The 129,370-nt window shown below is 41.2% G+C and overlaps 1 protein-coding gene across 1 annotated transcript; it reads left to right on the top strand.

Moving 5' to 3' along the window:
• Positions 1–25,929: 25,929 nt before the first annotated feature.
• siah2l (seven in absentia homolog 2 (Drosophila)-like) lies at positions 25,930–89,445 on the top strand. The gene is made up of 2 exons (XM_080187632.1): positions 25,930–26,575; positions 84,250–89,445. The coding sequence occupies exons 1-2, from the start codon at positions 26,141–26,143 to the stop codon at positions 84,799–84,801; spliced, it is 987 nt and encodes a 328-aa protein (XP_080043758.1). The 5' UTR covers positions 25,930–26,140; the 3' UTR covers positions 84,802–89,445.
• The last annotated feature ends 39,925 nt before the right edge of the window (positions 89,446–129,370 follow it).

Raw genomic sequence — 129,370 nt, 5'->3', positions numbered from 1 at the left:
GGCCAAAGTGATCCTTTAAGATTTTTGATCAGAGCTCAGATCATTATATTGATATACTCTCATTTTCATATTATCTGCATTTGGAATCAGAAACATAGCCAAGGAGCAGAGAACTATAGAATGCATGTTAAGAAGTTAATGTTTTGAAGGCTTGGTCATTATGTGAGAGTTTCCTGACATGAGTTAGAATTATTGGGCCCTGCAGCCTTCAGTAGCTCGCTTGACATGGGTCTGTCTGTAAATGGACCTATTGTAATCTCTTTCACTCAAGGAGAGTAACAGTAGGAGAAAGTTTCTGCAGTATATGTCAATTAACACACCATTTTGCAAAGCTACTAAATCACTGACACCACTAACCTTTCTTTTCTTAAGTTAATGTGGGAGTGTTTCCACGTGTTTGTGCTTTTTTAACGTAATTTAGGTGAAATTGACCTTAACTGGTACTTACATTTGGATATTTTCAGTGCAAGTTATGTTGAATGCAAATTGAATTTCAACAATCTGTTGTACTGGTTTAAAGAATAAGTTGCTGGAAGCTGATATTGCCCATAAAACTGGCCAAGATTCCCAGGATAAATTAATTACTAGTGGAAATTTCTACAAATTAAGCTTGGTTGTAAACCTTCAATGTCTTTTCTTTTGGACGCAAGAGAACTCCTAGGCACATTTTAAAGTTACATCTGCTATCGATAGGAGCAGTTTATTTGGCTCATCGTCTTATCTATCTTATATATCCCTATTGAAATTATATTTAAAATACTGTTTGAGTTGCTTGGGCAACAATTGTTACGACTGTGCGAGAATAAGTGAACTGGGTCTCCTTTATTCAGCCTCCTCAGTTAGACACATCAAAGACTTTTCAAAAATTATTTTCCCATTAGCTGACTTTTCTGATCCAAATACATTTTTTTTAATAAGGAGCCAATAAAACCATATTTTTTGTGTCAAAGAACAAGAGATAGTGCCAAGAGATAGTGTCAGGAGAGGTTTTGCATGTGTAGGTATTCCATAGCAGCAGGAGGAGGTTCTTTTAAGTGAAGCCTCCATGAGGACATTCTATCTTTAATTTTTTGAGGGATTGCCTTTTGAAAATGGCACCCCAACCTTTTAAAAACTATGTGACCTTGTGGGACTTGCCCCTTTTTTTAGCGATATACTGAACAATATAGTGGGGAATGCCACCTTTGGGCTGGAGGCTTCCTTTTTCCCATCCCTGTTTTTAACAAAACAGGTTCTTTTCAAACAGTACTTGGTTAGCTGGTGACATGATAAGTAGAGTTCACTCATCACAATTTTCCATCATCATTGTTGCGGAGCTTCTTTGATGTTCCACCTGTTAGTGTATTTATTGCTTTGTTCCCTTCAAGTAGCCGGACAAAGTCACAGAGTGGTTCAAAATGCTATTTATTCTATAACTATCAGACTTGGAAGTTCATCAGGCCCAACCAGAGAACAGAATTCAAGAATATACTAGCCAATGTAGTTTCAGATTCAATTACAAGTAATTAACATAAATCAATCATGGTATGTGAGCTATCTCTTTCTATTCACAGCTATTGATTAAGGTTACATCATGCATAAGATACACCCACCCTTGCAATACTTCCCCAATCAGTACTATTGTGCATTTGCTTAATTATAATATCCAATCAGCTTGCAGACTTAATCATATTAGCTGATCTAATTCATCATTTTTATGAGTTATTATTGAAGTCCCAGCTTGTATCTGTCTTTGTGGCTATCACTCCTTCTCCCATGTCCAGATGTCTGATTTAATTAATTATTTTAGACTAAGGGCCTTAACACTTATCTACCTCCATTTTTATAAAGATCGCTGGTTTCTCTCATATCAGCTTATGTGATTTTTAAACTTGAATGATTATTAAACCTTTCAGTCATGACACAATTGCTTATCAAAGAAGTTTTAAAAAAGGTTTTTGCAGTTGAACGAGACAGTTTTCTGCTGATGCCATTATGTTGCTATTAGTAAATGGATTATTACCACGGGAACAGTTAGATTCTTTAGCTACCATAGAGTCATAGAGATTTACAGCATGGAAACAGGCCCTTCAGTCCCACTTGTCCATGCCGCCCTTTTGTTTAAAAGCCCCTAAGCTAATCCCAATTGCCCACATTTGGCCCATATCCCTCTATACCCATTATATCCATGTAACTATTTATAAGTGCTTTTTAAAAAATAAAATTGTACCTGCCTCTACTACTACCTCTGGCAGCTTGTTCCAGACACCCACCACCCTCTGTGTGAAAAAATTGCCCCTCTGGACACTTTTGTATCTCTCCCCTCTCATCTTAAACCTATGCCCTCTAATTTTAGACTCCTCTACCTTTGGGAAAAGATATTGACTACCTACCTTGCCTATGTCTTTCATTATTTTATAGACCTCTATAAGGTCATCCCTCAACCTCCTACGCTCCAGAGGAAAAAAGTCCTAGTCCATTCAGTCTCTCCTTACAACTCAATCCATCAAGCCATGGTAGCATGCTAGTAAATCTTTTCTGCACTCTTTCTAGTTTAATAATGTCCTTTCTACAATAGGGTAACCAAAATTTCACACAGTATTCCAAGTGTGGCCTTACCAATGTCTTGTACAACTCCAACAAGATGTCCCAACTCCTGTATTCAATGTTCTGACCAATGAAGCCAAGCATGCCGAATGCCTTCTTCACCCCTCTGACCACCTATGACTCCAATTTTAAGGAGCTATAAACATGTACCCCTAGATCTCTTTGTTCTGTAACTCTCCCCAGTGACGTACCATTAACTGAGTAAGTGCTGCCCTGGTTCAATCTGCCAAAATGCATCACCTCGCATTTGTCTAAATTAAACTCCATCAGCCCATTCGTCAGCCCATTGGCCCAATTGATCAAGATCCCATTGCCATTGGAGATAACTTTCTTCACTGTCCACTAAGCCACCAATCTTGATGTCATCTGCAAACTTACTCACCATGCCCCCCATTATTCTCATCCAAATCATTAATATAAATGACAAATAACAGTGGGCCCAGCTCTGATCCCTGAGGCATACTGCTGGTCACAGGCCTCCAGTTTGAAAAATAGTTCTCTACAACCACCCTCTGGCTTTTGTCAAAAAGCCAATTTTGTATCCATTTAGATACCTCACCTTGGATACCGTGAGATTTAACTTTATGCAACAACCTACCATGCAGTACCTTGTCAAAGGGCTTGTTAAAGTCTATGTAGACAACATCAACTGCTCTGCTCTCATCTATCTTCTTGGTTACCCCTTCAAAAAACTCAGTTAAATTTGTGAAACATGATTTTCTACTCACAAAGCCATGCTGACTGTCCCTGATCAGTCCTTGCATCTCTAAATACCAAAGAGCCTTCTGCAATGCTAGTCTTAAATGATGCTGCTGTCGCCATTGACTGTGTAGGACTCGTATTATCTGACTACCATATAGCCCTTGAAATACAACATTGAGGAAGCTGTTGTTTCATCTGAGTCGAACAATGACAATTTGTGTACATTTTTAACTTGCGTTTTATAAAACTAGTGATACAACATCAGCGTTAGAATTGGGTGACATGTTGAGCAACCCATCTCAGTATCTGAAAGTTCCCTGAGGAGCCCTTGCCTTTGAAAAGGGATTTTAAAAAAGCACAAGCTTTAAAGACAAAACTGGAAGTTGTTTTAAAATTTGTTTGGCTGATTGGATCATGAAATCTTCATCTAAAGACACTTATGCTGGCAATCAAGCACGCCTGAATATTGTGCATTGAATTACCAGGGACACTTAAACTTTATCAGAACTGTACCTACCGATGGAAATCAATGCATTGTGAAATTTCCATTTTAAATTATAATTAATCATTTCTGAATAGAATATTATTACAATGCACTGTAGCATAATCTCTTTTTCCAGATTACTACAATAAGGTAGCACAAAAAAGGATTTATTTCAAAATGCTCAGCACTTTGTTTTTATAAATAACTGTGCTGTGGGACTGGCCAAGAGCTTTCAACTGCAGTCGCAAATACTGTCCCCTTCACAAGATTTTGCCCTTTGTTCTGTCAACTCTGGGAAAGATCTCCACTTATTGACATCACCAGAGCTTTGCCAGTAAATACAAATTCAACGTATGTAGCTTGGGTCCTGTATTTGTAATTTTCAATGAAAAGAAATATAACTTTTGTAAATAATAAGGGAGCCACAAGTACAAATAGACATATCAGATATAATAAATAATTAGGAAGAATGTTACATGTATGCAATGATAAAGATATCCAGGTGTTTTGAGGATGTTAAATGACATTGTTTGACTCCAAACTTGACATAATTACATACCATGTGCTAGAGCTTACCCAAAATTGGGATTTTGAGTCAAGTACAAGTTCTAACCAGCACAACATGAATTTCTGTGCTCTTTTAATGTGCTTTAAAAAACATAATAGTGGAAACTGGCTTCATCCACAGAATTGACCACACCCTAGATTGAATTAATCAGCATGATGAGTTTCTGGCAAATGCTCCCATATGATCCTGCAAGGAGAATCTTCAAATGAGGTTTTTTTTTAGGTGCAAAGGCAATAAACATGGTTAGTTATCTTTTTGGCAGCACTCTTGACAGTTTAAATAATAAATGATATGGCAACTATTTTGAGTCTGTGCATAACCCAGGAGAACTCTTGAATCACCAATCATCCCCAGTGATACTATAGTTAGCAGATTTATAATTTTATTGTAATAAATGATTGCATATTATGCAAAAAATCTTTCAGCCCTTTTCTGTTCTGAATAAAAACTTTCACAAATGTTGCTACACAGCAAGAGGCCTTCATCTTGCTGATATAAATTAGGGTTAGAGTCACTCTCTTATTCTTTGAAAAGGAAGTCCAGTGCATGCCTTAGGCTGTTAATGTAATGCTATTATGGCACATGCACTGAATTAAAGCAGTCAGGAGGATAAGTTGCAAGTCATCACATTCAACTGACATCATTCTGGTTCATTTTCAGAAAGAAAATGATCTTCATGGAAAATGCAGCATTGACTAAAAAACCCGAACCCCAGAAATTAAGTACACACATAACTCACATTTCCACAAAAATAACTAGACACAATCGTGAAACTTAGCTAAGCTTTGCAATTGTTATCTTATAATTCCAACTCCTTGAAGAAGCTAATCAAAATTAGCAAAAACGTGATTTTTCTTCATTTTATGGTGCTTTAGCAAATTTATTCATAAAATGTTAATGAGTCTCAACAGCATCCATTGGTTTTTTTTCCAATTAATACCAAATTTATATGCAGAATTTCCACCCACTAACAAAGCAAATGTACTGACTGACTCTGAAATTGTTGGACGATGTTGAGCAGGAGATATCACATACTGTGATACATTTTGTGCCTTTGGCTATATAGTTCCTCATGCATTAGGTGGTTACTTTACTGCCAGAATGAGAAAAACAAACCTTTTTTCAATCACATTGTAAGTAATCATCCACTGTGCTTCGTGGCCATGCAAACCTTGATCCTTGTTAGATTAATTGAATTAAGCTCAAGTTATAGTAGTTCTAAGAAAGAAGAGAAAGAATAAGGCACAGTTGGTGGAATGGACAGATAAGTAGCAGATGAAGTTCAATGTCAAGAAATGTGACCTGGGTATATATGTGCTTAAATAATTAAAGGTAGCAGGACAGAATGAGAGAGGTGGTCAGCCAGACTCAAAACTGGCTCTATTCTCTCTCCACAGATGCTGCCAGACCTGCTGAGACTTTCCAGCATTTTCTGTTTTTGTTTCAGATTCCAACATCCGCAATATTTTGCTTTTATCTTTTCGCTAGCTACCATCCCCATCTTTTGTATTAATAAATCTGTTTGGCTCCAAATTGAGCTTCCACCCGCATATCCATGCTCTCACAAAGGTGACCTATTTCCACTTCCATAACTACCTATCCTCACCTCTGTCTTTGTTCACCTTCTGCTGAAATCATCATTCACGCCTCTGTTGCTTCTATTGACTATTCCAATGCACTTCTGACTGTCCTTCCACCTTATACCCTCTGTAACATTCACATCACCCAAAGTTCTACTGCCTATGTTTCAACATGCACTAAGACCTACTCACTAATCACCCCTGCTCACTGACACACTGTAGCATCTTGCAAGATTTGATCATATTATATTGTCATTATTGCTGCCCTTTCTATTGGGGAGGTTTGAAATAAAGTTGGTTCAACAATGGCTGCCTGCAATTACAGTAAAAAGTCTGACAACACCAGGTTTTAGTCCAACCGATTTATTTGATAGTAAACTATCAAACTATCAAACTATGAGTTTACTATCAAATAAATCGGTTGGACTAAAACCTGGTGTTGTCAGGCTTTTTACTGTGTTTACCCCAGTCCAATGCCGGCATATCCACATCATGCCTGCAATTAAGCATGTAAGCTCAGCAGAATTTATAATAAAAAGACTATTGGCTTCCAGTAAAGTGATACCTTGGTTTTAAAATTCTCATCTGTTTTGAACTTTCTGGAAGATCTGCTTGGTTTAAACGTGTATTTGCTGTGATTGTTCAGTGTTTCATCATTTTAAGTCTTCACTGAGCTCCATTCTGCAGCAGAGATTTACCTTTCTTCCTCTCAGAAACTGCAGGTGTGAGGAGACCTCTTTGAAGTGTTCTGACAGAGAGGAGATGGCAGTTTCATCTGGGTGGAGGATGATTCTATCTTTGACAGCTTCCAGTCCCACGCACATTCAATCCCCAGCTTCCAGCCCCACAGCACATTCACTCTCCAGGCTGCAGCCCTGTCACACATTCACTCGTCAGTCTATAGTCACGCCACATATTCAATCCCAAATTTCCAGCCCCGCTGCATATTCACTCCCCAATCTCCAGTCCTGCTATACATTCAATCCCTAGTCTCCAGCCCTGCTGCATATTCACTCCCCAGTCTCCAGTCCCACCACACATTCGTTCCCCAATCTCCAAACCTGCTGTACATTCACTTATCAGTCTCCAGCCCCGTCGCACATTTATTCCTCAGTCTCCAGTCCCGCCATTCATTCAATCCCCAGTCTCCGGTCCCACCGCCATACATTCAATCCCCAGTCTCCAACCTCACTGCACATTCACTCTCCAGTCTCCAGCCCCAACATATATTCAATCCCCAATATCCAGTCCCGCTGCACATTCACTCAAGTCTGCAGCCCTGCCACACACAGTCTCATATTCACTCCACATATTCACTCCCCAATCTCCAGCCCCACTGTACCTTCACTCCCAGTCTCCAGCCCCATCGCATATTTATTCCCCAGTCTCCAGCCCTGCCATATGATCACCCCCAGGTTTGGCAGCACTTGACACATTCACCACCAAAGGTCTTTGTAACTTCTCCAATCAGAAACTGCTTCTCTCCCGCTTTGATGCAGGTCAATCCCAGTGAATAGCCTGTGGTTGCAGGAGGAGCCAACCTGCAAAATCTTTACCTGACGAATTGGCATTTTGAACATTGACTCCAGTGAGTAGATAAAGGGGCTTCACAGGCCACAATACAGCCTATGGGCTGTCAGTTTGAACAAGCTTGAGCTAGATGATATAGGTTAATTAGGAATAGTTCAATCCATTCGCTAGTTGTTTAATTGTTCATCACCATTCATAGATCTGGCAGGACTGCAGAGCTTAGATTGTCAGATCACCTAGCTCTGTCTAATGACTGCTCCTTTTACTATTTGGCATTGCTTAACTCTGTCTATTACTTGCTGCTTATGCTGTTTGGTATGCAAGTGATCCAGTGTTATAGCTTTTCCAGGTTGATGCTTCATTTTTATGTATGCCTGGTGCTGCTTCTAACATGCCCTCTAGTGTTCTTCATTGATGGAGATGCCAGCTTTGGACTGGGGGAAACACAGTAAGAAGTCTCACATCAGGTTAAAGTCCAACAGGTTTATTTGGCAGCACAAGCTTTTGCAGCGCTGGTCCTTCATCAGGTGAGTGAGACTTGTGTTCACAAACAGGACGTATATAGACACAAACTCAATGTACAAGATAATGATTGGAATGCGAGTCTCCACTCACATTGTCTGTACCTTTAAGACTTGATTACCTGTAAAGACTCGCATTCCAACCATTATCTTGTAACTTGAGTTTATGTCTATATATGCCCTGTTTGTGAACACAAGTCCGCACTCACCTGTTGAAGGAGCAGTGCTCTGAAAGCTTGTGCTGTCAAATAACTTGGTGTTATGAGACTTCTTACTGTTTTTCATTGAACCAGGGTTGATCACCTCTGGCTTGATGGTAATGATAGACAGCTCTCTGAATTTTGATACAAGTCCCCATATATTAGTGAGGAAGACAGGGTTAACAGAGCTTGGTTTGCTGTTGTCGTTTGTGGTGCATAGATCAATGCCAGGTTGTTTGTCCAGTTTCAATCTTCTTGGACTTTGTAATAGCTGGATATAACTGAATGACATGACAGGCCCTTTCAGGTGGTATTTAAGAGTCAACCACCTTGCTGTGGATCTGGAGTCACATGTAGGCCAGACCAGGTAATGTCCTTCTCGAAAAGACATTAATGGAATCTGCATGGACAAGTTAGGCCTTCATCAGGTGAGTGCGGACTTGTGTTCACAAACAGGGCATATATAGACATAAACTCAATTTACAAGATAATGGTTGGAATGCAAGTTTTTACAGGTAATCAAGTCTTAAAGGTACAGACAATGTGAGTGGAGACTCGCATTCCAATCATTATCTTCCATTCTGTAAATCTCTAAGACTCTATCACCTCTATGACCAGAGCTTTTATGACAATCAACAATGGTTTCCTGGTCACCATTATTAATTTCAGATTTATTAATTGAATTCACATACCACTGGCTGACGTGTAAAGTAATGTAAAGTTTATTTACTTGTCACAAGTAGGCTTACATTAACACTTCAATGAAGTCACTTTGAAAATTCCCTAATCGCTACATTCCAGCGCCTGTTTGGGTACACAGAGGGAAAATTTAGCATGGCCATTGCACCTAATCAGCACGTCTTTTCAAACTGTGGGAAGAAACCAGAGCACCCGGAGGAAACCCACACAGACATGGGGAGAATATGCAGACTCCGCACAGACAGTGACGCAAGCTGGGAATCGAACCCGCGTACCTGGCATTGTGCAACAGCGGTGCTAATCACTGTGCCACCGTAGTGGTTACACTATTTCCAGAGATGCAGTGGCACATTTTCTTGCTCCTCATTGCAATCCTGGAAGCACTTTTGATGGGCTCTTGGCACTGTTGGGAGTGATGGAGCTGCTGTCCAATCTGGATAGCTCCAAAGGGAAGGACTTTCTCCCTTTAGACAGTCGTATAATGCCCACAGAAATTTAGGACTGTGGAATGATTTTATGTACCTATTATAGAATCTCTATCAAAATATAACTGACATATCGGAGAAATCATCGAACAAAAGATCATAACAGCTATCAGTTTATTGCATCCTTCATTTTTCAAATGAAATTATTTTGAATGAGATGATATGTATCAGAAGATAAGCCATTATGTAGGCAGTAGTAACTCATCTTTTTCGTTTTAAATCCATGAAATAGTCTCCATCAATCTGTGTTACAAACATCAACAATCTCACAGGATTCCCTCAAGCTTTATTAAAAGGCATTACTATTCAAATAACTCAATCAGTCTCTCGTGAAATATTCTAAAGGATCATTCCACAATTGATGGCACTGTCATTTGAGCTTGATTGTGGAATCACTGATGTGTGATGTTTGGACTAGTTCCCTCATCAATGGTTTGAATGGATACTTGATATTTCAAAACTAATCTGGTTAAGAAGTTACCCTCTGTAAACAATATTGACTGAAAAATATTTTGAGGATGAATGAACGCAGCAATGTTCTTTGATATTTTACTGTGATTTAATTGAAGTTGACAGATAATGTACTACAACATTGTATGCCTTAGGTACTCATTACCCCATGCTATCAGAATATAAAAGCAAAATACTGCTGATGCTGGAATCTGAAAAAAAATCAGAAAATGCGGGGTAATCTCAGCAGGTCTGACAGCATCTGTGGAGAGAGAATAGAGCTAATGTTTCGAGCCTGGATGACCCTTCGTCAGAGCTATCAGAACTCTGGCTGCCATCCAGGACATTTTCCTCCTGGAGAAACCTATCCTTTTTTTGTATTAATATGTGAGATGTTGGCATATGTAGCTGAGCCAGCATTTATTGCCCATCCCTAGTTTCCCTTGAGAAGGTGATGGTGAACTACCTCCTTGAACCTCTGCAGTCCCTGAGGCGTAGGTACACCCACAATGCTGGTATAAAATAATTCCAAGATTTGACCCAGTGACATTGAAGGAACGGTGACATATTTCCAAATCAGGATGTTGAGTGGCTTGGGAAGGAACCTCTAGTGGTGATATTTCCATGTATCCTATAACAATAATTTTAAGAAGGAGGTTGACACAAATTCTTTACAAAAAATTTGTAAATTTTTTGGGTTTTGAAAATTGAACCCTCAATTTTGAGGGTTCAGCCACTTCACTTCTCTGGATAGACTCCTGGTTGGAACGCAATTAGCTTCCTCTGGATGTTGGGAGAAATTTCCTGCCTGGTCTCTCCCACTTCATACCAGTGCCCTAGTTTACACTGGGACCTGGCATATCTGGGTCACACAATCTGTTTCTAATCTGACAGCATCCAGATCTACTTTCTCAATCGCACTACTATCCATGATTTATCAGGCTGTGGATCGGACATGCAATGCAGGATGAGAAAACATTTCCTCCAACTAAATATTAGGGAGACCAAAGACATTGCCTCAGCCCCTAAACTCAGTTCTCTAGCTGCTGATTCCCTGATTATTGTCTGAGACTGAATCAGAACCTTCACTACTTTGGCATCCTATCTGAATCTGAGGTGACTTTCCATCCACATCCCTGCTCCATCACCAAGAACACACAATTCCATATTTGATACACTGTCTGTCTCTGCCTTTGCCTTGACTCATCTGCTGCAAAAATCTTCATGCCTTTGTTCCTTCTAGGCTTGACTATTTCAATTTTCTCCTGGCTGTTCTCCCATTTCCCACTCTCTATCCACTTGAACTCACTCATGCTCAGTTTCTCAATCCCAGCTGCACCAAGTCCCATTCACTTATCACCAATGACCTCATGTTGGCTCCTGGAATGGCATGGCTTCAGTTTTCAATTGTTCCGTGGCCACACCCCTCCCTATTGCTGGGGTCCCTCAGGCACATCAACTCTCGTAAAACTATTGCAATAGAAACATGATTTGTTAGTAACATTAAGATTCCCTCAATATATAAAATCTCAAGATTTTTCAAAATGTGTCCATCACGGGTTAAGAGGCCTACAGATCATATCCTCTGCTGTTTGTTTTTATTTTTAAAATATGTTCATTTTAGGGTAAGGTTTCTTTCTGGTGGCAGGCAGACACAGTCAAAACCTAAGGCTGGAAGTACAGCTTTTCTTGCTGCAGAAAGAGGATTAACCTCCTGGCAATCCACACTGAAACATATCAGATTTTTAAACCTATTGAATGCTCAAGCCACCTTTTAACATACATGGATTTTAAAGCTGTAATTTAATGCTTTGCTTTAGATATTGTCTATGGTCAAAAGAGATAAAATTTGAATGATCTTTGTGGGATGATGGTTAGAAAGACCTTCTTGGGAATTGCCCTGTTTCTCTTGGTAGTCTCAAGCTGTTGAGTACTTTGCAACCCAAATAGTCTGCCTCACACGATCCTGCTGTGTAGAATAATGCCACCTTTAGAAAATCCATGTGACAGTTTCATAACCTGATTGTTGCCATGGTGCCACACTTGGCATAGGATGTACTAAAGTTTCACCATGCATCTATTTCTAAATTATGACAAAAAAAAAACAAGTCACGGCAAAATAAATCAAAATAGGTCGGCACAGAATTCACTGATCACAGGAATAAGGCTAAAACATTGCTATACTGGAGGAAAGAGCACAACATAATTACAGCATCCATCCAGTTGAATGTGGAAATTTAACCATAAATTACTCTTGTAATCTTTTGGATGTTATCCACATTTTTGGATATCATCAGTTTGACTTGGTAGAGCTGGATTTGACTTGGACCAGATTCTCCAACCTCAGATTGTCTGGGATTCTCCAGTCCTGCTGCTGTGAACAGAATTTTGGCTGAGCGTCAAATTCTCCATTCTCACTGGCAGCAGGGGTGGGCACACCAGACCAGAGAATTCTATCCCCAGTCTTACAGGAGGGCACTCTTTTCAAAATACCTCATAACATTTGAATATTCTATGAACATCAAATGTCCTGAGGTCATGAAATGTTCTATATGAATGAAAATTCTTTTTCTTAAAAGATGGCAATGCCCCTTTTTAAACCATCTCATAAAATTTGAATAATCTCTATGAACATCTGGAAGTCCTGAGGTCATGAAAGGTTCTATATGAGTGAAAGTTATTTTTCGATTTATCTTGTTGCGGCTGGCACAATTTTCGCAGAGAAATGTTTTTTAGTAAAATATTTTTAAGAGCTGAGATGCCCGACAACATATTGTTCATAGGTAGATTTCCAAAGAGTTTTTAATCAAGCATTTTCAGATGCTGTCATGTAGATTTTGTTAAAAAAAACTCTGATCTATTGTAAAATAAATAATGAGATTTAGGAACCAATTGTCAATCTATTTGTTTAAGTTTAAAAAAAACTCAAGATTTTAATACTAATTGTTTAAATTTTTAAGAATTTGTCTCCTGATTTATGAGACAGTGGGGTTGGCATGTTTGACTCTTGCAACTTTACAACACTCCATGATTTTTGGACCCCTCCAATTCTGGCCTCTTACACATCATGATGTGGAGATGCCGACGATGGACTGGGGTAAACACAGCAAGAAGTCTGACAACACCAGGTTTAAGTCCAACCGATTTATTTGATAGTAAACTCACAAGCTTTCAAGGTTTACCTGACGAAGAGGTAAACCTCGAAAGCTTGTGAGTTTACTATCAAATAAATCAGTTGGACTTAAACCTGGTGTTGTCAGACTTAAGAACATAAGAAATAGGAGCAGGAGTAGGCCATCCAGCCCCTCGAGCCTGCCCCGCCATTCAATAAGATCATGGCTGATCTGTCGTGGCTCAGTTCCACATTCCCGCCCTCTCCCCATAACCCTTAATCCCCTCGCTTATCAAAAGCCCATCAACCCGCGTCTTAAAAATATTTAGTGAGGCAGCCTCCACCACCTCAACAGGCAGAGAATTCCAGAGATTCACCACCCTTTGAGTGAAGAAGTTCCTCCTCAACTCCGTTCTAAACCGCCCCCCCTTTATCTTGAGGCTGTGCCCCCTAGTCCTACTGTCATTTCTGAGCGGGAAGAGCCTCTCCACCTCTATCCTATCCATCCCATTCATCATCTTATACATCTCAATGCGATCTCCCCTCATTCTCCTAAACTCTAACGAGTACAAGCCTAGTTTATTCAGCCTCTCCTCATAGCTCAACCCCCTCAACTCCGGTATCAGCCTAGTAAACCTCCTCTGCACTCCCTCCAAGGCCAAAATATCCTTGCGTCAGTGCAGCGACCAAAACTGCACACAATACTCCAGCTGCGGCCTCACCAATGCCCTTTACAGCTGCAGCAAGACCTCCCTACTTTTATATTCAATCCCCCTCGCTATGAAGGCCAGCATCCCATTAGCCTTCCTGACCACCTGCTGCACCTGCAGGCTGGGTTTTTGCGACTCATGCACAAGGACCCCGAGGTCCCTCTGCACCGTCGCCTGTTGCAGTTTTTCGCCACGTAAGTAATAGTTCTTCCGACCATTATTCCTACCAAAGTGGACCACCTCGCACTTGCCAACATTAAATTCCATTTGCCAGTTCCTGGCCCATTCGCCCAGCCTATCTAGATCCTTCTGCAGACTCTCCACACCCTCCGCGCAATTTGCCGTTCCACCAATCTTGGTGTCATCAGCAAATTTCGACACCATACACTCGGTTCCCTCCTCCAGATCATCTATATAAATGGTAAATAGCTGAGGCCCCAGCACCGACCCCTGGGGCACTCCACTAGTCACCAACCGCAAATCCGAATAGCACCCATTAACCCCCACTCTCTGCCTCCTATTTGACAACCAATCCTCTATCCACGCTAACACCCTACCCCCAACTCCATGCCCCCTTACCTTCTGCTATAACCTCTTGTGAGGTACCTTGTCAAACGCCTTCTGAAAATCAAGAAAGACCACATCCACCGGCTCTCCTCTATCCACCGCCCTAGACACATCCTCATAGAACTCCAATAAACTTGTCAGACATGACTTCCCCTTAACGAAACCATGCTGCGTCTGCTCTATCAAGCAATTCCCCTCAAGATGCCTCGCTATTTCCTCCTTGATGACGGATTCTACCATTTTACCTACAACAGACGTTAAACTAACCGGCCTATAATTCCCTGCCTTTTGCCTGCCACCCTTCTTAAACAACGGCATAACATTAGCCGTTTTCCAATCTTCCGGCACTTCCCCGGAATCCAGCAACGTTTGGAAAATAACCACCAAGGCATCCACTATCACCTCTGCCATTTCTTTCAGAACCCTTGAATGCATTCCATCCGGTCCTGGGGACTTGTCCACAATCAGTCCCTCCAGTCTGTCGAGCACCGCCTCTCTAGTAACAATAATGTCATTGAGACCCTCTGGTCCTACCACTTTTCCATCACTAACACCCGGCAAATTATTCACGTCCTCCTCCGTGAAGACCGAAACAAAAAAGTTATTCAAGACCTCAGCCATTTCCCCATCCCCTACCACTAAGTCCCCCTTCTCATCCTCTAAGGGTCCAACGTTCACCCTAGCCAGCCTCTTCCTTTTTATATATTTATAAAAACTCTTGCTATCCTTTTTTATATTAAGCGCTAGCCCAGCTTCATAGTTTCTCCTACCCTTCTTTATCAACTTCTTTGTCAATCTTTGTTGACATTTAAACCTCTCCCAATCCTCTTCTTGCCCACTACTCTTAGCTACTCTAAACGCCTCCGCTTTTAATTTAACACTTTCCTTCACCTCCTTCATTATCCACGGCTTATTACCTCTCCTCCTACGGTCCTTTTTAACCATCGGAATAAATTTCTGCTGAGCACCAAGAAAGATCTCCTTAAAGATCCTCCACTGCTCATCAGCAGACCTACCTTCCAACGCGCTCCCCCAGTCAACATTCGCCAATTCTTCTCTCATCCTACCGTACTCCCCTCTGTTCAAACAAAGGACGCGTGTCCGGGAACCCACTTTCTCCTCCTCCATCTGCACCAGAAACTCCACCATACAATGATCACTCTCCCCAGGAGGATCCTTCACCACAAGGTCCCTAATTCTACCCGCCTCATTACATAACACCAGACCCAAGATAGCTCACTCCCTCGTTGGCTCCAACACACACTGTTCAAGGAAACTATCCCGGCAGCATTCCAAGAACTCCTCCTCGAGCCCACCGCGTCCAACATGGGTCGACCAATCAATATGTAGATTGAAATCCCCCATAATTATCGCCGTTCCATTCCTGCACGCCGCACTTATTTGCGCGTTAACAGCCCGCCCCACCTCCAGATCGTTATTTGGGGGCCTATAGACGATGCCCACCAGCGTCTTCCTCCCTTTGCTGTTCCTAATCTCCACCCACAACGATTCCACTTTCTGCTCTTTGGTTCCTATATCATCCCTTGCTACCACCCTGATGCTATCCTTAATCAGCAGAGCTACGCGCCCCCCCCACTTTTTCCTCCCAACCTATCCTTCCTAAACACTTGATACCCCTGGACATTCAGCTCCCAGTCCCTGTCACCTTGCAGCCACGTCTCTGTAATGGCCACCAGATCATATCCATTTGTGCTGATCTGCGCCACCAGCTCATCCACTTTATTCCGAATGCTTTGTGCATTCAGATAAAGTGCCTTCATACTGCTCTTACACGTCCCCAATGTTAATGCTTCCATCAGTGAAAGGCATGTCTTCAACTAGCTTGAGTTTAGGCTCTGGTGTCTCTAAGCCTCTCTTCATCTCCCTCCTCCTTTGAAACTTAAAACCTACCTCTTTGGTCAAGCTTTTAATCATTTGCCCTGATATCTCCTGATATGGTTCAGTCTCAAATGTTGTTTGCCGAATGCTCCTGTGAAACCCCTTGGGATGGTTTACAATGTGAAAGATGCTACAGATAGTGTTGTGGTTCTGCCATCCCCCAACTGAAGTTACTGAGGGATTCAGCCGGAATAACCAAGGAAATTTGGCTTGTAATCTGATTGTCTTTTCATTTTTGAGACAAAACTGATTTCAATCCAAAATGCAATTATCTGTCTGATGGAAACACCTAAAACCTGCATGGCACTCCAGAATCTGTTATTCTGCACAGTTAATTCTGTATCTTTGCTCATATCCAGTGCCAAATGGAGTATTAGTGATAAATAATCATCATTAATCACACAACACTGGGCTTTATTTAAATGTAGACGGTAGCATACTTATTCACATAATTACTATATTTGTCATTATACTAAAAGTCTTGAGTATATCAAGCAGCACCCTTTAAATGTGCTCATAATACAACACATCTGTCACTTTCTTAGACCCTGGAAAATTGTAAACCGGTCAAAAGCATTCATTGTGTCATTGTTGGAATCATTCTCCTTCCACATACCTCTCTTGAATAAAATGTTACAAAAGTTTCCATGAGTAATTGCACAGGAAATGCACTCATATCATAAGGGAAATAAAAGGGTTACAGGTTACTTCACCTATTTTAATGTGATAGTGAATGAAGCAAGAGGTCTAATGCTGGTCCTTGGGGCATAACTGTACGAATGGATACCTGTGTTGCCCTCATGATTCTTTATGGAACTTTAACATTTGTTGGATTACTTTGTCAAGCATTAGAACATGATTAGGATGGACCAGATGTACATTTGACAACATTTCTCAGTTCATTTGTGATACTTTGAACAATTGGGGCCCATTTTCTGACACCACAGATAACGTTGGGGCCACCTGAGATCGGAGAATCAGGGAGAGGGGACTAGTCTGTTTAGCACCAGTGAGAACCTCCTTTGAGATTCCCTGAGCTTCTGCGCCCAGCGAGGGTGGTAACTAGGTAAATATTTTTCAACTGAAGTCATATTCTTCCTTCTCCCAGCATTCTCCAACCCTAGGGTGCAGCGAGAACCCGGCTTGAATCACTATTGGTCTCCACAAATGGAGGTCAGATATGATGGCCGCACAGGGGGCTTGAAGGCCATTGTAATCCTTGGGTGCTTGAGGACTGGCACACTGGCATTGCTAACCTGGCAGGGCTCTGAAACACTGACAGGTTGGGGCAGTGCGAAAGTGGACAGGACATGAGGTGGGCGGGGCACGAAGGAGTGGCATGTGAAGGTGGGACGTAAAGGTGGGACGTGAAGGGACAGGAGGCGCAGAGAATGAAAGAGGTGGGACATGAAAGTGGCCCATCAGAAGGGCCAACGATCTATTTTTGGGGTGGGGTGGGATGAGTTCAGGCCGGTGATCTATATTAGGGAGTGTGGTGGAAACATGCTTTAATGAGAATGGGGGATCTCAATATCCATGGGGGGAGGACGGGGCTCTTCAAATACATTTTGAGATTAGGGCACCTTTTAAAAATGATGCCTAGACTCTATGAAGCCAGGCTTGTTAGTGTGTTTAGCTTTCACCTCTCTAATCTGGTGCAAGACTTACCCCCCACCAAAAAATGAGTAAGTGCAGGAAGATTGCAATTTACTTCGCACTGGGCAGGCCAGCATGATTTGCACTGGGTTTTTTCGCCCGAAATGACACAGGTGCCCACTGCTTGTTTTCATTCATGACTGTTTAAAACTTATTTGTTTTAAAACCTTTATGTTAAATGGATGGCTGCTGCATGCAATCAATCAGAAAATTAGATTTACTTCTTCACTTACGAAGCTGAGGTGCATTGCTTTCATTTAATACTATTTTCGCTGTGCTGCCTTAAGCTTTAATGAAATACAGTTGCATAATTATCAGGTTATTTTGGTACAGGAGGTTACTGGGTTTGTTACTATATTTAACAATTATACTTTTATGCTATTTATAACTTTGCAACAAAGTTTACAATTTCTTCACGTCAGTCATGCTATGAAATACTTTGTAAACAGGGTATGATATAAAATGTAGAATTTCATTTGTTTACAAATAACTGCTGACCTAGAAAATTAGTAACAGTTGTCTAACAGCCTTGAGTAACTGAATCAGGCCAGAAAAGCCTGCAACTCAAAATTAACACTGAATATAAGCCTTATGATGTCTAAAGATGAAGATCTAAGAAGCATGTGGCAATTACAACTTCAGCTGTAGGTGTACCTTAGATTCCAGAGAATAAGCTAAAGTGCAGTTGACAATATTGCTGACTTGAACGTTACTGAGGTGGACTTGAGTGGTGGAGGTGTGCAATTTATTTCCGACCACTTCTGGAAATATGGCAGCCAGAAAATTTTTTTTAAACATTTTGGTTCATTTTCCTGAAGCATACTAATGCCACCTTTTAAAGGGTTACAGTTGCTTAAAATAAGTTGGTCACATTGCATTCTATAAGTTATCACAAGATATAATTTAAAATAAATTAACATCTCCAATTAAAATAGCAAATGGAAGAATATCTAGCATTGAACAGTCATCAACTATTGTTGCTAGCAGTCATGTTGATTTCTGTTGCTCTTTTGGAACTGTCAGAATTATTTGTTTCATTGCATGAGAACTAAACTTTGATGCACTTTGCATTTTTTTTTTAAATAAGTTTTTTATTTGTAAGGAGTCTATGAAAAGTACATGAAATTGTGATCTGCTCAAACAGGGATAGGCAGTTTAATATTGTGTGCCTTACTGCCTCAATCCTGAAGTCAGCAATCTACTGTACACTTTTTTGTTACAAATGTTGCATTTACATTTCTCAGTGCACATTGACTGCCCTGATAGGGATGTTACTGTCTGTCAGACAGTAACGGAAATTTTTTTATCATTTCAGCACATAATTGGGCAGTGTGACTCAACAACAACTTGTATTTATATAATGCATTAATGTAGCAAAACATTCCAAAGTGCTGAACAAGAATGATATCAATAACAAAGCTTTGGACATTTTTGACACTAAGCCATAAAAGTGATATCAGCGCAGATGACCAAAAACTTGATCAAAAAGGTTGGATATGATAAAGATTTTAAAAAAGAGAGAAAAGTAAAGAGGTGGAGAGGTTTAAGGAGGAGAGTCCAGTATTTAGAGCCTGGGCAACTGAAAGTATAATAGCTGCCAGCATGGACCAACTAAATTCTGGGATGTGCAAAAGGTCAGAATTGGAAGAGCTCAGAGATCATGAAGGTTTGTTGGGCTGGAGGAAACAATAAACAGAGAGAGAGAGAGCATAGAGGGATTTGAAAACAAGGATGAGAATTTTAAAATCAAGCTGCAATCACTTGGGAGGCAGGGAAGGTCAGCAAACACAGGGGGAATGATTTTCAGAGCTGGTTAAGATATGGGCAGCAGATTGCTGGATGTACAACTTTATATAGTGTAGGAGATAGGAGAACATGCATAAGAGCATTGGGAAGTCAAGTCTAGAGGGAACAATGGAATGTATGGGAGTTTCAAATCAACTGTGTTGAACCAAAGTTGAACAATGTTAAAAAGTGGGGGTAAGCAATCATGGTAATGATTGAAATGTGGTCAAAACCTTTTCAGGGAATCAAACACAACACTAAAGTTGTGAACAGTCTTATTTAGTTAAGACAGTTACTAGATTTGGTTACAAAGGACAGGGAAAAAAGTTTGTGGTGACAATAGCTTCAGTTTTCTCAAGATTTAGTTGAAGCAAATTCCTGCTTATCTAATATTGGGGGATGGACAAACAGTGTGACAAATCAGAGACAGCAGAGGGGTCTAAGGAGATGGTGGTGAGATGGAGCTGAGTGTTGTTAGCATATGTAGTTAACTGTTCTCTTTCTGGATAATGTTACCAAGGAGTAGCAGGTAAAGCAGAAATAGAGGAGAGCCAAGGATAGGATCTTGGAGAACTAAAGTTTAAAGTTTATTCATTATTGTCAAAGTAGGCTTACATTAAGACTGCAATGAAGTTACTGTGAAGATACCCTAGTCGCCACACTCTGGCTCCTATTCGGGTATACTGAGGGAGAATTTAGCATAGCCAATGCACCTAACCAGCACATCTCTCAGACGGTGGGAGGAAACTGGAGCAACCAGAGGAAACCCATGCAGACATGGGGAGAACATGCAGACTTTGCACAAAGACTGACCCAAATCAGGAATCGAACCCAGGCTCCTGATGCTGTGAGGCAGCAGCATTGTGCTACTGTGCCACCCCAGAGATATAAAAGAAAATTCCAAAGATAATAAAGCAAAAGTGAAAGCCACTGAGATGTTTTTTCATCTTGAGTTAGATGTATAAAGAAACAAGCCAGAACAATTCCATAGAGAAGTGTTGAATGTATTTAGTGTGGCCAGCCAGGTCGCAAGCTACAGATAGGTCAAGGAAGATAAAAAGGATAGTTTAACATGGCCTGGATCACAAAATTGCCATCTGTGAGTTACTGGAAATGTCACAGGAGGGATTAAAACTGAAACTAAGAATAAAATTGTGTGAAGGATGGACACAAATTTGGGAAGTAACAACCCCCTTTAAGGACTTTGAATCACAAAAGTTGATCAAGTTGTTTATATCAGCATCTTAAGGAAACAAAAATGAAGGAGATACCAGAAGAAATAATGAATGTGAAAGGGAGTAATAGTTCTAGTGGGTGCAAGGGCATTGGCACAGTGAAAAGGAGTGATTTAGTAAATAAGTAACTGACAGACTATCATGCTGAGTTGAACACCATAGGCTAAATAGTTGGGACTTTGGAAGTGTAGTGGTAAGTGGTTTGAGTGAGAGCTTTTACAGCATCAGACACAGGAGGAAATTGGTTTGGGGGAAAGGGTATTATAGGCAGTGAGTGAAACATGGAAATTATCTGAGCTTCCCCTGTTAGTGATTGTAACAATAAGGATAACAAGGCCATGAGAGTTGTCAAGATAAAAGGGGGTAGCTATGGATACGAGTTGGAGAGTTTATACAGAGGGAATGACTTAGGGAAGATAAGGAAGGCATTGAATTAAGAGGGGAGAGGAGAATAATAGTGGAGATGGAGGTTTAAATCACCAAGGATTAGAAGCCATTCATTGCAGAAGCTAATGGCACAAAACAGAGAAGATAACTCAGTGTGAAAGTTGACATGATATTTGGGTGGGTGGTATGGAACAAGGACTTTAAACAAGAGGTATGAAGAGGGAATCAGGGTGAGATGCAGAAATGACCAGAAGTTGCTGAATGCGTAGGGATTCAGGTTGATGTTTGAAGATGAGGATGACATTACCACCATGATGGTTCGATTGGTGGGAAGTTCCTCAGTTGGGGAAGTTTCATAAGAGGAAAGGTGTCACCACATTTCAGACATGTCTCTGTCAAGGCTATGGTGTCAATGCAATTGTGAATGGCTTTATTCATAATATGTGAACTTACATTCTGCAAGAAGTTATTGAGAGGAGCAATGAAAGCCAATCTACTGGCAGAGTTCATAGGGATAAACTCAGTTCACAGTTTACAGGAACAGAGCTTGGAAAATGAAAAGAATGGAACATAGTTGATAACATTAGCAGGCATACAGGATGGGCAGGCAAAGGAAAGAATAGGATGGAGAAATTGAGTTTGCTGCTCGTGGGGTGCCTTAGTCTTTGGAGAACTCAAGAAAGGCAAAGCGGGTAGCCATCAGATTATTTAGGAGGGAGTCAAACCTGTGACAGATGGAGAAAGATGTGTTGAAGAATTGGGATTTGTGAAGATAGGGTGTTCAAGACAGAGGGAAAAAGGGAGGCACAGTGTCGTGGGGTAAAGAGGAAAAGGGGAAATAGTTGTGTTAGACTTTGTTCTGGAGTGATAGCCAGAAGATACATTTGAATGCACACAAGGAAGGTGAGCTACATGGCCAGTATGGTTAAAAGCTAGGTTATGATGGTAATGCTTTGAAGTACCTTCAGAATAAAAGAATGACCTGGGAAAAACTGGATTTGAAGTCCAAGATTGATCAGGTGTTTTGATGAGGTGAAATCAGCTCTAACCCGACGACTAGTTGCTGAAACAGCTGAGTTAGATCAAAGGCTAATTGTAGGACATTGAAGGGTATATTCTGAAAAAGTCATAAATATTTTCTGTGGCTTTACTAAAACAATTGTTGATTTGATTTGATTTTATTATTGTCATATGTATTAGCATACAGTGAAAAGTATTGTTTCTTGCATGCTATATAGACAAAGCATATGTTCATAGAGAAGGAAATGAGACAGTGCAAACTGTAGTGTTACATTCACAGCTAGGGTATAGAGAAAGATCAATTTCATGCAAGGTGGGTCCATTCAAAAGTCCGACAGCAGCAGGGAAGAAGCTGTTCTTGAGTCAATTGGTATGTGACCTCAGACTTCTGTATCCTTTTCCTGACGGAAGAAGGTGGAAGAGAGAATGTCCAGGATAGGTGGGGTCCTGAGTTATGCTGGCTGCTTTGCCGAGGCAGCGGGAAGTATAGACAGAGTCAATGGATGGGAGATTGGTTTGTGTGATGGATTGGGCTACATTCACAACATTTTCTTGTTCCTCGCAGTCATGGGCAGAGCAGGAGTCATACCAAGTTGTGATACAACCAGGAAGAATGCTTTCTATGGTGCATCTATAAAAGTTGGTGAGAGTCGTAGCTAACATGCCAAATTTCCTTGGTCTTCTGAAAGAGTAGAGGTGTTGGTGGGCTTTCTTAACTATACTGTCAGCATGGGGGGACCAGGACAGATTGTTGTTGACCTGGACACCTAAAAACTTGAAGCTCTTGACCCTTTCCACTTCACCTCCATTGATATAGACAGGGGCGTGTTCTACTTTACACTTCCTGAAGACAATGACGATCTCTTTCGTTTTGTTGACATTGAGGGAGAGATTATTGTTAGCACACCACTTCACCAAATTCCCTAACTCATTCCTATACTCTGTCTCATTATTGTTTGAGATCTGAGCCACTATAGTGGTGTCATCAGCAATCCTGAAAATCAAACTGAAGCGGAATTTGGTTACACAGTCATAGGTGTACAAGGAATATAGTAGGGGGCTGAGAACACATCCTTGTGGGGCATCAGTATTGAGGATGATCGTGGAGGAGATGCTGTTGCCTAACCTTACTGATTGTGGTCTGTGAGTTAGGAAGTTTAAAATCCAGTCGTAGAGGAAGGAGCCGAGGCCCAGACCACGGAGTTTGGAGATGAGTTTCATGGGAAGAATGGTGTTGAAGGCTGAGCTATAGTCAATAAATAGGAGTCTGACATACATGTCTTTGATATCTAGGTGTTCCAGGGTTGAAGGCAAGTTCAGGGAGATGGTGTCTGCTGTGGACTTGTTGCAGTGGTAGGCAAACTGGATCCAGTCTTGCTGGAGCCAAGACTTTCACATGAAGTCGAGACAGGCACTAGTGGATCCCCTGGGATTCACCTTAATAAGCCCCTAATACATCAAACACTTGTAACAAATCAGGTGCACCACTTGGTCTGTCAGAATGCTAGACCGAAAGGCATTGTTCAAACCACCAGCTGTGTCTATCTTAACCATAGAACCCTACAGTGCAGAAAAAGGGCCTTTAGCCCATCAGGTCTGCACTGAACACAATCCCACCCAGGCCCTACCCCCATATCCCTACATTAATCCCGTACACTAATCCCTCTAACCTACACATCCCTGGACACTAAGGGGCAATTTCTTAGCATGGCCAATCAACCTAACCCGCACATCTTTGGACTGTGGGAGGAAACCGGAGCACCTGGAGGAAACCCACACAGACACGAGGAGAATGTACAAACTCCACACAGACAGTGACCCGAGCCGGGAATCGAACCCAGGACCCATGAAGCAGCTGTGCTAACCACTGTGCTACCATGCTGCTTCTCTTAATAGAGAAGCAAGTCTTTTATGCTGCTTAGTCTATATGACAATGACTGGGGCTGCAGGATAGATCAATGTCAATATCATTAGTGTTCATTTCACTGCGTCGGTTGAAGTGATTAATAAAAAGTAGTTTGACAGCCAGAAAACGCATCTGGTCCAATAAGTTCTTATTGGTGATGATACTCTTATTACATATTCCAGTCCCCAGTGATGTGAGGTCCCTGTTTAAACAAACCTCAGTTCAGTGGAAGAGATCCAGGACATAGACTCATGATGATAACCGAGGAGCAGATTGTGATCGGAGTTGCATTTATACTCCAATTTTAACATAATAAATACAATGAGCAGATTATCAAACAAAAGTTGATATTAAACCAGGTGAAGAGGCATTAGAACAGATAGTTTTGAGGAAAGAGAGGCAGAATCTCAAATAAATTTAGGGAGGGGACCCAGACCTTAGGGCATTGGTAACTGAAGGCATGATGGCCAGTGATCCCTGAGAATGGTAAAGCTGAAGAGGTTACAGAGGATATAAAAACATGATGACATTTAAAAATCAAAGCATAACATCCAAATAATTTGATGGTTCACATTAGTGTAACAGGAGTCCTGATCATCATTGTAAAGAAATCAGCCATTCTGCCCATCGAGCCAATGCCAGCAACTTCAATGTTAACAGGTAAGTAAAACTCATCACCGCCTATTTATTTCCAACTGTTGATATTTCCAGGAATGTTTCAATCTAGCCAGTTGATATACTGACAATGGGCAACATCCTTGGCATTGCAGAAAACTGTAACTAGTTTTAAAGAAAATTAATCTTAACATACAATTCCCACCAAACTTTTTTAAACTTCCATTTGCAGAAATGTGTATTGTAAAAGGGTGAGCAGTAACTCTAATCTCAGAAACCTTCAGCTCGTCTTCGAACATTCCTGACTCTCTTTCTCTGGCTATTAGATGGTGAACTGAAGGTGGTGCATGGATGTACCAAGTTGGAAGTGCTGGTTGTTCAAATGTATAAACTCCAACACCAGTTAAAACATCACTTGGAAAACGCTGTCAATTTATATAGGACTGAACTGTGACTTTGTTTCAAAAGCTAATGGCTGACTGACACGTATCCATTTTATTTGAGTGGGCCTATTAACCATAGTATTTCAAATAAGTATTTTAAACAACAATTGTTACAAATGAACCATTGTTTTTAAATGTAATCATTTTGTGCTTTTTTTTAGTTTAAAAATAATTCCCCTAAAAGACGAGCAGATTTGGTATCTGTAAATACAATAACCATGTGTGATTTCAATGAGAAAGGGGCTCAACTGACAGCACATGACAACAAAGTAGAAACGTGGGGTGGACACAAGCACTGGCCCTATGCACGCTGGAAGATTGAGTCCATCTACTTTCGCTCAGGGAGCCGACGGAAAGCTCGCTAGCAGCAGAGGAACTACAACACCCGTCAAGCACTGCGCGCCGAGCAGGCTGACCCTTCGATTCACGTGACGGAACCAATGACGGCGCGGTCCCGCCCCCCGCTCTCAGCGACTCAGCGGCGCTGCTGTTAAGGGAGGACAGCTATGATTGGCTGTAATGATGGTGGTTGTTCCTGATTGGTTGTAGTGATGATGGTTGGCTCTGATTGGCTGTAGTGATGGAGACGGGTTCGGACTGGCTGCGATGCTGGAGGCGGGCACTGAACGGAGACGAGTGCTGATGGGCTGTAGTGATGAAGGCGCGCTCTGATTGGCTGCAGCAATGGAGGTGGACTTTAATTGGCTGCGGTAATGGAGGCGGGCTCTGATTGGCTGCGATGACGACGGGCAGAGACACGCCCCCCCGGTTTCGGTTGCACGGCGAAGCGCTGCCGCCATGTTGACGCAGGGCCGTGCGACAGGACGCTGGCTTCAGGAATAATAATAATAATGATGGCGTTAATAACAAGGAAAGGACGAGGCTGAGCGATCGGCAGCGCAGTTTAACCGGGCGATTGTTTTTGTTGTGTTTATTTCAGAGAGTGGGATCGATTTCGTCCTTGTTTTTGAATGCGCTGTCGGCCGGAGCGCTGTTCGCCATGAGCCGACCGTCGTCAGCCGGCGGCGGGAAAACGGGCAAACACACGGCGGCAGCGGCGGCCGTGGCGGCGGCAGCGGGTGCGGGGGGAGGAGGAGGAGGAGGAGGAGGAGGTGGTGGAGGAGGAGGAGCGGGGAGCGGCAATCCAGCCATCGCGGCGGCCGCGGCGGCGGCTGCAGCAGCAGCAGCGGCCGCAGCCGCGGCAGCCGGAGGAGGATCCACCCCGCCTCAGCCCGAACTCACTTCTCTGTTCGAGTGCCCGGTCTGTTTTGATTATGTGCTGCCACCCATCCTGCAGTGCCAGGCCGGGCACCTGGTGTGTAACCAGTGCCGGCAGAAACTTTCCTGCTGTCCGACCTGTAGGGGCCCCCTCACCCCCAGCATCAGGAACTTGGCCATGGAGAAGGTAGCTTCCACCATCCCTTTCCCATGCAAGGTGAGTGTTGTTAAGCTGCGCCTGGTAACTTTCAGCGGCAGTTGTGTGAAACGTGGGCAGTTCAAGCTCCCCTGCATCAGGTGTTTTTTTCTGGGCTCCTAATGTTTGCAAACAGATAAAAGCTCTGGATGGTTGTAGTTCTCTTTCTGGCCAGCTGTGAAACTTACTGTAGGTTCTTATGAAGTACCACTGTTGTCGTTTCTTATATTAAGGTACGTTACTTATATTCCACGGTATAATCCTTTTAGTGAATTAAAAAAACCTTAGTTGTCAGTGAAGATCGGCTGAAGAGAGTAATAAGATTCAGACTTTCTCAAGTTGAAATGTCTCCTTTTCAGATTCTTTTGGAGATCTCTGGTCAGCTGTGAATACTTATTGTAGATTCATATATGGTAACAGTATTGTAGTTTCTTATATGAAGAGACTCTGGTTATTTATGTTCCATAGTATAAGCATTTTAGATATCTTAAAAAAGATCCATAGTTGTCAAAGAAGATCTGCTGAAGAGAGTAATAAGATTATCTCAAATTGTGCCTTGAGACGGTCAGAATCTTTCTACTTTTCAGATTATTTTGGAGATCTATGAAGCCTATTAAAGTGCATCCCTGGCATTGATGTGTCATTTAGTTATTATGACTGTGGATGGAGCTAATGGTTGCCTGTTCTGAAATTTTGAAGCTAGATTTCTAATTGTGATTACATATCTTGGGATTTTGATGCTGCAATATATTTATTATTGTCAATTAGTAAACCTTGTTATGTATTTGAATTCTTCCAACCTTTGTTTTTGTTGCATGCTTCTGCTGTTCCTTTCCTGATTTTTGCTGTGATTCACTGATTTGATCATTTCTTAACTGATCTAAGTTTCTACTATTGTTACTATCTCATTCTCCTGTGTCCTCTTGTTCAAAAAGTGTGGGAGACTAAAACAGAATCATGGACCAGTTAGCTTAACTTCTCAGTGGAAAAATGTCAGGATCAATTTTAAATGATATAATTACAAAGCATTTATAAATGCATAATATAATCAAGCAGAGTCAATAGGGTTTCATGAAGGGAAATCATGCCTGACAAATTTATTCAAATTCTTTGAGGCAATAACAAGCAGGATAGATAAAGGGAAATCGGTAGATATTATATACTTGGATTTCCAAAAGCATTCGATAAGGTATTCACAAAAGGCTACTTAATAAGAACCCATGGTATTGGGGGTAGTATAGCATGGATAAAGGATTGGCTAACTGATAGAAGACAGAGCTGGGAGAAGAGGGACAATTTCAGGATGGCAACTTGTAACTAATGGTGTGCCACATGGATCGATATTGTGGCCACAATTATTTACGATATATTAATGACTTGGATGAGGGAAGTGAATGTACCATTGCTAAGTTTGCAGATGACACAAAGATGGGTGGGAAGGCAATTGATGAGGATTTATACAGGTTAAATGAGTGGACAAAAACCTGGCAGATGGAATATAATGTTGGAAAATATGAAGTTGTGCCCTTTGGTAGGAAGAATAAAGGAGTTGAATATTATCTAAATGGAGAAACACTGCAGAAACTTGCAGCAAAGAGGAATTTGAGGGTCTTTGTGTATAAATTTCAAAAAGCTAGCATGCAAGTTCAGTAGGCAGAAGAAATATTGGCCTTTATTTCAAAGGGAATGGAGTATCAAAGTAGGGAAGACTTGCACAAGGCAGTAGATGGACTACACCTGGAGATACTGTAAATAGTTTTGATCCCCTTTATCTGAAGAAAAATATACTGGCATTGGCAGCATTCCAGAGAAGGTTCACCAGATCGATCCCTGGTGTGGAGGTATTTTCTTGGGAGAGGTTGAATGGGTTGGGCCGTGGAGAAGGTGGCTTCCGCCATCCCTTTCCCATGCAAGGCGAGTGTTGTACAGCTGTGTCAGGTAACTGTCAGCGGTAATTGTGTGAAAGGTGGGCAGTTTAAGCTCCCCTTGCATCAGGTTTAGAAGAAATTCTTCTTTACTTATATGTCTCAATAACTTCATTGAGACATATAGGTGTCTTGGGGGAACTTGACAGGGTAGATGTTGAGAGACTGTTCCTCTTTTGGGAGAGTTTAGGAGCAGAGCAGATGCATGAGTTGCAAAAACCCAGCTTGCAGGTGCACCAGGTGGTCAGGAAGGCAAATGGGATGCTGGCCTTCATAGCGAGGGGGATTGAATATAAAAGTAGGGAGGTCTTGCTGCAGCTGTATAGGGCATTGGTGAGGCCGCAGCTGGAGTAGTATGTGCAGTTTTGGGCGCCGTACTTACGCAAGGATATTTTGGCCTTGGAGGGAGTGCAGAGGAGGTTTACTAGGCTGATGCTGGAGTTGAGGGGGTTGAACTATGAGGAGAGGCTGAATAAACTAGGCTTGTACTCGTTAGAGTTTAGAAGAATGAGGGGAGATCTCATTTGAGACATATAAGTTGATGAGTGGGATGGATAGGATAGAGGTGGAGAGACTCTTCCCGCTCAGAAATGACAGTAGGACTAGGGGGCACAGCCTCAAGATAAAGGGGGGGTGGTTTAGAACAGAGTTGAGGAAGAATTTCTTCACTCAAAGGGTGGTGAATCTCTGGAATTCTCTGCCCATTGAAGTGGTGGAGGCTGCCTTGCTAAATATTTTTAAGACGTGGGTTGATGGGTTTTTGATAAGCGAGGGGATTAAGGGTTATGGGGAGAGGGTGGGAATGTGGAACTGAGCCACGACAGATCAGCCATGATCTTATTGAATGGCGGGGCAGGCTTGAAGGGCTAGATGGCCTACTCCTGCTCCTATTTCTTATGTTCTCAGAGCAAGCGGTCACCCATTTAAGTTGGCGATGCGGGTACTGAATCTTTGGAACTCATTACTGCAGAGAGTTGTAGAGGCTGGGTGTTCAAAGCTGAGATGGATAGATTTTTAATCAGTGAGGAAATCAAGAGTTATGGAGCATGGACATGAAAGTGGAGTTGAAGATTATACCAGATCAGTCATGTACCAGAATTTTACTGCTTTGCTCACCCCAGGCTCGTAAGATCTGGCCCGTGGCCAATGGAAAATGCCATTCTGTGAGCCTCGCCCACCCTGATTCTGGGCCAGGTGTGGTGGTAAAATTCTGGCCATGATCACGTTGAATGGTGGAGCAGATTCAGTGGGTCAAATGTCTTACGTCCATTGCATCTTATGGTCTCTGCATTCATTTGACCTCCCTATTAACATAATTGGTGTCTTTGTTGCTTCATTCTCTTCCTAATTTTCTGTTCTTCAGCTCACCCAACCCTTATCACAATGCAAAATATCTTGCAAGCATGCCACTCTCCACACACAATCTCATTGCCTGTGAGCTGAATATTGCTTGCTATTGCAATATTAGAGTTTTGGAGGTGGAAATAGAGGTTGGAGTTGCAATGTTATTAAATAATTCTTAATAGTGCTCAAACATAAGGAATGCACTGAAGATGAGGAAGGCCTGCAGACAGTTGTGGGAGATCTGAGAACAGCTGGACAATAAAAGGTGATTTTAAATATGATGTGGGTATGCCGGTGTTGGACTGGCGTAAACACAGTAAAAAGTCTGACAACACCAAGTTTTAGTCCAACCGATTTATTTGATAATAGACTCACAAGCTTTTGGGGCTAGAAGGGGCTAACCCCGAAAGCTTGTGAGTCTATTATCAAATAAATCGGTTGGACTAAAACCTGGTGTTGTCAGACTTTTTACTGATTTTAAATATGCCAGGAGAAACTGGAGTAGAGATTATACAATTGGTGGATGCGTTTCTGAATATCTTGTGGTTTCTGCTTAGCTCAGCAACTTTCAAATTCAAGTAGTGGTACCGATTTCTAGTAAAATAAAGAAAGGTAACATTGTAGGAGAACGATTTTTCAAATAAAAGAATTAAAGCTACTGGGTAAAAATTAAACACTGTGGACTGGAAAACAGCAACATTAAAGTATCTGACCCAAAGTAAGTGATAAAGTTGGAAACTAGATGGCAAATTAGCAGTGGAAAATAATGACAAATTTGCTTCTGTTGACAAATGGTGATCAAAAACAAAATTAGGGTTAATATGGAAAGAAAAAGAAAAATATGAACTGTAGTGTGGCTGAGAAAAGGAAGATTAAAAATGTAGTGAATATTAAAATCTTTCAGATAATGTGAAATCTAAAACAAGCATGTCCAAATAGAGGACAACAATGAAAAGTGGAAGAGGTGGTTTACTTGATATTGAAATTGTAGTAAAATATTGAATATGGGATGGCCATTATTTCCAACAACATGAAGTGCCTGAGAGAGAGAACAATTTATTGTTAGATATAACTGTTGGAAAAATGCTGAAGAAATCAGCAGAAATAGAGGTGGCCAAATCACAACCTCTGTAGGCATAAATCTTGTTGATAAAGGACTTGATGCGTATATATACTGCAATTATTTTACATATGTAAATTCTACTATGGGACTGGGAGTAGCTGATGCAACAGCTTTGTTAATTCCAAATCTGTTGGGTTGTCGGTTGTGAGCCAACTCTTTGAATCCATATTCAAGATAAAATTAGTGAGTATTCAGAAGTTTTGGTTTAATTAAACAACTAATGTGGACTTGCTATTGTCATGTTTGACTTTTCTGAATTGAGAATGTAGCTTGACGAAAAAGGAATTGTGTATATGAATTTTCAGAAGGCATTTGTTATAGTGTCTCAAGGTTTGTTGGAAAAAAACATGACTAATGTATCTGAGAAAATGTAGCACTATGGAAAGCAAGTAATTGTAATTGGATGTTGCTTGGATTTAAAAAGTGTTAGGAGTGGTATGCTCTGGGACTTTGCACTGGATCCACACTTATGCTTGGTCTATGTATGGGTAATTTGGGATTAGGGAGCACAATCCTAAAAGTTTGTCAATGTGTAAGTAAGGGATTTTGTTGAACAATAAGGAAAGCTTTAACTGACTTTAGGAGGACAGATGGGGTCAGCAGGATGACAGATGGTGCTTTAATTTAAATGAGTGTATGGTAATGCATCTTATGAGGAAGTACAACAAATGGGACTATGTACTAAACCGAGACTGATGTGTTTGATACAGAAATATGGGGCCGGGGAGGGGGGTAGAAATCCTTGGATGTCTAGGTACAAATAGATGAAATCATTAAAAGGCCCAACAGCAAACTGGGAACCTGAAGACGCAAATTTATAAAATTACATGTACATATCTGGACATTTGGTTATAGAAAGGACATTAAAGCCATGGAATGAGGAGGCAGTGATCAATTTAAAATCTTGACTGATTAGAAGAGAGATGCTCTTTTATGCAGAGGGCTATTGGAGCATAGATTGCTTTGTCATAGAAGGTGGTTAGGACAAAGAACATTACATAATTTAAGTAAAAGTGGATCCTGTTTTTGGAACTGTGACATACGCAGGGCCGTAGGGAGAGAGAAGAGCAGTGGGATTAGTTATCAGTTGTTACTGCCAGAAGCTGGAGCTTGCGTTATGGACTGAAATGGTCCTCTCCTGTCCTGTAAGCTTTATTGACTTCATTAAATCTGTTCCACTGATTTCGAAGTAGTCCACACATTGACTTTGCCTTGTCCACTTATATTCTAATGTCTGCTGTTCAGTATCCCTCCCACGTTTGATTTCTTCAATATTGTAGCAAACTGTGTTGCCCTACATCTGCTATTGAACTATGGCATCAGCTTCTTATAATTCCACACCTAGCTGCCTCAACCTAATTCTACATCTTCCTGAATACTTTTCCTATGACTGTTGTATGCAGTACTCCCTCTAGATTCCCCTCTCTGTTATATGCTTATCCAACTTTCCCTTAAATGCATCTATACTGTTTGTCACAACCTCTCCATGTGGTAATAAAGTTCTTACATTTCCATCACTCGCTGGGTGAAGAAATATTTTTAAATTCCATATTTGATTTATCAATGACTGAAAGAAAGCTGGTAAAGAGCGTGGCTTAACCACTTTGCAGCCCTGAGAAGAGTCTCAACCTTTGCAATGAAGAAAATGATGGAGCACAAGATAGGAAGATGTATGCTTTACCCTGAAACAAAACGTTGATGGTGGAATTGCATTGGCTGGTGCCTCTTATCTAACCTTAATTCAAACTTCCATTTTACCTTGCTCAATGGCCAACTTATTGCTACTCCCTTGCTAAACCCCATTCCTTCTGGGATTTCCCCTTTTTGATGAAAGCGAGACTGGAGCAGTGCCTACCAAGCTGTTGCCCCTTGTTGCAACATCTTCCTCACTTCTTTGGGGTCAACTCTTGAATTTCCTGTCAGTCCCTTGATTCAGTTAGTAGCAGACTGACCTCTTGAGACAAGATTGTTGGCTCCAGCTGACAACTCAGTTGAATGATGGGGAAGTTTCTATAGACACACTTTTAATGAAATACAGATCTATGTTGAAATCAACGCTGTGTTGCTAATTACCTAAAGTTGGCCATGGTCTTCCATTTCTAGTGATTGTCATGTTCAGTGTGTCCCATCGTACTTCAAAGTCAATGATTTCTATTTGTACAGACAAGCATGGAGGCCAGTTTTGTGCACAGTCCCACAATCTGCAGAGATGAATGATCAGCTAATCTGATTTTGGTATTGATGGGTAGATATTGTTTAGGATGTAGGGGAGAATTAACCTTGCTGTCTTCAAATAACGCCTTTGGATCCCAATGTTTACCTGATTAAGGCCATGGGCGTTTGTCTTTCAGATGAAATGTTAAACCAATGAAACATTCCCTCTTGTTGCATTAAAGTTTCAGCCTAGGTTATGCTCGCTACTATTTGAATGGGGCTTCAACTCAGCAATTGTCTCATAAGTGTAAGAATCAAGCTGAGATCCAGTCCGTAGAAACCATGTGTCTCATCAATCGCTCTACTGCTTATCAGGAATCATAGCATGGTTACAGCACAAAGGAAGGCCAGTCAGCCTGTCAGGAATATGCTGACTCTCTGTAAGAACAATTCAGTTACTCACAGTCCCCTGTCATTTCCCTGCAACTCTTGCTGAAAACTTTCTCTTCTGAGCTGCAAAACCAATTCCCTTTTGAATGTCACAATTGAAACACCCTCTTGGGCACTAAATTCAATGTTCTAACCTCTTGCTGTGTGAAAGAAGTTTTCTTGTATCACCTTCAGTCCTTTTAGCAATGACCTTAAATCTCCATGCTCTGATTCACGCCCCCTTCTGCCAATGGGAATAGTTTATTGCTCTTTTGTCTAGACTGTCATGATTTTGTGCACTTCAATTAAATTTCTTCTCGTCCTTCTCTGCTTACTGGATACTGTTAACACAATGCCTGTCTAATTACAGCTGTTTTTGGTCTCAAACTTATGCTGCCCTAAGCCAAATCCATGCCCGACCCCTTGCTCTCAGCCTAACCTCATCCTTTTGGGGAAGTGTCTAGCTTGACATAATTGTTCAGCCAATATGAGGGAGGGTAATGATTTATTGATATGTAATATACCCTTTTTGAGGTGTTCTGCAGCAGCAGTTTTTGAATAAAAGCTTATAGCCCGAATCAGAAAAGAACTTATCAAGATACAAATTCAGTCTTTTAGAGCTACAACTTGTGGAATGGAGACATTTTGAAGCAAACTTGAATTGAAGGAGTTTGGATAATACTTGGAATCTCATGAATTTGTATTAATAAAGCAGAAATTCTGTTTGTGGCACATGTGATGGCCATGAATTTTTCTTAAAAGAACCATTGGTGAATTATGTACTGGGACAGCACATCAAAATAAAATTCACAGTCCGGATAATGTGTAACATCTCTTAGTATGTGTGCTTAATTCTATTCATGCAGAGCATCATGCTGTGGTGGCTTTGCTGCTTTGACAACTTGCTGCCAAATTGCCCTGATGGTTCTGATTCCTGATATTGAAGAAGGGAGCATTTCAGTGCTGAAAAATCAGGATGCTTGTAACTTCAAAGCCATCTTGTATTCTCAAAAATCATTTAAAAGTTTTTCACTAGCTTGAAAACAAACCCATTAAAATTAATTTGATTATTTGTTATTTAAGGATCTGGGCATTACAGTGTCAGCAACAAAACACTATGAGCACAAACTGGAATGCATATTGTCCTCCCATGTACTGCTTGCACTCCATTTGCTGCATTGTTTCCAGTTTGTACTGGAACTTGAGTGCACTCCGGAAAGTTCAAGATTTCATTTCATTGCGCAAGGCATTTCAAAGTGAAATTCTTTCAAGCCCATTTAGAGCTGGTTAAGTTGTGTATGCTGAAACTACACTGGCTGAATTTGAGTTATTTTTGAAAAGAAGCTGATTCAAGACCATTTAAAATATAATTGAGGACAGTTTTTTAAAAGTGAAACAAATATGAATTTAATGGAGCCTGGTAACGTAGCTTGATCACATCTGGGTGGAACCGAGCTTAGAGACTTTTTGTTAGCTTCTAGGGGATTTTCACGGTAACTTCATGTATGTCTACTTGTGACTAATAAATAAATTTTTTTTCTTTTACTTTTCTGATATGCAGAAACTGTCACGATTCATTTGTCTCTAAGTGGTACTTTAATTCATTTGTTGTGGTTTACTTGTGAGCTCCCATGTGATTGACATACCCAAAGTCCAGAGTGCTGAGGCACAGGTTGACACAGTTAAATCTTTGGTCATAGTCTGGCTGAAATAAATGTAGAGATAGAAACCAGTCACAATTCTGCAGTAAGATGTTTGCCAGTAAACAAGCAGAGCAAAAATAAATTAATCTCAGTAGTTGGTGTGTGTTTGCAAAGGGAATTCTAGATTGAGTATGTTAATAGCAGAGTAATAAATTGTTACATGGCCTGATGCTCTTATCATTCCAACATGCTATAAGTAATGCCATGAGTGTGCCACAAGCAAATGGCAGTAATATTCTGCTTTTTCAGGAGTCGTTCATTATAATTGCTAAGCCAGTTTGGAAGCTACTATTGTGAAACTGAACCTTGCAAGCCAGGAAAATTTCAGATTTGATGCCCAGTTTTGAGTCAAGCTGGTTTCAGGAATGCTGTTGTAACTAATTTAAACATTCCTGAGCTTGAAAACAGAAACAGGCCAGATTCCTTTTCCTGATTGCTGCGCAGTGACTTCTGCTTGAATGTGCATGGGTGAGACAGGAATTGAATTTAATTATGATGTTTAATGGCTGAAAAGCAAGTTGGCATTGACTATTGAGGTTGATATGAAGGATATTTTCCTCCTTGTGGGACCAGAGGCTAGATTATACAGAAACTAGAACACTTAGAGGTAGACAGTCAGAAGTACAATTGTGAAACTGGAAGAGCTAATATGGACATTTCCAAACACTATTTTGAAGTCAAAATAGTTGAGTTTACGAGAGGTTTTTTACTTTGATTAGAATTTGCGCTGGCTTTGAATTTTTTAATGAAACAGTAGTTACATTTGCCTTATGAAAATTATTCTAATTATATTTGGTATGGCATGGTGGCACAGTGCTTAGCACTGCTGCCTCATCGCTTCAGGGACCTGGATTTGATTCCCAGCTTGGGTCAGTCTGTGTGGAGTTTGCACATTTTCCCGCATCTGTATAATTAATCTAAACACTCCTGAGCTTGAAAACAGCCCAGTGATGTGCAGGTTAGATTGATTGACCATGCTAAATTGCTCCTTAGTGTCCCAAAATGCGTAAATTAGCGGGATTAGTGGGGTTATGGGGATAGGACCTGGGTGGTAAATCCTGTTGGTGCAGACCCAGTGTGCCAAATGACCTCCTTCTGCATTGTAGGGATTCTATGATTCGGAATTGTTAATTTTGTTTTAAAAAATACTCTGGTGGAAGGAAGAAACAGGCAAGAAATGCTTGGAAGCAGCCATAGAATCATAAAATCCAACACTGCAGAAGGAGACCATTTGGCCCATCAAGTTTGTACTGAACACAATCCCACCCAGGCCCTATCTCCATAACCCCATGCATTTACCCTAGCTAGTTTCCCTGATACTAAGCATGGCCAATCAACCTAACCCACATATCTTTGGACTGTGGGAGGAAACCGGAGCACCCGAAGGAAATCCACACCGATATGGATAGAATGTCTGTGTGGAACTTGCACAATGACCCAAGCTAGGAATTGAACCTGGGTTCCTGGAAATGTGAGGCAACAGTGCTAACAACTGTGCCACCCACCCATCTAATAAAGAATGTTATTATGCCAATCTTTAGCTCGTTTTTTTTTCTCTCTCCTCACCAATAATTTATTTGCTTTTAACCCAAACCAGACAGTTTTTCCAGGATAGACCTGATCCCTTGATTTTGAATGGGAGTTGATGGTAACATTTTGAATGAAGTTGAGATGGGTAGTTTGTCTTTGAGAGCAGTTCAATGTGGAAGGTTTAATTTGTCTTAAAATAACCAGTGCTCTGTCTCCAGGTGTATGTTTTGTAGGATATTGTAGAAATTTGTATAATTTCATACAGTTATATTTGTGCCTTGATTCAGGTTGTCTTGTTTGGTGTGCTGCAGCAAATCTGCTTGTGCCTGTGGCATTTAGTACAAAAGAATGTGTGGGGTTTTTGGCAGTATAAAAGATGTATTACATAAGCTTGTTTGACACACTTACTGTGCTTATGTTTCAGTGAAATTCAGTCCTTTACAAAATCCACATTTCTGACATTACAATTTAGGGCTGTCATTTTCCTTGGACACAGGGGGATTGTATGGGTCGAGTGGTGTGTCAAGTAGGCTGAACAACAATGCATTTATGCAAAATAGTAAAACATAACCTTTGTACTGTTGATGCCAATTATTTGAGGTGTTTCAAATAGGTGGTTCATAATTCATGTGCCTTAAAATGTAAACATTAATTTTAAGATTTAAAGTTTTGAATGGAGACAGAATTGGGACATTTGGTTGTGAAATTGATGCGCAATCCTGAAGTAAATACATTCCAACAAGTTAAAAGCTAACCTATGTTTGTAAAATAATGGTGATTCATATCTGGATAGAGTTAGGGGTTTTCAACAAAATAACCTAAATGCTAGCAATTCTGGAAAAAACAGTCAAACTCCATTAAAGAGATAAATTATTAATGAGTTATGTAATTACAGAATTACATTGAAGGTAAAATAATTTGTTTGCATTTCTGATTGCATCATCCCAAGCATGCCACATGCCGTTGCCAAAGTGATAATGATTCAGGGTGAAGCATGAATAGGAAGATTTGTTTGCTTACTTTTGTGTGTCTGATGACAGAAGCAAACAGTTCTGTTGGGTTTCATGTGGGAAAGGCAGCAGGAAGATATGCTCAGTTTTCCAGCCAGTGGAACAAGTCGACTGTGGTCCAAAAGGAGTCGCTAGAGTAACTTTGACAAGCTGTGGGAGACACTTGTATATCTGCTGGCCACCTGAATAGAGTTGAGGAATCTCCCAGTCATGATTTTGGTGCCCCCCACCCCCCTGCCAGAATGCCAGTCATGAGGTTGGTGCTTCCCCCCCCTCCCCAAGCTTTTGGATTAAAGCTAGAATATTAAGGAGAATTAAAGTACATTTCAGAGGACGCTGGTATACCTTTTGGGTTGGCCCCAGGAAGTATGAATGAACATTCAAGATCTTGCAAAATAAGGGAACTCCTAGTTGGGATGGGAAAGTAAGAAGTATAACTGAGTTTATATCATAAGTCCTAATTAGTTTGGTGTCAAGTTAATGGTACTTGCCTTGTTTCATTATTTTTGATAAACAATAATATTTAAGTTTTTTATAACAAATAACTTGGTGTCATTCTCTAAATCAATTGCTGCCTGTTCAGATTTCATTAAATATTAATTTATATTCGGCTTGGGTCACTGTCTGTGGAGTTTGCACATTCTCCCTGTGGCTGCGTGGGTTTTCTCCCACGGTCTGAAAGACGTGCTGGTTAGGTGCATTGATTCGAACAGGCGCTGGAGTGAGGTGACAGGGGAATTTCACAATAACGTCATTGCAGTATTACAACCTTACTTGTGACTAATAAATAAAATATTTACGTGTATAGTGCCTAGCAGGACTATAACAAATTATTCAGACTATTTGTAATTGTGATTGGAAACACTGGTGCGAATTTCTTTTGTGATCACCCTTATGTTTTCACTGCAACGACATGCCTGGATTGCTGTTGATGGTAAAGAAGGACTGTAGGAGAAGGGATAACCAGCTGTGGTTATCGAAGGAAAAAAAGGAGAGTATTAAATTAAAAGCTGATGCGTTCAGAGTGGCTAAAAATAGTGGGCGATTAGAAGATTGGGAAAGATTTAAAAATCAACAAAGAGTGACTAAGAAGGTGATAAAGAAAGGAAAGATAGAGGTTGAAGCTAAACTAGCACTAAATATAAAAATTGACAGTAAAAGCTTTTACAAACATATAAAAAAGAATAGGCTGGCTAGAGTGAACGTTGGACCCTTGGACGATGAGAGGGAGGATTTAGTGGTGGGCGATGACAAAATGTCTGAGGCTTTAAGTAAGTTTTTTGCCTCAGTCGTCACGGAGGAGGAAACAAATAGTTTGCCGGATATTAAAGATAGAAGGAGGGTAGAAGATGAGGGCCTAAATGCAATTACTATCACTAGAGAGGTGGTGCTTGATAGACTAATGGGACTGAAAGTGGACAAGTCCCCAGGACCGGATGGAATGCATCCCAGAGTTCTGAAAGAAATGGCAGAGGTGATAGTGGATGCCTTAGTAATTATTTATCAAAATTCGCTGGACTCCGGGGAAGTGCCGGAAGATTGGAAAACGGCTAATGTTACGCCGCTGTTTAAAAAAGGTAGCAGACAAAAGGCAGGGAACTATAGGCCGGTTAGCTTAACATCCGTAGTTGGAAAAATGCTAGAAGCCGTCATCAAAAAAGAAATAGCGAGGCACCTAGAAAAGAATGGTTTGATCGAGCAGAAGCAGCACGGATTCGTTAAGGGGAAGTTGTGTTTGACAAATTTATTGGATTTCTATGAGGATGTGACTAGTGCGGTAGACAGAGGGGAACCGGTGGATGTGGTGTTTTTAGGTTTCCAAAAGGCATTTGATAAGGTGCCTCACAAAAGGTTGCTACAGAAGGTTAGGGTGCACGGAGTTGGGGGTAAGGTGTTAGCGTGGATAGAGGATTGGCTGTCTAATAGGAAGCAAAGAGTTGGTATCAATGGGTGCTGTTCTGGTTGGCAGTTGGTGACTAGTGGAGTGCCGCAGGATCGGTGCTGGGGCCTCAACTGTTTACCATTTATATAGATGACCTGGAGGAGGGGGCTGAGAGTAGGATGATGAAATTTGTTGATGGCACGAAGATGAGTGGAAAAGCAAATTGCATGGAGGGTGTGGAAAGTCTGCAGAGAGATCTGGATAGGCTGAGCAAGTGGGTGAGGACCTGGCAGATGGAGTATAATGTTAGCAAGTGTGAGGTTATCCACTTTGGCAGAAATAATAGTAGGAGGGATTATTATTTAAAAGGCAAAGCTGCAGCATGCTGCGGTGCAGAGGGACCTGGGGGTCCTTGTGCATGAGTCGCAAAAACCCAGTCTGCAGGTGCAGCAGGTGATCAAGAAGGCGAATGGAATGTTGGCCTTTATAGCGAGGAGGATAGCATATAAAAGTAGGGAGGTCTTGCTGCAACTGTACAGGGTACTGGTGAGGCCGCAGCTGGAGTACTGTGTGCAGTTTTGGTCACCGCACTTGCGGAAGGATATATTGGCCTTGGAGGGAGTGCAGAGGAGGTTCACTAGGCTGATACCGGAGATGAGGGGGTTGGACTATGAAGAAAGACTAAATAGACTGGGTCTGTACTCATTGGAGTTTAGAAGGATGAGGGGGGGATCGTATAGAGACGTATAAGATAATGAAGGGGCTGGATAGGGTAGAGGTAGAGAGATTCTTCCCGCTTAGAAAGGATAGCAGGACTAGAGGACACAGCCTCAAGATGATGGGGGGAGCAGTTTAGATCAGAGTTGAGGAGGAACTTCTTTACTCAAAGGGTGGTGAATCTCTAGAATTCTCTGCCCATTGAAGTGGTGGACGCTACCTCGCTAAATAAGAGGGGGCTGTTGAGCGGAGGAAGGGGGGTGGGGAGCGGATGAAGGGGAGTGGGGAGCGGATGCCTCAGCCTCTCAATCTGCATAACAGGTTTGAGGTTCTTGCTTCCAGTCTGGACGAGAACGAGGGAGGTGAGGTTGGTGAGCAAACTGCACGCGGTACAGTGATGCAGCAGGACATAGGCAAAGAGAAGGTGAAAAGGAACGTAGTAGTAATTGGGGATAGTGGGGTTAAGGGTATTGACACTGTCCTTTGTCACAATGACAAAGTGCACAGAAGGGTGTGTTGTCTGCCTGGTGCTCGGGTCCGGGATGTCGCATCTGGGCTGTAGAGGAACCTGGAATGGGAGGGTGAGAATCCAGTCGTTGTGGTACATGTGGGTGCCAACGACGTAGGCAAAATGCAAACTGAGGATCTGGGGAGGGAGTATGAAAAGCTGGGAATGGAATTAAAAAGTAGAACCGACAAGGTGGTTATCTCTGGACTACTGCCTGAACCGAGTGCAGACGGGCGTAAGGTTGATAAGATTAAGGAAGTGAATGGGTGGCTCAGGGATTGGTGTGGGAGGAATGGGTTTGAATTTATGGGGCATTGGCATCAGTATTGGGGTAGCTGGGACCTGTTTGGGCGGGATGGGGTTGGTCTGAACCGTGCTGGGACCAGAGTCCTGGCTAATCGTGTAAATAGGACTGTAGACAGGGCTTTAAACTAATTGGGGGGGGGGGAGGGTGCGAGGGTAGGTGACATTACGGGGGCTAAAGTTAAGGAGAGGGTACAGGTAAGGGAAGAGGCTGAGGATGTCCCAATAATAAAGGGAGTAGGGGGCGTGAGTATGGTTGGTGGCGTTCTGGCAAATAGAGTCCAGATGAAGGCACTTTATCTGAATGCACGAAGCATTCGGAATAAAGTGGATGAGCTGGTGGCGCAGATCAGCACAAATGGATGTGATCTGGTGGCCATTACAGAGACGTGGCTGCAAGGTGACAGGGATTGGGAGCTGAATGTCCAGGGGTATCAAGTGTTTAGGAAGGATAGGCGAGAGGAAAAAGGGGGGGGCGTTGCTCTGCTGATTAAGGATAGCATCAGGGTGGTAGCAAGGGATGATATAGAAACCAAAGAGCAGAATGTGGAATCGTTATGGGTGGAGATTAGGAACAGCAAAGGGAGGAAGACGCTGGTGGGTGTCGTCTATAGGCCCCCGAATAATGATCTGGAGGTGGGGCGGGCTGTTAACGCGCAAATAAGTGCGGCGTGCAGGAATGGAACGGCCGTAATTATGGGAGATTTCAATCTGCATATCGATTGGTCGACCCATGTTGGACGCGGTGGGCTCGAGGAGGAGTTCTTGGAATGCTGCCGGGATAATTTCCTTGAACAGTGTGTGTTGGAGCCGACGAGGGAGCGAGCTATCTTGAATCTGGTGTTATGTAATGAGGCGGGTAGAATTAGGGACCTTGCGGTGAAGGATCCTCTTGGGGAGAGTGATCATTGCATGGTGGAGTTTCTGGTGCAGATGGAGGAGGAGAAAGTGGGTTCCCGGACGTGCGTCCTTTGTTTGAACAGAGGGGAGTACGGTAGGATGAGAGAAGAATTGGCGAATGTTGACTGGGGGAGCGTGTTGGAAGGTAGGTCTGCTGATGAGCAGTGGAGGATCTTTAAGGAGATCTTTCTTGGTGCTCAGCAGAAATTTATTCTGATGGTTAAAAAGGACTGTAGGAGGAGAGGTAATAAGCCGTGGATAACGAAGGAGGTGAAGGAAAGTGTTAAATTAAAAGCGGAGGTGTTTAGAGTAGCTAAGAGTAGTGGGCGAGAAGAGGATTGGGAGAGGTTTAAATGTCAACAAAGATTGACAAAGAAGTTGATAAAGAAGGGTAGGAGAAACTATGAAGCTGGGCTAGCGCTTAATATAAAAAAGGATAGCAAGAGTTTTTATAAATATATAAAAAGGAAGAGGCTGGCTAGGGTGAACGTTGGACCCTTAGAGGATGAGAAGGGGGACTTAGTGGTAGGGGATGGAAAATGGCTGAGGTCTTGAATAACCTTTTTGTTTCGGTCTTCACGGAGGAAGATGTGAATAATTTGCCGGGTGTTAGCAATGGTAGGACAGGAGGGTCTCAATGACGTTATTGTTACTGGAGAGGCAGTGCTCAACAGACTGGAGGGACTGATTGTGGACAAGTCCCCAGGACCGAATGGAATGCATCCGAGGGTTCTGAAAGAAATGGCGGAGGTGATAGTGGATGCCTTGGTGGTTATTTTCCAAACGTCGCTGGATTCCGGGGAAGTGCCGGAAGATTGGAAAGCGGCTAATGTTATGCTGTTGTTTAAGAAGGGTGGCAGGCAAAAGGCAGGGAATTATAGGCCGGTTAGTTTAACGTCTGTTGTAGGTAAAATGGTAGAATCCGTCATCAAGGAGGAAATAGCGAGGCATCTTGAGGGGAATTGCTTGATAGAGCAGACGCAGCACGGTTTCGTTAAGGGGAAGTCGTGTCTGACAAATTTATTGGAGTTCTATGAGGATGTGTCTAGGGTGGTGGATAGAGGAGAGCCGGTGGATGTGGTCTTTCTTGATTTTCAGAAGGCGTTTGACAAGGTACCTCACAAGAGGTTATTGCAGAAGGTAAGGGGGCATGGAGTTGGGGGTAGGGTGTTAGCGTGGATAGAGGATTGGTTGTCAAATAGGAGGCAGAGAGTGGGGGTTAATGGGTGCTATTCGGATTGGCGGTTGGTGACTAGTGGAGTGCCCCAGGGGTTGGTGCTGGGGCCTCAGCTATTTACCATTTATGTAGATGATGTGGAGGAGGGAACCGAGTGTATGGTGTCGAAATTTGCTGATGACACCAAGATTGGGGGAACGGCAAATTGCGTGGAGGGTGTGGAGAGTCTGCAGAAGGATCTAGGTGGGCTGGGCGAATGGGCCAGGAACTGGCAAATGGAATTTAATGTTGGCAAGTGCGAGGTGGTCCACTTTGGTAGGAATAATGGTAGGAAGGACTATTACTTACGTGGCGAAAAACTGCAACAGGCGACGGTGCAGAGGGACCTCGGGGTCCTTGTGCATGAGTCGCAAAAACCCAGCCTGCAGGTGCAGCAGGTGGTCAGGAAGGCAAATGGGATGCTGGCCTTCATAGCGAGGGGGATTGAATATAAAAGTAGGGAGGTCTTGCTGCGGCTGTACAGGGCATTGGTGAGGCCGCAGCTGGAGCACTGTGTGCAGTTTTGGTCACCGTACTTACGCAAGGATATTTTGGCTTTGGATGGAGTGCAGAGGAGGTTTACTAGGCTGATGCCGGAGTTGAGGGGGTTGAGCTATGAGGAGAGGCTGAATAAACTAGGCTTGTACTCGTTAGAGTTTAGAAGAATGAGGGGAGATCTCATTGAGACGTATAAGATGATGAGTGGGATGGATAGGATAGAGGTGGAGAGGCTCTTACCGCTCAAAGTACAGTAGGACTAGGGGGCACAGCCTCAAGATAAAGGGGGGTGCGGTTTAGAACGGAGTTGAGGAGGAACTTCTTCACTCAAAGGGTGGTGAATCTCTGGAATTCTCTGCCCGTTGAGGTGGTGGAGGCTGCCTCGCTAAATATTTTTAAGACGTGGGTTGATGGGTTTTTGATAAGCGAGGGGATTAAGACGTTATGGGGAGAGGGCGGGAATGTGGAACTGAGCCACGACAGATCAGCCATGATCTTATTGAATAGCGGGGCAGGCTCGAAGGGCTGGATGGCCTACTCCTGCTCCTATCTCTTATGTTCTTATGTAAATATATTTAAGTTACGAGTAGATAGGTTTCTGATAGACAGGGGAATTAAGGGTTATGGGGAGAAAGCGGGAAAGTGGAACTGATCCACTTCAGATCAACCGTGATCTTACTGAATGGTGGGGCAGGCTCGAAGGGCTAGATGGCCTACTTCTGCTCCTATTTCTTATGTTCTTTAGCAGACTCTTGCCATCAGAAATAACTCCATCGTCTTTTGATATATGAAAGTACAGTTCAGATTTCATTGCTAACGTTATCTTAGATACCTCCATCTGAAAAGTATATACTCTCCCTTGTCTCCAAATGTATTTGCTCTGTTACTGCCCATGTCAATGTGTTTTTGTGCAGAAAGAGGTCCATCTTTTACTATTGAAGGTTGTATTTCATTTGCGTAATTCAACAGCAAGATTTTGAGAGTTTAAACGTGAAGATATTTATTCTCATACTTACGCTGAATTAATGCAACTTCACACATTCTCATGCACATGCATTTTTACACAAAGATTAGATATATAGAGAGAGTGCAGTTAATTCAGTCTGATTTACAATTTTCGGTCTCCCAGGTGGCAGGCCTGTGGTTTCTTGGAATGGTTTTGCTCATCTAAAGTTGAAGTGAAGAATCTCAGCAAGTTACAATTTTTTTGTAACCAAATATCTAGGCTGTTGGTTCTCAGGTCAACTTTGAAACTGGGGCAGATTAACTTCTTGGCTCCTTGATGGATTGTAGTTAGTTTCAGAATCTGGTTCTTAAACTGGCTGACAGCTGGTTTGAGTGGATCCACTGGGTTCTGGGTTAATAAGGGTGCAGACCTTGAAGCCAGCTTTGATTACGTGACTGCTGGGTTAACATTTCTTGGACTCACCCAGTCTAGTTTGAATGGGAGGAGAAGTTGAAAAAGGCCACTGAATTTTGATCTGCCCCTTTGTCCAGTGTGAAATGTGAGACTGGCAGTCTGGAAACTCCAGTCTTTTAGGTGTTGACCCACCCTTAAACAATAAGCTGTCTGAATTCCGCAAATTAAGTTGCACTCATCTATGTTCGTATTTAATTAAGAGAGTTGATATTGTCTATAGTTCCAATGCCAGAAGTCACATGAGTTGTGGCAGCGCAGCTCGTTTGTATCCAATTTTTGAAAACTATTGACTGAAAGTCCACATATCACTTGAATGTACAGGAAAACAGCTTAAACAGCAATATTGAGGGAAATGCCTTGAATTTACAGCAGAGAAATAGACTGTTTGATCCCATTTGTCCCTCTGCATGCTCCACTTGAGCCTGATGTATTAAACATGAGATCACAAAATATTCCACTGCCCCTCTCCCACCACGTTATCTTTATTTCAGTAACAGGGGAGGTGAAGCACTAGTCAGGAAAACTTAATGCTTGGCTCATGTGCTTTATGACCAGCCCCTAAATACACTTGTGATTCATCAGCTTACATGGGCAGTTACATGATCTGGCCACTGTGTGGCACTATCATCTGCATCACTTAAAATGCTTTCTGAAATGTTTCAGTTGAAAATATTTGTGATTTTCCAGAATTGTTCAACGTTCCATATTCTGCAACTGCAGTTCCATGTTCTGCCATCAACCACCTCGTACCCAATGAGGGGCATCCGTTAACTTTTCAAGATCACCTTTTGAATGTTGTATGTAGTATTGGGCAAACACTGTCGGGAAATAGGCATCAGAGAGGGTATAATGCAAATTCACTATGATATACAGATAAATGGAAAAAGACTTGAACCCAAATTTTTTCATGATAATTCAGATTGACATTATATGGGGGGAGGGGGGGGTCAAAAATGAAAGACTTTGAATATAAGATAAAGAGTAAACAATCCTCTCAAAGGAAGTTGAGGATATGAATTGACTTCCGTAATTCATGTTGAGACAAAAGATTAAAGGAAAAAGTATAACTAGCATCCTAAGGCAGCTATGGATGAACAAAAAGTTGATATTGCTGGGAACTTTTTTTTATGCTTTCTTGTATTCTCTCTGATACCAGTTTGGGATATCAATATGATCCATATAGTTATGTTACCACTGACTGATCTTTTCTACATATCCTGGTTAATTTGATTTACTGAGATGTTACATTACTGTGCAGTGTTAAATTGTTTAATTTTATTGCAATATATATATTTTTATTTTAGACTGGTGTTTCCAATGGGACAAAAGCCAGTAATGAACCTTCTGGTCGTGGACAGGTTGCAAGTTCGTATTCGTGGGTAGATTGTTATCCAAAGCAGCTGATTACAAAATTGTATAACAAATGTATCATTGTGCAGGTAGTTTCATCTTTTGACTGTGTTAACTGGAAGATTGTAACTGATTATCAGTATTTCTTTGTTTATGATTGTGTAATGGTAACTAGAATTTTAAAATTGAGAAGGATTGTTATTCAGGAAAGATTTGGTTTTTCATTTGTTTGTAGTTTTATTGGCGCATTAATTTTCAAGTTCAGTTATTCCCTGAAATGCTTAACTGCATACTCTTACCTGGATAGTTTGCTTAACAGTAGTCAGCCTATGGATATAACTAGGTGTGTGCAAGCTAAACGTTTTTCCTGGATTTCTTGGTGTAAATACTTAGGGACATAGCTTAAAGGGGCAGCATGGTAGCACAGTGGTTAACACTGCTGCTTCACAGTCCCAGGGTCCTGGGTTTGATTCCCGGCTCGGGTCACTGTCTGTGTGGAGTTTGCACATTCTCCTCGTGTCTGCGTGGGTTTCCTCCAGGTACTCCGGTTTCCTCCCGCAGTCCAAAGATGTGCAGGTCAAGTTGATTGACCATACTAAGAAATTGTCCCTTAGTATCCAGGGATGTGTAGGTTAAAAGGATCAGTGGGAATAATGTGTAGGGATATAGGGATAGGGCCTGGGTGGGATGGTGTTTGGTGTAGACTTGATGGGCCGAAGGGCCTCTTTCTGCACTGTAGGGATTCTATGATAAAGTTTATTGTCCCCATCCTAAACCATGGTTTAGTTTTGCCTATTTTTAAATGTTTGTCCAATAATGCTCTAAAATGCTTTTATTTTGAGGTTTTGATGAAGATTCATGTTTCATTACCTAAGAGTGCACTTAGCCTGTATCAGAAGGCAAGGTAGTCAGACAAAAAAGCGTATAATCAAATTGTAAATTTGCTGTTGGGTTGTTCCTGAATTTGCATGATGTATAGAATGAATGTTGAACAGCTTTAGTTATATTAAAGTGTTGCGATTCACCAATCTGTATAATGCCTGTGAATGCAGGTTGAGATTATATTCTTTTACTAGGAACAATATTTTTGTCTTCCCCTCCTTTCAGATATTGCTGGGGTTACATAGCTGGAATTGTCCTGGAGCTAATTAACTGACTTTAGGAAATTAAAATGAATTGGCTTTCTACATTGCATCACTCAGACTTTTTAGTCTATTATTGCAGTGCAGGCCCTGATCAATGCTGCTAATAATGTTTTAATATAGATTTGTATTGATTTATAGCTGTAAAAATTCTAAATTCTCCTAGCCTAATTTTTTCAAATTTTTATCTACATGAAAGACTTTCATTTATGAAGCATGTGTGTTGTTGGCTAAGATCAAGTGTAGTATTGACATGCTGTGCTTGGTTGAAGTCATTAGATCACATTGTAGCTTTATTTGAAGCAACTTTTAGAAGTGGCATCTTGCCCTTTTGGCTAAGATGCAAATGAGATCAAGCCCTGGAGAAAGAGCAATGCCTACTCCAATCAGCTTGGATCATGCAAATCCATCCCAAGACAGGAGGTGAGATCCCTGATCTGTCACCTTGGTTCGGGAATGTCTCAACTTGTTGAGACTCTGAATTGGACTTGATTTGATTGAATTGGAATTAAAAAAAGCATTTTGAAACATTCCAGAATGTGCTGTGTAAATGCTTTTTATTTTTCTGCATTTTCTATCAGTCTGTGCCTCCACATCTGCTCACTGATACCAAATAGCAACATAATCCACATAATGGTGTTTGCATAATCTAGACAATTAGTTGCAATCCTCACAGCAGCTCATTTTTGCTGATTCTAGAATTGATTTTCCATGAATTGGCAATTGCTTGTGGCATTTAAGTATAAGTAAATATGCTGTAAGTATAATTTATTACTGAAACTGGTGCTTTAGCTATTGTTCTGAAATATGCTGGAGCAGTCCAGGAATGTGGAGGTTAGGTGAATTGGCCATGCTAAATTGCCCCTTAATGTTGAAAGGTGTGTAGGTTGGTTGAGTTAGCCAATGTAAATGTGTGGGGTTATAGGGATAGGGCTGGGGGAGAGGATAAGATGCTCTGCCAGAGTCAGTGCAGACACTTGGCACAGTGACATAGTGGTTAGCACTGCTGCCTCACAGCAACAGTGACCCAGGTTCGACTCCTGACTCGAGTCACTGTCTATGCACAGCCTGCACGGTCTCCCTGTGTCTATTTGGGTTTCCCCTGGTTCTCTGGTTTCCTCCCACAGTCTGAAAGACATGCTTGTTAGGTTCATTGGTCATATTAAATTCTCCTTCAGTGTACCCAAACAGGTGTTAGAGTGTCGTGACTGTGGGATTTTCATAGTACTTCATTGCAGTGTTACTGTAAACCTACTTGTAATTAATAAATAAACTTTACTTTTACAATGGCCTCTTCTGCACTGTATGGATTCTCTGATTTTATTTGTTCTTGCTGAGCTTGACAGTATGTGGTATTTCCAATATTAATGATGCAGCGATTTGATTCAAATTTAGTTTCTTAATCCTCACACTGATTGTGATATGAGCCAGGGATAGTATCTCTTAACAACTACTGATTTTTGAGCATTCTGTCACCGTGCAAACTTTACTGGTGATGGTAACATAAGAGTTGTTATGAAATGAGTAATCTGTGGTCTGGACGAATAATCCAGAGGTGAGTTCAAATTTTGTTGAGGTAACTGGGGAATTTGAAATTAAGCTAATTAAATAAAGCTGGAATTTTAAAAAACAGGTAATATCAGTAGTAGTGACCATGAAGCTATCAGATTTCAATGAAAGCGCATATGATTTATTAATGTCCTTTTGGGGAAGGAAATCTGGTATCCTTACCCAGTCTAGTGTATGTGTAATTCCAGACCCGCAATATGGGTTGACTCTTAACTGCTCTCTTAACATGGCCTAGCAAACCATTTGGTTGTCGAGGAGGCGTTTTGCTACCGCTTTCTTAAAAGGGCAGATAAGAATGGACAAAAGTAATGGTTTTATCGGTAATGCCGCTTTCTGTGAATGCACCATTTTAAACAATGCTTATGCAAAAAGGCAGGCCCATGAAGCGCAATTCTAAATGGGATGCAGAATGTTTTGCTTCTATAGCTCAGTTGTCCTTTGTAATAGGCAGGAAAACACTACATTAACAAACCACGTAACATGGTAAGATGGTATTGTATTTCACTATAAATCCTGCAAAGTGGAGTAGAGGTGGCCTCAGATATGCACATGCCAGTCTTCAAGGTTCAGGCTTTTAAAAAGTTTTTAAAAATGGAGTTTCAGCAGAGGGAAAATGCAGGTTTTTGTTAACATAAGAACATAAGAAATAGGAGCAGGAGTAGGCCATCTAGCCCTTCGAGCCTGCCCCGCCATTCAATAAGATCATGGCTGAGAAGTGCAAGGTGGTGTAAAATTTGATGGCAAATTTAATAAAATAATAAAAATTAGCAATGGGTTAAATTGGGTAAGGAAAAAATTGAATGCAACAGGATGGGTGGGAAGGAAGTAGAAGCTGATTTAAGTAATGCCGAATTAATTGAGCATGTGCATAACAGAAATTCTTTTAGTATTACCTATATTGGAGTTGATGTAACTTCTTTGTTTGTAGACCTCCAGATGGAACTATTTGAACCATAGGCTCATAGAATCATAGAGTCATAGAGGTTTACAACAATGAAACAGGCCCTTTGGCCCAACTTGTCCATGCTGCCCTTTTTTTAAACTCCTAAATTAATCCCAATTTCCTGCATTTGGCCTATATCCCTCTATACCCATCATAACCATGTAACTATCTACATGCTTTTTAAAAGACAACATTGTACCCACCTCTACTATGAGCTCTGGCAGCATGTTCCAGACACTCACCATCCTCTGTGTGAAAAAATTGCCCCTCTGGACACTTCTGTATCTCTCCCCTCTGACCTGAAATCTATGTCCTCTAGTTTTAGACTCCCCTACTTTTGGGAAAAGATATTGATTATCTAGCTGATCTGTGCCCCTCATTATTTTATAGACCTCTGTAAGGTCACCCCTCAGCCTCCTATGCTCCAGAGAAAAATGTCCTAATCTATCCAGTGTCTCCTTATTACCCAACCATCAAGGTTTGGTAGCATCCTAGTAAATCTTTTCTGCACTAGCTCCAATTTAATAATATCCTTTCTATAATAGGGTGATCAGAACTGCACACAGTATTCCAAGTGTGGCCTGACCAATGTCTTGTACAACTTCAACAAGATAACCCAATTCCTGAATTCAGTGTTCTGACCAGTGAAACCAACCATGCCGAAATGTCGTCTTCACCACTCTGTTTACCAAGGAGCAATGAACGTGTACCCCTAGATCGCTTTGTTCTGTAACTCTCCTCAACGCCCTACTTTAACTGAGTAAGCCGTACCCTGGTTCAGTCTACCAAAATGCATTACCTCGCATTTGTCTAAATTAAACTCCATCTGCCATTCATCAGCACACTGGCCCAATTGATCAAGATCCTATTGCAATTGAAGATAACTTTCTTCACTGTGTACGATGCCACCAATTGTGGTGTCATCTGCAAACTTACTAACCATGCCTCTTATATTCTCATCCAAGTCATTAATATAAAGGACAAATAACAGTGGACCCAGCACTGATTCCTGAGGCACATTGCTGCGCTGGTCACAGGCCTCCAGTTTGAAAAACAACCCTCTGGCTCATGCAAAGTTTAAATCAATTTTCCTTTAATTTGCATATATTTCAAATTTCTGATACTTCGAGTTGGTCATTTGATTAGATTTATCCACTAATGAAGCAACTGTACTTAAAAGCTACTTTTTCCAAACCTCCCAGACCACAATGGGGCAAAATTTAAGTATAGCCTTAAACTTTAGTTTTCATAAAAATAATGGTTTACCAGGTGAGTTTGTTTCTTTGTACAAATTAGAAAATTGAAAGGAACTTCACATGGTTCTATTAATTACAGAACAGTTGAGGATTTCAGAGCATTGATTTTGCCATGTCATTCATAGAAAATAGAAACTCCTCAACTACCAGCGTGGTACATGGTGTGCCAAAGTTTCAAGGGCAGCAGGCAACTTGGGACAGCAATTCATGATTGCCGTATTCGATCATGCATTTCCAGATTCAGAAAGTCATTATTCTATTTACTCTGATAACTTTGAGGTGATAGCCTCACCTTATTTTGACTGCAAAATCCAAGCCCATTGCTATTTATGCCATCTGCAATTAATTAAAAGGATAGTCAGAGGTCCACTGCGACTTACTAAACTCAATTCTGACCAAAGTTGTGGTAAGTTATATGAACTGCTTTTTGTATTAAATTTAATTACTTACCACTCCTTTTTGCGTGCAGAGCAAAGGTTCCATTTTCTGAATTCACTGCTTGATTGACAAGTGTAGGAAAGGTCATTTAATCATAATATCTTTCACAATTCTCCTGAGGCAGTATGATTGGTACAGTTCTTTGTGTGCATCAGTATTTCATCAAACTTACCTATCTGTTCCTGTATTTATCTTACAGATGCATTTGGAAAGAGGAAATTTTATTTAACAAACATGTTTACACATGAGATGTCAAAGTTTCTTAGTTTTAGTGATGTTTGTCAGATGCACATTGGGTGGAATGGTATTTGTGATCATTTAATTGAAGACTGGAGCCTGCTTTTCTTGTGGCAATGCTACTTGATTCTGTTTCATTGCTGCATTTGCTGGCAATTTCATTTCGATTACCTTGTAGCAGACAGATTGAATTTAGTTTTATGCACGGGGTTTTAAATTTGGTTCTTCTGGCAGACTTTCAATATGAAATGTAGTTAGTCAAAAAGTTTCTAAAAGGAAAATACAATTGAGCATCTTCAAAATGTCAACAGCAAAATGAGTATCAAAGTCTCTGACTTGCATTTTACTGTAAACCAAAAATATCTGATTTTTTAATCTTGTAGAGTTTGAAGAAAAATGGAATGATATAACACAACTATGTTCTAATAATCTAAACTGCAAAGTAAGTTGTGAAGTGGATCTGAGGAATCTGAAAAAGGATATGGATAGGTTGAGTGAGTGCACAAAAAAATTGGCTAATGGAGTCTTAAATATAAACTTGGCCACTCGGCAGGGGAAGAATAAAAATGCAGCATATTATTTAAATGAGAAGGGATTGAAGAGGTACAGGGGGATCTGGGTGTCCTGGTAGCTGAAGCACAAAGTATGCAGGTACAGCCTTTAATTAGGAAGAATGTTGTCATTTATTGCGAGGGGAATGAAATATAAAAGTAGAGAGGTTTTACTGCAGTTTTACAGGGCCTTTGTGAGGTCAGATCAAGAGAACTGTGTACAGTTTTGGCCTCATTTAAGGAAGGATATAAGTGCATTTGCAGCAGTTGAGAGAAGGTTTATGTGACAGATTCTTGGGATGAGAGTTGTCCTAAAGAGAAATATTGGGCCTGTCTCCATTGGCGTTTAGAAGAATGAGAAGTGATCTTGTTGAAATGTACAAGGTCCTGAGGAAACTTGACACTATGGATGCTGAGAGGATGCTTTTCCTTGCTGAAAAGACTCACGCTAGGGAACACAGTTTTAAAAAAAAAAGATCTCCCATTTAAGACAATGGCACTAATGCCTCACAGAGCCAGGGGCCTGGATTCAAATCCCAGTTTGGGAGTCTGCATGTTCTCCCTGAGTCTGCGTGCATTTCCTCTGGGTGCCCTGGTCTCCTCCCACAATCTGAAAGATGTGCTGCTTTCAGAGAATCTGAACAGGCACCAGAGCGTGGCAAGTAGGGGATTTTCACAGTGACTTCATTACAGTATTAATGTAAGCCTACTTGTGACAAATAAATACACTTTTTAAATGTTTTTCTCTCAGATGCGTGTGAATCTGTGGAACCCTTCCCTGGAGACTGGTGGAGGCAGAGTCATTGAATATTTTTGAGGCTTCGGTTATGGATCTTTGATTAAACAGGGGTTGAAAGAGCAGAGGAGTAGGAAAGAAAGTGAAGTTGTGGCATCATTCAGATCAGCCATGGTCTTATTAAATGTGTGAACAGGCTTGAGGGGTTGAATGGCTTACTCCTGCTCCTAATTTGTATGTTTGTATTTTGTAGCAGCTGCAGTCAATTTGCAAAAGTGAAGAAAGCAAAACACTTCTGTAACATTTTCTCTTTGTTTCCACCCCATTCCCAACCAGTTTGCTTTATTTATTTTGGCTGTGGAGAGAAAGAAAATTGAGTTTGCAATGTTTTCTTTCTTGTATTTAAAATGCGTTTCATTATATTATACTACAGTAGAAACTTTTAAAAATGATGGCTTGGCAAATTTCTCATTTCCTGTTCTAGCTACTAGGAGGACTTTGCTTGTACTGTATGATTGAGTGGCCTGAAGTTACAGCCTCAATGACAAATAGTTAATTTTGCTGTTGAGACCTAAGAAGGGCAGAATGAAACTTCTTGAAAAATCAGAAGCCTGACAAGTGCTCTAAGACCTTGACCAAGTTTAGGGAACAAGATGAGACCTTTTAATGCCTAAGCCTGTTTTGCCACTGTTTGATCAGATCATGGCAGATCAGTAATCAACAAAGTTGACAAATTTAGACTTATCCAATATATATTAGGTGGGATCATTGAGCGAGATAAAATTGTAAAGGTTGAATTTTGAGAGACTTGGAGTGGTAGTTGAATCCTAACCCAGCATATCGATCCAGTGTAATGTGACAATAAATAAAGGAAATAGAATTCTTCAACTAGATAGTAGCAAAGGAATGTATATTCAAGTTTTGAAAGGAAAATCTAGGGCACATGTCGGGATGTGTATATCAGCAAGAGTAGGTTGAGAAGGACATTGGACTTGCTTTAGAAGCCACTAGATTGCAGCCATAAATGTACTCAAACAGCAATAACATTTATACAGCATTGGAACATAATGAAATGTGATTCACGGGAACAATTCAAAACAAAGAATGACAACAAGCCACATAAAGTGGTGGATCAGTTGACTAAAAGCATGGTTAAAAGAGTAGTTTTTATGAAGTGCCTTAAAGGAGAGAAAACAGGTAAAGAGGTGTAAGGAGAGAATGCCAGAGCTTGCGGCTTAGGCAACTGAGAGCACAGCCGCCAGTGGTGGAATAGTTACAATTCGGAATGCACAGGAGTCCAGAGTTAGAATAATGCAGGTATCACATATGGATGTGGGGTTGGAGAAGGTCCAGAGAAAGGGAGTGGCAAGGCCGCGGTTGGATGTACGTCAGTGGACACAAGTAACTGGTACAGGAATTCCTGTGTGTTAAGACATGGGACAGCAGAGACTTGGTTGACCTCAAGTTTATGGAGGGTGAAGAATGAGAAACTAGCCAGGTATGTGTTGAAATAGTCAAATCTAGAGATGACAAAAGTATAAAAAAGGGTTCTAGCAGCAGATGAGCTGAGACAGATGAAATCTGTGTTGTTACAGAGCTGGTGATAGGCAGACTTAGAAATAGCATGAATGTGAGGTCAGATGCTCATCTCTGGATCAGCTGACACCAAGGTGGTGTTTGTTGTCAGGGAAAAGGGAGGAATCAGTTGTTGGGGATCAGAATTTGGAGCAGGGAGTGAAAACAATAGCTTCAGATTTCCCAGTGTTTAATTGAAAATTTCTGCTCAACCAGTAGATAAGTAATAAAATAGTGTAGTAATGGTTATAGAGCCACAAGGTGGAGCATGGTGTCATCAGTGTACAGGTGAAACCTAACGTCATGCTGTCGGATGATGTTCGCTGAGATGGTCATGTGAGGATACCTTTGTCTGATCCTACCTTGGATCTTTCATAATGGCATTGCCTCATACTGGGTTACATTGCCTTTCTGTACTTTCTTTTGCTCGGGCCATTCGCTAAATGGTGGTAAATTTTCAACAATGCTGCAGGAAGGGCAAAGCCTGACAATGCTGCGTTTTCCTTCTACCTCCCTGGTGCTTTCCGATATGTTTAAACAGGTATGGTTGTTGGTTTGTGGCCAGCTAGATGCAACCCAACCAACAAACTGGTAAAATTTAGGCCCATCTAGGTAAATGTGATGATGTGCATTCATTGAAATGCTGGCCCGTTGGCTGACCTGCTTTAAGGAATCAGTCATGTACCTGGTTTGAATTATGTATCATTAGATTTCATTGTATTGCAGAATATAAGCATTTTCTGAGGTGGGGCATATGTATTGAGCATTGCCTAAAATACATGCTGTGTGAAGACACTCGTTAATTGCAAAGGCCCGTTCCCTTTTATTACTAAAATGGACATTTGCTTTGAATAACGAAGAGCAGCTGCTTTAAATTGATATCTGTCATTCAAATGTCACTACTCATTTGAAAACTGTCAACCAAAACCTTGATAAGGGCTAAATATGTTCTGACATTAATGAAGTATCTTGTCTTTTGTCTGACTTTGCTGATGTCCCAGTGTACATACCTAGGACAATCTTTGCACTGCATCAATAACTTGGCCCTCAAATCAGGGTGCTTTTGTTTCTTGGCATAAAGACTGAAAACCTATTTGGAGCTTATGATGGAAAACCAATACCTCTGTCATTTGTTGTAGAATGGTCAGTAAATCCTGAGGCTTTATTATATGACATTCATCTTCAGCATCTTTCTGGGATATCACAATTTCCTCTTTAGATATTCACTAGCAAACCTTGGGGAAAGGGAATTGTGCTTTTACATAAGGTTGGGAGAGACCCAAAGCCAGTATTGCAATCATGAGTTGCTCTGTATTATGGACGTTTAAGCCCTGTACTATAAAGTGATGGAATCAAGCATTTTGGATTTTTTGGGGATTTTAGAATGACATTAAATGCTTTAACTACAAGTGTGTGAACAGGAAAACTCTGTGAATGTACTTATTAACTTGAAACACAAAACAGTGATAAAATTAAAATTGTTTTACTGATCCAAATACTGTTTCTTCCATGTCTCTTGTATGGAGCGAGAGACCAGCAGGCACATGGGTCAAATGGCATAGAGAGAAAAACCAGTTGATTTTGTACCCTGGTGCTGTGTTTTCCCATACTATAGAGCCACCACGTCCCTCTATTGCCTGCCATTTTATATCATTAGTCCGAAGATCGTATGAGTCCATGCCTTCTCAATTTATTGTGTGGCAAGTCTATGAATTGCTCAAGTCTGTTGAAAATATTTCCAGACTGACTTCGGATTTCTGAACTGGAGAGGTTACAGCGTGCTAAAAGGAAACAAACCGTTACGTGGATCATGCATCATGTCTGGTGCAGAACATGCAAGTAACTATTCTTGAATCATGAAGCTAGAAGCTATGAAAAATTTATTTTAAAGCTGTTGTAGTTTAGTTAATTTAGGCAAAATGAAGGCCTGACCTTCGAGAGAAACTTGTACTTAATAAGATTGTGGAGAAGAGGTTCTGATATAATTTTTGGAGGTCTACAACCTTGGTTGCTAGGAAGGGTGAGAGAAACTTGCTTTGACTACCTCTTGGCTTTTGAACCACTCCAGTTCATTGGTTTTGGTTGTATTTTGCTGGGAATATATGGATTAATATATTCAAATACTGAACTGATATGCCTTTCTTCAGTGTTTAGTAAAACACTATGTTTACTTAGTGTAACCCAATGTTGTAACAGCGATAACCCCTTTGTGATAAGGGTGATGTTTGTGTCTTTCGCGTGAATATTTCTTCAGTCTCAGGCTTGCACTTCTCCAACAGGTTTGAGATTCTTGCAGCCGGTGTGGACAAGAGTGGGAATTGCAGGGAGGATGAGCAGACTTAGAGCACCATAGTAGAAGAGGGGGACATTCAAGTGGGGCGAATATAAGGAATATAGTACAGTGAGACAGTGTTTGTCCTTTGTAGCTGAGAACATGACTCCTGAAGGCTGTGTTGCTTGTTTGCCAGTGCCAGGATTGAGGATATCTTTTTGAGACTGAGAGAATGTTGAGGGGGGAAAGGATCGAGTTGTCAGGGGTATGAGCTTCTAGGATTAAATTAGCGATCAGAATCATGGTGGTTCTCTGGATTACTACCTGTGCGATGAGCGAAGTGGCATTGGGTAAATATGATCAGGCAGTTGCAAGCATAGCTCAAAGATTGGAGTGGGATAAATAGGTTTCATTTTATGGGCATTGGCACTACTACAGGGGAAGGAGGGAGCTGTGTTGTTGGGGTGGCAGGCACAGTGGCATAGTAGTTAGCACTGCTGCCTCAGCGCCTGGGATTCGGGTTCAATTCCCGGCTTGGATCACTCTGCACGATCTCCCTATGTCCACACAAATTTCCTCCGGGTGCCCCGGTTTCCCCCCACAGTCCTAAAGACATGCATTGTCCATGCTAAGTTCTGCCTTGGTGTACCCAAACAGGCGCCAGAGTGTGGCGACTTGGGGATTCTCACAGTAACTTCATTGCAGTGTTAATGTACTACTTGTGACACTAATAAATAAACATTAAAGAAAACTTTAAACATGCTGGAACCAAAATCCTGATGTAACAGGGCTGCAGAAAGTTAGTGAGAGAAGATATGACAGGATAGCAAAACAAGTGTGACAGAAAGAAACAATGTACAAACGTAGATCAGAGGAGAGGAAAAATTGTAAAAACACAATTGAAGACTTTGCATGAATGCACATAGCAATTGGATGAATTAATAGTACAAAGAAAAATAAATGGATTTGATTTGTTAGCCCTTCCAGAGGCATGTTTGCAAAGTGACCAAGGCTGTGGCTAATCAAGCGTATGGGACATTTTGGAAGGATAGGAAGAAAAGGAGGTGGATCAGATCTGTTGATAAAGGGTGAGATCAGTACAATAATGAAAAAACTTGGACTCAGAAGACCAGGATGTAGAATAAGTGATGAGAAATAAAGGGAAAGAGCATAAATCTCAAAATACTGGGGACTTGTAAGGCAGGTGCTGCTATAATGTGTGCTTTTAATCTTCATACGGATTGGATGAATTAATTGGCAAAGTTAGGTTAGAAAGTGAGTTCGTAGAAATTACTCAGGATCATTTCTGAGAATACGTTCTGAAACCAGAGTTATTTAATGTCTCCTAGTAAAAGATTATTTAGATGAATGATGAAACATGATGGAATTTCACTTACAATTTGTTGAGAAATTTAAGTCAGAAACTAGTGTTTTAAACTTAAAGACAGTTATAGTGGTGTGAAGATGGTTAGCTAGAGTGAAAATAGGTTAAAAGATATGACAGTAGAGAGGACATTACGGATTATGTCACTTTGAAAGAAAGGGTTTATCATACCGTAAAGATTAAGGGAAGGTCAGAAGATTTGGAAAATTGGCAAAAACAGCAAAGTTATCTAAAAAGGAGAGAAATTACAATATAAGCAAGGAATATAAAAGCTAGACCCTAAGAGCTTCTACAACTATATGAAAAGGAAGAGATAGCCAAAGAAACATTGGTCCCTTTCTGGATAAGATGGGAAATAAAGAAATGGCACAAACTTTGAGCAAATATTTTGTACCTGTCTTCATTGTTGAAGGCATCAAATGCATCCCCAGAAAAGTAGAAAATTAAAGGGTAAGAAGGAGAAAATATATATCACTAGAGAAAAGTACCAAGAATGGCTGGTGTCCCCTGGGTATGATGGCTTGCATCCTCGGGTGTTCAAAGAAATGACTTCAGAGATGATGGATGTATTGATTGTAATGTTGCAAAATTCCCTGGATTCTGAAATGGTCCTAGTGGATCAGAAAAACTGCATGTGTAATACCTCTATTCAAGAAAGGAGGAAGTCAGAAAGGGGGAAGTGTTATGATCGTTGACTAGACCGCCATGTTTATGGCACAGTCTGGTTAGGGACAAATACAGGTTTATTTAAAGTTGGCAAAGTTTGAGATTCAAGACTTCAGGGCACTGGTGAGGCTGCAGCTGGAGTACTGTGTGCAGTTTTGGTCGCCACACTTGCGCAAGGATATTTTGGCCTTGGAGGGAGTGCAGAGGAGGTTCACTAGGCTGATACCGGAGATGAGGGGATTGGACAATGAAGACAGACTAAATAGACTGGATCTGTACTCATTGGAGTTTAGAAGGATGAGGGGGGATCTTATAGAGACATATAGGATAGGGTAGAGGTAGAGAGATTCTTCCCGCTTAGAAAGGATAGCAGGACTAGAGGGCACAGCCTCAAGATAAGGGGGGGGGAGGTGGGGGGCAGTTTAGATCGGAGTTGAGAAGGAACTTCTTTACTCAAAGGGTGGTGAATCTCTGGAATTCTCTGCCTGTTGAAGTGGTGGATGCTACCTCACTAAATATATTTAAGACACGGGTAGATATGTTTTTGACAGACAAGGGAAGTAAGGGTTATGGGGAGAAAGTGGAACTGATCCACTTCAGATCAGATCTTACTGAATGGCGGAGCAGGCTCAAAGGACTAGATGGCCTACTCCTGCTACTATTTCTCATGTTCTTAAGACACTTGCTAAGAGAATTAAGTCCAAGATTCTGTGGATTTTGAAAAAAAGAAATTCCGTATAAAGTCAGAAGTAAAGCAATTTACAAGATTAGTCCTATATTCTTAATATGAAAAAACAACAGGAGGTAAAAACGAATGAACGAGCAATCTGCGGTTGAACCCATCGCACTGTGCAATAAATAGCAAATACTATCAAAGTAGTTTCTGTAAATTTCTCACCAACTGATCCAGACATCAGTAAATACTGTTTCAAATTTTTGAAACTGTTTCCCTCCCGAGGGACTCCAAGCTTTTCCTTTTCGAGCATCAAGCATCTGACTTACTCCAAAGTCACTCCAACTCAGACTGCCTCAATGATTGCACATTCCTCCAAGGTTTCAATCTTATCTCCGGAGAGACCATTCCTCTGATTTAAGTCTACACTTCAGCCTCTACTTATTGGTACCATTCAGCTCCTTAATAGCTGACAAGCTTCGTAGGACTAGCCCTTGGATTTCACCAAACTCATCTCCCCAGCTACATCAAGCTATAAATTGCAACCAGGCTGCTTCTGAGCCCTGTCTCTTTCCAGCATGGAGTGACCTTCTCAGCCTGTCTCGAACCGACCTGCATGGAGTTGTCAATTGCTCCTGGAACTTTTCCTGATCCCTAATTGCACAGAGCCAGCTAAGAGCAACATTTGTGCTGCCTGAAGCTTTCTAACAGCAGCACCCGCTGTTGCAGAAAGTACACACACTTCCCAGTAAAGACGTAAATTGGAACTTAGAACCTTCTTAAGCTTCAGGCCTCTCATTGAGTACTTTTAGTTTAATTGTAGCTTTAACACTCAAAACAAGACCACGCTATGGCTGCATTTATTTGAAAGCAGTATTGATAACTCATCAATTCTGCAGCTATGCAGGCTGCTGTTTTATGAACTTGTCATTCCAGCTGTTCGTTTCTTAAGTCAACATGGCCCCAGACTTAAGCGTGATTGTCATCAAGCTGTTTTCATTGCATTTATGCCATTTTCTCCAGTTAAACCTTAATTTTTTTTTATTAATTTGTGGAACGTAGGCATCACTGCCGGGCCAGCATTTATTGCCCATCCATAAAGGAAGAAATAGCGTCTGGATATAAATTGTCCCATTGGTAAGCCGCAGCATAGTTTCATGAAGGGCAGGTTATGTTTGACTAATTTGGTGGAATTCCTTGAGAACGTTACATGCGCAGTGGACAGTGGGGAACCTGTGGATGAGGTGTATTTGGATTTTCAGAAGGCATTTGACAAGGTGTTGTACCTAAGACTGCTGCATAAGATAAAGGTGCACGGTGTTACAGATAATGTATTAGCATGGATAGAGGATTGGTTAACAAACGGAAAGCAAAAAGTGGGGTAAATGGGTTTTTTTTTTGTTGGCAATCAGTGACTAGTTACGTGCCTCAGGGATCAATGGTGGGACTGCAGTTGTTTACGACTTACATAGATGATTTGGAAACCAAGCGTAGTCTGTCAAAATTTGCAGATGACACTAAGATGAGTGGCAGAGCAAAGTGTGTAGAGGACACTGAAAGTTTGCGAAAGGACGTAGATAGTCTAAAATGTGTGGGCGAGGATCTGGCAAATGGAGTACAATGTTGGTAACTGTGAGGTTATCCATTTTAGTAGGAATAACAGAATGGACTATTATTTAAATGGTAAAAAATTGCAGCATGCTGCTGTGCAAAGGAACCTGGGTGTCCTTGTGCAAGATTCGCAAGAAGTTGGTTTGAGGGTGCAGCAGGTAATTAAGAAAGCACATGGAATTTTGTCCTTCATTGCTAGAGGGATGGAGTTTAAAAACAGCAAGGTTATGTTGCAGCTGTATAAAGTGCTGGTGAGGTCACACCTGGAGTATTGTGTACAGTTTTGGTCTCCTTACTTGAGAAAGGCATACTGACATTGGAGGAGGTGCAGAGGACATTCACTAGATTGATTTTGGAGTTGAGAGGGTTAGCTTATGAGGAATACTCATTGCAACTCAGAAGGATGAGAGGAGATCTTATAGAAACAAATAAGATTATGAAGTGAATAGATAAGATAGAAGCAGGGAACTTGTTTCCACCGGTGGGTTGAAGTAGAACTAGGGTGCATGGCCTCAAAATAAGGGGGAGCAGATTTAGGACTGAGTTGAGGGGGAACTTCATCACACACAAGGTTGTGATTCTACGGAATTCCCTGCACAGTGAAGCGGCTGAGACTACCTCATTGGACGATTTTAAGGCAAGGAAAGATAAGTTTTTGAACAGTAAAGCAATTAAGGGTTATGGTGAGTGGGCAGGTAAGTGGAGCTGGGTCCACAAAAAGACCAGCCATGATCTTATTGAATGGTGGAGCAGGCTCGAGGGGCCAGATGGCCTACTCCTGCTCCTAGTCCTTATGCTCTTTATAATTGCTCATGAGAAGGCGGTGGTGATCTGCCTTCTTGAATCGCTGCAGTCCACATGTTGTGGATTGGCCCACGATGTCATTAGGGAGGGAGTTCCGGGATTTTGACCCACAATTGTGAAGGCATGGTGATACATTTCCAAGTTAGAATGCTGAGTGGTTTGGAGGGAAAACTTGCAGGTAGCCGTGTTTCCATGTAGCTGCTGCCCTTGTCCTTCTAGGTAGAAATGATTAGTTTGGAAGGTGCTGTGTAAGGATCTTTGGTGAATTGCTGCAGTGCATCTTGTAGATAATATACACTGCTACTACTGAATGCTGATGGTGGAGGCAATGGATGTTTGTGGATATGGTGGCAATCAAGCAGGCTGTTTTGTCCTGGATGGTGTCAAGCTTCTTGAATATTGTTGGAGCTGCACCCACCCAGACAAGTGGGGAGTAGAGCTACATCTATCCAAACAAGTGGAGAGTATTTTAACACCTGACTTGTGCTCTGCAGATGGTGGACAAGCTTTGGGGAGTCAGGAGATGAGTTACTCATTGCAATATTCCTAGCCTCTGACCTGCTCTTGGAGCCATTGTGTTTATATGGCAAGTCTAGTTGAGTTTCTGGTCAATGGTAACCCCCAAGGATGTTGACAGTGGGGGATTCAGTTTTTGTAATTGTATTGAATGTCATGGGGCGGTAGTGTCTCTTGTTGTGATGGTCACTCTCTGGCATTTGTGTGGTGTGAATGTGACTTGCCAGAACTAAAAATTATCCCTAAAATATTACTGTGAACCATGAACTAGGTATTTATTGAAACTAAGCCCGTTAGCCTCACATTTATCATTGGGAAAATCGTGGTTCCATTATTAAGGAAATAATAGCTGAATATTTTGGCAGGAATATTAGAAAAAAACAGAATGTTACTTAGGTGGAGAGAGACTGCTGCTGCTGTGGTATTGCGGAATCTTCATATCCTAGTATATGAAGTCAGTTTACAGGTACAAGAAGTAATTAGGAAGGCAAAGGATCTTTTGGTCTTTGTACAGGGCATAGAAATAAAGAAGTCATGCTACAAGTTAATAAAATTACACTGGAAAACCATGCAAAGTTTTTCTCCATGCTTTAGGAGGCAGTACAGCAAAGGCTCACTAGATTGATATCTGTGGTGAGAGTCTGAGTAGATTGGATCTAAATTTTCTGGAGCTTAAAAGAACTGAGGTGATCTCAAAGAAACATAAGATTCTGAATGGGGCCAAGTAAGTTAGATGGAGAGATTTTTTTCTCAGGTTGGGCAATAATCAGTCATTTTGGGACAGATGGCTAATTATTTAGGATTGAGATGAGAAATTTCTTTGAGAGTTGTGAATCTTTGAAATGTCATTATTGAAAGTACTTTGTTGCAACAAATCCAGGCTATGGGGGGAGTGTGGGGAAGTGGAGTTGAAGCTGAGAGCCATAATTGTGGTGAATGTTGGAACGGCTTTCGGCCATATGGTCTGCTCTCGCTCCTACTTATATTCTTATGACTCTTTGGCAGACTAAACAAATACAGAAGGGATTTTGGAAAAAAAGTCTAAAAGACGTGTTGGTTAGGTACATTGAACCGAACAGGCGCTGGAGTGTGACAGCTAGGGGAATTTCACAGTAACTTCATTGCAGTGTTAATGTAAGCCTTACTTGTGACTAATAAATAAACTTAACTTGGCGCAAGGAGGTTTGATATTAATTGACACGCTGTTTTATTTTGCAGCGTAGTAAATTAATCATTGCCTAGTTCTGACAGTCAAAAACATGATGTGGAGATGCCGGTGTTGGACTGGGGTAAATGCAATAAGAAGTCTCACAACACCAGGTTAAACTCCAACAGATTTATTTGGTCACAAAAGCCACTGGCTTTCGGAGCACTGCTCCTTCGTCAGATAAGTGGGAATTTTGTTCAGAGAGTTGTGAGACTTCTTACAGTCAAAAACATATCAGCTATTGTATTGGCAAGTCTTTGATTCCTTTACATTTATGAACAGAGATAAAAGATCAAGGCTTGGATACAGGCTGCCAGGCTATCAAATAGGATTCTGCGTAGGTAGTCAGGTTTAATTTCCCGTAAAGAAAAGCTGTAAGGTCATCTTCTACCACGACTTGAGGTCAAAAATGCTGAGAGGCAGTTAGAGGTCAACCCACTAAAATCAGGATAAATGTAGAATAGTAGATATGATTGGATTCGTTTAATTCAACAGTACAACAAAACTGTGCATTATGATACAAAATTAAGATGACACATCTTTTTTCCACATTTTTATGAAGATGCATGCTGGGGGAAAATGCAGTAGTTATTCTGATTTTAGTGGATTGAACTCTAACTGTGCCTCTCACCATTTTTGATCAAGTCGTGGTAGAAGATGACCTTACAGCTTTTCGTTTTGGGGAATTAAACCTGACTACTTACACAGCATCCTATTTGATAAAAGCCCCTCTGCCAGTCTGTATCCAAACCTTGATCTTGTATTTCTGTTCATAAATGTAAAGAAATCAAAGACTTCCCAATACAAAAGCTGATATGTTTCTTAATGATCAGAACTGAGCAATGAATAGTTTATAGTTCATTGGAAGCTATATCAAAGCAATTTTATTGGTGTCTTAACTGTTGCCCTAGTCTTACCTTTCCAACAATAAAAGTATTTGTTTGAATGCGCTGTGCATTTAATAATGCAACACTAATAGTAACATTTTTTCCCCAAATCCTTTCTAAAAAAAAATCCAAAAATTCCAAACTTGACAATGGGAAAATTAGACATTCCTGGTTGACAAATCCTCGAGCTGTCAGCTATCCATTGTGAAATCAACTGCTAGCTTGTAGGGAGCAAATGAGAGGAAGGTTTGTGCAATCTCCAGTGAATTCAATTCTGGGAGACTGTTCTAGCATTCAGTATAAGAATCTTGGAACGTAGCAACAGACAATTCAGCTCCTCAAGCTTATTTCAACATTTATTTGGATCATGACTGATACTCCAATTATCTGCTTGGAGGATTACACATGCAGTTTTTGAGGGATACACCTTGGCATTGCACTTTGTGTTCAGATAAATGAAGTAAAAACCATAACTAGAGAAGCAAAATTAGGTTCACTTGAAATTTCCAAATATGTTAATTGAATGTTGCTGGCCTCTGAGAAATAACAGCCCAATGTTTTTGTACAGCTTGCTGGGTTGAAATAAATATCTTGTAACCTTCTTATATTCTGATCAAAGATTCATGACCTAAAATATTAATATGCTGTCTGACCTGCTAAGTATTTCTAGCATTTTCTGTTTACACGGTGCTTGTCTGGTTTCTTCGGTCCCGCTGTGCTAGATTCTGCAAGTTCACAATGTTGCAAACATGGCAAGATCTTAGGAAAATCATTATGACAATTTAACTTGCAAGTTAAATTGTCATAATGATTTTCCCAATATTTTGCCATGTTTGTAACATTGTGAATTTACTTCTATAAGGAAAATCTGAATCAGTTTGATAGCCCCACTAATTGAATTATTGAGTTTGAGTCTCCTTTGTTTTAATATGTTCTCATCTGATTTGTTGTATCGTTGTTACATATGTTTTACTTGTTCATTAGTGTTGATTTATTTTGCGCGCTCAACATAAAAATTTGATATTGCTACTATGCTCAAGGGGAAGAGATCAGAAAACTCCCATTTAAAGGAATTATTTGATCCAGGCAGTCTGCTCTAATTTCCAATTTTTAAGAATTTCCTTTATTTCTAGTCTGACAATTCCACTCTACCCATTCAAGTACAGGAGGAAATTGAATGTTATGCCTTCTTTCATTCTGTAAATGTACCATTTACGTAGAAGCTGAAGTTTGGATTTTTCAAAGAGTATAATCCATTTTTTGGAATGGAGAATTACGCTAGACTTCTCAAAGCGATCACTTAATTTTCTGTCAGGTCTTGTGGATGCTTTAAGTGCTTGCCTAGATTTATAAGACAGTACTGACATCATGTCGTGGTCCCTGTTTTCCAAGGTTATCACCTCAGCAACCTAACTTTTTAAAAATTATTTGCGAAATCTGGTTTGGATTTTTTTCCCCACTAACTAAAATTTTGTTTTGTGACCTTCGGCTCCCCCCCATTATAGACACTAGTTTGGTTTTTTAACATTCTGTATAACTCAGATTTGTGTTACCTGCGGATGTTACATGAGCTTTGATCCTCACGCTAAGTATTGTTCTAGAGAAACCTAGTCCTAGGTTATACCTTTAGCAGTAACCAGATATAAATCCTTAAAACAATTCTCAAATTTCAGTCAGTTTTTAAATCATGGTATCCATTTTATTTGAGTGTCAAGCTTTAGCTAGGACTAACATTAAAAAATGTCTATTTTCAGTGTCAACTTGGAGGTGGTACTCTGAACGGAGTACAGTGTGGGAAAATACTCCCAATTCCCATAGTTGAATAAATTATGCAAGTGACAACACTGAGTAATAAATTTATTTAATAGCCTGTACTCTTATGAGTGGTATAAAAGCGTAGTGGTAAGATGTTCAGTAAAACATCTTAACAGCTACTCCTTTTTTCCACTCATCAGCAAGGGAGTAATGCATATGACCTGCTGTTGATAAATTAAAGCTAAAAGGCTTTTGGAGGATGGGCAATGCAAAATTCATAAGATGATGGAATTTATAATCTATCACACTTGCCATCGGGAAAGGTGATATTAAGGTTCAAAATCATTTCCTAGCAGTCTGTCTTCCTTACTACAGTTTATTGTAAAATTAACTGTAAAAATGCCTTTAGTACAGACAGCTGTGGAGGTTATTTCTGTGCAGTAGCTGTGCATTGCTCACTTGAGTGTTAAGCTACACCGAGAAGTCTACAACAAAATGTAGCTGGCAGCATTCACAATTCTACAAAGTAATCTGATCCATTTCTTAATTATTTAGTGGCAATACTGCAGTGTTTCTGTAATTTACGTAGTGGTTTGACCATTGTCACTGATGCATCAAAATGTCAAGAATGCCATGAAATAAAGTAGAGAAAAATCATCAGAGTGGCACTTTGAACAGTCTCTGGACTATATGTTACAGTTAATGATAATGTTTACTAAGCATACCTTAAAAGCTACTAGACAGTGCTGTTTTTTAAAAGTTTATTTATTAGTCACAAGTAGGCTTACATTAACACTGCAATGAAGTTACTGAGAAGAGCATTTTTGAAATAAGTTTTTATTCTAAAAGTGATCCACTGAGGATTGAAGTTTAGTCTGCAATAGATGAAAGATGTGATTACGATAAAGCACAATGAGCAGAAAGGCTGCTATTTTGATGCCGTTGCCTTTACAAACTTCATCTCTTCAATCTCCTTACTATTTCCTGAGACCCTTCCTTCTCCAGAAGTTGAACACCGGGCACTTTTTCCCAAGTAGAATTTTTTTTTTTCCTTTTTTCTTAATGTTTTTATTACGGGCTTTCCATTTGGCATTTCACCACAAGATGCAGTAAATCCTTAAAATCTAGTACAATTCTGTGGTCATTATTCCACATACGCATACGGAAAAGACCAGCAAATACTCATTAAAATTGGTTCATTGTAATCATTATAGTGGGTGTCTCCTGTAGAAAAAGTGGGGATCTCAGGATAACAGGATAAAGCCATAAGCATATCCTCCATAGGATAACAAAGACAGCTACAGAATGTACAGGATCCCTTTTGGGGTTAAACTATAACCAATTTGGACTGATCTCAGCATCCAAAATGTCCAAGCAATGAAAGGATATCCCAGAAAAAAGGAACATTAGGATACCGCCATTGATACAAGAGATGGCACGGCAGTGTACAGGACCCAGTAAGCCAAGGATTTTTACACTGCAACAAGACTCGCAACACAACAAATCTCGCTCCGCTCTAGCCATTTCAGAGACACCGTTCACGTTGCACTGTCACCAGAAAACTTAAATTTTTCCACCAAGTAAACCCTACTGAAAAGAAGTAAAATTATCAAAACGCCTATTAATGAGATATCTCTGAGAGAGATATAATTCTCCTCCTCCTAATAAGATGAACGAAACACTCTAGAATTAAATATAACAGAGCAGAGCCTGTATGAACACCCCACCAGCCCAGATAAAAAAAACCCAGTACAACCTCATATGAAATGGGATTCTACACAAAGAGACACAGACACACACACACAAACTTCAAGAAGATGGGACATTCTAAAAATCCCTGTACAAGATCCATCCTATATTCAGCCTAATCGGCAACTGAAGAAAGACTCTAACAAAGCTGAACCAAGGCACTTAGACTTGCACTTGGTCCCCACAGCCAAGAGAATACTACATCCCCAGCAGAACCAAGACTCAAAGACAAAATTCCCCAAAAGGGGACATGTCTGGGAAGGGTGACCTACCCCAGTACCCTCCACCAGACCTAGATGAACATAGTTACTTCTGCCCTAACCTACTCAGTCAAGCTAAACTAGGATCAGTGATGCGCTAGAATGTGGACTGACAGGCCAAGGATACTCGCATCATTCTTTTATACTTCGAACAAAGTAAACAACTACCCCTATTTTGAGGTTTCCCAGAGGTGCCATCATCAACAAGATTCCACTCATTTCCGCTCATCATAGAAACCCTAACAATAGAATGATATGCCATGAGCCAAGTAACCATTGTCACTAATCACGCAGCCAAGTAAATTTGGAAGATCAATCTAAGGCTAGATATCCAATGGTTAGCATTCCACACGTTGGTGTGCACAGTACATATTTCCCCTTGCTCCTCTGACTCTATGTCCCAAGTCATCCAGGATATTCAAAATACCATGCAGCAGGAATTATAAGGATGGAGGGTGAGCCCCTACTGAGAAAATTGCCCTCTCGACTGATTGGGTTCTCTTCTCCACACCAAAAATCTGTGCCGGGGTGCCGAGAGTATCTTCCAACTTCACTCAAGATGGTAACCATCTTCACAATGCCTATTGCACCACTGAAACATCTGTCCACTCCCCAAAAAACTGCCACTGTGAATTGGGCCCACTCCAACCATCCCTGACTGCCTCAATCAAATTAAGCTATTGTTGAGTTAACTCAGCCCTCCACCTTCAAAATTTAGTTAGGATCTTCCAGGATTATGCACATCAGGGCCAAATAATCATGGGTTGTGATCAGGATTAAAAGAAGGGTCTAAATGATAAGTAGTGCCAAAGCTTGTTAAAACACAGCTGCATCTGTGCTTGAATCAGGTGAATCCTTTTTTTTTAACGACTTAATATTTCTAAAATACTTTCCTTCCCAATCTTGACTTAAGTTTAAATTTTGTCTTTGTTATTTAAGCTCTTGCCAACAAGTTAATATATTTTGAAAAAAGCTTGCAGTTTATCTTGGAATCTCTTTTTTTGTTAATTAAACTAAATAAAATAAATGAATTAAATAACCTTGCCTAATAACTTGTGTTCTTGATGTCTAAGAGGAAGTCATGAAATCGTTCGAAGGTGATAATCCTTCTGTGATTTTAAATCAGACATCATTAATGCCTGATTCAGTCAAATACTGCCTTGATGTTAAGGATGATCATTCTGCCCTCACTTCTGGTGTTCAGCTCATTTGTCCATGTTTGAACTAAGGCTGTAATGAGGTCAGGATCTGAGTGACCTTGGTGGAACCCAAACTGAGCGTCGGTGAGAATGTGCTCCTTGATAGCGCTGCTGATGATCCATTTCATCATCTTACTGATGAAGGTGTAACTAGTAGAGTTGAACTGGAGAATGTAGTCTTTTTTAGACTTTTCAGATGGCTTTTGACAAAGTCTCACATAGCAGATTACTACGTAAAGTTAAAACGCTTGGGATTACAGGTATTGTCTTGAGATGGCTCAAGAGCTAGTTATCAGACAGGGAGCAGAGTTGGAATAAATGGCTGTTTTTCCAACTGATAGGCAGTGAGTATTGGGGTACTGCAGGGATCTGCATTAGGACCCCAACTGTTCACAACTAAATGTATTATCTCCAAATTTGCAGATGATACAAAGTTGGATGGGAGAGTGAACTGTAAGGACATTGTAAAGATGCTTCAGCGTGGTTTGGGCAGGTTGAGTCAGTGGGCATACACATGGCAAATGTAGTAAAATGTGGATAAATGTGAGGTTATCCATTTTGGTAAGAAAAAAAGGAAAGCTGATTATTCTTTGAATGGATGTAATTTGAGAGATGTTGATACTCAGTGTCCTTGTGCAGCAGTTGCTGAAAGTAAGCATGCAAGTACAGCAGGCAGTAAAGAAGGCAAATGGTATGTTGGCCTTCATAGCGAGAGGATTTGAATATAGAAATAGGGATGTTTTACTGCAATTGTATGGGGTGTTGGTGAGGCCACACCTGGGGTTTGTGGGCAGTTTTGGTGACCTTATCTGAGGAACGATGTTCTTGCTATAGGGGGACTGCAGCAAAGGTTTACCAGGCTGATTCCTGGTCTGTCATATGGGGAGAGACTAAATCGGTTAGGATTATGTTCATTGGAGCCCAAAAGAATGAGGGAATCTCATAGAAACTTTTAAAATTTTAACAGGATTAGACAGGGTAGATTCAGAAAGAATGTTCCCAATGGTGGAGAGGTTCAGGACCAGGGGTCATGGTTTGAAGATTAGGGGTAAACCATTTTGATTTGGTTTATTATTGCCACATATATTAGCATACAGTGAAAAGTATTGTTTCTTGCATGTTGTACAGACAAAGCATACCCTTTATAGCGAAGGAGAGGAGAGAGTGCAGAATGTAGTGTTAGTCATAGCTATGGTGTTGAGAAAGTTCTACTTAGTGTGAGGTAGGTCCATTCAAAAGTTTGATGGCAGCAGGGAAGAAGCTGCAATTGAATCAGTTGGTACATGACCTCAGACTTTTGTATCTTTTTCCTGACGGAAGAAGGTGGAAGAGAGAATGGGGTGTGTGGGGTCCTTAAGTATGCTGGCTGCTTTGCTGAGGCAGCGGGAAGTGTAGACAGAGTCAGTGGATGAAAGGCTGGTTTGCATGATGGATTGGGCTACATTCACGATCTTTGGGCAGAACAGGGGTCATACAAGCTGTGATAAAACCAGAAAGAACGCTTTCTATGGTGCATCTGTAAAAGTTAGTGAGAGTCATAGCTGATATGCCAAATTTCCTTAGTCTTCTGAGGACTGAGGTGAGAAATTTCTTCACCCAAAGAGTGATGAATCTATGGGATTTATTAGCACAGAAAGTAGTTGAGCCCAAAACGATGTGTGATTTCCAGAAGGAATTAAATATAGCTCTTGGGGCTAAAGGAATATGGGAGGGGAAGGTGGGATCAGTGTATTGAATTTGATGACCATAATGAATGGTGGAGCAGTCTTGAAGGGCAGAATCACTTACTTATGCTTCTATTTTCTATTTATGTTTCTGCATATGATCAAGAGTAGACTGACAGGAATGTAATTAGCTGGATTAGATTTGTCCTGCTTCTTGTTTATGGAACATATCTTTCCTCATGGCTTATTTTCCACATTGCCAGTGCTAAAACTGTACTAGAAAGGCTTGGCTAGGGGTGTCTAAAGATCTGGAGTCTTCAGTACTGTTAGTGGAATATTCTCGTGGCCCGTAGCCTTTGCAGTATCCAGTGACTACCGCTGTTTCTTGATATCACTTTGAATATGAATTGACTGAAGACTGATACTGGTGACACTGGAGACTGCAGGAGGAGGCCAGGATGGATCATCCACTCGGCACTTTTGGCTGAAGATTTTTGCCAATTCTTCAGCAGTCCTGTTTTTTGCACTGATGTGAGGGCATCTTCATATACCACTGAATAATAAATAGGGGATACCTGTAATTTTCCACCCATGGCCCCATCTGCCTTCTGCTTGCAGGAGTGGGTTCACGAGATAAACAGTGCAGATAAACAACTACACTTCTCGCATTGAAGGTCAGGTGCAATTAGCAAGATTTGTGTTGGTTTGGGTCATAGATCTCCAACACTTAGAGTCGATGAGATTTTTAAAAATGTGCAGGTTTGGATGTGTTGATTTTCAGATTTATGATTAAAGAATACTCGACCGATATATAAACTGAAACCGTAACCATCTTTCTGTGACTTCAGTAATCGACCTTTATGCTGAGGAACAAGTCCTTCGTATGATTTGAATTCCTGATGGCACACAGCTTAATAGTGAATTGCTATCTTGCTTCTGTCTCATGATTTACCAATTCCCTTGAGTAGTGACAAAGGGAACACTGATGATGCAAAAATTGAATGTTGGGCCACATAACTTAGAGCAAACAAGGTTATCGTTCTTGCAGTGTACGATTTTCATGCATTCTGTCTCTGCTTTGATAAAAGGTGTAATAGCCATGTTCTAATGGATACAAATAACTCTGGAGAGTGGAAACATTGTTTTAAACTTTGGGAGCTCGGTCATTTTGCTTCATGCTTTGGATGTGGCAACATAGCCATTACTTTCAGGTAAAGGAAGTCTTAAGGTAAGGCTGTGCTGAGCAGTAATGTTGTGCTGGTTTGAATTTGATCCATTTGTGTGTACCTGGACGGTGTTAATTTTTGTCAGTTGTTGGAGCAAAACTAATAGTGTTTTGTGGTTTTCTTATTGTCCTCTCCAGCAATGTGTACATGCTAGAGAAGTGTAAAATCATGTGCTCCCACACAAACATTTTGAAATGACTGAAGATAGTTGTGCGATATCATGCTAACTTGTTGATCAAGTTGTAAGTGATAATTTTTATTTAATTTTGGTATGCTACACAATGTATTGAATGCGCTTTCATTGAAACACATTTTCGAATAAAATCAAAGGAGCATTACTCATTTGGACGTTGTATGTAGTTGAAATGCTTGTTAAAATGCAGCGTGCGTTGTGGTGAAAATGTTCACTGGCACACATCTGTACTGCTAAGCTGTTTTTTAAAAAAACCCTCAAGGAGTTTAGATTCAATAGATTCTTTAATTGTCTTTATTATAAATAGTAAATACATTTTGCCTTCAGGTTAACTCTAGTCATCAAAAACACAGTGCTTTAAACCAAGGTAATATATCTCTGTTATCCTTTTTTCCCTTCCACATGCATCACACTATGTTAGAGCATCTTAACACTTTCACAGATAGAAGGTAATTCAGTATGTGCCCCTATTGAAAGTTATCTTTCGTATCAATTCTTTTATATCAGTAGAAATCCATCTGAATTGGAACCAATTCACTGGTGTGCTTAGTCCCAGAAGTAAGGATTCAACAGCGAATTCTCCAGAGTACTCTGAACATCTCAGTTAAGATGCGAGGTCTAATTAGATGGTTTTTTTTCTCTTGAAGGAGTGATCACATGACTGCATCATATTGTACTCCCGATTGATTGCCTTGCTGCTGCAGATATATTCCTACCTCCACTTTGGAGAGAAAGCAAAAGTATGAGAATGCTGTCAGAAAAGAAATTGTGAATGTTTTATTTAAGAAGTGGTGTTGAAGTAGTCACTTTCTGTTGAGCATTAATATTTAGATGGTTGTAATGTTTTGCTTTACTCAGTGTTTCAATCTTGTGCTGGATCTTATGCATTTGCAATGTCAGTTCAACAAAACAAGGCGATCACTATTGTCCTCGGCACGACATGTATGTCGAGTGCACCCAGAGCACAGGCATATGGTAAGTCCTTGGGCAAACCAGCAATTGAATCTTTGTTTTAAATTGTTGAGCTCTTCAGTATTAAATCGGTGCCAGTAATTCAGTCAGTGAAATGCATTTCTGTTTTTGGTTCTGTCGTATGCTGACATTACTGATGAAGTGGCATTAATTGAAGAATCCTAACTAATACGTATTGCCAAGCTAACCTTTTGTGCACATCTGAGCTGATTTGAGGGAGGCACCTGGTTAACTGATCATATATTGGCATTTTTTTTTTAAAAAAGCAAGTTAATCACCAAGCTTTGTTTTTATTATTGCAAACAAGTAATGTTGAAAGTTAGAGTCCAGTTGAAGCAGTAGCTGAATAGAAGTAATATAGTCAGCTCATTGAAAAGAGCTGTCAGGTAACCTGGGAGTAAACATAATTTTTAAGAGCTTGCTTTTCCTCTGAGACCTGTTCATCTTGCAGAATTGTTTGAGTATGTTTCTAGGGAATTTTTATGTAATCCAGTACGTCAGATAGTAAGCAAACAAGAAAAATAGGCAGTGTCTCCCTTACAGAAATGTCTTACTATTATACTATAGACATAATTCAGTTTTATTAAAACGTGAAAAATTCCAGGCAACGGATGTGTTCTATTTACAAATGCTGGGTGTATTTTTGTAAAATTTTAGTAATGCCAATTTTTGAAACATGAATGAAACCCTAGAAATAACTTGTTAATATTTTTCCTTCTAAGCTTGTTTTTTATAGTCTGCAGGCAAGGCAGCTTTGGAGGAAATAATCTTTTTTCAGTTGTTTTGAACACGATATTGCATGTGGAGCATACGTTGCATCAGCTCTCTTGCCAGTACCACGAACAGTAGAGTTGGTTTTACAAACAAATAAAAATATGAAATCTTAATACGTTGGTAGGTGCAATTCTGCACCTCCAAGGGGCTTCGTAGATGCCTTGTTTGAAAGATATGTGGTATTTAACATTTCTTGTATGCATTATCATCTGTTAAAGCACTTCCTTAGTAGCACAATAATTAATAAAAATAATTTGTCCTTGTCTGGGAAGTTTTCCTGTATTTAATTTAGAAAGTTATTGAAGGACAGCCTTCATTTTGACACTCCTACAATATGTATTTAAAAATCAACAAGATCTGTAACAGTGCCCCAGCTAATTTCAGTAAAAATTTCTTGTGCCTCGCTTTGAACTCCTTTGTATACTGCCAAACATTTGTGACAAAATTTCCAATCTCTACAGGGATAGGATTAGATTACTCTAATCCACTTTGTCAGGACTTTTGCATTTTCTCCGTTCCCAGGAGTCTTAAAATGGTGGAACCAGCCAATGATCCTCGTATAGATATAATAGATTGTATTTGAAAGAGTAGCATATACAAAATTAGTAAATTGACTGGAAGTTGTGTTTATGGGTAGTTCAGCCCTTTTTAATTCCATTTGGCTCCTTAATTTAATTAATGTAAGCAATATATCTATCTATTGAATCTTGTCAGGCATGCGACGGAATTTCTTATGTGAAACATTACACTGTGAATGTCCAAATGGATTGCATAAAATGGCACATTAACATGTAGGACTGAATTAGTAGGCTGTTATTGCATTCATAGTATATTCCTGAAGGATGGCCTTAAACTAGGTTTTAACTTAGTTGCCCAATTCAATTGGATCAAGAAATTATTGCCCATAATTTTAATTTTAATTCTGTCCACATATATCAGAATAAATATTTCTACTGTGATTCATGTAAAAACTTGGCTTATTTTGACTTCTATTTAGGGCAACTTTGAATTCAGCTTACAGTCTTTCTGTGATTTAAAGATCCATGGTGGGATTGTTATTAAACAGTGAGTTGCCAAATAACTGGTTGAGTGCAGTGAATATACCACCTTGCCGGACTGGAGGTCTGGTGCCACCTTACTGAGCTGGAGGTGTCATTGCCACTACCTTACGGGGCTGGAGATGTTTAAGGTGGTGGGTGTGGTGTCAGTCAATCTGGCTGCTTTATCTGAAATGTTATTATTGAAGTTGTGCTTATTGATCCACAAGTTGTTGAGGTTTGGGGCAAATGTTTGGAAGTTTCTGATGAATCCTTGCTTGTAAATTGGTTTTGGCTTTTCCATTATTAGGAGCAACCATCTTTTTATTGCTTAATTTCTTTTAATTTTCTTAAGTTAATTTACATTTTTTACATTATCATTTAAGTAAATTAAAACAGTGCAGCAATTCTTTGCCTTTGATGCATAATGTTGTCTTTCCCTTGTGCATGAATATTTTCAGTTGTCCAAAATCACTTTTTGAAGTATGTCTTGAATTTTTTTTTAAAATCAACTATCGCTTCTCATACAAACTGCCAAAACTAAAATGGAAATAAAGGATCACATCACTGTATTTGTCTCTTGGCTACCTTTTTCCTCACGTTCTTAGAGAATGTGTGTTGCATTTTTAAGATTTTTGGATTTGGGATCACAGATATCTAAGGCAGTCAAACGTTTGGAAATAATTTTAAGACCCACACACACACCCACACAATGACCTTGCTGTTTCCAGGGACTCTATGGAAGTCAAAGTGTTTAGAAATTGCTTTTCCAGAAAGGGAATCATTGCTCTTTAGCTAATTTCATAAAAGTTCTGTACTATTCAGAAAATACCAGTTTATTAAAGATCCCAATTTCTTAACACACATTGATTGATTGAACCTGAAATAATTTTTCTCTTTGCATTTGTCTTCAAAGCAGAAAAGTTCATTTACATACATCCTGTGAAGAATTTTCTTTTGCTTAATAAGAATGACTTAGAAATAAGTCCAGCTGTCCCTTGCAGGAATTCAGTAAATCAGCGTTAACCATAGAAAATGGTAGCCAGTTCCAGAGGTCCACTATTCCCTTTGGGAAACAACCTTCTGACATTGAACCTAGATCAGGCCTTGCACAACTTAAATTGTGACAGGTGCTCGCTAACCTATTTAATTGGGACAAATATGCCAACTGGCACAGAATTTATTCCTTCACCACCTGAGAAATTCATTTGGATGGCTCCTAATTTGTTGTTCCTCAATGTAGATATAAAGCTTTTTTAACCTATTCTGATGATAAAGATACGGAAATTAGATGAGTGGCTCTGCTTTGAATCCTTTAAAGCTGCTGTATCATCCACCTTGTGAGGAGACCAAAACCGCATACGATATCACAAGCGAGACTTGACCACAGTCTTGTACAAGGACAAAATTGTATGCCTTGTCATAGACTCAGTTAACTTAACCGCACTTATATAAAGAGAGATCCACTAGAATATCCAGATTTAGGTTTCTCCAAATTCTTTAAAGCTTTGGTGACAGGTATGTGAATTTTGAGACTTCACCTTGCTGACCACATAATACCCACAGTTGAACATCATTTGTCATTCCAAATCTTCCATCATGATCTACCTGAAGCATACAAGCAGATGTATTTTAAAAACCCATCAATGTAATTGAAAGTCTTGTACTAAATCTGTAACAAATCACGCCTCAACTCTCTGACTCAACAACTTAACCATATTGAACTGATGCCTTACCAGAATTTCATGGTAAACCAGTCACTTTCTTATATTGTCCCAATTGTGCTATTTATTTTTGGTGCACCTAAATATGCAGAAGTTTAACTTAACAGTGAGGGGAAAATTATTTCTCCATTAATTTTTTTGACAGTGATTCATAATGTAAACCTTATTTTAAAAATTCTAATTGCAGTGAACTATTTAAGATTAGTATCCAGGCTAATATACACATGTCATACATAGAGGGAGTGGTATCTTTGCGAAATTGGCATTTCGAATGACGGGTTGAACTGTGTTCGATGTTTACCTTCGTAGATGAATGTAAAAGATTCTGTGACATTATTTCAAAGTAGTATGTGAAAAGCTCCTCCTACACCACTCTGGCCATTATTTATTATTTATCTCCCTCTGAACCAACATCATAAAATAGATTTTCTGTCCATTATCCTGTTACTGTTTGTGGGACCTTTGCGTACAAAAACTGTCTTTGTTTCCTAGATTGCAACAGTGAAGACATTGCAACTATGTCATTGACTGTTATGAACTTTGAGATGTAGTGAATTTTTGAAAGGTGCTGCATGAATGCAAGCTCTTCCTTTAGGAAAGACTTGTGTTAGATCCCTGATCTGTACTGATTAATGTTGGAAAAAAGGGACAATATCTGTCACTGTTCCTGCTCCTGGTCAATATTATTGACTTATATTGCAAATGCATATTTATAAGAGTTAGATTGTGTTTGGTACAAAAGAGCTGCTGTATTTGCTGTGTTACAAATTGACCATATTTCAAAGGTACTTTGTTTTATTTGTTCTTTGGATTGGAGAGTGACTGACAAGGCCAGTAATTTTGCACATCTGTAATGGTCCTTGGAGGTAGTGATGAAATGAGCTTCTTGAACTGCTGCAATCTCTATCTATATTGTTACTGCTGCTGTTAGAACTAGACAACTCAGATCTCAGAGTGAAACCTGGTTTGATAGGTCCTTAAGTTTTTTTTAAGTCGTGGAAGAAAGTTACTGAAAAAAATCACAGGAGTCTACTGATGAACTTTTGATGTAGAAAATAAAATATTTATTAAAACAAGAAAAGTGAACCACATCTCACAAGTCAAAAATGTTGGAAAGATCTCAATACAAACATGAGAAGATAATTCAAATTCCCAAAATTCCTCTACCCCAGCAAATATCTTTACAGGCACACAAACCAGTGAAGAGTTACCACTTGCTTAACAAAGACTTCTTGTTTAGGACTAGCACAATTACAGATGGTTTTCTTCCAGTGACTTCCTGAGCCTTCACTTGATGCTTTTTGCCAACTCGTATCTCCTCCCGAAGTACCGAAAATAGTACTTTAAACTGTGTTTCTTAAACTGCAGAGCAAAAAAAATGAGTTAGTCTTCCAGTAGCATCACTGCTAAACAGATCACTTTACTGAATCCTTTAACTGATGATTCAGTTAATTACAATCCCACTAGCTGAAAATTCTTGTTTTTTGTCTTCTTATCCACACCAAATGAGACTTCTTTCAACTCCTGTCTTTTCTATGTCTGTGTCACTGAATCACTGCTGCAAGTAACAATAAAGCCTTTCTACTTTTTTTTTTCAGAATCATTGAATTTCAACCCCTTTAAAACTTCAGGGTTTGTACGATCTCATTAAAAATATACAAATAAACCCAAAAGACCAGGAATCTTTGACTGCAAGTTTATCCAGACTCTTGTGCACCAAGGTTCATGAAATCAAAATTAGTGATGCAGTTCCAAGTCAGGATGGTACATGGTTTAGAGGGAGCTTATAGGTGGTGATGTTCCCGTGCATCGGCTCCCTTGTCTTCTAGATGATAACAGTCATAGGTTTGGAAGGTACTGTTGTTGAAGCCTTGATAAATTGCTGCAGTGCACATTGTGCGGACTGCTGCTATTGGGAAACCATGGTGGAGGGAGTGAATGTTTAAGATGGTGGACGGGACCAAACTGAGCTTGTGTTGATGGAACTGCGCTCATACAGGCAATTGGAGGGTATTTCATCACATTCCTAACTTACCCCTTGTCATTGGTAGACAGGTTTTGTGGAATGGGAAGGTGAGTTATTCTGGTCTCTAACTTGCTTTGTGGTCACAGTATTTATATGTTTATATAGTCCAGTTCAGCTTCTGACTTAACACTGTGTTAAGACCCCACAATGTTGATGGTGGGGAGATTCAACAATAGTGTCATGGGGAAATGGTTGGATTCTCTCTTTTTGGAGATGGTCATTACTTGTCACTGTTTGGCTAGAATGTTTCTTGCCAGTCCTTTAGAGTGGCAAGAAACATTCTCTAAATTTAGAGAAGTTTAGTATGATCAAAAGTAGTCAGCATGGATTTGTCAAGGGCAGGTTGTGCCTTACGAGCCTGGTTCTTTGAAAATGTCACTAAACACATTGACGAAGGAAGAGTGGTGGATGTGGTTCATATGGACTTCAGCAAGGCGTCTGATAAGGTCCCCCATTGCAAGACTTCTTGAGAAAGTGAGAGGGCATGGGTTCCAAGGGCCTGTTGCGTTGTGGATCCAGAACTGGCTTGCCTGCAGAAGGCAGAGAGTGGTTGTGGATGGGTCTTTTTTTGCACGGAGGTCGGTCACCAGTCGAGTGCCCCAGGGATCTGTTCTGGGACCCTTGCTGATTGTAATTTTCATAAATGACCTGGATGAGGAAGTGGAGGGATGGGTTGTTAAGTTTGCCGATGACACGAAGGTTGGTGGTGTTGTGGATAGTCTGGAGAGATGTCAGAAGTTGCAGCGTGACATAGATAGGATGCAAGACTGGGCAGAGAAGTGGCAGATGGACTTCAACCCGGATATATGTGTAGTGGTCCATTTTGGCAGGGCCAATGGGATGAAGGACTAGAGGGCACAGCCTCAAGATAAGGAGGGGGGGGGGCAGTTTAGATCAGAGTTGAGGAGGAACTTCTTCACTCAAAGGGGGGTGAATCTCTGGAATTCTCTGCCCATTGAAGTGGTGGAGGCTACCTTGCTAAATATATTTAAGTCACGGGTAGATAGGTTTCTGATAGACAAGGGAATTAAGGGTTATGGGGAGAAAGCGGGAAAGTGGAACTGATACACTTCAGATCAGCCATTATCTTATTGAATGGCAGGGCAGGCTTGAAGGGCTAGATGGCCTACTCTTGCTCCTGTTTCTTATGTTCTTATGTTCTTTAAGAGTATAATATCAAGGGTAAGTCTCTTAGCAGTGTAGAGGATCAGAAGGGGTCTGAGTCCATAGGACTCTTAAATCGGCCTCGCAGGTGGAGGATGTGGTCAAGGCATAACTAGCCTTCATTAATCATTGAGTTTAGGAGTTGGGAAATAATGCTGCAGCTTTATAAGACCTTTGTCAGACCCCATTTGGAGTACTGTGCGCAGTTCTGATCGCCTCATTACAAGAAAGATGTGGAAGCTATTAAAAGGGTGCAGAGGAGATTTACAAGGATGTTGCCTGGATTGGGTGGCATGCCTTATGAGGAGACGGTGAAGGAGCTCAATCTTTTCTCCCTGGAGAGACGAAGGATGAGAGGCAACCTCTTAGAGGTTTATAAGATGTTGAGAGGTTTCGATCGGGTGGATTCTTAGAGGCTATTTCCCAGAGCTGAAAAGGTCACTACGAGAGGACACAGGTCTAAGGTGCTGGGGAGTATGTACAGAGGAGATGTCGGGGTAAGTTTTTCACTGAGGGTGGTGGATGAGTGGAATCGGCTGCCATCAGTGGTGGTGGAAGTGAACTCGTTGGGGTCTTTTAAAAGTCTTCTGGATGAGTACATGGGATTTAATGGGATTGAGGGTTATGGATAGGCCTAGCCGGTAGGGATATGATCAGCACAATTTGTGAGCTGAAGGGCCTGTTTGTGCTGTAGTGTTCTAGTGTTCTATGTTCCTCACCCCAAGCCTGAAAGTTGTCTAGGTCTTGCCGCATACAGGCATAGACTGCTTCACTATCCACGACCTTGGGAGTGGTACTAAACATTGTGCAATCACAGTGAACGTCTCCACTTCTGACATTATGTTGGAAGGAGGGTCATTGTTGAAAGTGGTTAAGCCAATGCTACCCTGAGGAACTCTAGCAACATCCTGCGCTTGAGATGATTGGCCTCCAATAACCACAGTCATTTTCCTTTTGCAGCCAAAAGTAAGATTTCCCCGATTCCCATTGACTTCAATTTTGCTAGGACTCCTTGATTTCACCCTTGGTCAAACTGCTACCTTGCTGTTAAATGTAGTCCCTCTCACATCATCTCTGGAATTTGGCTCTTTGTACATGCTTGGAATATTGCTGTGATAAAGTCTGGAGCTCAATAGCCTTGGCAGAACCTAAACTGAGTCTCAGTTAATAGCTTATTGCTGAGTAAATGCCTTTTTATGGCACTGCCAACAGCATCTTTCATTTTGTTAATGATTGAGATTTGCCCTGCATTTTTGTTGGATAGATGCAGTGTTGTAGCTGTACTGGAAAGCTGGTTCTGGAGCAGAGCTCTTCAGTCCACATCTGGGATGGTCTTGCTGTGTCTAGTGTCTTCAGTAGTTTCCTGATGTTACATGCAGTAAATTGAATTAACTGAAGAATTGTGAGTATGGTGGTGGGGATCTCTATAGAGGCTGAGGTTGATCACCCACTCTGCACTTCTGGTTAAAAATATTTCCCAATGCTTCTATTGTGTCTTGTGCACTGATGAATTTGGTTTCACTCCCATTGAGGATGGGAACATTTTTGGAGCTACTTACTCCTCCATCAGTTGTTTAATTGTCTACCAGCCTTCAGTGGAAGAACTTCAGAATTTTGATCTGGTCCATTGGTTGCGGGATTGCATAGCCCTGTCTTATCACATGGTGCATCTGTTGTTTAATTGTCATGTAATCTTTTGTTGTAGCTTCACCAGATTGGCACCTCATTTTTCAGTATTCTTGGTGCTGCTCTTGTTATGGTCTCCTAATCTCCTCATTGAGACATTAGCTGCAGAACACATTGGTGTATCAAGCAAGTCTTTCTCTTCTTGGCTCCCCATGGTTAAGAGGCTTCCCAATCCTTTCCAGGTTCACCTATTATGAATGGAAAGTATTAAAGACATTGTATTAGTATTTATGGAGCCATAAGTTGGCATGAGTCACTGTCTTCAATTTGAGGAACTTTTTCTTGTTTATCGGGCCTTAATTTCCCTTTAGGTGATATTCAGCCTTTACTCCCGTCATGGGTGGGGCATCGTTTCCATTACAGTTGAATCCCAATTTTCCTTAAACCATCAAAGTTGCTTCCACATGTCTGTCTAACTTGTGGCTTGATAATTCTAGTCAAATTGTCTCAATTTCATCTCTCATTACAAAGGATGGATGTGAAAAATAGCACAAACCAGTTGTTTTGTGAATATCGATCCTTCTAAAAATAAAAGCGAAGTCATGATTTTTCTATGCACAACATTCAGTAGAATATACTTCCAGAAGTTGTAAACTTTCTCGCTTTTAAATGTTTTAATTAGAAAACCAATTTACTCATGGACATGTGTAAAGGTGACCATTTGATTCTACATTCATTGAAAAAGGCTTACATTCCCACCCCCCCACCTCCCCGCTTCTATCTAGTTGTTTCTTTAATAATTTCTGGATTTCTCTTCCACTGCTTTATTTTGAACTTCATTTTATAAATTAATCAATTTGTGCGATTAACTTCCTGTTATCATTCCTAACTAAATTTATCTTGTACTGGTTTGAACGCCCACAATTTATGTTAAACTCTTATTCCTTATTTATTTTTTCAATTCCTTAATTTACTTGCGTACCTCCTAAGGCTGCTTCTCAAATGATCTCAACTCCGATTTCTTCAGTCTTTCCTTGAGCTTAAATCCTCAGTAGAATCAGCCTTGTGGTTTTCCTCTGCATTGCCTCCAATGCTTTTCTCTTGTTTTGTGTTGTCTTGAACTGAACACATTTTTGAATGGAGTTTTGGGTTGGTAGTTTGTGTATTATAACTTCAAATAGTAATTTCATTTTTAAGGCCCTACATTAGCCATGCTACTGTTATACTTTTCATTTATTTATGAACATTGAACAAATAAGCTTGAAGGTTTAGCAAATGGAAATATTAAGATTCCATCGACAATTTAGCTTTGTTCTTTGAATGTAGTAGCATCTCTGGTTAGAAGCTTCTCCTCCCTTCATGGCCTTTCTTGCCTGAATTTTAAAAAAGAATTGGGAGTTGCTTAAATTTCCCAGCTGCTACAGAGTCTCTTCTGTTGCCTAAACTAATTACATTTGAGGGATGACATAGAATGAAGTCCTTGTATACTTTGGGATTTGTGATTCCAAGATGTAGAAAGTGGCATGGGTGCCTTCTAACTCTTGTTGCCAAAGTATTCAAATTTGCATTGAGGCTGTACCAGTTGAGATGGTTTGCCTACATGGTAGTGTAACTTTTCCTTGGTATTTGTGAATTTATTTAATGGATCATGTAAAAGATATCATTCATTGAATATTGGACTCTACTCAAATGCTGGTCCTGTAACATCATTTTTATCTTACAAAACTTGAAAGCTTGAAATTTGTAGAAAGACTGTAGGTTTTATGGTTTTCTGCAGTGCATCATTTTAAATCTATTTGTTATACTAATTGGTGTATTTTTTTCTTTCCTTCTACCCCCAAATGTAGTACGCTTCAGCTGGCTGTATCTTGTCATTGCACCACACGGAAAAGCCAGAACATGAAGAGGTGTGTGAATTTCGCCCATACATGTGCCCTTGCCCAGGAGCATCCTGCAAGTGGCAAGGATCATTGGAGGCAGTTATGCCTCACCTCATGCATACGCACAAAAGCATTACAACTCTGCAAGGAGAGGACATAGTATTTCTGGCAACTGACATCAACCTACCTGGTGCCGTGGATTGGGTTATGATGCAGTCCTGCTTTGGTCACCACTTCATGCTGGTGCTTGAGAAACAAGAGAAGTACGAAGGCCACCAGCAATTCTTTGCTATTGTTCTTCTAATAGGCACACGTAAGCAAGCTGAAAACTTTGCCTACAGATTAGAACTGAATGGAAACCGCAGACGCCTCACATGGGAGGCCACCCCAAGGTCAATCCATGATGGGGTTGCAGCAGCGATCATGAATAGCGATTGTTTAGTCTTTGACACCTCCATAGCTCATCTTTTTGCAGATCATGGGAACCTGGGTATTAACGTTACAATCTCAATGTGCTGAATTGCGTTGTTATAATGCAGCAGTGTACATGTAACAAAGGAATGTTTTTCAATTCGGAAGATACAGTAAGCAGAAGAATGCAGTTCTATGTACTTTTCAGCACCTTGCCTGTGTAATTGGTGCTAGCCCATTTGACTGCTCCATGCGTGCATGTAATGGAATGTAATGAAGGCATGCTCAGCACGTGGTTCCAAGCCTGACTAAAAGATGGAAACAACACCAAAACAAACACAAGTTGTTGCAGCTGTTTTATAAATGAAAAGTGATTCAACCCTGTTTTTTTTAAAAGAGTTATCTTTTCCTGCTTTGTGAAATGTAAGTTCAAATTATTTGAGGCAAATTATTCGAGATGTATTTATATACGGGTCCAGTGTATAGAACTACATTATGCGCCACATCAGTACTTAAAAATGCAAATCTGGTAGATGCTTGTGCCTATTTTAAATATGCTTCAGGAGAACAGTATCTGACTATTATTTACAAAGATCAATAATGGTGAAAAGCCATGGCATGGGTTATTCTTTATTTGTTGCCATGACAGATGGGTTTTGTTGCAGTTTTCTCTTGGGTAAGGTGGGAACAAACTTGCAAAGAGTAGCAATGGGGGTTCCCTTTATACTTAAAAGCAGTTGTGGATAAATCTAGCATCAGTAGTTTTTTTTTAACTTTATAATCCCTGTTATATCTGTATGCAATTACTTGTATTGGATTCAGTTCTATTCAAATTATTTGTTATTAAATTGCCTAATCAAATGTGTAAATGTTGACTGCAGGCTCACGTTTTGAGTAATCTGTTCATTATTTGTATAGTGAACGAGAGAAGTTACTATGCTCCATGAAGTGTATGTGTGGGTATGTTGGCTAGCTTTGTGGCTGAACTGCACAGCCAGGTTCACTGATTCAATTGTAACTTTTAATTTAAAAGAAATTGAAATGCTAGAATAATTATGTAGAGCCAGTCAGTATTTATTAATGAATTACAACTGTTAGCTATAAGGAGCTTGCTGACTTCTAAATGATATTAAGCAAAGCAATGTTTAAATGAATTTTTTAAGTTAGATTTGAATTTAATCAACATGCTAGCAGAACACTAAAGAACCAAGGACATGATAAAATTCTCAAATGTGTGGTTTATCTACTTTAGTCAATTATGTCAAGTAGTTGGCCATTTTCAATTATTTTTGTAGATGTAATAAGGATGGGGTAATAGTAAAGGTTATTATCTTTCTGTTCCCTTTCTCTCTACCCCATCTCTCCAAAGGAGATAAAAACAACTTTTCATAATATGCTGCATCCAATGGGGTGATATTATTTTGAGACTTTCAAACTGGAACACACATGACCTCAGCTTGTTTTATGGCTCTCATCGTTCTCATCCCCTGTCTCTCTTTCTACCATACATCATTATGCTTTTGTAACTCATACAGATTAATAAAAGGCATATGGACCAACTTCTCTGAATCACTATGGGTGCAATTCAGTGACAGTGGACCCAGTTGTTTGGCTTGCATACATATCTGTTCTTATCCGCAGACCATCACAGATTTCATAAAATTTTTGATTCAGATTTAAATGTACAGATTCATTTTTTATATATTTCAAGGTGTAGGGTTACCTAATCTTCTTGAGCAGCATTTAAATTTTTTTAAATAAGTAATTTTCTTGATCAAAAATGAAAGTGGATCTGATGATGAACCGTACATCTCCAATCCAAGGAATTTAGATTAGTCTAGTGTTTGTCTTCATCTGGAGGAAATCGCTATAATACTGCCTATCATGATTGATTTTGAATAACAGAGTCTTTTTTTCTAATTTTTTGGATTTATTCCAGGTTGGAACTCAAATGTGGCAAATCCCTCGCCCAGCATATAAACTCAAGGGAAAATATAACTAAAATGTGAAATTTAGGGCATTTTGATCCAAATAAGTCTTGTGATATGTGAAGTAAACCACCTGAGGCTTTGCCATCACTTGCACAGTGCTAGCATAGAATGCTGAAAATATTCCTGTTGAAAGCTTAACAGCATATCTACCTAGTGTGGAGATCAAGCAAAGGGACTTGTAACCTACCTATTTTTAGGTGGCTGTTAGGAAATGATTTATGGCTTTTCAAGTAAATGACAATTTAACTTCGGACTCTTCCAAGATTTTTCTCAATGAATTATGTGCGGTGTGCCCAGAAAAACCCATGGTTAACTTACTTTAATGACCAGAGTAATAGCATAAGAAATAGGAGCTGGAGTAGGCAATACATCCCGCACGTTTCTTCCACTATTTAATAAGATCATGGCTGATCTTTAACCTCAACTTTCCTGCTAAAATTGCTGTATGTTTTGACTCACTTAAGAGTTTAATTGCTGAATTGAGTTCCAGATGTGTACAGCATTTTGACAGATGTATCCTATTAAAGTGTCAAAACATCACAATATCGTTTGCACAAGTTTCACATGTTTGGTAGGAACAAAGTTCCGAGGTCTTATTGATAATGATGACCCTGCTTCTGTGGGCATAGTTGTGATGCCTGCATTTGGGCTAATGCAGCTGCCAAGTAGCATTGACAGACTAGCAGAAGATCCAAAAAAGGTGATTTATGGTTAGAAAGTAATAAATCCACGTACCCTTCAAAACTACTTCTGTTACTTTGTGATGTTGTGCCTATTTATTACTACCATTCCTTCTGCGGGGTTGGGGGTTCATTTTCAGGGAAGACCTAAGCATGTAATTTGGCAGCAATCCATGTACTGAAACCAGCAAAATTCAGAACTGTGTAGTCTTTCAGCTGTTGTAGCTGATGTAATAATACCAGTCTCTTTGAATAATGCTTCAGCAATTTACCAGTCTGAAGTGAGAGTTTGCAACAAAAAGATTTGATATGTTTCTGAAGACTGGATAGGCTGAGGATAACGTGGTGAAGTATAATCAACAAAAACAGTCGGCAGTACTTGTTGCCTGGTCTTGTTTAAGGTAGTTGCCACTCTAAGGTATCTCTAGAGTGGCAACTAGCAATAATTAATTCAAGTTCTATTTCTTAAGTACAATAGCAAAACTGCATTCTCTTAGAGATGTTTTGCACCATACCAGGATGGTTTTTTTTACTCCAAAATACTGCGGATGCTGGAAATCTGAAATTAAAAAATGCTGGATAAAGTCAACAGGTCTGGCAGCATCTATGAAGAGAGAAAGTCACAGATTTGAAACATTGACTTTGTTTTTCTCTCCACAAATACTGCCAGACCTGCTGAGTTATCAATTTCTGTTCATTACCCCTTCTGAGATAAAATGCGAGAGACTTTTATTTACTGTCCAATTATTTCTTAGTTGAAAATGCACTGTTTTTTCACCTTCCCCTTGGCACTGCATACATAATGTGTATTTCTGTTACTTTCAGGGTATATTTCTCTGTATGCAGTTTTGTAAAATGGCAACCTGTACGGAGATGGTTATACTTTTTAATGGATATTTTCCAGAGGTTTCAATAAACTGCTTTTAATGAATTTTTAAAAATGCATCTCACTAGTTTTGAAATTATTAGGGCTATTCCAAATTTAATTATAAGTTAATGCAATTTGCTTCCTGACTTGCAGATCCCTTTCCAATATAATCAAAGGGATCCTAATCCTTCATTTCTCCATCTGTCATATTTCTGAATAACAACACGTTATGGTTTACTCTAATGATATGTCATCTTTAGTGGTAACCTATCTAAGAAGACAGTTTTTTAAGAACAATACGAGAAGGGCAAGTGTGTTCAGACTAAAAAGTCTTTCAGACAGAATTCTCTGATTTAAACCCCCCCCCTTCCCCACCGCCCGCCCCAAATCATCCCCAACACCAGTTGTATGGTTTAACTTGACTCAATACTTGAAATGCACCTTCATTTAAAGAATGGTGTCCTTTAAAGTTAAGTAAATCTACCCTTCTGGGCACTGATCAGAAAGAATCCAGCTAAGATATGATTGGATCTGTGACACATGTTAATTAATCTTCCTCACTAAAACAGGCTTTATAGTAAATGCAACCTGCTACTTGATCCATGAGAAGAGTTGGGAGATCAGTGCTCAATTTTGTTGTACTAACATTTTGAGACTACAGAGTTCAGCCGTTTAAAAAGAAATGCTGAAATTAACCAGAGTAAAAGCATAGAAATGAGTGTGCTTATTACAGTCATGTTTTATACTCTGTTGCAGCAGTACATTGAATAAATTTAATCAAATAAAACCCAACAGGGTTGCTTTGAATTTTGTCAAACATGGTAGTTTATACTGTATGAGTTTTTAAAATTACTTTTGGTAATTATGCTAATGTACATTTTTGAATTCAAATTTGGATACTGTGGATTTCCTGTTGAGCAGGTGTTAACATTTGTATTGTACAAAGTTTTTCTGTTTTGTTTTATATATTTGTGTTTCTGTGCTGTTTTCTTTTTTATGTATGTTTTGTTGTACTGAAAGAACAAATAGTTCTCTGTTTAAAAAGTTGTTTAATTCTCATCATGAATGGCTGTTGAAACACAGTAAAACTTTAGTTTTGAAGTGACCACTCTTTTTAATCAGGAAAACTGTTCTGTACTAGTACAAAATAACCTATTTCTTTATTTGCTCTGTATCCAAATTGCAATAAATTAATTGAAACAATTTACAATGATATTACACTTGTTTTTATTTATCCAAAGCTGCCTGTAAGTATTCTTTTTAAAAGATCTAGGTTCTGATTGAAGATGTTTACTTTTCCTCAATGTATGTTAACACTTTGGTGAGAAGGTTGGTGTGGGAAAGGCCAGCACGTTTCTCCATACAGTAGCTGAGTCATACCAGGAAGAGTGGCCCCCACTTCAATCCTTCAATTTTTTTTAGCTCTGGGAGATATTTGCCTCAATGCATCTGAAGAAGGGAACAATTGGCCTACTCCCTGATTGCTGTCCAGTTTTTGACAAGACAGGATACAAGTTGTGACTACTTTGAATCAAGAATCTTAGATATATATTTCAAAAACTTTTACATCTTTGGTCGGATGCTCATGTTACTGTTGGAGCATGTATTTCCACAGCATGTTAACTAGCACAAGAAACCCAAAAGCTAAGGCTAATAGTACTATTCTTAAAAGTAAAACGAAATATTGAAGAATCTGGAAATCTTAAAACAAAACAGAAAAGGGTATAAACACTCGAGTTGAGCAGCGTCTAAATGTGAAAAACGATATTGACCTGACGGAAGCTCCCTGAAATATAATTCTTTTTCTTTTTGTAGATGTTACCCATGGTTAGCAACAGTCATGGATTGTCAATGATTCTCCCTGAATGGAAGATTGATCTTGTACGTCTACTATGAACCTGGGAGAAGTAACTGAACATTGTGCTTGCTCAGACCTTGTATAAGAGCTTATAATGCTGAAGTTGAAATCCTCCAGGTTTTCTGATGCTTAACACCTGGAACCTACCACTCTCTTACTCAAGGCTCAGCTTGCAGCTGTCTTGGGCCTCCAACCATTCATTGCCTTCAAAGTTTATTAAATAATTTGGAATTCCCTAGAGACTGCAATCACCTTGCTGCCATAACTTGGCAGCACGGTTTCGTTAAAGGGAAGTCGTGTCTGACAAATTTACTGGAGTTCTATGAGGATGTGTCTAGGGCGGTGGATAGAGGAGAGCCGGTGGATGTGGTCTTTCTTGATTTTCAGAAGGCGTTTGACAAGGTACCTCACAAGAGGTTATTGCAGAAGGTCAGGGGACATGGAGTTGGGGGTAGGGTATTAGCGTGGATAGAGGATTGGTTATCAAATAGGAGGCAGAGAGTGGGGGTCAATGGGTGCTATTCGGATTGGCGGATGGTGACTAGTGGAGTGCCCCAGGGGTCGGTGCTGGGGCCTCAGCTTTTTACCATTTATATAGATGATCTGGAGGAGGGAACCGAGTGGAGGGTGTCGAAATTTGCTGATGACACCAAGATTGGTGGAACGGCAAATTGTGCGGAGGGTGTGGGGAGTCTACAGAAGGACCTAGATAGTCTGGGCGAATGGGCCAGGAACTGGCAAATGGAATTTAATGTTGGCAAGTGTGAGGTGGTCCACTTTGGTAGGAATAATGGTAGGAAGGATTATTACTTACGTGGCAAAAAACTGCAGCAGGCGACGGTGCAGAGGGACCTCAGGGTCCTTGTGCATGAGTCGCAAAAACCCAGCTTGCAGGTGCAGCAGGTGGTCAGGAAGGCGAATGGGATGCTGGCCTTCATAGCGAGGGGGATTGAATATAAAAGTAGGGAGGTCTTGCTGCGGCTGTATAGGGCATTGGTGAGGCCGCAGCTGGAGTACTGTGTGCAGTTTTGGTCGCCGTACTTACGCAAGGATATTTTGGCCTTGGAGGGAGTGCAGAGGAGGTTTACTAGGCTGATGCCGGAGTTGAGGGGGTTGAGCTATGAGGAGAGGCTGAATAAATTAGGCTTGTACTTGTTAGAGTTTAGAAGAATGAGGGGAGATCTCATTGAGACGTATAAGATGATGAATGGGATGGATAGGATAGAGGTGGAGAGACTCTTCCCGCTCAGAAAGGACAGTAGGACTAGGGGGCACAGCCTCAAGATAAAGGGGGGGGGCGGTTTAGAACGGAGTTGAGGAGGAACTTCTTCACTCAAAGGGTGGTGAATCTCTGGAATTCTCTGCCCGTTGAAGTGGTGGAGGCTACCTCACTAAATATTTTTAAGACGCGGGTTGATGGGTTTTTGATGAGAGGGGATTAAGGGTTATGGGGAGAGGGCGGGAATGTGGAACTGAGCCACGACAGATCAGCCATGATCTTATTGAATGGCGGGGCAGGCTCAAAGGGCTAGATGGCCTACTCCTGCTCCTATTTCTTATGTTCTTATGTATGTGATGGCAGAGCAGATCCAGTTAGCCATTAAAAATTTCCTATTATTTTCAAGCTCTGGAACAAGTGTGCAAAATTAAGTAAAATCTAAGGGCTAATTAATCTCGTGTTTGTTATTCACAGATTGTGTACTGCATGTGTCATGAAATTTGTTTAAACTATAACCATATTTTTAACATTTGTCATGGTGATTGTCATTTTCTTGAGGCTCTGACCACAGGAATTGTTTATATATTATGCCATCCATATTTTTCCAGAAATACTTAATTCACAATCTGAATGTCACTAGTGCAAGTATAATGTCAAAAACTTTTTATCAGCACTTTTTTCCTTTGCAATGGAGGTATGCCCTACCTACCCAGACTGCTTCGTGTGGCAGAATTCACACTATTTCTGTTTAAATAATGTTTTGAAAGGAAAAAGAAACACTTACATATGGCGCCTTTCTCAATCTGAGTGTCTTATGTGCTTTATAGTCAGTGAAGTACTTTTGAGTTAGAGCCGTTATGGTAATGTGACACCCAACTTGTGCACAGCAAGCTCTCACAAACAGCAATACCAGAGATGCTGGGCATCTGAAATAGAAGCAGAAACTGCTGGAAATACTTAGCAGTTTAGCATCATCTGAGGAGGTAGAAGCAGAGTTAGATTTCAGGTCTGTTTCTCCATAATTGCTGTCAGGAATGCTGTGTCCAGCATTGTGTCTTTAATTATGTTGATTGAGGGATACATACAGTAAGTACAAGATAATACTTTATTCCTGAACCATTTTGCAACATCAGTGATTTTTCAGGATCCTGACCTTCAGTATTTGTTTCTTTCTTCATCCAAATTCCAGAACATGAGTTTGGTCTCTCTTCATTCCTTGTTCCTGATTCTAAATGCCATGTGATTAAATGGCATATGACCAAATTTATAGGAATGGATCCTACCAGCACTGGCAAATCAAACTATTTCAGTTTCCATCATGTTCTGTCTTTAAAGATAGACTATTTGTCTACTTATCTAGAAAAGTTTTTACAGTCCACCTTTGTCCCTTGCTGGCTTGTATTCTTATTCTCTTTTTCAGTTTCTTGGTCCCCATTTGTTGGATTCTAATTTGCTCCCAATCCTTGGGCATTTTAGTAACCTTCTAAGTCACTTCCTTTGTTCTGAGGATCTTTTAACTTTTGTTAGCCACAGTTCTATCATCTTTCCTGTTGGGTTTTTGTGTCTTAAGAGGATTGTATTTTTGTTGTAGACGATGTAAGACTTGTTTAAATACTAGCCATTGCTCACCTACCAACAAATTTTTTAGTGTATTTTCCCAACCCACCATAGCCAACTTGTCCTTCAGTTTCCTTTGTTTGGATATAAGACCCTAGTTTAAGACAACTATATCACTTTCAAACTTAATGTAAAACTCTATCATGTTATGGTCACTATTTCCTAAATTTTCCTTTTCAGCAAGATTATTAATAAACTCTTTCTCATTACATAACACCAAATCTAAAATAGCCCAATCCTTAGTTGGTTCTTCAATGTATTGCCTAGAAACGCATCTCACAATATGCTCCAAGGATTTATCCTCCACAGAATTAGTGCTAATTTGATTTACCCAGTCTATGTAAGAAATCATTCATTATTACTGTATTAACTGTTTTACATGCAGCTCTAATTTCTTGATTTGTACTGTACTCAGTTAGCACTATAGTTTGGTGCCTTTAAGCAACTCCCACTACTATTTGCTGCTCCTTGTTGTTCTTGGCTCCATCCAAACTGCTTCTACATGTTGATCCTTTGATCTAAGATCCTCACTTAATGCACATACAAACAGCCAAATGCTTTGGTTTTAGAAATGTTGACCAGGTCCACAGAGCTCCACTACACTTCCTCAAATGAAGTTCTTCACATCCACCAGAGTGGGCAAGGCAGAGCCTTAGTTTAGTGTCTTATAAATAAGACAAAAGCTCTCTCAGTGGAAAATCACTGATGAAATTTAGAGAGCAAATGAGAATTTTTTTCACTGTTGGAATCTGGAATGCTCAACCTGAAGAGATGTGGAAGCTGATTTTATATATTTAGAGGTGAGTTGGACAAGTATTTGAGGATGAGGAATTTAGAGTTCAGGACAAAAAGTGGGATTACAAGAACAGGAATAGGTCATTTAGTCACATGAGCTTACTCTGCCATACAATAAAATGGCTGATCTGATTGTGACGTCAACTCCTAAGCAGTAAAGACATCTGTTCTTTCAAAGACCCAGTACAGACACAATGGATCAAATGACTTCATGGTATGCTGTAAATTTCTACAATTCTGAGTGCAGCACTCACTTCAATATTCCACTGCTTCAATATTGTGCTGATTGAGATTTGAACCAACAATCTTCTGACTTGGTGAGTTCCATCACTGAGTTGAGGCTAACACTTAGTGGAATTAAATTTGGCAGTGTCTACTTTTTGAGCAACCTCCAACAATGTTAACACCCCTGCTCAAATAATGAGCCTAAGCAGCCCCAGACTTTGGGCCTCTGATCTCACATAATGAAGGTGGTGATTATATGGCATGCACTGCTATAAAGCAGCATAAAGGATAACAATGAAATGAATAATTAACTGCTTTGCAAAGGATGTGTTTACAGATCGCCACATCTAAATCCTGGTTTTAAAGCCAAATGAGCAAAACAAAAGGTAGAATTGATGCGTACGGATCTTAATAAAACCAGCTACAGAATTATGATTTTTGCCTTCACCCTGGATTGCTGATTATTTTTTAAGTCTGCATTATTTACTTCTAAACAATTATTGAATTAAAACATAGTATTACAAACTTATTTTTAAAAGTTTGAGTCATATAGGATTGAATAGATAAATTGGCATGATATTTGGCCTTGTCAATTTGCATTACTAAAGAACCATGCTGAAAGTTTGAGCCTGGCATAATAAAGTATGATGTTACAGCTCTCAATGCTTCAGATTTTCTGCAGGTATCAGACATTCAGTAACAGATGCATTGATCAGTGTACGAGAGATCTGATTCAGGAGTGAATTATTTCCCATTTTTGGTGAAAAACAGATTAATTTGCATCTTACCATTATCATTTTCCTCCTCAATTCATATTTTGAGAAAAAGGAAGGGTGATACAATTTTACTTGTCTTTTTATTAGCCGTTAAATGAAAATAGTACTACTATAGGTCTTGAGCTAAAACATGTTCCTGTAGTATTCTTGGTAATATTTCCCTTTTCCACCTTTAACTGTTAACGACAAATTTGTAATACCAAGCCACTACGGAAGATTGTGTATTATGTAGAATTGACAATGCAGAAACAGGTCATTCAGCACATCTGCTCTGTGCTAATACTTATGCTCCTGCCAAGCATCGTTTCACCCACCCTCTTTATGTAATCATATTAGCATAACCTATTCTTTAACTGGCGTGGATAAGTTGGGCCGAAGGGCCTGTTTTCATGCTGTAAACCTCTATGACTCTATTTTGTCTCTTGTGTTTAGTTCCCTTCCTGTGCTATTTGCTCAGCTACTCCATGTGATAGCAAATTCTACATTATAAGCACTCTTTGAGTAAACAAGTTCTTCCTGAATTCCCCATTGAATATTGTGGTGGCTGTCTCCTAATTCTGGACTCCCTGACGAGTGGAAACATTTTCCCCTATACCTAGTCTATCAAACCCTTTCACAATCTTAAAATGGCTCTATCAAGTCAACACGTGGCCCTCTCTTTTCTGAAAAGAGTCCCAGTCCCAGAAAGGAGTCATCTATCGTGATAGGATGATATCACAACTAAGAGATTATTCTTACCAATACACTGCATGCAAGCTTGGCTCAGGCACTTACATCTTACTAAGATTTTGCACAAAAGTGAAACAAGTTAATCAGAGTGCAGCAGAAATTTTGGTGCAGATAGCCTGATCATCTTAAAACTCCATTCCAAATAGCAATAAATGTAGTCTCCTTGAATGTCAGTCCACATATCTCCAGCACAAACTTCCAGTTAAGTTCCAATCTGGATCACCCCAGGGCTCATGTACGTTTTTGTACAATCCTCTTATATTCTACCTGCCAGTCTTAAACCACCATTTGCCTTTTGGTTTTCCTGAATTTCACAATAGACTTGGAGTAAACTTAGATTAATGCATTTTGATGCCTTGTTAAGGTTGAGTTTTCTTTAAAGTTTTAATTAATTAAAATACTTTGAGAAAAGCAGTCATCACAAAGAGAGAGAAAATGATGATTAAAATGGATAAGTATATAACGATCATTCCATTATGACTTCCAGTAAAATGCTGTAGATTAGAATAGAATCCTTACAGTGCAGAAGGAGCCCATTCAGCCCATCAAGACTGCACTGACCAGAATCCCACCCAGCCCCTATTCCTGTAACCCCACATATTTATCCTGTTGATCCCTCTGACACTAAGGTCGGTTTAGCATAGCCAATCAACCTAACCCGCACATCTTTGGACTGTGGAACGAAATCAGAGCACCCAGAGGAAACCCACGCAGACATGGGGAGAATGTACAAACTGCGCACAGACAGTGACCCAAGGCCAGAATTGAACCTGGAGCTGTGAGGCAGCAGTGCTAACTACTGTGTTTAATACAAAGTTAACCTTGATATAAATGAATCAAACTGGATAGCATAAAATCAGAGAGGATTTATTTTACATTAAAATGCAATTTTTAGCCAGTTGTAAATTCTAAGGCTAATATTGCGATGGTCTGAAATATTTGCCTGTGTTCCAATACCCATGAAGTTTTTGCTTAACTGCTATTTTTATCTCATTTTTCGACTTGCTCTTTCCCTTAAGGGAAAATATTCACAGTTTCTTTGTAACATGTTTATTTTGAGCTTGTTTTCTTTGCAGAATATTAGGTTAAGAAGCAATAATTCCCCAGACAGGTGAAGAAGATGAATGTGATTTTTTTAATTTAAACTGCAAATTAAGATCTAACAAGTTTAAAATGATCCAGTTTCATGCAATTATAAAAACCCTGACAAAGGAGCAGCTGCACTGGAACATACCCTCAGTAAAGCCAATGTGGTATCTCCACTGATGACCACAGAGGAAAACTGGATTAATATTGAAGTAAAAGCAAGGTATGTTGAAAATACGCAAGTGGTCATGCAGCTCTTGTTGATTAAGTGTTTTATGAATCGTTCCCTCGGGGCTGGTGTTCCGATATCCATGGTATTTTTGACAGTGTAGAGCGCACGAGTTGCAATAAAAGGAGTCCTTTGCAAGCAAGCGTATGGAAGTCGGGAATTTGGTGCAAGTGGGAATTTTTGGAAAAGGGCAGGAGATTGCTGCTTTTTATTTCATCTTCAGTAGCTGATGAGTGTTTATCTCCTTCCGCCAAGCCAGGAAACAATAACGTAATGTTTTACTTAACTAAGTTAGTAATTGAACAGCTAACCAAATAGATAATTAAACAAGGTTAGCTAGAAAAAGCAAGGCAACTGGCTTGTCATTAACTGTGTAACTTGTGGCAGTCTATGGAGAGCATTGCAACCCAGGCAGACGTATCTGCAGTAGGTAATGTCAGCTCGAGCAACTTTGGCTCACAGTTATTGAAGTGGAGTTTGAGCTGCAGGCATTGCCGGGTATTAGTAAGAGAATGAGTTAATTGGGCGTTTTGTTGCAGGAGGCAATCTAAAGTAGAACGTAGAATTGGTCAGGAGGGTGTAACTGAGAGTTAAGTTTGTATAAGGATTCAGAATGTTGTGATGGCGGAGCCTTGGCCCTTGACTTTGACCAACAGGTATGAGGTGCTACCTACGTAGATGTGAAAAGGACTGCAGCGTGGATGGGCAAACTGAACTATTACCGTGGTGAAAGGAGTCATTCAAATCGATGCAGATAAAAGATATGAGATAATAATAGAGGACATTACAATTGGTGGGATAGATACTGTTCTCTGCAGCTGCAATCATGAGTTCCAAATGTTGTGTTGCCTCCTCAGTTTCTGAGTTAAAGACTGTAACTGCAGACAAACTTGGACTGGGAGGAGGAAAAGATCCACTTGTCGTGATCCATGTAGGAACCACAACCATGGGGTTGACTCTTAAATGCCTCCTGAAATGGTCTAGCAAGGAACTCAGTTCAAGGACAATTGGGGGTGGGCAACAAATGTTGGCCTTGCCAATGATTCCCTAATCCCATGAAAAAAATTTAAAAACAAGTTGCCATCACTGAATCCCTCACACTTAACTGGTGGTTCCCATTGACCAGAAGCTTAACAACGGCAGCCATATAAATACTGTTCAGAGACGGGAAATTTTGTGGTGAGTGATTCAGTTCTGGACTCCTCAAGGTTTGTCCACTATCTACAAGGCCCAAGTCATGGATATGACAGACTCTTAAGCACTTAGAGCCTTATATCGTTTTCTTTTGAAGGGTGAGCTGCCTGTGAAGGCACAAAAGCCATTGGTTACTTGCCCAATTAATAGTATTGAAGCTCAAGGACTATTCTAGGGCAGCCTCATACTTCCCAGCTCAGGCACACATTCTGTCTGTTGCCATGTGCAAAACTGTCCAAAATGAGGAATGCTGGCTCCAGTGCGGCTGAAAGAATTTGGTGTGCTACAAAAGTCCCCATTAGTCACATGATCATATTTCATTTCTCAACCATTTACAGGGCTTCATTCTGAAAGCATGCTTTAGTTCTTACTTCCCAACTAAATTTCTAGTCTGAACAACAGGAAAGAAAAATTATCACGATTACTCCATTTATCTTTTTCTAGACTAATTCGTGTCTTCCACTGTTCACTATGGGGAAAGTTATTTAATAGTGCTTTCACTTTGCAAAGGCATTGATTCTAATTCTGTTTTCTCATTTTCAATTTAAATAGTTGATCAAAGCCAGTTTTGATGGTTTTCCAATGTCAGTTATACCTCTGTTTGTATCATCCTCTATTCCAGGAATTCAGTCAACAGAGAATTTGTAGGATGGAATGTGTTTGCTTAGTGTTCAATATAGAGACTAGGGCATCTTGTACTTGGGGACAGTACTGTAAGTAATACAGTACAGAGGTACGCTTCAGCCTACTTCCTTGTTTGGTTCAAAGTGATAGCACAGATTGAGTTAAGTGTGGCTGTAGAGGTCTTTTTTGAGTGAAAAGGCACTGCAATGTCACCTGGAAGTTTCTTAAATTAAAATAAATGTTAAAGTTCACTGTTGACGTGGGTAGGGTATTATTGGGTTACCTTTCTAAATATCCTTGTGATCCAGGTATGAAACTTTGTACAAAACGTAACTTGGAAACTGTTACTAATAAAGTGCTGTGTATTTATTTGACTCTCAACACCTGATTCAAAGTTGTCCTGTGCTGACAATAACAATATTTTTGCCATCTGGTTAATTCCATGAATGCCTGTAATCAGTTATTAAACAAATTCAAAGAGGGCTTATAGGATAGCAAATTGTATTTCAGATTAGTAATTCTTGGATAGATGTGACTATTTTCTAATGTACAACCTCATCTGCAAATTTTCTTAAATGGACTGATTGCCATTTTAACGATGCCACCTTGTGGCAACACAATAAATGAATAATTAAAGCGCTTTTCAATTTGGCAATTAACATTTGCTGACAACAAATTGTTCAGGATAATAATACAAAAACTGCAACTTGTTTGACAAATTTTCTGATTTCATCAAAGCTATGTTTAAATACCGTTGTTCAGGGTGGAAACGCTTCAAACAATCGTTGATTTTATGTTTTAACCTTTTGTTCAAATTCTGCTTCATTTTATGCAGCAGTGGATAATGATTCAACTATAACATTTTATAACATTGAAGAGTACCATTTTGACCTTTGAGTCTGTGCTAAGTCTTTGCTCGAGCAATCCAAAATTAATGATATTGCACAGCTCTTTCCCTGAACCCTTGTATCATTCATTACTTGAAATATTTATTGAATCTTTGTTTAAAAGTGCAATGGTCTTTTCTTCAATTATCACATTCCTTGCTCCAATACTCTCTTTATAAATACATTTCTTCTAACCTCTCTCAGAACAACATATGCACAATTTGACTTATTATTGTCACATGTATTGGAACACATATGATTCATAGCATGGAGGGACCAGGATATAGGGGAGAAGGTGCAAAATATAGTGCTACAGTCACAGCTAGAGTGCAGAGACAGATCAGCTTAATATATGGTAGGTCCATTCAAAAGTCTGATGGCAGCAGGGAAGAAGTTGTTCTTGGATTAATTAGTACGCGATCTCAGATTTCTGTATTTTTTCATGACGGAAGAAGGTGGAAGAGAGTATATCTGGGACGTGTGGAGTCCTTTATTATACTGGCTGCTTTTCCAAGGCAGTGGGGAGTGTTGGCAGAGTCAATGGATAGGAGGCTGGTCTGCGTGATGAATTGGGCTACGTTCTCAACCCTTTGTAGTTTCTTGCGGTCTTGGTCAGAGCAGGAGCCTTCAGCCCTTTGAGCCTGTTCTGAATATAATTATAGTTGATCCTTTACCTTAACTCCAGCTTTCTGCACCACCCCATCTCCCTGAGTATCTTTGGGTTGTCTCAAATAGAAATGTCTCCCTATCTCGGTCCTAAATAACCAATCCTTTATTCTGAGACCGTGACTTCATGTTTTAGATTCCCCAGCCAGGCTAAGCATCCTCCCAGCATCTACCTATCAAAGCCCTTAAGAAATATATATGTTTCAATTAGCTGACCCCTCATTCTTCTAAATGCTCGAGAATATGGGTATAGTCTACTCATTCCCTGCTCATAAGGCAATCCCTTCCTCCCAGGAATCAGTCCAGTGTATCTTCATTACATTCTCTCCAGTGCTTGTATATCCAACCTTGGGTAGGGGATTAAAACCGCGCACACTACTCCAGGAATGGCCTCATATACCAAGGATCTATACAATTCCACTTAAGCAACTTCACCTGTGTATCCCAATCCCTTTGTAACAGCAATTAATGTACTACTGCTTCCAAATTTCTTGTTCTACCTGAATGTTAACTTTTTGCTATTCATGTACAAGGACATGCAGATTCCTCTGAACACCAACAATTTTCAGTTTCTTAACATATAAAAGATGTTCTGCTTTTCTATATGCATTTCCAAAATGGATAACTTCATGTATCCTCACATTGTATTCCATCAACCATGTTTATGCTCACTCATGCAACTTGTCTACATCCCTTTGCAGACTCTGTCATCCTTGCCATTGATTTAACTTTGTATTGTCAGAAAACTTGGATAACTTACCATTGCTCCCCTCATCTAAGACGTGATATAGATTAGTGGACACTGATAATTAGGATCTGCCAACCTGAAATGCCCTGTTTATTTGTACTTTCTGATTTCTGTCCATTGACCAAGCCTCAATCCATGCTATTACCCCCAGTCAGCCATACTTTTGTGTTAAAACCTCTGGTGTGGCACCTTGTAGGCACCTTGTTTGAAGGTCTTATGAGGAAAGGCTGAGGGACTTGAGGTTGTTTTCGTTAGAGAGAAGAAGGTTAAGAGGTGACCTAATTGAGGCATACAAGACTATCAGAGGATTAGATAGGGTGGACAGTGAGAGCCTTTTTCCTCGGATGGTGATAGCTAACATGAGGGGACATAGCTTTAAATTGAGGGGTGATAATTATAGGACGGATGTCAGAGGTAGGTTCTTTACTCAGAGGGTAGTAAGGGCGTGGAATGCCCTGTCTGCAGCAGTTGTGGACTCGCCAACTTTAAGGGTGTTCAAATAGTCATTGGATAGGCATATGGATAATATTGGAATAGTTTAGGCTAGAGGATCATTAGATTGGTGCAACATCAAGGGCTGAAGGGCTTGTGCTGCGCTGTAATGTGCTATGTTCTTGTATGTATTAAGTGCAAATCACCTGCATCACTTTAAGATTGATGCATAAGCAATTGTAGAAATTGCTCATGCACACCTGCAAAAGAAATCATGCAGACAAAAGAGAATTCTTTTTGTTTCTGTCTGTGGATAATGATAAGCCTGTGTTTTGCTTCTTGACATCAGGAGCGATTCTAATCAAACGTATTTAAGGTGCAGGGAAGCAAGTACAGAGGAGATGTTAGGGGTAAGTTTTTCACTCAGAGGGTGGTGAGTGAATGGAATTGGCTGCCGTCGGTGGTGGTGGAGGCGAACTCGCTGGGGTCTTTTAAAAGACTTCTGGATGAGTATATGGGATCTAATGGGATTGGGGGTTATAGATAGGTCTATGGCTTAGTAGGTATAGAAGTGATCGGTGCAACTAGTGGGCCGAAGGGCCTGTTTGTGTTCTGTGTTCTATGTTCTATGTATTATTTTGATGTACTACTCCAGAAGGGTAATTATTGATTATATTCAAGACTAAGACCATTGACATTTGGGCCTTGGAGAAGAAAAGGTGGAGAGGAGATTTGATGGAGCAGTTTAAAATCATGAGGAGTATAGAGAGAGTGTGGATAGAGAGAACTTGTTGTCATCAGCAACATGGTCAATAACCAATACACGCCAACTTAAGATGATTGGTAAAAGAACAAAAAGACTATATGTGGAAAAATTATTTGACACCACAGGTTGTTAGGATCTGGAATTCTCTGACAGGATAATGGAGATAGATTCAATTGTGGTTTTCCAAAGGGAATTGGACAAGCATCTGAAGATAAAACAAAATTGCCAGGTTAAGGGAAAAGGGCAGGGAAGAGGAATTAACTACATTGTTCTTTCTAAGAGTTGGTACAGACGGAAATATTCAAATGGCCTCCTTCTGAATGATAACCATTTATGACTCTATGATAAAGGGAATGAAGAGAAAGATGACTATAATGGAAAAATTTAATTAAGTAAAAGATCAGCCATGATATTATTGAATGGCAAAATAGACTCAAAGGGCGGTAAAGTCTACTCCTGTGCCTATTTCTTACGTTCCTATATTTTCCTTGAATGCTTTCTGACTATCCAAATACACTAATACTATTTTTTACAGTTTGTTGTTGGTCTGTATTGTCTATAGATTTCATTGTTAACCACTTCTTAAATGCTTCATTTTGAATTTTTGCTAGTCAGAAAACAGGGAGGATGTGGCTTCTGATTAGTTATATTTAATGGTTTTATGAATTTATGTTATCTGAGAATCTGGATTCAGCAGCTCTGTGTTTGAAGAAATGACTGAAGCTTGAACTTAGGATGAAAATATCTTTAAACAAAACCTGTGCATTGATTTAATTGATTAACCATATTCATTGGGCAGAAGAGGAAAACATTTCATTCTTTTCTGACATTATGTAGGAAGTGTTATTAACATTTACTGTTCATGGCTCTGTATTTAAAAGAAGTGTGAAGTGAAGTTTATTTATTAGTCACAAATAGGCTTACATTCACACTGCAATGAAGTTACTGTGAAAATCCCTCAGTTCCCCACTCTGGCACCTATTTGGGTACACTGAGGGAGAATTTAGCGTGGCCAATTCAGCTAAAGTGCACATCATTGGACTGTGAGAGGAAACCGGAGCACTCAGTGAAAACCCGTGCAACTCCACACAGACAGTTATCCATGCCAGGAATTAAACCCAGGTCCCTGCACTGTGAGGCAACAGCGCTGACCACTGTGCCATCTATTGAAATATTTATTTCCAGTGGAATATAAACTCTCGAAGCCAAGGAGGAAAGAGATGGGCATTTTTCTTTAATCTACATCACTGTAGTTGCAGAGATGTGGCTACGACATATGACTCACAGTTTAAGCCAATAGATTTGGACTATTTCTAAAAAAGGGATTCTGGAATAATGAGAAATGTGGATAAAAGTTGGAGAATTGGAATCTTTGACAGTCTTATCATGGATTCTGGGGTATGTTTAGCATCATTTCAGTGATGTAAGAAAGGAAGACATTGTTCTTGAAACACTTAAGGAATCCTAAGAACGTGAGGAATGAGAAACTTCCTGTCGGCTTCACTGTGTTTTATGAAGTATATGTAACATATTGTGCAACAAATTCTAGTTGACTCGTAAATACTGGTTATTCATACCTGATTAGGTCATGCACAACTGAGGACTCTAGTGTTAAAAATTAAGACTTTTGAACTTTGAGAGTTTAATTGAAAGGGTTTTATACTTTGAAACCCCAAAATCTTACACCGCATCCACTGGCTTTCCCTTATCTACTTTGCTTAATTGCAATCGCAAATCACTAACAGATTTGCCCTTTGTAAATCTGTGATGACTCCGCCTAATTATATTTATAATTCTCCAACTGCTCTTTCAGCACTCCCTGATAATAGATTCCAGTATTTTCTCAAATCCTTGCTTTCTTATTATCGATTTTAAATTAACAACCCCTGATTAAGAATCCCCAGCTAGAGAAAATAGCCTTTCCCTTTTTATATTAGCCAAACCCTTTGTTGTTTTACAAATGCCTACTAAATCTCTTCATAGCCTTCTACTTTATTAGAAATCATCCTTTGAAAACCAAAACCATTTAAACATGAAGGAGTTGGTGCACATTTAAGTTCAGGGTGGCCTCTCAGCCTATTATGTCACTGTATCAAAACACTGCATCCAATTTGTTAAAGTTTATTAACCAAATTATGAAATAGACAGTTGCATGTCAAGAACAGCTGTCAGATTAGATGTTCCACCATGAAAGAATGCATAATTCGATGTAAATCGGGACTAAATTAGCCGCCCCATGTGGTGTGGCAATGAAAAAATATGATGTTGAAAGTGGAAACATCTACACTTTGCAATAGTAGGTGTTGTTGTGAAAGTGGAATTAAAGACTTGTGTTAATGCTAAAGTTCTGTGAATACTCCTGACCTTGTTAGATGCCAATATATGTGGAAAAATGAGTTACATATAAGACACCTCTGACTTTGATTCATATAACATTTTTAAAATACATTTTAATAATGGTCGGATACAGAGTAATGTTACTTTCACTTTGGATGAACAGCATTCCATATCTCAGTTTGCAGAACACCACACAGTGTTACCATTTCCCTTAACTCCCAATTTTATAACAATTCCAGATGAAATTGATAACTTGGTCCCAGTTTACATTAAATTTTGAATACAATGGACAAAACATGTGAATTATTTTTATTTCAATTTCAGATTGTTTATCAAAAAGAATTTTGTACCTAACATGAAAAATGTGACCCTGTGAAACAGTTACTCCCAATAATTCCATCAATACCCATGAACAGTTAGGCTCACTTACTTGAAAGACAATTTACATTCTCAAGGCAGAACATTTACCACTTCTTGACCTGATCTTTTATACAATTCCAGTCATGGCAATAACTAGCAAATTGGGTTCTTAGCCAGGGAGAAGAATGTATAACAGAATGTCTCAAAAATGGAACAAATTTGGAATGAGGTTATGGTAGAATACAAAATACAGGATGTTTACTACGTTATGGGTTAAATATAAATACAGGTACAAAGGCTTATCCAGATATATACAGTCTTACACATGGCTAGAGTAGTAAGTCATTCTTTGAATGATCTTGGATCACTAATCAGCAAAGTAGCGGCTCTGATGAAATGTCAGCAACTTAAAATGTTAACTATGTTTCTCTTTCCAAATAGAAGCTGCCTGACTGGATGAGTATTTACAGTATTATCTGTCTTTATTACAGATTTCTGGTAGCCACTGTATTTTGAAATAGCACATGATGCCATTGAGGTAAAGGAGCTGGGGTCTGATTGAGTTACCAATCACTAGACCTAACTTTCAGATGTGGTTAGCCCACTAGCAATGAGGTAAGGAGCATGCGCCGCTCATAGAATTGCTTGGCTTTTATGTCCAACAGCAACAGACAATATGGTGGCTGTACTTACAGCAAAATATACAAGTAGAGGATATGTGCCAATCAGAGCAAGCGATGCATAGGCAAAACAAGGAGCTAGACATTTAACTGGAAATATTGACTTTCACCACTCATTTACATCAAGTAACCAGATCTATAATGATTGAAAGGCTGTTTAGCATCAAGCCATTTTTAAACAGACATTTATCTAGCTTTGTTTTGAAGCAGTCAATTATTTTTGCTGGAATCCATTCCCCGTACTGTTCATGCTAAAATTTATCATGCTCTTCCAGCTTCATCATTTATTTTTGCTTTCCTAGAATTGTGATCTGAGTTAAATAATTTACCTGTACATCTATTTTTCTCTTCTCTGAACTTTCTTCAAACCTTCAATCTTTTTGTATGTGGGGAGATAAAATTGCACTGAGTGCTCATAATGTCTTCTTATCACTGGAGGTTTAAATTACCTATCTGAACATACAATCAAGTGTCCTTGAGATTAGCACAGGATTTGATTAGCAAACAGATACTGTATGCCTGACATATTGTTGTAGATGGATTTTTTGTATGACTGCTGAGCCAGACGTATACCAGGAATCATTACTGATATTATTTTTCAAATCTATAGGTCTCTGATGAATTTAGAAACAAGCACCATACCTTTAACATTCACGCTCAAAAATATAATATTTCATATGATTTGATGTTGGAATTTTTCCATATTAATAATTGATTGAAAGTTTTATTTGTCTTTTCTCTCTTTCCTAGTAGAAATATAAAATTACAGATTTGTAAGCACTTATGAAATTATTTCTGGTTGAGGTATGTTCATCTTAAGAGTTTCTGGAAAGTTTCCAAAATTCCATTATGGAAAATCTCATGAAATCAATGGAGACTCAGTTGATACCAATTATTTAATTGTTCGCTGTGAAATATGATTATCAGGTTTATGTTGGTCACGAAATATATAAATATTCAAAAGAAACTCTCCAGCATTTTTAAGTACTGTGTACTTATGAGTTAACATTTTTATTACAATACTAATATATGTTGTAGGCAACCAAATAGGATGGAGGAGGTAGAGGAGAAAATTTGCAATAAATATACAGAAAGATATAGGAACTGTAGTTAGTGTTAATGGAAGAATTAAGTTATCCTCGGGGATAGTAACACTATACAGAAAATAGGGTGGAGGAATTCCTGAAATGTGTACAAGAGAATTTTTTGTTTCCAATCCAAAGAGAATGAAGAGTGCTGGATCTAATTCAAGGCAAGTGAAACATATTTTAATAGTAGAGCATTTGGGGAACAGTGATCATAATATCATCAGGGTTAAAATAGTTATGCAATTAAGCATAAAAACACTTAATTGGAGGAGGGGTAACTTCAGTATGTTTAAAAAGGGGGCAGGACCAGATGGATTGAATCAAGAATGTTTGGTGAAGGTATAATTGAAGCAGTCCAAATATAGCAAGACCTGAACAATATTGAACCTTGGGCTAATAGGTGGAAGTAAAATTCACATCTCACAAGTGCCAGGCAATGACCATTTCCTGGTCTTCACCCCTTGACATTCAATGGTATTATCATCGCTGAATCCCCCACTATCTACGTCCTAGGGGTTACCATTGCCCAGAAAATGAACTGGACAAGCCATATAAATATTATGGCTAACAGAGTAGGTCAGAGGCTGGAAATCCTGTGGTGAGTAACTCACCTCCTGACTCCCCAAGAACAGCCCACCACCTACAAGACACAAGTCAGGAGTTTGATGGGATGGTCTGTATTTGTCTGGATGAGTGCAGGTCCAACAACATTCAAGAAGTTTGACACCATTCAGGACAAAGCCGCCTACTTGATTGGCACTCCTTATACAAACATTCACTCCCTCCACCACCAATGAACAGTGGCAGCAGTGTTTACCATCTACAAGAAGCACTGCAGGAATTCACCAATGTTCCAACCTTCCAAACCCACAATCACTACCATCTAGGAGGACAAGAGCAACACCACGTGGGAACACCATCACCTGATATTTCCCCTCCAACTTATTCATCATCCCAACGTGGAAATATATTGCTATTCCTTCACTGTTGCTGGGTCTAAACCCTGGAACACTTCTTATCAGCACTGTTGGTGTACCAACATTACATGGACTTCAGCAGTTCAAGAAGGCAGCTCATCACCATCTTCTTGAGGGCAATTGGAGATGGGCAATAAATGCTGGCCTAGCCAATGATGTAAATGAATGAAGAAAATTTAAAAATTTAGAGGTGGCTCAGCTACATAATAGACACATTCCCATGGATGGAAAGGAGAGACATCCAAAGTAGAGCTTCTTGGATGACTAAAGAGACAAAGGTTAACATATATAAAGAAGGCTTACAACAAATATAAGATTCACAATGCAGTGGAGAACAAGAGTGACTACAAGAAGTACGGAGAAAGTCTTAAGAAGGGAATAAGAGAGGCAAAGAGAGATTGAGATTAAATTAGTGGCTAACACAAAATAGAATTAAAATAGTTAAAGAGTAGTTGAAGCAAGTGTGAACTGATTAGAGACCAAAAAGGAGATATTTTTATGAAGGCAAAGGGTATGACTGACATATTAAATCAGAACATTGCATCTATCTTCACTGGGGCAGAGGATTCCACTAGTGCAGCAGTGAAGCAGGAGACAGTGGCAACATTAGATAGAATAAAGAGATAAAATAGATTTTCTTAGAGGTTGATAGTCTTCAAAGCAGAAAAGTCATCCACTCTGGATGGGAAGTATCCTCAGTTACTGAAGGAAGTCGGGGTTGCAATTGTGAAGGCTCGAGCCAAAATATTCAAATCGTATCTACTTAGGCAGCAGATGCCAGAGTACCGAAAGACTGGAAATATTAGTTACAATTATGCCAACTACGTAAGTTCAATCTCCACATGGGCTGGGTAGTTCACGGAAGTCTACCACTCAAATGGCCTACTCCTGCACCTATTTTCTGTTTCTTGCCTTGCCCCACGTTTGTGGAATCGTGACCTCAAGCTACATATAAACAATTGTCTGTCTCTCTCTCTGTGTAGGGGAGAATGGTGCCTATGGCCCTTCACAGACCAGGGCTTATTACTTATTCCTGTTTGAAAAATGGGCAAAGCTATATCAGAGAATCATAGAATCCCTACAATACAGAAGGAGGCTATTTGGCCCATCTAGCTTGCACTGACTCTCCTAGAATCCCTACAGTGCAAAAGAAGGCCATTTAGCCCTAAAGGTCTGCACCAACCACAATCTCAGCCATATCCCCATAACCTTTCTTACTTATCCTACTCACCACCACCACCACTCCCCCCCCACCCCACCACACCACTGACACTAACGGACAATTTAGCAGGGCCAAGCAACCTAATATGCTCATCTTTGGCATGTGGGAGGAAACCAGAGCACCCAAAGGAAAGCCACGCAGAAACTGGGAGAATGTGCAAACTCCAAACAAACAGTGACCCAAACCAGGGAGTCGAAGCCAGGTTGGTGGTGCTGTGAGGCAGCAATGCTAACCATTGTGCCACCGGGCCACCCCTAAATAGCTCTTACCACACAGAGAATTACCTAAGGCCAGAATGAAACCTGTGGTGCTGAGGCAGCAGGTGCCAACAACTGTGCAGTTCCTGTGCCACCGTGCTGCCATCAAGAGAGACTGTGTAGGCTAGGGTTATTTTCCTTGGAGCAGAGTAGGCTGAGGGGGGCCTGAAGTTTGTAAAGTTTATTTATTAGTGTCACAAGTAGGTTTACATTAACACTGCAATGAAATTACTGTGAAAATCCCCTAGTTGCCACAGTCTGCCCGCTGTTTGGCTCACTGAGGGAGAATTTAGCATGGACAATGACGTGTACAAAATTATAAGGGGCATAGATAGGGTTGATAGAAATAAACTTCTCCCCTTAGTAGAAGGGTCAATAAACAGGGAGCTTAGATTTAAGTTAAAGGGCAAGTTTATAGGAGATCCAGAGGGTGGCGGGAACCTGGAACTCACTGCCTGAAAAGATGGCAGAGGTGGGAACCCTCGCAACATTTACAAAATATTTTGATGAGCATTTGGATTGTCACTGCATGCAAGGTTACGGGCCAAGTGCTGGAAGATGGGATTCGAATAGGTAGATGCTTGGTGGCCAGTGTGAACACACCAGCAGGAGGGCATCTTTCAGAGCTGTAAAGCTCTATGACTAGTTTCAGACCTGCAAGCCAGATGGTGGGCGGAATTGTATGACCTCATCGCACCCATTTTGCGACAGGAAAAGGTCAGGAAATCGGCATGATGCAAAAAGCATCAGGAAAAGCAAATTGCGCAGAGGGTGTGGAAAGTCTGCAGAGAGATCTGGATAGGCTGAGCGAGTGGGCGAGGACCTGGCAGATGGAGTATAATTTTAACAAGTGTGAGGTTACCCACTTTGGCAGAAATAATACTAGGAAGGATTACTATTTAAAGGGCGAAAAGCTGCAGCACGCTACGGTGCAGAGGGACCTGGGGGTCCTTGTGCACGAGTCGCAAAAACCCAGTCTGCAGGTGCAGCAGGTGGTCAAGAAGGTGAATGGAATGTTGGCCTTTATAGCGAGGGGGATTGAATATAAAAGTAGGGAGGTCTTGCTGCAACTGTACAGGGTACTGGTGAGGCCGCAGCTGGAGTACTGTGTGCAGTTTTGGTCGCCACACTTGCGCAAGGATATATTGGCCTTGGAGGGAGTGCAGAGGAGGTTCACTAGGCTGATACCGGAGATGAGGGGGTTGGACAATGAAGAGAGACTAAACAGACTGGGTCTGTACTCGCTGCAGTTTAGAAGGATGAGGGGGGATCTTATAGAGACGTGTAAGATGATGAAAGGGATGGATAGGGTAGAGATAGAGAGATTCTTCCCACTTAGAAAGGATAGCAGGACTAGAGGGCACAGCTCCAAGATAAGGCGGGGGGCAGTTTAGATCAGAGTTGAGGAGGAACTTCTTCACTCAAAGGGTGGTGAATCTCTGGAATTCTCTGCCCGTTGAAGTAGTGGAAGCTACCTCACTAAATATATTTAAGTCACGGGTAGATAGGTTTCTGATAGGCAAGGGGATTAAGGGTTATGGGGAGAAAGCAGGAAAGGGAACTGAGCCACTTCAGATCAGCCATGATCTTATTGAATGGCGGGGCAGGCTCGAAGGGCTAGATGGCCTACTCCTGCTCCTATTTCTTATGTTCTTATGTTCAACTGGCGGGAATGGCGCTTGTTGCCCCACACATTCCAAGTTTATCACACAAAACATTCAGCGTGATTGGGAATCCACCCAAATTGATGGGTGAAACATTAATTTGCATTTTTTTGTATTCGTCACAATGTAATTATTGAGTTTCACTCCCAATTGCCCCAGCTCTCGTGTCTTAACCACCTTGTTTGCTACAGCTGGATCAGTCAGGAAAACACCTCAAATATAAAAATCACATTCAGGCGCTTGAGCAGAGAGGGTGAACGTGGAGGTAACTGTCTGCTTGCAAACTGCTCACTGCTGCTTGGGGAAGGGGTTGTTTCATGGGAAGCCTCGTATTTCGAGCACACGGAGGAGTGGAAGACTGCTGTTGTTCATGGGGTTTGACTTTGGCCTCTCAGGACAGGCCTGGGTCAGAGCGTTGGATCCGCTGTTGCTGGTGGGAGACGGGCTGGAAACTCTCTAAAGTGGCAATGTTGCAGCCTCAGGACTTGTCAAGCAGCAGTGTCTGTGGCCACTACTGCATGGCTTCATGTGTGTTTGCAAGTGGGGGTGGGTGGGGGGAGGTTGCCACGCTGATGTTTGTGAGGGGTGTGGGCAGTGTGTGTTGCTGGGGGTCAGTGTGGGTAGAATGTGTTGCTGGGGCCTGTTGGGGTTATGGGGAGTATGTGTTGCTGGGGGTCTGTGGGGGGAATTGGGGGAGGGGCTGTGCTGTTGGGCTGGGGGTGAGCAGAGGTCTTTAATCTCTCCATCTGTATCTCCCCTTCCCCAAATTCCACCCCCTCTTCAGAGTGACGAGATGAGTGTTGCGATGCAACCCCTTGATTTGCTGTTCTTTTGGTTGCTGCTGGAGCTGAGGAGAAGGAGCAAGAGGATGAATTGTGGATGGGGAAGGCCCAGGCCTTACCACTCTCAGGAGTTGAGGGAGATGGCCACAGGAGGCAGGAGGTGGCTGCCATTCACCCCGGGAGGGGGGGGGAGTGGAGAAGCAGGAAAAGAAGTGAGCAGAGACACCAGCCATTCCACGTGTGAGTGTCCTTTGAGCAACTGTCAGACATTGCATGCTGCTGACATCTCCAGCTCCAAAAGGAGACAGTGTGACACGTCTGCCATTTGTTGCAGGACCTGGCACCTTGGGGCACAGTGGGGCACCCACTCTTGGTGGCTGTGAAAGTGACAGCCGCCTTAAACTTCTATGTCACTGGGTCTTTCCTGATCACTAGTGGAGATCTTTGTGATATTTTCCAACCGTCAACCGTCCATCGACAAGCTTGTCGGGGAGGTCCCAGATGCCCTGTATCACCGAGTGGCCAGTAATTAAATTTGATCTGGACCAGGCCCAGCAGGAAGTCTAGGCTGCAGGATACGCAGCCATCATGAGGATGGCAAATGTGTAAGGGACAATAGACTGCACCCATGTCACCCTCAAGGCCCCGGTAAAGAATCCAGGAAGATCCATGAACAGAAAGGGCTTCCACTTGATAAGTGTGCAGCTGGTGTGTGCCATCAGCTGAATATCATGCACATCTATACCAGATACCTCGGCAGCATGCATGACCGGTTTTATATTGACGAGCTCCGATATCCTGGAGCTCTTTGAGGAGGAGCCCACGTGCAGGGTTGGCTCATGGGACACTTGGGGTATCTGCTTCCGAATTGGCTGATATCACCTGTGCTGCGGCCTGAGACTGATGCCCACGTCGGAGACCCAATATAATGAGGCCCACGTTGACACCCTTTCAAAAGTGGAGCATTGCATAGACCTCCTGAAAATGTGGTTCAGGTGCCTGGGCCTGCCTAATATAGCCCCGTGATATCGTCCCACATTGTCATTGTGTGCTGTGCCCTACACAACCTGGCACAGCAGCGGGGAGCTCTAGGAGGAGGAGGAGGAGGACATGGAGGCCAAGTAGCCAGGAGTCGGTGGAGAGGAGGCTGCCCAGCAGGTAGCAAGAGTCAGGCATGCGAGGGAGGCCCTGATCACCACACGCTTTGCTCAATAAGAGTCTGTGTTGCCACACACGGATTCCATTCCTCTCCTCCCCCCCCCCCCCCCCCCCCCCCCCAACACCACCACCACCACCACCACCACCACCACCGGAGTCCTATAATCTCCTGCAACATTGTAATATCAGATGGGCCTGGGTATGCTGTGTTAGGCAGGCAGGAGGGTGATGCCAACTGGCTAAGCGACATTGTGATGATGCCCTGGTGCAAACTAGTCTGACTCCTATCTGAGTTCCACATGCACACTGGCACCTGAGCCCACACCTGGGTGGTGTGTAAGGGAGCGCTGAATCTCCATGCAGGGCCTCAGGGTAGGTAAGGTGGGGTTGCAGAGGGATTATATCATAGGTTCTGGGGATGCCAGGGCAGATGTTGTAAGTTGCTGCCAATGCTTGCCACTTGCTCTAGCTGGCGAATTTTTAAGCACCTTGATTTTCTCAGTAGCAATGTGTTGATGGGCCTCCCTCACTGACATCAATGTGCAGGGTCTCTCCGGTGACTGTCGGGGTAAGTACTTTCTTGTTAGAGACTAATCAGAGACAAATTAGTCACAGGTGTGGGTGAAATAATATTTACTGGTGTCAATAAAAATGCCTTCAAAATGAGTGAGAATAAAAACATGTGAATATGAGACTTTTAAGTGCCTAAATATTCTATCTATCTAGTGTTGGCCCTTCACACGTGCTATCTTAATGCTGATAAAACCTCGTACCACCACATCTCAGTATCTCCCCAAGATGTGCATCAGAGGTGGAGGTGGCCAGCTGCCTATTGTGCCCCATGGCCTGTGATGCCTTTGGTGATTGTCCTGTGGAGGGCCTGGACCTTGAGGGCCCTGGTCGGCTTCCAGGTGTCAGGGACATATCCATGACACCTTCTTCATCTCGCTGCCCCTACGATGTCCTGGTGGAAGGAAGGGGAGAATCAGAAAGTGTAGGCAGAGTCACAGTCTCCTGGCTCGAAGGCCCTGGCATGGGCTCGAGTCCTTCCTCTTCCTTTGGGGTTCCTGTGAGCCTCTAGGATCACTCCATGGGATAGTGGTGCTTCTGCAATGTGTTCCAGAAGCTCTGACATTACCTGGCCCTACAAGTTCTGGAGGACCTCTTGCTTTCTTGCCATGATGGTCGAGCCCTCTGCGATGACTCTCTGAGTTGGGGGCCACCTGACATTGGCAGCAGCAAATGCCCTCTGACACTGGGCCACACTCTGCAGCCTTTCAACCATAACCTTTGTGACTAGGCCATGTTCTCAAAGGCTGCATTTCCTGACTCTGTTGCTGCATCTCCAGCAACTCTCAGAGAAGTGACCTCAGACACCCAGCATGTAGCCTGGGGCCAGCTGAGTCCTCACTGCTGGCAGATCTCCACGTGCTATAGGCCTCAGACGTTCCTCCCTCCACCTGCCGTACATCAGGAGATGTGTTGTGCACATCAAAGAGTGACCCAAATGCCTCGCCACTAAGCTGATCCACCAATGTGAGAGTCTCTGGGATGGTGAATGACACAGTGGAAGCTGATACAAAACTGGTGCCGGCCTCGGAGGCCCCTTCATCGGCTTCCTCTGTGGAGTCTTCCGAGCTGTCAGGGGCAGGATGGCTGGGAGCAGCAGTGGGGGCCGCAATGCCAGATGGTCCAGAAGTGATGGGGTCCCCTCCTGTGATACAGAACAGCTTCTTTCCTGCTGCCACCAGACTTTTGATTGGTTTATCATATATTAAGATGATCTTTCTCTTCACCTTATCTGTAATTGCAACACTATATTCTGCACAATAACCTTTCCTTCTCTCCTATGACTCTACGAACGGTATGCTTTGTCTGTATAGCATGCAAGAAACAATACGTTTCACTGTATCCCAATTCATGTGACCATAGTAAATCAAATCAAATCTAAAAGATGCAGAACCTGTAGGTGTAAGTTTAAGGCACCTTGTGCATAATGGGCATATCAATGGTGATAATTATTTGCATTCATTACTTTGAGTTTTCTGTTAAGTTTGGCACATTTGTATGCTGTTTCTGTCTTAAATCACATAAATATTTTCCTCAATTCAGTGGGCTGAGTTGGCTGCTTGTATTGTAAATTGGCCAGATGCTGCATAGGCTTACAAGCTGTGGGTTTTGTGTCGACAGAGTAAGAAGCCTCACAACACCAGGTTAAAGACCAACAGGTTTATTTGGTAGCACAAGCCACTAGCTTTTGGAGCATTACTCCTTCATCAGGTGAGTAGGATTTCCACTCGCCTGATAAAGGAGCAGTGTTTTGAAACTAGTGGCTTGTGCTACCGAATAAAACTGTTGGATTTTAACCTGGTGTTGTGAGACTTCTTACTGTGTTTACCCTGTCCAACGCTGGCATCTCCACAGGTTTTCTGGGATGTGCTTTTAAGGAAAGTTTTATTGCCATTGAATTGAGTGGGCCACTGTACTTGAGATGCCTAGCTGAAGGGACACTGGATCAATGCATCCCTCTTCTCCCTGACCCCTGAATGTTCCTATCATCCTCCTTGATGTCTACATTTTGTGCAATGTCAGACTCATCCTCTAACCCATTACTTGTCTATGATCCTGCCTTGCTCTCCTCAGCCTTCACTGCACATCCCCTGCCCCCCACCCTTGTCAGAGCTAGATTGCGCAGAATGTAACAACTGTGAGGGAGATTGGTCAAGACATCGGAAGTGCATTTGGAGTAGTCCGATGGTCCTCCCCACCGACACTCTTGTGGATGCATGAGTCCTGTTGTATCTCTCCTCTGCTTCAGTTCTTCAGTTATGGAGTGGGGTCATCAGCCACCTCTTCAAGGTATAACCCTGGTCACCTATCCAATCTTGCAGGTGCCAAAACCAACCTCGATACCTGAGAGTGCTGTGAGATGTGTGAATCGTGTGAGCTCCCTGGATAACAGGCAGATACTTGGACAATCTACTTCCTGTGGTTACAAACAATCTGGACATTCATTGAATGTTGCCCTTTCCTGTTGATGAAAGGTCCTAGCTCTCCTACTTCTGGCGTGATGGCCACATGTGTGCAGACTATAGCACTCTTGAATATAGGGAAACCCAGCCACTGCTGTAATCCACATGCTCGTTCCATCTGGCTGCCCTTGCCTGTCTAGTAGTTGAAGAAAGTGTGGGCATGTCTGAAGATGGCATCGGTCACCAGCTTGACACATCACTGATTGTGATGCTGACCCTCCATTCAGTTGGAGATGACTTCAGGACCAATCGTATCACAAATTGTTGTCACTATGTTCCTGGACAGGTGGAGTCCCCTGCAGCATTGGATCTTGGACATCTGGAAATAGTTGATGGGCTGCCTGAATACTCTGGCCGCTGGGTAGTGTCATCTTCAGTGAACCCTCCCGCCTTGGCCTCTTTGACCCTGCATCAAATGAGCCTCTGCTCATACATGTCACTGCCTGGAACACCGTATGCACTCACCTTGCCTCCTATCCTTCCTTTCTCTTCCTCTTCAGCAAGGTTTCACTAGCAAAATAGACTACTCCAATTGGATCAGATGCAGTGGATCAGTGTCTTGTAAATGATGGGACACTGTCCTTCAATCTTGAGGAAATCTTCCAGAAAAGTCTTGAAATGCTGAAAGTTATGTGTCAAACGTTAAACAATATCTAGGAAACGCAAGGAAAACTCTATACTTACACAGCTATGAACTCTAACACACAGAAACTGCTACTGCTCCATGAACATCCCGCCCCATGGATGAGGTAATGGGCTACCACCAGCTAAAAATCACACTGGTAGTGTAAAAGCACCATCGATTGGAATTTTAATGGCCTTAATTAGCCCTTAATTATAAACCGCTCCTGACCTTTTTTTGTGTGCCCAGCCCAAACACGTAAAAGTTCCAGCCACAGTGTGGTGGACATTTGGTAGAACCTCAGTCAAATGAAAAAGATTAAGTTTAAAGTTTATTTATTAGTGTCACAAGTAGGCTGATATCAACACTGCAATGAAGTTACTGTGAAAATTCCCTATTTGCCACACTCCGGCATCTGTTCGGCTACACAGAGGGAGAATTTAACATGGCCAGTGTGCCTGATCAGCTCATCTTTCGGACAGTGGATGGAAACCAGAGCACCCCCATGCAATCACAGGAGCTCCATGCAAGCTCCACACAGATAGTGACCCAAGTCTGGAATCGAACCTGGGTCCCTGGCGCTGTGAGGTGGCAGTGCTAATCACTGTGCTTGCCAACCTTCTTGAGAAGAACCATAAGAATTAAAAAGCTGTGGAAATGGTCAGACTCTGGTTTTATTTAGCATTATCAGTTGGTCTCACCCTGAGTTTGGTGAAGTATATTGAAATATATTGTTGGAGCAAAAATATTATGACAGTTCATGCTGAAGTTGAATCTTCCATGGAAATGAATGTGGCAAGAATCTCTGGGGCAGTATTACTTGCAAAATGGTTGCATTCAGGAAAAAGGAAGCTTTTGGCATAGAATTGCTATTCAGATTGCTTTCAGTTCAGGGCATGGTTCCCTTCGTCATCTGCAAGTATGAATGGAGAAAGCTTTCGGCTAGCATAGGAAACACGATGAGTCTCAGGCCAGCGATATTTATACTAATGGATAGCTGCACAAGTATAACGAGGATTGCCTCAAACTCTGCAATGACTCTCCAGAACAGCAAATCCTCATGCCCTTTTTTATTCTCTGGATTGAATAAGATGGCTGGGCACAACTGATTGAAAATAAAGGGAGACAGACACAAGTCAAATAAGTTGACTTTCAACATGATCCAGGGTATAAGTAGTGTTGCAGATCAGTTCAAAATATCATGTTGAAAACAATCTCCACAACGTCCTCAATTATACTTGTTTTGGCAGGTTGACTGTATGCATAATTAATCATGGTAATTTGAAATATTTCTGCTTCATCCAAGTACATGCAAAATTACCAGCAGACATGTGCAGAAAGCACGTAACACAAATTCTCGTAACGTTTCATACATTCCTGGCCTGAAGCTGTCTCATGCCCCAATTTATCATATTCCATTAGTGCCCCAACAACTGCCAGAAAGAGAAGTAGCCTGCCCAGCCCACTACCTAAAGGGAAAAGAGACAGCACTTAGTAAATTTAAATGGAGTATTGTACAACCTTTTCCATGAAGGCTGCCTGGAATGTTGTCAATTAAAGTCTATCAACAAAGCCCATTTAGTGATTTCTTACTAGATTTTTTTTATTCAATCTGGTTGCTAATGGTGGATGTAGAAGTTCCTATAGCTTTTAAAATAGAAACTCACAGCAGAGTGCACTTGTCAGCTTTATAATCAAATTCAGTCCTAAATAAATGAAAATGTGTGGGATTTCAAAGATATTTTGCAGGTGGATATAAGGATACAACCAACAGCAGAAGAAAAAGTTACTGGAGATGATAGGCATTTTAGTATAGTGTATAATTCATTTTGACCAATTATTCTGTAGATTTGTTAAAAATTGCGGTGGTACTCTCTGAAAGACCAGGAATTGCAATTACTTATGGTCCTGTGCACTTTCAGAGAAAACATCAGCAAGTGCCGTATCAAAGGACAAAACGCTTGACCCCTGTCAAAGTTACTGTAGTCATTAGAAGAGATTTTATGTTGCGCAGTGCAGAAAGCCAGCTTTCGCCTTCATATGCTGCATAGCGCAGTCTATCCACAGACAACAATCAAATCAAATACAAATCAGGTCAAGGGCCATTTACTAATATCATAAAAGCGTCGCTGTTCACAATACTTGAAATAATTTTGTTCTGCTTTGCTATCAGTGGCAAACAGATTGTGGCTCTACTTCATCTTGGATGTTCAAATGAACGATCTTTTTAATTTTCTATATTACCCCCCATTGAAAAAAAAATTACATTTAGAAATGACAAAGAATTGCATAAGATAGACAGCATAGTAACAGGCTATTTGGCCCAATCAGCCCATGCTGGTAAATTTCAGAAATAATTTGTCCTTTACTCAGTCTCGACCCTTCCATATTTATGTTGTCAACTCTGGTTAGACATATTTCTGGAATTATTATCACACATCTCCAAATCCCCTGCCCCATTTACACCTCAAAGAATCTTTTAATAGAACATCATGTTTTATTGACCCTAATTTTTTTCTCCCCCTAGGCGGCTTTCAGTGAGGTCTTGGAGATTAATCTTTGACCCCTGGAGGTTCTTGAATATAAAAATTACTGGGGGGGTTAGCAACAATATTTCTGTGGTACATTGGACCACTTCTAGCTGTGGGTGTGGGGGAGATGGTGTGAGGCAGGGCAGTGAGCAGTAGGTTTGGTCAATTGCTGATGTGGAAAAACAGATGAGGTGCCTGCCTGCTGAATGCTCTGTCCCTTGAAGAGAAGTGACCGGCTTCTTGCAACCTCAATGAAATTTGAAGTTCGCCAAGCCCACAGCCCACTGTGCTATGTGACACTGCCTTGGTAACTCAGTGTAAAGTTACAATCTTTTCCCCTACTTCCCCTACTCTGTGGGAATGAGCTTGTCTCTTAAAGGACTACTTACATACTGCTGAGAAAAGCCAGGTTTCTGATTCTTAATTGAACTTTGACACATGGCACGAGCTAATTCATCTAAGTAGAAGGTGCCACGCTTCAGAACATCTTCACTATGCTTCATATAGGCTTTTAGGAAGCAGTCACAGGATCTGGATTGTGAAGGAAGAGTAGGTTTATTAAACTTAACAAGGAAGGAGAGCTCCAGGCAGAAGTTTGGGCTCATTTGCTGCTGAAGTGCAGACGTAAAATTTACTGCGAGTTGTTGGGTTATCAGCTCTCCGCTTATTGTGCACAAGTTCAACTGAAGCAACATGTATCATAAGAACATAAGAAATAGGAGCAGGAGTAGGCCATCTAGCCCTTCAAGCCTGCCCCGCCATTCATTAAGATCATGGCTGATCTGTCATGGCTCAGTTCCACATTCCCGCCCTCTCCCCATAACCCTTAATCCCCTCGCTTATCAAAAACCCATCAACCCGCGTCTTAAAAATATTTAGCGAGGCAGCCTCCATCACCTCAACGGGCAGAGAATTCCAGAGATTCACCACCCTTTGAGTGAAGAAGTTCCTCCTCAACTCCGTTCTAAACCGTCCCCCCTTTATCTTGAGGCTGTGCCCCCTAGTCCTACTGTCCTTTCTGAGCGGGAAGAGTCTCTCCACCTCTATCCTATCCATCCCATTCATCATCTTATACATCTCAATGAGATCTCCCCTCATTCTTCTAAACTCTAACGAGTACAAGCCTCTCCTCATAGTTCAACCCCCTCAACTCCGGTATCAGCCTAGTAAACCTCCTCTGCACTCCCTCCAAGGCCAAAATATCCTTGCGTAAGTATGGCGACCAAAACTGCACACAGTACTCCAGCTGCGGCCTCACCAATGCCCTATACAGCCGCAGCAAGACCTCCCTACTTTTATATTCAATCCCCCTCGCTATGAAGGCCAGCATCCCATTAGCCTTCCTGACCACCTGCTGCACCTGCAGTCTGGGTTTTTGCGACTCATGCACAAGGACCCTGAGGTCCCTCTGCACCGTCGCCTGCTGCAGTTTTTCGCCACGTAAGTAATAGTCCTTCCTACCATTATTCCTACCAAAGTCCAACACACTAACCCAATAACAGATTACTTACAAAGAACACTCTCTCTATCCATTATTCAAACACAAATCCACATGTCCTCAACCTAACAACAAGTGTTCAAAGGCACCCACTAAATGCAAAGACAGATGGGGAATGTGTATGAATATGTTTTTATAGTACAGCTATAATACATTAAAATCTTTCAGTTTTCTGAGTGTCATGATTGTTGTAGTTGAAATCAATGGCTAACACTATAGTGGCCATTCCTGTTGTTCTTATCTTCCTGATGGGTGCTGTCATCTTTTTCTGAACTTGCAGAACAAACATAGATGGATGACATCCTGCTTCCTTTAACTAATCATGAACAATGCCATGGGGGATTCAATACAAGTGAATTCAAAATAAGGCTGAGCTTCTGATTCTGTGAAAGTAATTTAAGTCTAGGTAAATTTATATCCTGGCTTGCTCTGATGGGTGGCAGTGGATTGCTAGTGAAAGAACATCTTTGTTCTCAAACCCTGGCATTTTGTGTGTTAACAGCAATTTTCTTTTGTTCATTCTTGAGATGCAGGCACCGCTGAGAAGGTTAATGTTTATTGCCCATCCCTAATTGGCCTTGAACAAGCAGTGGAGAGCCACCTTCTTGAACCACTGCAGACTGCAGTTATAGGTACAATGTTGTTAGGAACAGAATTCCAGGACTTTTATCCTACAACAATGAAGGAACATGGAAGTTTTAAGGTTCAAGAGTCAAAAGGTGACCCAAAGTACGTGATTGAGAATTAATAAGTGATTTTAAGGTAATGAAGAAGCAACAGTTTAGATAGGATGTACAAGCTAAATAAATAGGAAAAGCATCCATCCTGCGACAGCTGGATACAATACTCCAATCCTGTAGATTATGCAAAGAGTATATTGATCCCTCGAAATGCAGCCTTCTTCTCTGTAACTGAAGTATAAGGAAACTCTTTTCCTGGTCTTCATTCATCTTTTCTGAGCTTCCATCGTCTAAAGAAAGCAGCTGCATGACAAGGACAGTGCCTTGCATCCAAGCACCCATTAACTTGCTTTATTTCTAGAGGTTGGTAATTCATCTTACCTCAGTCACTTGTTTGAACCTATCCAATCAATGAATACATGCCAAATGCCCAAGATGTTAGGTTAGTCACCTCCCTTGTCCATCACTCTAGCTCGAGTTCACCTTTTAGTTTCCTTCATGCTGAGGATCATTATTCACTCTTACCGGAGACTTTTATACGTGAAAGGGTAAAAGATGCCAATCTAGCAAATTAGAAATATTAACACGGAAGCCTGAATGTGGTTGTCTGGACATTTCCAGGGACATTTTATGTTTTTCCAGAGAAGGAAAGTAAACTGTTTCTCTGCCAATGCTGCTTTACACGATGCCGACCAAATCCATAAGAATTCTATACTTAATCTATAAAATGTCATTTATTAAAGATCTCATTTCTTACATAAGAACATAAGAAATAGGAGCAGGAGTAGGCCATCTAGCCCTTCGAGCCTGCCCCGCCATTCAGTAAGATCATGGCTGATCTGTCATGGCTCAGTTCCACATTCCCGCCCTCTCCCCATAACCCTTAATCCCCTCGCTTATCAAAAACCCATCAACCCGCGTCTTAAAAATATTTAGCGAGGCAGCCTCCACCACTTCAACGGGCAGAGAATTCCAGAGATTCACCACCCTTTGAGTGAAGAAGTTCCTCCTCAACTCTGTTCTAAACCGCCCCCCCTTTATCTTGAGGCTGTGCCCCCTAGTCCTACTGTCCTTTCTGAGCGGGAAGAGTCTCTCCACCTCTATCCTATCCATCCCATTCATCATCTTATACGTCTCAATGAGATCTCCCCTCATTCTTCTAAACTCTAACGAGTGCAAGCCTAGTTTATTCAGCCTCTCCTCATAGCTCAACCCCCTCAACTCCGGCATCAGCCTAGTAAACCTTCTCTGCACTCCATCCAAGGCCAAAATATCCTTGCGTAAGTACGGTGACCAAAACTGCACACAGTACTCCAGCTGCGGCCTCACCAATGCCCTATACAGCTGCAGCAAGACCTCCCTACTTTTATATTCAGTCCCCCTCGCTATGAAGGCCAGCATCCCATTTGCCTTCCTGACCACCTGCTGCACCTGCAGGCTGGGTTTTTGCAACTCATGCACAAGGACCCCGAGGTCCCTCTGCACCATCGCCTGTTGCAGTTTTTCGCCACGTAAGTAATAGTCCTTCCTACCATTATTCCCACCAAAGTGGACCACCTCACACTTGCCAACATTAAATTCCATTTGCCAGTTCCTGACCCATTCGCCCAGCCTATCTAGATCCTTCTGCAGACTCTCCACACCCTCCACACAATTTGCCGTTCCACCAATCTTGGTGTCATCAGCAAATTTCGACACCATACACTCGGCTCCCTCCTCCAGATCATCTATATAAATGGTAAATAGCTGAGGCCCCAGCACCGACCCCTGGGGCACTCCACTAGTCACCAACCGCCAATCCGAATAGCACCCATTGACCCCCACTCTCTGCCTCCTATTTGACAACCAATCCTCTATCCACGCTAACACCCTACCCCCAACTCCATGCCCCCTTACCTTCTGCAATAACCTCTTGTGAGGTACCTTGTCAAACGCCTTCTGAAAATCAAGAAAGACCACATCCACCGGCTCTCCTCTATCCACCGCCCTAGACACATCCTCATAGAACTCCAATAAATTTGTCAGACACGACTTCCCCTTAACGAAACCATGCTGCGTCTGCTCTATCAAGCAATTCCCCTCAAGATGCCTCGCTATTTCCTCCTTGATGACGGATTCTAACATTTTACCTACAACTGACGTTAAACTAACCGGCCTATAATTCCCTGCCTTTTGCCTGCCACCCTTCTTAAACAACGGCGTAACATTAGCCGTTTTCCAAGCTTCTGGCACTTCCCTGGAATCCAGCGATGTTTGGAAAATAACCACCAAGGCATCCACTATCACCTCCGCCATTTCTTTCAGAACCCTCAGATGCATTCCATCCGGTCCTGGGGACTTGTCCACAATCAGTCCCTCCAGTCTGTCTAGCACTGCCTCTCTAGTAACAATAATGTCATTGAGACCCTCCAGTCCTACCACCTTTCCATCGCTAACACCCGGCAAATTATTTACGTCCTCCTCCGTGAAGACCGAAACAAAAAAGTTATTCAAGACCTCAGCCATTTCCCCATCCCCTACCACTAAGTCCCCCCTCTCATCCTCTAAGGGTCCAACGTTCACCCTAGCCAGCCTCTTCCTTTTTATATATTTATAAAAACTCTTGCTATCCTTTTTTATATTAAGCGCTAGCCCAGCTTCATAGTTTCTCCTACCCTTCTTTATCAACTTCTTTGTCAATCTTTGTTGACATTTAAACCTCTCCCAATCCTCTTCTTGCCCACTACTCTTAGCTACTCTAAACGCCTCCGCTTTTAATTTAACACTTTCCTTCACCTCCTTCATTATCCACGGCTTATTACCTCTCCTCCTACAGTCCTTTTTAACCATCGGAATAAATTTCTGCTGAGCACCAAGAAAGATCTCCTTAAAGATCCTCCGCTGCTCATCAGCAGACCTACCTTCCAATGCGCTCCCCCAGTCAACATTTGCCAATTCTTCTCTCATCCTACCGTACTCCCCTCTGTTCAAACAAAGGACGCGTGTCCGGGAACCCACTTTCTCCTCCTCCATCTGCACCAGAAACTCCACCATATAATGATCACTCTCCCCAAGAGGACCCTTCACCGCAAGGTCCCTAATTCTACCCGCCTCATTACATAACACCAGATCCAAGATAGCTCGCTCCCTCGTCGGCTCCAACACACACTGTTCAAGGAAACTATCCCGGCAGCATTCCAAGAACTCCTCCTCGAGCCCACCGCGTCCAACATGGGTCGACCAATCAATATGTAGATTGAAATCCCCCATAATTATCGCCGTTCCATTCCTGCACGCCGCATTTATTTGCGCGTTAACAGCCCGCCCCACCTCCAGGTCATTATTCGGGGGCCTATAGACGACACCCACCAGCGTCTTCCTCCCTTTGCTGTTCCTAATCTCCAACCACAACGATTCCACTTTCTGCTCTTTGGTTCCTATATCATCCCTTGCTACCACCCTGATGCTATCCTTAATCAGCACAGCTACGCACCCCCCCTTTTTCCTCCCGCCTATCCTTCCTAAACACTTGATACCCCTGGACATTCAGCTCCCAGTCCCTGTCACCTTGCAGCCACATCTCTGTAATGGCCACCAGATCATATCCATTTGTGCTGATCTGCGCCACCAGCTCATCCACTTTATTCCAAATGCTTCGTGCATTCAGATAAAGTGCCTTCATCCCAGCCTTCACCTGGACCCCATTTGCCAGAACGCCACCAACCGTACTCACGCCCCCTACTCCCTTTATTATTGGGACATCCTCGGCCTCTTCCCTTACCTGTACACTCTCCTTAACTTTAGACCTCGTAAGGTCACCTACCCTCGCACCCTCCCCCCCCCCCCCAATTAGTTTAAAGCCCTGTCTACAGTCCTATTTACACGATTCGCCAGGACTCTCGTCCTAGCACGGTTCAGACCAACCCCATCCCACCTGAACAGGTCCCAGCTACCCCAATACTGATGCCAATGCCCCATAAATTCAAATCCATTCCTCCCACACCAATCCCTGAGCCACCCATTCACTTCCTTAATCTTATCAACCTTACGCCCGTCTGCACTCGGTTCAGGCAGTAGCCCAGAGATAACCACCTTGTCGGTTCTGCTTTTTAATTCCATTCCCAGCTTCTCATACTCCCTTCCCAGATCCTCAGTTTGCATTTTGCCTACGTCGCCGGCACCCACATGTACCACAACGACCGGATTCTCACCCTCCCATTCCAGGTTCCTCTACAGCCCAGATGTGACATCCTGGACCCGAGCACCAGGCAGACAACACATCCTTCTGTGCACTTTGTCATTGTGACAAAGGACAGTGTCAATACCCTTCACCCCACTATCCCCAATCACTACTACGTTCCTTTTCACCTTCTCTTTGCCTATCCTGCATCTGCATCACTGTACTGTGTGCAGTTTGCTCACCAACCTCACCTCCCTCGTTCTCGTCCAGACTGGAAGCAAGAACCTCAAACCTGTTATGCAGATTGAGAGGCTGAGGCATCCGCTCCCCACCCTCCTTCCTCCGCTCCCCACCCTCCTTCCTCCGCTCCCCACCCTCCTTCCTCCGCTCCCCACCCTCCTTCCTCCGCTCCCCACCCTCCTTCCTCCTCTCAGCAGCCCCCTCTTGTTCCTGACCCTTAGAGTTAGCCAGTCTGGGGGGGTGGATGTCACTTGCACCCCATTGCCAATGGCACCCTCTCTCCCCCTGATGAGCCTCAGTGTCTGTAGCTCAGAGGCCAGCTCATCTACCTTGAGCTGGAGCTCCTCCAGCAACCTGCACTTACTGCAGACAAACAACAAATCAGGATGGTGTGTGACTTGGAGAGAGGAACTTGAAGGTATTCCCATGCCTCTGTTACCCTAATTCTTCAAGGTGGTACAAGCCAAAGAGTTGGAAAGTGTTGTCAAAGGCTTCACGGCAATGTATTTTGCAGATGCTACAAATTGCAGTTACAGCATGCCAGGGTGGAGGGAGTGAATGTTTATACTGAACAGGGTGCCAATCAAGTGGGCTGCTTTGTCCGCCATTGTTTTGAGCTTCATAAGTGTTTTTGGAGCTGTGCTCATCCAGGCAAGTGGAGAGCATTTCATCACACTTCTGATTTGTGTCTTGGAAATGGTGGACAGGTTTCGGGGAGTCAGGAGGTGAGTTACTCATAGCAGAGTTCCCAGTGACTAACCTGCAGAAGTAGCTGCAGGATTTATACAAAGAACAAAGAACAAAGAACAACCCAGCACGGGAAACAGGCCCTTCGGCCCAACAAGCCCGCGCCGCCGCATCACCCTACACCTATTCTGCCCTGCGTATCTACAAATAGAACCCCTGACTTAGCCAGATTCAGGGGAGAATAGTGTCAATTTGGTAAAACCAATCAGCCTAAGAGCACATCTTTGGGGTGTGGGAGGAAACCGGAGCGCCCGGAGGAAACCCACGCAACCACAGGGAGAATGCACAAACTCCCACAGACACAGGCCCAAATCCATGTATCTGCACAGCCAGCAGTGCTAGTCACCGAGCTGTTGCGGCGCCCGTCTACCGGTCCAGGATCAAGCACACACACCGACACGAAGTACTAGGCCACTCCCGGAACCTCCAAGAGCAGCCCACGCACGACCCACCGTATGCATGCCCCTTGTTTGACAACAAGGTGGACCTCCACCTGCGGAATAAAAAGACAAAAACGTTAATCACAAGCCTGCCTTTCCGGTGTCTCCCGAGCTTCTAACCCTTATTTAATAACCCCTACCATAACCCTCCATCCTCGTTTCACTCATGTGCCTATCTAACTGAACCTTAAACGAGTCCAACGTTCCCGCCTCCACCACCCTACTCGGTAGCGCGTTCCATACCCCCACAACTCTCTGCGTAAAGAACCTTCCTCTCATATCCAAATTATACCTCTCCCCCCTCACCCTTAAATCATGTCCTCTTGTATTCGTAACCAATCTAGGGAGCAGTCTCTCACTATTGACTCTGTCTATTCCCTTCAGTATCTTATATACCTCTATCATGTCCCCCCTCAATCTCCGTCTTTCCAAGGAGAACAGTCCCAGTTTCTCCAACCCTTCCTCGTAACCCAGCCATTTATATGGCTGGCCTAATTATGTTTCTGAACAACAATAACCTCAAGGATGTGGATTGTGGGGGAATTCAGCGATGGTAACTCTGTTGAAGGTCAAGGGGAGATGGTCATTGTCTGGCACATGTGTGGTACCAAAGGTACTTGTCACTTGTCAGCCCATGGCTGAATATTTTCCATGTCTTGCTGCATACAGGCAATGTTTAATACTTGGAAGAGGTATACAATAGTGCAAAAATAACTTGTCATACAGTGAGACATTTGAAGAAAAATTGAGTTTTTGTAGTTTTGTGCTCACAATATGCATGTTCTTTACATCGTGCTTGATAACCAGTTTCCTGACTTTTGAAGAAAAAGTAATATATTTTCATTTTTTCCCTGTCAGTGTTGCCCCCCTCCTCCTGAAAGCAATGATTCCAAAGTTTTCCCCCTGCTCTGTTCAGTTTTTCATTCAAAATATTGACCACTTTCAGCACAGAGATTTGGGATGAATTTAATTTTAAAGAAAGGGATTGGTTCGGTGAGGGAAGATTAAATTTTAAAATGATCTCAAATCTGATCTCAACCCACCTCCGAGCTGCCCATTCTGGGATTAACAGCGGCAGGACAGATCAGAAAACCTGTAGGTTGGCAAGTTAAAAATTAATGAGGCTTGAGGCTTCCGATTTAATCTGTTTTGTGGGTATAATCCTGGCTGGCTGTATTTCCCTGAGACAGATCCCCACAGTTTGGAATCACACCACAGAATGCCTCACACTGTGGTCCCAGTAGCCACTGCAAGCTCTTGACCGTGGCAATGGCCTGTTCCAGAGTGCTTAGACTGGGAGCCAAGCTTGTCAATTAGGCTGATTTCAAGGTGGGAAACATGCTGTAAAACCTCCACAGTATGAAAGGAAACCTGATTTGCTTTGCTTTATTATTGTCACATGTATTGGCATATAGTGAAAAGTTGTTTCTTACGTGCTATACAGACTAAGCATACCGTTCATAGAGAAAGAAAGGAGACAGTGCAGAATGTAGTGTTACAATCATAGCTAGGGTGTAGAGAAAGATTAATTTAATGCAAGATAAGTCCATTCAAAAGTCTGATGGTAGCAGAGAAGAAGCTGTTCTTGAGTCCGTTGGTACGTGACCTCAGGCTTTTGTATCTTTTTCCCAACGGAAGAAGGTGGAAGAGAGAACGTCCGGAGTGCGTGGAGTCCTTAATTGTGCTGGCTGCTTTGCCAAGGCAGCGAGAAATGTAGACAGAGTCAATGGATGAGAGGCTGGTTTGTGTGGTGGATTGGATTACATTCACAATCTTTTGTGGTTTCTTGCAATCTTGGACAGGCAGGGGTCAAACCAAGCTGTGATACAACCAAAAAGAATGCTTTCTATGGTGCAAAGGAGAGTTGTAGCTGACATGCCAAATTTCCTTAGTCTTTTGAGAAAGTAAAGGTATTGGTAGGCTTTCTTAACTATAGTGTCGGCATGCGGGGTTGGGGTGGGGAGGGAAACCAAGACACGTTGGCGATCTGGACACCTAAAAACCTGAAGCTCTTGACTGTTTCTACTTCATCACCATTGACGTAGACAGGGGCATGTTCTCCACTACGCTTCCTGAAGTTGATGACCATCTCCTTCATTTTCTTGACACTGAGGGAAAGATTATTGTTGTTGCACCAGTTCACCAGATTCTCGATCTCATAGTGTGGTCTGTGCTGTGTCTTGTCATTGTTTGAGATCTAACCCACTAGGGAGGTGTCATCAGCAAACTTGAACCAGGGTCTCTAACCATGACTCCTGCTCCTGTCAAGATCAGGGCCTTGATATCAAGTTTAAAATTATTCTTTTCTAGTTTGAACCTGTGTTCCCTTATCCAGCTTCTACAGTTTAATGTAAAATGGTATTCCAGATTCGCCTTTTCTGTTCAATTTACTTTTGTACAACCTTCTGTGTGATCACTTCTCAGATGTCTTTTTACCAAATTGAAAAGTTTAAGGAGGAATAATTTGAATAGCGCCATAGTTACATTGATTTTCCCCACGGCAGACCGTGCCACAGGCTGCCCACCACCTGCATAACCTGAGTGGCTTTTGTCAGTATTATCATTGAAGAACCTTTGCAGGCTGCAGAGTTAACAGCCTAAAGTATCGTTCTTCCCCCAGATCTCTGCAATACTTGTGGGTTCAATTCTCACCCCTGGATTTGAGTACATAATTGAGCTGAGACTTAAATATTGACTGAACATTGCCTTGTCAGAAGTGCTGTCTCCAGGATGATGTTCTGTTTTCCCTTTCAGATGGACATAAGCGATATCACAGCATCATCTGAACAAGAGCAGAGTTTTCCTGGTATCCT

Source organism: Carcharhinus amblyrhynchos, chromosome 4 (assembly GCF_965287045.1).
Source record: "Carcharhinus amblyrhynchos chromosome 4, sCarAmb.v2.hapA, whole genome shotgun sequence".
In the NCBI taxonomy this organism is placed as follows: domain Eukaryota; kingdom Metazoa; phylum Chordata; class Chondrichthyes; order Carcharhiniformes; family Carcharhinidae; genus Carcharhinus; species Carcharhinus amblyrhynchos.
The sequence above is the reverse complement of the archived record's forward strand: the minus strand, read 5'-3'. Positions and strand labels throughout refer to the sequence as shown.

Coding starts and splice junctions, on each gene's coding strand:
- siah2l (XM_080187632.1), top strand. CDS start 26,141: ATGAGCCGACCGTCGTCAGCCGGCGGCGGGAAAACGGGCAAACACACG. Junction 26,576..84,249: donor CCATCCCTTTCCCATGCAAG/GTGAGTGTTGTT, acceptor CCCCAAATGTAG/TACGCTTCAGCTGGCTGTAT.